A 144,179-nucleotide genomic window follows, 5' to 3' on the forward strand; every position below is an offset into this window, starting at 1 on the left:
CTACATGCTATCATGTGTGCTACTTACATACTTAATAGGTGTCAAACTTTGCATATGAGATGTGGATGATAAGAAGCGATCCATTTGTCACTTGCATGGTTTTGGTTGCTTTGCTTACGGTCTAGTGCCATCGAATTTACATGCTTTTTCTCACTAGGATCAGATTGGTTGCTATGATACATGAGTGTCCATGAGTGGTTTTTGTTTCATTTTTGGCAGTTCATGCATATCATGGTTGAGCAAGAAACAACCTAATGTGGCCATCTCTAATTGTGAGGCTCAATATAGGACAACTTTCATAGCTACAATCAAGTGTGCGTGGCTCAGATGCCTTATGGATGATCTGGGAGTTGGATAGGAGTACGACACTCTCACTTACACTTATAGTCAGAGTGCATTGGTAGTTGCGAGGAAACCAATTTTCCATGCTCTCACAAAGTACATATTGTGCATAAGAAGAGTGTGTGGAAGATCTATTGTATGGATATATTTTTACAGTTCGATTCTCTCCATCTTTGGTCCAACATTCATTTTTGGCAATCCTTGTTTATATGGCCCTTCTTGTCACAATGAAAACATCGTATAAAGTACAAAACTAAGTGCAACTGACAAAATGAGCATTATCACTTTAAAGGAATCAAAGTTCTTACAATTAATTTTTTGATCAAGAAACTACTTTCAATATAAGCACATGTAACTACTAGCAAATGTACTCTTACACATACCCGTCATGAAAGTGTCCCCAATTTTCGCCTCTCTCGGGATCCATTCTTCATAGTAAAGGACATGTTACCTATGAGAGGAGAGTCTTTTAAAAAATCCCTATTTACGATTAGTATATGGTAATTACGATCCCCTTTCTTATGATTATTAGAGGTAAGGTGAAAAAATTTATTATACCCTTATATTACATATAAGGTTTTGGATGGCTCTTTGAAATCACACTATGGCTAAATATGTTAATAATCTCTTTTGTGTTGTTCTAACGTAGTTTTTGCCAATATATCATGATGGGGTTAACACCTTTATGCGTTGTATGGTTCAGAATTGCAGAGATTGTAGACAAAAGTGGAATGAATATGTATGCATAATGTGGAAACACCAATGTGGTTTTCTCTATCTCTTAAGAACTTTCTCTCTTTCTCCCTCTACCTCTCTCTTTTATTGCGGTTCTCAAACATGAAAAAGCAATCCTACAAGGACAACCCTCTGGAGCAATCCATTCTAAAATGCAAAGACAAAATGTGAGACCATTAACAATATTAACTGTAACCTCCTAAGCACAATAAAGACACTTGAAGAATGCGTATCGGCTCGGGAAAGCAAGGTAAACACACTAAAAGATTATGTGACGACCCAAGATGAGGAGATTGCGTTACTCAAGTAGGAGCTTGCAGAGATGCGATCACGAAACATGCTCAAAGAGGGAGAAATTCAATCCTTAATAATCAAACTCAACACGATTAAAGAGCAAGTGCGGTCCATCAAAGAGGGAGAGGAGCAACACAAAGAAATAACGACTTGCTGGGTGCATGCTATTACAAAGACTCGACAAAAAGTGGACAAGGCCGATAAATGGATTGAGGTTGCCAAGAAAGGACAAGGCAAGGAAAAAAACCCCACACCCACCATCATTAACTTGACACTAGAAGAGGAGCAAAGGAGATGGGTGTGTGCCTTACAAGTGAGAATTTATGGCCTCAAAGACAAAGATAATGTGGATGAAGAGGTCAAAGAACTCACGACTATGATGGGGGTAATGAGCCGACCCAAGCGAGAGCTTGGAGAGTGGGCAATAAGAAAAGTGGATGCAATAGGTAAACCTCAAAGGAAAGGGCACGTTTCTCCTCCATGGAAGTGAAGAAGGACTTTTTGAAGAAGAGACCAACTCTTAAGAAGGCGGGCATCTTTCTTGAAGATGACCTCACGCTCTCACAGATTACTCATATGCAGGAGGTAATGCCGGATATTAGAGCAACCAAGGGAAAAAGGTAAGATTACTTTTTATCGAGATTGAAAGATGGTGATATTGGAGGGACGCTTTGCATGACGGTGCGAGACCTATGTGACCACACTAAAGATGGCAGCATGGAACTGTAATGGATCACGCATTTGAGGACAACTTTATGGGGAGAGACATCATCTTTTACTCAGACACACCACGCATCAGGACAACTTATGCCACATGAGACTCGATATAGGTGGGAGATAGCTTGTTAAGAGATCAGAGCATGAGGGTAGTGGGTCAAGGGGAGTAGGAGTCCTGTTTAGAGATGAGTTATTGCCGCTTGTGCACATTGTTCGGAGAGATGATCATGCCAAATACATGTGGGCAAGATTAAGAGTTGAGATTGACAGATATTCTTGTATATTTCTATATAGTACTTTACCCCAGCACATCAGTGTATGCCACACCTAGAGGACAATCCCCTTTCTTTGGATTAGACGAGGACATATGGGAGTTTTCAAGAGATGGTGACATCATTTTCTTGGGGGACTTTAATGCCCGCGTGAGAAATCATCAGAAAATTTTTTATGATACCTCAAATGAGATACTTAAAGCTAGATAGTAGTGATATGAGGCTTGACAGACGCTCACAGGATGAGGAGTAAATTTAGTAAGGGAGATATTTGATGGAAATGGGGGCCTCACATGGATTGGCACCTACAATTTTTTTTTTGCAGCATCTCCACTTACTTGCTAAGGCATGGGACCAGTACTGTGGACTATGTCATGGCACATCCAAGCTTCATCGCCTGCATTCAGGATTTCACAGTAGGACCTAGACCAGTGGGCAAACCAGTGGATCATGCTCTTTTGACACTTTCAGTCTCCTTTCAGTACAATATAGCTCAGGTGTCAGGAAGGAGGACACATACCCGCTATACATTTACACTAGAGACTGACCCCCGCATGAGAAATCATCATACAATTTTTTATGATACCTCAAATGAGATACTTAAAGCTAGATAGTAGTGATATGAGGCTTGACCGAGGCTCACATGATGAGGAGTAAATTGAGTAAGGGAGATATTTGATGGAAATGGGGGCCTCACATGGATTGGCGCCTACGAAAATTTCTTGCAGCATCTCCATTTACTTGCTAAGGCATGGGACTAGCACTGTGGACTATGTCATGGCACATCCAAGCTTCATTGCCTGCATTCAGGATTTCACAATAGGACCTAGACCAGTGGGCAAAGCAGTGGATCATGCTCTTTTGACACTTTCACTCTCATTTCAGTACAATATAGCTCAGGTGTCAGGAAGGAGGACACATACCCGCTATACATTTACTGTCATAATAATCAATATCTAATTCTCCTAAATGATTTTCTCATATTAAACTGATCATTTAATGTGGGGAAGTGCCAAGGGAGAAAAAGCTAGAATATTGGTTAAGTTAGCAGACCGGCCACAGTAGGGATCCAAAGGAGGGAAAATAGGGATCCAAAGGGGGGGGCCATCTGCAAAAGAGCCATGTGAAACAATGGGCCAAAAAGACCCTAAGGTTCAGCCCATTAAGACTTCCAAAATGCTAAGGCTCCAAAATTCAAAGGTTGTGTCCAAAGGTCAACCCTAGGGAAAATTGGATGCTTAGTGTGTGCCCTAAAAGTCTTTCTACATCCCTACATGGGAGGGGGCGAGCCCCAAAGCTAGGGGATGAGAGAGAAAGCCACACACACACACACAGGCTCCCTTTACACAAAGGGAATGAGGGACACATGTCAGCTCCCTAGGCCAGATGCCCACAAGGTGTGCCCAATTCCTATTGGAAGACCCTTGAAGTGGACCAATGAGAATTAAGCTAGAGTAAATCTAGTTTAATTAATTTAAAAACATTTAATAAAAGAAACCAATAAGAATTAAGTGTCCTAGAAGACTATTGGGCAGTCTCCCAAGGGGTCCAATGAGCATTCAGGAGCCCCATGGCTTGCCTGATTCCTATTGGCCAGGAGGCAAAGGGGTCCAATGAGAGTTTAGTTTAATTATTTAATTACCTAAAGCTCTCACAAAAGGGGAAAGGGGGACACATGTCAGAAGGCTATCACTTATGCTGCTTAATCCCTATTGGCTTGACCTGGGGAGGTCCAATGAGGCAAAAGCCAGACTTATTTAGCAGCTAGGGCTCGCCCAAGAGAGGGGGGGGGGCTGATTTTTGCTTGGCATTGACACACACACTCTCACACTTGACCATGTGTGAAGGGAAAATACTCTATCTCCTCCCAAGCTTTAATGGAGAGCTCATCACCTACTCCAAGCTTGTGAGATAGAAGCCTACATCAACACTCTCTTGGCATGTGGATGCAAATCCAACCAAGAGCCAAGCTTCAATGCATGCTCATCTTCTCTACCAAGCTAATTACTAAGCTAAGCTATGATAATATGAGTGATTATGTGAGGAGATGTACTTCTTTCTCGTAAGATACTTCTTTTTCCTCTCAATCTACTCTCATACCCTGCTAGCTCTCACCATCTTCGAAGGTGTGTGAGGTCTTGGGTCTGAGAACGGGGATAATTCAAGTTGTGTTTGATTAAGTGTTTTGCTTGGTGTATGAAGCTTCCATCTTCATTGCACTAGCTAGTCTTGAAGGAACACAAAGAATTGTATTGTACAATGTCTCTCTTGAAGGGAGAAACCATAATACAAAGCCTTTTGGAGGGGGGACCGGCTCCATGCAAATCCGGTCCTCAACTGTTGTCAATAGCTTAATTGCTCTCTCTTTTGAAAGTATTGTCGATGCTATCTAACTAGGTGTTATGCTTTTTTTGTTGCTCTCTCCACCCAAGCACTCTTGTAATTCTCATTAGGAATCAACTCTAATGAAATGCCCACTATGTTCATGCTAAATTCCGCTACACATAAGATTTTAGGCCATTAAATGTTACATTGGTATCAGAGCTCAAGGTTTCTCTTTTCTTGCTCAAGAAGGGAGGTCCTCAAGCTAGCTACAAATGGTTGGTATTATTAATTGCCTGTGAGTAAGTAGAATAGGGATTTTTCAGCCTTTCAGTGCGCCTGCCTTTGTGCAGTTAACGGGGCATCACCGTCGAGAGCTATGGTCTTAATAGTGGAGTCCTACGGGGCTTGCCTACGGCTTAACCACTATTGAGCTATTAGAAGCTTGACAGGAGCCGGTGCTGTTTTGGTGTCGAAAGACCCTCTCTTCTATTCCTTGCAATTAATGGTATTCGAGCCGCGGGTACAATAGCTTGAGTGCTTTTTCTAAAGGGGTAAAGAGGAGTAGCAACTAGGGCTTGAAGTGCCAAAGTACACCTAAAAAGTTTACACCTAAAAGTTGTTAGAATGGCTGACAATATTAAAGAGAGTGAAATTAATGTTGATAACTTTGATTTTGCTCATGAGCAAGCTACTAATGATGCTTCAATGCTTGTTAATTATCTTGTTTCTAGGCTTCAACAAGCCATGGGCAATCCATCTCTTCAAAGTGAAGTGCAACGGCAGCTTCGTGCTCACGGGATTCTCCAAGCTCATCACCATGACGAGAGAACACCTAGGAAGCCTCCTTGTGAGACTACCAAAAGAGGTCTCTCTCCGATTTGGGAAGAAGAAGAGAATCCATATGAAGGGCTCAAGAACTTACTTCTTGATGATGCATCTCCTTCCCAAAGGAGAACTCAAGAGCCTCCACCGAAGGAACGAGAAAGAAGCGAGTCTCCTGCCACCTCGGCGGAGATGGCTCCACGAAGACGGCGGGCTAAACGCTCTCCATCATCACCAAAGCGGAGAAGACCATCACATTCTTCTCCACGCCATAATTCAAAGAGGGATGATAAAAAGCAAGAGAAGAAAAAGGCGAGAAAGAGGACACCCTCTTCTCCATCTTCTTCATCCTCTTCCTCTTATGAAAGCTATGGTGAAGACGACAAAGATCAAGACAAGAAAAAGGCGAGAAAGAGGTCACCCTCTTCTCCACCTTCTTCAAATTCTTCATCTTCTGAAGAAAGTGATGGTGCAACTTTTGAACCATAAAAAAGAAGAGGCCATAGAAAATCCTATGCCGCATGGAAGAGGTCGTCCAAGCTGAAGAAATTCAAAGAGGGAGGGAAGAGCATCTCTTTCCTTACCTATGATGGCACCTTCGGTGCTACAGACAAAGTTTTGGCCTTTATCCAGCAATTCGATGCGGCGTTTGGAGATGAGGGCTTCACGGAGTCCTCTAAGCTACGCCATGTAGCTATGCACTTTCAAAAGTCCGCCAGACAATGGTGGTCTAGCCTACGAGCCAACGGTGAAGCTCCACGAACATGGAAGGCTTTAAGAGCTTCCATTATGAAGCAGTTTTTGGCCACCGATGCCAAAGACAAAGTACTCACCGAATGGCGAAGCTTAAAGCTCGCTCCCAATGAATCCATCCACAAATATGTAGACAAGTTTTGGGACCTACAACTCAAAGCCACTGTCTTCAAAAAGTTGGATTTTGGAGAGCAAAAGCAATAATTTTGTGCGGGCTTAACCGAAGAAATGGCGGAGTATGTCAACTCCCAAAGACCACGTACCATATCGGCGGTAATACACCATACTATGGTGGCCTCGCGAATCAATTTCCAAACGGGGGGTAAAAGAAATAATAAGCCCCCGGAAAACAAGCGTTCCAATGAGCCTAAGGGGAAGGACAATGTCCAAAAGTCTCCTAAGGGCAATTCCAACAAAGCTAAAGAGAAGGGAGTTTACAAAGGAAAGAATAAACTCTCTCCTGAAGAGCTTGAGCGTTATCGTAAAGATAACCGGTGTTTCAAGTGCGGCGAACAAGGGCATGCGTACCGCGCTTGTCCCCAAAAGAACAACCGCCAAGATCCTCCTAGAGTTTCTTTGGTTGAAATCCAAGAGGAGGAGATTCACCAAACTCACCACAAAGGATCTCCTCTATGCCATGCTTGGGGAAAGGTAAGAGAACATGATGCTTTTATTCTCTTTGACCCTGGTTCTACTCACAATTTCATATCTATGGAGTTAGCCACCAAGCTAGGCATACAATCCTACGAGATGGGAGATATCCTACCCGCAGACAGTGCCTTCAAGGGGCAAGAAGCTTCAGTCACTCCCTTAATCGGGAAATTGAGGCTTCATGTCCAAGGCTATGTGGACAAAGAGGACTTCTTTATCTCTCCTCTCAAGCATGAGGATGTAATCCTAGGGGCACCATGGTTTGACCGTCTGGCTGCCCATGTTAAATTTCCTGAAAGGAGAATCTCCTTTAAGTTCAGGGAAAAGGACATGTATATAGATGCTAGGGAGATGGGTAACACCATCCCCATTGTACATACACCAGCTTTCAACAAGTCAATAAAGAGCTCTATTTCCGTGTACATGATTTTTGTTAAAGATTCTCAAAATGAACCTAATGCTTTAGCAAAAGAAAATAAAAGCAACCAAAAGGAATTAGAGTTATCCAATTTTCTCAAGGGGTTTCAAGATGTCTTTATTGACGACATCCCTTGTGAGCTACCTCCTAAACGAGGTAATGACGACCATGCAATTGAACTTCTTCCAGGAAGTTCACCGCCTAACAAACCTCCTTATAGAGTTTCTCAAGCTCAACAAGAGGAGATTATGCGGCAAGTGCATGAGTTAATTGAGAAGGGCATGGTTAGGCCTAGCTCATCTCCATTTTGCTCACCTGTGCTATTAGTGCAAAAGAAAGACGGCACATATCGTATGTGTGTCGACTATAGAGCACTAAATAGGATCACTATCAAGAATAGGTTTCCCGTTCCACGGGTAGAAGACCTATTTGATAAGCTACAAGGATCGACCTACTTCAGTAGGATTGACCTAAAAAGTGGCTATCATCAAATAAGGATAGTTGATCAAGACATTGTAAAGACCGCATTTCGTACTACATTTGGTCTTTACGAATACATTGTCATGCCTTTTGGCTTGACTAATGCACCAGCCACATTTAACCGCTTGATGGAGAAGCTGTTCAGGCCTCATCGAACCTTCACTGGAGTGTTCTTTGATGATATTATCATCTACTCTAATTCATTGGAGGAACACAAGCAACACCTCCAGGTAATATTTCAAGTTTTAAGAGAGAATAAACTTTATGTTAATCGAAAGAAAAGTGAATTTTTCTTGCAAGAGATTCAATATTTAGGTCACATTATCTCTCAAGATGGAATCCAAATGGATCCATCCAAGTTAGAGGTAATAAAAGGATGGCCTAAACCAAGGAATCTTCATGAACTAAGAAGCTTTATAGGTATGTGTGCATACTATAGACGCTTCATAGAAAAGTTCTCACAAATTGCGGGACCATTACATGACCTAACAAAGAAAAATGTTAGGTATACGTGGTCTGCTAAGGAGAACAATGCTTTCGAAAAGCTTAAAGAAAAGCTTATCTCTCAACCTGTGCTTACACTACCGGATCTCTCAAAACCATTTGAGGTCCAATGCGATGCTTGTGGTGATTGCCTTGGGGCTGTTCTGCTCCAAGAAGGGCATGCCATAGGCTATGAGAGTCGAAGGCTCGACCCTGTTGAGCAAGCTCTAGGCATATACGAAAAAGAACTCCTTGCAGTTCTACATGCCTTAGACTCATGGAAGCACTATTTATTGGGGACTCCTTTCATTCTGCGAACGGATCACCAAAGTCTTAAGTACTTCATGACGCAGACCAAGCTCTCCGACAAACAAATGAGGTGGGCAAATTTCCTTTCGCAATTTCATTTTCATATTGCTCACATTGCTGGCAAGCATAATCAAGTAGCCGATGCACTCTCAAGACGACCGAGAGTGAATGCGGTTTCCATAGCAACTCACAATGATCTATCTTTAATGATAGATGAGTATGCTATTGATCCCGATTTTAGAGATGTGATTTCAGCCCTTGCATTAGGGAAGAAAGAAGAACCATTTACTTTACAAGATGGTTATCTTCTCTATGGCAATAGACTATGCGTTACTAACTCACTACGTGAGAAAGTAATGTATGAATCTCATGCTCCCCCATATGCGGGGCATAGAGGGATTCAGTCTACCCTAAAGGGAATTGAAACATATTTCTATTGGCCTACCATGAAAGTGAACATACATGAGTATGTTTCCAAATGTGTGGTATGTCAAAAGACAAAATTTGATAGAGGGAAGCAACTTGGATTGCTTCAACCCTTGCCAATCCCTAATTCACCGTGGGAGAGCATATCCATGGATTTTATCTTTGGATTGCCTAAGTCTATCCATGGGAATACGGGAATATGGACGATAGTAGACAGGTTTAGTAAACAAGCTCATTTTATACCTGTCAAAAAGACTATCAAAGCCCATCAAATGGCAACCCTCTTCATTTCACAAATTTTCAAGTACCATGGCTTGCCAATGTCCATAGTGTCGGATAGAGATCCTAGAATGACCAGTAATTTCTGGAAGGGTCTCTTTGAGAATTTAGGAACAAGGCTAAACTTCTCTTCGGCCTATCATCCACAAACTGATGGCCAAAGTGAAATAGCTAACCTAACTATTCTCGATCTACTAAAAGCCTATGTAACGGAAGTAGATCAAAGATCCCAATGGGAGAAGTACTTACCCTTAGTAGAGTATGCTTACAATAACACTGTACATACTTCTACAGGAAAAGCACCTTTCGAGGTAATTGAGGGAAGATCAAAAAGTCCCTTGCTACTTAAGGTACATGGGAAGATCTTCGCTGCAGATGAGTATAGCCGAGACCTACAAGAATCTTTCCAAAAGATTAAGGATGCTATCTCTATCTCACAGCAAAGGCAAAAGGCTGCTGCTGACAAGCACAGAAGAGCCCAAGCCTTTAAAGAAAACGATTGGGTCTTGTTAAAGTTTCCCAAGGCTCGATTAAGGCACACTACGGGCAAGAATCCTACGGGCCACCAAAAGTACTATGCTAAACTAGCAAAAAGGTACTATGGTCCCTTCCAGATTCTTAGGCCAATCAATGAGATGGCCTATCAACTTAAGTTGCCCAATCATTGGCTCATACACAATGCTTTTCATGTGAGCCTCTTAAAGCCTTACAAAGGAGAGCCACCTCAAGAACCAACTATTGAAGACCCACCGGAGATCGAGGACCACGAGGAGGTGCTGCAGCCCGAGTCCATTCTCCAACATGAAGACAAGGTATTAAGAGGCGGTAAGACTATCAGACGATATCTTATTAAGTTTAAGAATTATCCTTTTGAAGATGCTAGATGGATGCAAGGCATACAATTAAAGGATAACCTAAACCTTGTCAATGCTTACAATGCTTCCCAAGAGTAAGCAAATGTACAAAATGTTAAAAATGAACAAAATTTTTTTGTCTTATAAGACTCTCTTTTTCTTTATTTGTGCACAAAAATGAAGTAGTATGCATGCTTAGATCAAGTTTGCGGAGACGACGTCTCCCAAACACCAAGTAGAGCTTGTCACTCTACTATGGAAGACTGATAGGACTAATGTGCAGACATGCTTGCGGCAGCCTCAGGCTCTCAAGCGCCAAATGGACTAGTCATCCATTATGGAATGATGTCGTAGGGTAACATAGGATCCTCTACCCGCTAAGAAAAGGACTCATGCATATGCTTTATCTTCTCTACACCATAGTCGAGGACGACTATGATTTCAAGAGAGAGGTAATGTCATAATAATCAATATCTAATTCTCCTAAATGATTTTCTCATATTAAACTGATCATTTAATGTGGGGAAGTGCCAAGGGAGAAAAAGCTAGAATATTGGTTAAGTTAGCAGACCGGCCACAGTAGGGATCCAAAGGAGGGAAAATAGGGATCCAAAGGGGGGGGCCATCTGCAAAAGAGCCATGTGAAACAATGGGCCAAAAAGACCCTAAGGTTCAGCCCATTAAGACTTCCAAAATGCTAAGGCTCCAAAATTCAAAGGTTGTGTCCAAAGGTCAACCCTAGGGAAAATTGGATGCTTAGTGTGTGCCCTAAAAGTCTTTCTACATCCCTACATGGGAGGGGGCGAGCCCCAAAGCTAGGGGATGAGAGAGAAAGCCACACACACACACACAGGCTCCCTTTACACAAAGGGAATGAGGGACACATGTCAGCTCCCTAGGCCAGATGCCCACAAGGTGTGCCCAATTCCTATTGGAAGACCCTTGAAGTGGACCAATGAGAATTAAGCTAGAGTAAATCTAGTTTAATTAATTTAAAAACATTTAATAAAAGAAACCAATAAGAATTAAGTGTCCTAGAAGACTATTGGGCAGTCTCCCAAGGGGTCCAATGAGCATTCAGGAGCCCCATGGCTTGCCTGATTCCTATTGGCCAGGAGGCAAAGGGGTCCAATGAGAGTTTAGTTTAATTATTTAATTACCTAAAGCTCTCACAAAAGGGGAAAGGGGGACACATGTCAGAAGGCTATCACTTATGCTGCTTAATCCCTATTGGCTTGACCTGGGGAGGTCCAATGAGGCAAAAGCCAGACTTATTTAGCAGCTAGGGCTCGCCCAAGAGAGGGGGGGGGGCTGATTTTTGCTTGGCATTGACACACACACTCTCACACTTGACCATGTGTGAAGGGAAAATACTCTATCTCCTCCCAAGCTTTAATGGAGAGCTCATCACCTACTCCAAGCTTGTGAGATAGAAGCCTACATCAACACTCTCTTGGCATGTGGATGCAAATCCAACCAAGAGCCAAGCTTCAATGCATGCTCATCTTCTCTACCAAGCTAATTACTAAGCTAAGCTATGATAATATGAGTGATTATGTGAGGAGATGTACTTCTTTCTCGTAAGATACTTCTTTTTCCTCTCAATCTACTCTCATACCCTGCTAGCTCTCACCATCTTCGAAGGTGTGTGAGGTCTTGGGTCTGAGAACGGGGATAATTCAAGTTGTGTTTGATTAAGTGTTTTGCTTGGTGTATGAAGCTTCCATCTTCATTGCACTAGCTAGTCTTGAAGGAACACAAAGAATTGTATTGTACAATGTCTCTCTTGAAGGGAGAAACCATAATACAAAGCCTTTTGGAGGGGGGACCGGCTCCATGCAAATCCGGTCCTCAACTGTTGTCAATAGCTTAATTGCTCTCTCTTTTGAAAGTATTGTCGATGCTATCTAACTAGGTGTTATGCTTTTTTTGTTGCTCTCTCCACCCAAGCACTCTTGTAATTCTCATTAGGAATCAACTCTAATGAAATGCCCACTATGTTCATGCTAAATTCCGCTACACATAAGATTTTAGGCCATTAAATGTTACATTTACACTAGAAACTGACCCTATCTATACATAGGAGATCTATGATCGTATATATATAGTAGCCAAGCCAGGACCTTTAGTGGAGGAGCTCACCACTTTATTGAATGAGATATTGCATGATGCAGTAGCACAGGCATACCCATACACTCAGCTTGATCAGAGACGCTATCTTGGGAGCGTGCCTCAGAACAATGTACACAGATGAGAGCACAACTTTAGAGGGATCTTTCCGAGGGGTCATCGTTCACACAGTCTTGAATAGCCTTCCGACGCCTTGTGCGATGGAAGAAGTGAGAGTTCCCAGCTCTGATGGAGTGAGACCTACACTAGTTGTTCTTGAGCAGAGACTCATGAGAGGCATGGCATCTCTTTTATGAGCACTCCCCTCTCCTAGTGATTACTTCCCCCGATGTATGGGGTCAGTATGCAACATCCTTATATATGGTCCCTCGATGACCCCTTCTAGATTCTCATGAGCCATGCCCATCTACAAGTACCTTTTTTACCATTGAGATGGTAAAGACGGTCATTGGTAGGATGAAGACCAGAAGGGCATATGATCACTATGGTCTAGTAGCAGAGCACTTTATACATACTAGAGATATGCTTGTAGAGGTTCTTGCGGCTTGATTCAATTGTGTCATGTGTGAGGGTCTACCGAAGACTTAGAGACTTTCTACTATTGTGCCTATCTTCAAGGCAGGTGATCCTACGAAGCATAGAAACTACCATACTATTATGATTGGACACACATTTGTTGGGTATGCAAGCCCGATATGGTGTCTAGCCTGCTGTGGGAAACTCCGCGTATAGCATGCAGTTCATTTTCAGCTACAAGTCCAGTTTGCATGGTTTTTTTGTGGCTTTATATACAATGTAAGGTTTTACAATCAAATAGAGAAAATAGCGTATCACTTTTACTGTGTATCCAGTCTCTGTCTCTCTCTCTCTCTCTCTCTCTCTCTCTCTCTCTCTCGCTACTTGGTATCAACAGGATTTGATCTACCACATCCTACCTCTGGCTTGGTCTAACACTAGCTTAACCTCTGAATTGATTCATTATATGTTACATCTGGAGGATGGATGGCCGTATCTCTTCATCTCTCTCTGTATATCTCTCATTCCTTCTCTTTTTTTATATTTTATAAAACTGTGCTTTTAAAACTACCAGGTAATGACCCTATGGCCTGACTGGGCTTCCCTCTCCCTCTTTCAAAGCTTGGGAATAACTATAATATCCTCATGAGGATTTAGGTCATGTAAGTATTTGTATGCTACCATGTGGTAACTCTCTACCGTGGAAACATGGTTTGGCCATAAGGTGTATGAAACCCATAATTTTTGGGCCCCCAGCTATATTTGGGTCGTGTACTATTGGGGAAAGGTCACTAATCATCACTTGAAGGCACAGCGCGGCGTGACAGGAAATTAGAGCTTCTCTACGGGATGTTGCAGACGCCGCTTGCTATATTCGGGGTGCATGCAACTAGCACCGCCCCTGCGCGGGTGGGTGGGCATTCGAATGCGACGCCAGACTCCATGTGCTCGTGAGCGGGCTGCACAGCCGGAGGCGGGAGACTGCAAGGCTTGACACTACCTTATAAAGGTGAGCATAACGCTCACTTAGCTGCCATTGAGCAAAGGATATTCTATTCTTTCATGTTTTTGCATACATTGAGTGGGTAAGGGTGTGAAAGGTTTCACCTTGTCTTTTTCAATATTGTTGCACACACTATACAGTGGGTGAGAGGATTCATCTCTACAAGTCTTTTGGTGATGGCTCCTAGCAAAAAATCACTGGTCGAATCTACAGAGGTACCTTGTGTGATTTTAGTACGAAATGGCACTTTGGGTATGGTTTGCTTTGATATAACAGACTGAAATGATGGTTTTCCTGCTGGGTATTTCACTGCTGTTGATTACACCATTTTCGGTTTGAACTATGCAAAATAACTTATATGCTCTTGCAATTTCTAATGGGGAACTTAGAAGCTTTTGGCAATATCTGGTAATGATAAGTCTAATAAGTGGTTTCGGACTGATGCACGGATCATTGTATCCACTATGGAGTAATGTTTGAGACAAAGAGTAGTCGCGGGCTGTTGGATTGCTCTTCTATCTGAGATTGAGGAGTTGGGCTTGACTTACCTTGACTCTTGCCAATATCTGGTAGTGGGGTGTCTAATCAGTGGTTGGACTAAGGTTGGTTGTTCAACTGTGTGATGATCCTTGCGAATGTTTTGATATATGAGAGGGGGAGATATCCTATGCTGGTCTAGACTGGTTTTTTTTTTTTTGACCGACTGGTTTGCTGTACATTCACTGCTGACCGACTTTTTGGGATTGATATACCTTGACTCTTGGCACTATATGGTGGTCTCGGGTTGTTAGATTGCTCTTCTCTCTCAGTTTGAGGGGTTGGGCTTGGTATACCTTAACTCATCAGGGGTTGGACTGAGATTAACTGTTTGACTTTGTGAGGATCCTTGCCAATGACTGATACATATAAAGGTAAGCTATCTTATGTTGGTCTTGACTGGTTTTTTTGCCGACTGTTTTTGCCGAATCTTGTCAATATCTGGTAGTGGTATAGTGATAGGGTGACTGGCTTTTCCGACTGGAGTACTGATGAATTAAACTATTGCCTAGGCTGAATGGATGGTGGTAAAAGGTTCTTCTTTCTGCTGATTATGGTCTCGGATCATGTTCGACTTTGTGAGGATCCTTGCCGACTGATATATGCAAGGGTAAGCTATCCTATGTTGGTCTAGAATATCTGATTATGTTCAACTATGTGAGGATCCTTGCCGAGGGATGGGATATGTAAAGGTAAGATATTCTTGCTGGCCTTGACTGTTTTTTTGGCCGATTGGTTTTTGTCGACTCTTGGCACTATCTGGTAGTGGTATATTGGATAGAATGATTGGCTTTTTCGACTGGATTGCTGTGAATTAAACTGCCGCCTAGATTGAATGGCTGGAGGTAAAAGGTTCTTCTTTCTACTGATTATGGTCTCGGATCATGTTTGACTTTGTGAGGATCCTTGCCAATGACTGATATATGCAAGGGTAAGCTATCCTATGCTGGTCTAGGCTATCTGATTATGTTCGACTTTGTGAGGATCCGTGCCAATGATTGATATATATAAAGGTAAGATATCCCTTGCTGGTCCTGACTGGTCTTTTTTTGCCAACTAGTTTTTGCCGACTCTTGGCACTAACTACTAGTGGTATATTGGATAAGATGACTGGCTTTTTTGACTGGATTGATGGTGAATTAAACTGCTTCCTAGACTGAATGGCTGGTGGTAAAAGGTTCTTTTTTCTGCTGATTATGGTCTCGGATCATTACTATGGGTTTTTTTGAAGAGAAGCCGTGACTCAAAGATTGATAACTCACTAAAATAGGTTTTCTGAAATCTTTTTGATGGTGGAAATACTGGTAGAGGAGGACAACCATGCCAATGATTGTTTAATCTGATTGAAAAACACTAAAACCTGACTTCACAGTAACATAAGAAACAATTGGTATAGCGGGAACACTGTTCTGGGTTATAAAAACTTCACTTAAAAGTACGGAAGGAAAGAACTAAACTTGAACTAAAACTGGAAAGTTTTTTCAAAATTTTATTCTAGATTCTGGAAATAAAATATTACTAATCACTTTAAACCTTAGTAGCATGATTTTTCTTTTTTTTGATACCTTGGTGACATGGATGACAACTAGGTCACCCCAGTTACCTGCAATGCTGTTTGGAAGCTAGCAAATAGTTTGTTTTCTTACTGCGGATGCAAGTAAAAGTGTCCTCTCCTTGGCTATTGATTTAGAAGATGAAGTGCTGTACTTGTAACTATTGGACTATAACAGGACCATCCTACCCTTTAATGGCCTGTTACTATGATGTATTTGCTTTAGATAAACTGTCAAAAGAAATACATGACTTTGTACTTTATCTGTATGCCAAGGTCTTTGTAGAATATCTCATGTGTTGTGTATATTGTTAATAGTTAAAACTCTCTCTCCTTAAGCACATGGGTGCTTTTCGGCCCTCGGGTTGCCCTAGAGCACCAAGACCTAGTCTCCAACATACACTGATACATTGGTTGTAGGGGAGGTCTCACCACCAAGTGGAAGACTTCCCTTGGGTAAGGGTCTCTCTCTCTCTCTCTCTCTACTTGGTATCAACAGGATTTGATCTACCACATCCTACCTTTGGCTTGGTCTAACACTAGCTTAACCTCTGAACTGATTCATTATATGTTACATATGGAGAATGGATGGCCGTATCTCTTCATCTCTCTTTGTATATCTCTCTTTCCTTCTCTTTTTTTATATTTTATAAAACTGTGCTTTTAAAACTACCAGGTAATGACTCTATGGCCCGACTGGGCTTCCCTCTCCCTCTTTCAAAGCTTGGGAATAACTATAATATCCTCATGAGGATTTAGGTCATGTAAGTATTTGTATACTACCATGTGGTAACTCTTTACCGTGGAAACATGGTTTGGCCATAAGGTGTATGAAACCGATAATTTTTGGGCGCCAGCTATATTTGGGTTGTGTACTATTGGGGAAAGGTCACTAATCATCACTTGAAGGCACAACGCGGCGTGACAGGAAATTAGAGCTTCTCTGCGGGATGTTGCAGACGCCGCTTGCTATATTCGGGGTGCATGCAACTAGCACCGCCCCTGCGCGGGTGGGTGGGCATTCGAATGCGATGCTAGACTCCATGTGCTCGTGAGCGGGCTCCACGGCCGGAGGCAAGAGACTGCAAGGCCAGAAAGTACCTTATAACGGTGAGCATAATGCTCACTTAGCTGCCATTGAGCAAAGGATATTATGTTCTTTCATGTTTTTGCATACATTGAGTGGGTAAGGGTGTGAGGTTTCACCTCGTCTTTTTCAATATTGTTGCACACACTATACCGTGGGTGAGAGGATTCATCTCTGCAAGTCTTTTGGTGATGGTTGCCAACGAAAAATCACTGGTCGAATCTACAGAGGTACCTTGTGTGATTTTAATACTAAATGGTACTTTGGGTATGGTTTGCTTTGATATAACGGACTGAAATGATGGTTTTTCTGCTGGGTATTTCACTGCTGTTGATTACACCATTTTCGGTTTGAACTATGCAAAATAATTTATATGCTACTTAGAAGCTTTTGGCAATATCTGGTAATGATAAGTCTAATCAGTGGTTTCAGATTGATGCACGGATCATTGTATCCACTATGGAGTAATGTTTGAGACAAAGAGTAGTCGCGGGTTGTTGGACTACTCTTCTATCTGAGATTGAGGAGTTGGGCTTCACTTACCTTGACTCTTGCCAATATCTGGTAGTGGGGTGTCTAATCAGTGGTTGGACTAAGGTTGATTGTTTGACTGTGTGATGATCCTTGCCGATGTTTTGATATATGAGAGGGGGAGATATCCTATGCTGGTCTAGATTGGTTTTTTTTATCGATTGGTTTGCTGTACTTTCACTGCTGACCGACTTTTTGGGATTGATATACCTTGACTCTTGGCACTATATGGTGGTCTCGGGCTGTTAGATTGCTCTCTCTCTCAGTTTGAGGGGTTGGGCTTGGTATACCTTAACTCTTAGCAATATCTGGTAATGTTGTGTGTAATCAGGGGTTGGACTGAGATTAACTGTCTGACTTTGCGAGGATCCTTGCCAATGATTGATACATATAAAGGTAAGCTATCTTATGCTGGTCTTGACTGGTTTTTTTGCCGACTCGTTTTTGTCGAATCTTGTCAATATCTGGTAGTGGTATAGTGATAGGGTGACTGGCTTTTCCGACTGGAGTACTGATGAATTAAACTATTGCCTAGATTGAATCGCTGGTGGTAAAAGGTTCTTCTTTCTGCTGATTACGGTCTCGGATCATGTTCGACACTGTGAGGATCCTTGCCGATGACTGATATATGCAAGGGTAAGCTATCCTATGCTGGTCTAGAATATCTGATTATGTTCGACTATGTGAGGATCCTTGCCGAGGGATGGGATATGTAAAGGCAAGATATTCTTGCTGGCCTTGACTGTTTTTTTGGCCAATTGGTTTTTGTTGACTCTTGGTACTATCTGGTAGTGGTATATTGGATAGAATGACTGGCTTTTTCGACTGGATTGCTGTGAAAAAAACTGCCGCGTAGACTGAATGGCTGGTGGCAAAAGGTTCTTCTTTCTGCCGATTATGGTCTCGGATCGTGTTCGACTTTGTGAGGATCCTTGCCGATGATTGATATATGCAAGGGTAAGCTATCCTATGCTGGTCTAGGCTATCTGATTATGTTCGACTTTGTGAGGATCCGTGCCAATGATTGATATATATATAAAGATAAGATATCCCTTGCTGGTCCTGATTGGTCTTTTTTTGCCGACTGCTTTTTGCCGACTCTTGGCACTATCTAGTAGTGGTATATGGGATAAGATGACTTGATTTTTTGACTGGATTGCTGGTGAATTAAACTGCTTCCTAGACTGAATGGCTGGTGGTAAAAGCTTCTTCTTTTTGCTGATTATGGTCTCGGATCATTACTGTGGGTTTTTTTGAAGAGAAGTTGTGACTCAAAGATTGCTATAACTCACTAAAATAGGTTTTCTGAAATCATTTTGATGGTGGAAATACTGGTAGAGGAGGATAGCCATGCCAATGATTGTTTAATCTGATTGAAAAACACTAAAACCCGACTTCACAGTAACATAAGAAACAATTGGTATAGCAGGAACACTATTCTGGGCTATAAAAACTTCACTTAAAAGTACGGAAGGAAAGAACTAAACTTGAACTAAAACTGGAAAGTTTTTTCAAAATTTTATTCTAGATTTTCGAAATAAAATATTACTAATCACTTTAAACCTTAGCAGCATAATTTTTCTTTTTTTGATACCTTGGTGACATAGATGACAACTAGGTCACCCCAGTTACCTGCAATGCTGTTTGGAAGCTAACGAATGGTTTGTTTTCTTACTGTGGATGCAGGTGAGGGTGTCCTCTCCTTGGCTATTGATTTAGAAGATGAAGTGATGTACTTGTAACTATTGGCCTATAACAGGCAAATGTACAGCTTATGGGGGTTTCTAAAAATGCTACAGATCAGCTTATTACTGATGCAAGAGTACATGATGTACTTGATGAGGAAAGGGATGAAAATGAGCAGGCTAGAGGTATGCCAAAATGGCTGATGCACACTTTGCATGACAGTAAATTGGATGCAACTTTGTCTAGTCGTACTCGTTCAAGCTCTCGCCATGCATCTTATGCATCATATTGTTATGCTTTGGCTGTGTATAGCTTACATGATGTGGAGGAGCCTCTGTCTTTTGATGAAGCACAGAATTCAAAAAATTGGATGGCTGCCATGCAATCAAAATATGATGCACTTATAGAAAATGACACATGGACTTTATGTGATTGGCCTCCTGGCAAAAAGGCCATTGGTACGAAGTGGGTTTACAAGTTGAAACGCAAGCCAGATGGTGAGATCGATCACCATAAGGCTCGACTTGTTGCAAAGGGTTATGCATAGCAAAAAGTCATAGATTATGAAGAGACTTTTGCTCCCACTTGTCGTATGACTACTGTGCGTTTTCTATGTGCATTGGCAGCTCATTTTGGTTGGGATGTACATCAATAAGACATTGTTACTGCTTTCTTGAATGGTGACATATTTGAGGAAGTTTATGTAACGTAGCCTCGCGGTTTTGTCATAAAAGGACAAGAGGACAAAGTGTGCAGATGTAAGAAGGATTTGTATGGGTTGAAGCAATCTCCTCGTGCTTGGTATGAGAAAGTTGACACTCATTTGGTCAAACGAGGCTTTTGTAACAGTCCAACAGAAAGCACATTGTATGTAAAGCGTGAGGGTGATGTACTTCTCATTGTGGTTTTTTATGTCGATGATTTGCTGATCACTGGACCAAATGAGAGATATGTTGCTGAATTTAAGGCTGATTGGAATGCTACTTTCAAGATGAAAGAGTTGGGGCTGTTGCATCATTACTTGGGTATACAGTTTAAGCAGTGTGATGGTGGTATTGCCTCGTGTCAAAATAGTTACATAGAGACATTGCTATGTAAGTTTGGACTTGAGGATTGCAAACCTATTGCCACTCCCATGGAAACAGGTTTGAGGTTGAGTCTACATGATGCTGGAGATCCTGCTGATGTCACTCTTTACCAAACTGTTGTTGGCTGCCTCATTTATGTATGCAACATGAGGCTAGATATTCAGCTTGCAGTCTCACAGGTCAACATATTTATGCATAGCCCAGGGTCTAAGCATTGGCAGGCTTTTGCTTTTGTATTTGTTCCTGTCACAGCCTCTTGCCTTCGTTGAACTGCCAGCCATATATGCATCTCCATGACTAGCGTCGTCGAGAGATTTACGTCAAATCTCTTCAGTGAGCAACGCATTTGTGACATCATTGAAAACTAATTTTCCATTTAGAGCCGAATTGCTAATTGCTGTGCAAAAGATATCCCATGAACTGGGTAGAGAGCATAGCAAGAATATAGATTTGAGTTCGTCGTCAAACTCCTTAAAGACCTGAGATGTCAGCTGACTGAACAAGGAGTTGAACTCATTTAAGTGACCAGAAACTGTGCTACGTTCTTTCATGTTGAGCTTCATAAGCTTTTTCATGAGAAAAACTTTGTTGGAAGCACTTTTGCTCTCCCATGCTGAACATAAGTTATCCCAAAGTTCCTTGGTTGTTGTCTCCTTCGAGCCTACAACACAAGTTTTTTCACCAACTTTTTTGCCATTTTTGTGTCATAGTTTTTTCAGCTTTTGTTTATTGTCAAAACCATCATAAACTTTCAGTCAAAGCCTCCTTTTACATTATTTGTTGTCAGTCATTGTCATGCTTGTCAGTTATCATCATGTCCAAATTGTACGGGTTATAGACACTGCCATGAAATAAAATGGTAAGACTGCTCTTTGTTGTTTGGTCGAGTTCTGGTATGTCTCACACTGATGGTTGCTTGAGGGAAGTACACACACACACACACACACACACACACACACACACACACACACACACACACACACACACACACACACACACCTATGCTATAGTCAAGGGGGGGGACTTCTACTCATGGTTTCAGGTGATTGAGCTCTTCCATGGTATGTCTCGAGTCCATTGTTAATAGTTTGGGCTTGAGGGGGGGTTGTTGGGTATGCAAGCCCGATATGGTGTCTAGCTTGCTGTGGGAAACTCTTCCTATAGCATGCAATTCATTTTCAGCTACAAGTCCAGTTTGCATGGCTATTTGTGGATTTATATACAATGTAAGGTTTTACAATCAAATAGAGAAAAGAATGTATCACTTTTATTGTGTATCGAGTCTTTGTCTCTCTCTCTCTCTCTCTCTCTCTCTCTCTCTCTCTCTCTCTCTCTCTCGTTTCTCTGAGCCCTGCACCTCGCCATGAGTCCTCCTGCACCTCTAGCCTATGCCCCATCAACATTGGCACGATTGTATGCATCTATACTTGAGTAGAAATTGAGTAGATGTGCAGAGACTGAGGGCGTATCAGCAACAGGATAGGCAAGTTTCAGGAGAGGCTTCTCCACTCTTGACCATATTCTGACACTCAAGCCATCATCGAGGAGGGTAGGACACATGGGAGACAAATGTATTGTATCTTTGTGGATTTCCAAAAAACATTTGCCATGGTGTCCAAAGCCAGATTGATGCACATACTACAGGAGATGGGAGTGCGCAATGAGTTGATTTGGGGGATCATGGCTTTATACAAATCAATGGTGGGACATTACACACTTTAGAGGGGATATTTGATTTAGTGCAGTCCACTATTGGAGTGAAACAAGGTTGTCCAGTGTCCCCTACTCGATTTGGTATGTATGTAGATAGGTTTCTGATTACATTGATAGATAGGGTGATAGAGACATTGATTCCATTGGTGCTATATGCTGATGTTTGATATTTAGCTCACCGGTGGGTATGCAACGGCATTTGGATGCATTACCTAGATTTACAGAGGCTAGTGGATTGTCTATAAACCTTCGTAAAACCAAGGTTATGGTGCTTAACACTACACTGCAGTAAATAAGGAGATCAACAAATACATTCACTTATGATCAGGAGACTGTGGATGCATACCCTTATCTTGGGGTAGTCTTCACTGGGCAAGGTATTCTTTGAAGAGAGCAGCAGAGACTAGACTAACCCAAGCGTATGTGAACTTGGGAGTATTGGAGAGGATGTGTTCGCAGGTTCAATTCCAGGAACCCCGAACAAAGCTTTAGCTCTTTGAGACCTTGGTAGCTTTAGGTATGCTCTATGAGGTTTAGGTTTGGGGACGCTCTGTAGGTAAGGATGGGTGAAGAGGTATGGAGAGGCCCTTGGTATTTATGATCTCTCGACTGATTAGAGACAAGGCCTCCGTGCCACATGAGATCATTAGAGTGGAATTAGCAACCCCCCTATGGAGATAGAGGCGCTTACCAGATTAGTCTCCTTTATGCTACCAGAGATAGATACTACTAGAGATAGATATGTGAGATTGGCCCTTGAGTCCTCCAGACAGTTAGCTTTACAAGGGGACACATCATGATGGTATACACAAATGTCATCATGGTTCCAGATACATGGCTTCAACATGGAAAACTTACCCCCCTTCTAGTACTCCCTTGATGCACCATTGTTGTCTCTTACACGGGTGGAGATCACTAGACTCATTTGCCAGGACCTGACCCAGTTGGACACCGGGAGGACATGGATAGAGCCGACACAAGAGTTACAAAGATGGCTTTCTATAAAGAACTTCTTCTCCAACTCATAGGGGATGGGTTTGTGATTTGACCTAGCTATATGGATCTCATGCGTTACGGTGTGCCATTGGTCAGATACAAACATTTTTCCACCAGCTTGAGATTGAGACTGGTAGATTCAGAGGGATACCAGCATCCAACAAGATATGCCGCCTATGCCATACAGAGCCAGAGACGAAGATGCATTATGTATATTAGTTCATAGTGTACTATGAGATACGGGGACGCTTCCACTGTCTATTCAAAGACGGCTTTGGACCCTTATCCAAAGTCATGACCTCTATCAGGTCTAGAGATGTCTTGAACTATATCTACTTGAGTTACAAAGGCACATAGACAATTTACTGAGGAGATATGAAGAGAGACAATCCCAGACAGATTACCGATTTCTTCACTCCAGACACTAGACAAATAGAGGAGCAGCCACCACTCCAAAGCTCAACTCATACTCGCACCCGCAGTACTCTCATTGACTGAGCATTGGAACTAGGGAGTTCAGGATGCCAACGACTAAGGAGAGGAGCTTCATAGCATCGACGGAGACTGCAGCAGAGGATTCGAGCCATACTATCTCGATATCCAAAGTACAAATGAGGATAGACTCATGACACATTATATCACCCTCTTGTATTAGGCACCCATTGTAGCAATGATCACACATACCCCACACAGTTCTAGCTAGTAGCACTCCTAAATTCATTTTAGCATCTCATTTTTGTAGTATCAAATTCACCAGTTTGTAACGGTTTGGTCTCATAGGTCATTTTGGCCTCTTGAGAAGTTAATAAATGATTTCATCTCTCTCTCTCTCTCTCTCTCTCTCTCTCTCTCTCTCTCTCTCTCTCTCTCTGTGTGGTGGTCCCCTTTCTAACCCATGTTCGGTTTCAATGTTGGAAACTTGAGAGTCCATGTCTTTTCTCCTTAATTCATTCTTGTGTCAAGTTCTGCGCGCATGTGCATGCACACACGAAGTTCTCTATGTCGCAATTTAAGCTTTACCTTGATTCTTTTTCATACTCTCTTCATTGTCTAAAATGCATCGGTTCTCTCCTTGCCTTTACTACTTTTGCTACTCTTTTCTCTTACAGCTCACGCTCTACAAGGTGAATCAAAACCTCCCTGTTTATGAGAGATCCACAACCCACATTCATAGCACGATCTAGCCGTAAGCACTAATGAGGCCTTTTGTTGTGCTAGTGGAAGGTGAAGAGCTAATTTAGGTTAAGAATAAGAAATATTCCTTGGAATATTTCCTTCAATGCTATATCATGTGTGTATACCCCATACTAGTGGATGAGAGGCCAGTTGTCATTGGACGATGGATTGATGGTCGATGATGAGTGAGTGGTGGTTGGTGGTAGTCAATATTGTGTAAGTGGCCCATGTTGTATATAGTAACCCACCTCCCTCGCTTAACACTAGGTATTACCATGAGCCAAGGTGTTGTATGTTGTGGGTATCCATCCCTTACTACTTGTACACTCTATTAGCTTGAGTTGTCTAAGTTGCCATCTAAGCTCTACCTTGAGAGTGCTAGCGTGTGTGGACAATGGCAACGCATTGTATCATCTTGGTAATCAAGCTTTTTTATTCTCTCTATTTTCTTATTTGCATTGTTTCTTTCCATGCCCTTAGTACAAGATCCTACCTTTGCTACTATTTAATTTTACAACCCACATTCTACAGGATAATTGACACCTGCATCTTCACAAGGGATCAATTATGACGTGAAAATGTAGGGTGGCATCCACAGGTAGTTTCCTTTTGGTTCACTTGAGAACACATGAGATCACATTGGATTGGCAGTTAACTTGGAGATGAGAGTGGGCTCACTACTTTAATGGGATCACAATGAGTTCACTTGCAATTATACATGCGATCATATGTGGATGCCCTAAGTCAGCTACCACTCAAGGTATCTCGCACCTATATGTTATGCGCATGAGGTGGCGGGCTTTACCCTATGCAAGTAAAGGGGTGGACGAGTATGGCATCTACGTAAGTGCTTGTTCAACCGTGTCAATTTTTTGTTCGTGCTCAAAATTTTGAGTCAAATTTGTTGCACCCTTCACACCCATTTACCTTTTTTATAACACTTCACTCTGAATTAGTAGTGATTTGATTTTGTTTCATATGCCAATAGTGTTGAGATTTTGCTAAATTTTCATCGTGATATTGGTATGGTTTTTGTGTATTGGTAGTTAAATCTCACTTTAAGGGGGAGAGGGAAAAGGGGAGGGGAAGTAGAGATGCTTTTGAAGAAGTTGAACATATATCCTCTCTATGAAGTCTATCGATAACATGTATTTCCATTGACATATAGATATAGATTTCCGTGAATATATCATATGCCCACATTGCCATCATGATGTTTGTAATTCCCATGTGATATCGATGAAAAGTTAGGTTTTTGTATTTGAAGGCCTAAACGATTCATACATCTCAGCGCAAGTTTATCACCATTGAGGATTACCCAACCAATAATGCTCGTCTTTTGCTCTCTTATGGTGTTTGTGTTGTTTGAAGCTTACACATACATGTTTATTCCACACCTATCTACAATCTCTGCAATTCTGGAACTTCTGAAAAATTTTGCCCCTCTTAATTTCTATTGAATTTCTGAGTTTCTGCAGGAAAAAAGAGGCTGAGGAGCATGAAGAGAGAGAGAGAGAGAGAGAGAGAGAGAGAGAGAGAGAGATTTGAGCGTTGTAGTAACGATCCATGGGACCTTAAAGATCTATCTAGTGAGTCTTGATCTTATGATCTGATAGGTAGGGGGGGAGAGAGAGAGAGAGAGAGAGAGAAGAAGAAGAAGAAGAAGAAGAAGAGAATTTTAACGACATAGGAAACTATCCCAAGAGACCTTTAAGATCTATCCAACAAGGAGAGTTGAACCCTGTTATTCAAGAGGGAAATGGCATAACCAATCTACCACTTAGGTGATGGAAAGGTTATTCCAATATCCTCTTCTTATTCGCGCGCGTGCGTGCGTGCGCGCGCACACACACACACACACACACACACCCATGAGAAGAGAAACAATTCCAAGAGACCTCAGAGAGAGAGAGATTCTTGACACAGAAGAAAAATTCCCAAGAGACCTCAAAGATCTATCTCATAATTCACTCGTCCATTGAGACAATCAATCACTAGCACATCTTCCCACAAATTTTTTGTAAAAGCTTACCAGAATGTTCGTATACAGGGCAAGCTCCTCGATGATGAATTTGGCAAAGAACCAATCCAGAATTTCATGTACAGCTATTGCTGCTATTGCTGCTATTGGCAAGCAAGTGCAAAATACAACAAATGCCACCCTTAACATGAAGATAACATTGAGCTATTTCATTGTGAAGACTCACCCACCACCCAGTGGTCCTTAATCCCCGACAGAGGGGCCTTCCGCATCCCAACTAGTGCTCCATGACAACGGAGAAACACCACCCCTTATCTTTTTCTGTAGATGTTCAAGGCTTGCAACTCGTTGCATTGAAGGAGTTCTCCCCATTTTTCCACCCACATGCTGTTCCTGCTGCTCATCCCCGCCAGGGTGTAGACTTGGGAGAAAGGTAGCCTCGTTCTTGATAACTGTCCGCACTGAGCAAAAAAGAAAATTATTAACACGTCAGAGAGAAAAAGCACCATAGCTAATTTGAGGCAAGGATCAAACATTAGCATACCCGTAGGAGTTGCAGACCGTGCTAGCAACTCTTCTGCCATTTTGACCTGTGAGGATTTGAATCGGCTTTGTTTTCTCACTATTGCAAAACAGACTTCCTGACAAATATCAGATTGCAAAATTCACAAACTACTACCTTGGCCCTCAATGCCTCCACATCTGACTTCAGAACCCGATTGTCCACCAACGCATTATTGAGTTTTTGAGTGATCTCAGTCAACTGCTTAAACAACGACGAGTTCTCTACTCTCATTTGTGCAACCTAAGCAAGGGCAAGAAAACGCTCTTCAACTCCAAAACGGGAATTTTACATGCAAAAATGATATACATAAATACATTTTCGCACAAAACAAACCAAGCATAACCTGCATTTCTAGGTCGCTCAGATGTGCCTGCTTTCTTCTCCTTGAGCGCCTTGCTGATTCGCGATTGGACAGCATTCTAATGAGCCAGGCAACAGTTGGGCACAAAAATAAAAAAATTGAAAGAACTCACTTGATCAATATTGAACCTTTCTCATGAGATACCTCCGCATTCTCTTGATATTATCAGGGGCTGCGCTTTGGTCAGTTGCACCTGATTCAATGTCTGCCTCGTCCTCATCAGACTGGTCTGCAGACGACCCACTGGTGTTTATCCTGGCCGAGACTAAAAAAGTCCCTTTCGGTTTTGGGGGCAATGCAGGAATCCCTAGTGGCCCCGACACCAGTCTATCGCCATGCTGAGTGGCCTCTGCAAGTTACATGCAGTCTATAAATAGAGAGGGCTTCCTTATTCAAATACTTACCACATCCTAGCTTTCCACAGGTGGAGAAATAATTAAAAGCTTACCACCACACTCAGATTGAACTTTCGTGACAGCCGAGGCATTCCCATGATCCCTGCTTGAGGTACTCCTTTGTTGAGTCTGTAGCACGCCTACAGCAGAGCAGGCAGGTGTTTCAGCACTAACCATGCAAACAAGTAGGAAAGAAAACACCCATTATTGGCAACCTAAATCCAAGTTCAGAAGTTCAGAAGTTCAGAAGTTCAAAGCCCTTGACTGTGGTCATAAACAAATATTGCACAAAAGAAACACTCGTTCACAAAACTCAGTTTTCAGTCAAACGACCTTTGCTAAAATTTGCTATCGGCACAAGCACGTGAAGCTAACATTGCTGTGTGCTTGGATGAGTTTTCCTGTGCATGTGGGTGTGGCCGTGGGTGTGTGACTTTTGCTAGCTTGATTTTGTTGTGTGGGTGTGGGCATGTTTGCTTGTTTGAATGCTTGTTCTTTTTGTTTGTTTTCTCCTGTCTTTGACAGTTTGAGGTCATTCAGAGGTGGTCGGGAGGTGGAGGTATTTGAGTGAGAATTAAGGTCAATCCTCGCTTTATTAATACTTCATAACTTGAAAATTCAGAGCTCAAAAATCAACTCATGAATTAGAGTGTTTACACACCGGGTGCCCAAGCTTGGGCAGGCACTCCGCGAGCTGAGTTGGAAGCCAGGCGGTGCAAAAGGATTAGATCCGAAAAAGGCAGCGTGGAAATTGCGTTCGGCAGCCAAGCTCCCCTGCCCAAACTTGGGTGGAGTTGAACGCTGGTGTCCCGCACAAAAGACCAGAGCTTCAGCCAATAGACTACGCCTGATGCCCATGAAGTGCAAATTTAAAATTTAAAGAAAACCTTGGTCTCTTGGTGTGTAAAGGGTTGCCCGCCCATCTCAAAAGGGGATGGGCAGGCGCCGGTTGGTGTGTAAACAAACTAAGTGTCTAAATAATCATCGGGATGTGCTCTCTCTCTCTACTGCAGATTCTCTCTCTAGAACTGAGCAAAATTTTCTATCTCTAAAAACAAACTCTCTCTCTCTCTCTCTCTCTCTCTCTCTCTCTCCCCAACCCCCCCGCGACCCATGCCCACATACATGTGTCTTTTTCACTGCTGAGATGGTGAAGAAAGCCATTGACAGGATGAAGACTGGGACAGCATTTGATCATGAGGGCCTAGTAGCTGAGCATTTCATGCATGCCAAAGACCCACTAGCAGTTATGTTTAACCGTGCCATGTGTGAGGGCCTACCGAACACTTGGAACCTATCTACAATCGTACCTATCTTCAAATCAGGAGACCCAATGGAGCCTGGGAATTATCGCACTATTATGATTGGGCACACACTGGCACGGTTGTATGCATCCATTCTTGAGCAACAGCTGAGTAGATGGGCAGAGAGGGAAGGAATACGTGCAACTGGGCAGGCAGGATTCAGGAGAGGCTTCTCTACTCTTGACCATATCCTAACACTCAGGGCCATCATCGAGGAAGGCAGATCTCATGGGAGACAGATCTATTGTAGCTTTGTGGACTTCCGCAAAGCTTTCGACACGTTACCCAGAGCTAGACTGATGCGCAGATTACAGGAAATGGGAGTACCCACAAAACTCATTTGGGGGATCATGGCATTGTACAGATCAGTAGTAGGGCATGTACGCACCCCGGAGGGACTTTCTACACCGGTTCACTCCACTATTGGGGTGAAGCAGGGCTGCCCGCTCTCTCCCACTCTTTTCTTATGTATGTGGATGAGATTTCTGACTACATTGACAGCGATGGGGATAAAGGTGCTCAGTTGGCAGGGACATGGATTCCACTTTTGTTATATGCTGATGACATAGTGTTGATCTCCGAATCCCCAGAGGGAATGCAACTTCAATTGGATGCTCTGCATACGTTTGCCCACGAAAGTGGTTTGTCTGTCAACCTGGGTAAAACCAGGGTTATGGTGTTTAATACCACCACCCCACAGTGGATCAGGAGGTCAGCACCTACACTCACATACGGCCAGGAGACTGTGGAGTACACAGACGCTTACACTTACCTTGGAGTGGTTTTTAGCGGACCTACATTCTCACTCAGAAGAGCAGCAGAAACCAGACTTGCTAGAGCCCACGCAACATTGGGTAGATTGGAGAGGATGTGTTCGCAGGTTCAGTTTTAGGAGCCCCGGACGAAGCTCTCGCTCTTTGACACCTTGGTGGCTTCAACATTGCTCTATGGAACCGAGATATGGGGACCTTCACTGGATCACCACGGGAGGACGGGTCGCTCAGACGGATGGGGGAACATGGAGAAACCTCTTGTCTCTATGATCTCGTGGCTCATTAGAGCCAAGGCATCAGTACCACGGGCCATTATCCGAGCAGAGCTAGCGGCCCCCCCACTTGTGGTGGAGGCGCTCACCAGATCAGTCTCCTTCATAAACCGCACATGGGCACTTCCTAGAGACAGATATGCTCGCATAGCACTTGAATCCTCTCGACAGTTAGCCATACAAGGAGATACAACATGCTGGTATGGGGAGATGACATCATGGTTTCAGGCACATGGGTTCAGCATAGACCGGCTGCCACCATTCCATTACTCATTGGATGCACCATCTCTCACCCTTACACAGTCAGAGATCACCAAGCTCATACGCCAAGACCTGACCCAGCTAGACACCAGAAGGACATGGACACAACCAGCACAGGAATTGGGCACGAAGATGGCTTTTTACAAAGACCACCTTCTCCAGCTTACGGAAGATGGTTTTGTGGCGAGACCCAGATACATGGATACCCACTTGTCTCATGGGATACGATGTGCTATTGGCCAGTTACGCACATCTTCTCACCAGTTACGGATTGAGACTGGGAGATACAGCGGAGTACCAGCAGAGGACAGGACATGCCCCTTGTGTAACATGGAACCTAAGACAGAGCTACACTATACATGTCGCTGCCCCGTCTACTACGAGATACGAGGCCGCTTCCATTGCTTGTTCAGAGAAGGTTTTGGACCACTCTCAAGAGTCATGGGATACAAAGACCAGAGATGTCTGGGTTTGTTCTTGCTCGAGCTGCGCAGACACAGAGATAGCCTGATGAATGGCGAGGCTAACCAGTCTCAAAGACGGATCACAGACTTCTTCAGAGCAGACACAGGACAGCTGCAAGAGCCACTCCCACAGCAGAGCTCCCCCTCGTCTCACACCAGAGGCACACTGATTGACCGAGCGATTGAACTAGGGAAATCCCGGCACCCGCGACTGCGAAGAACTACACAGCATCGACGGAGGCTACGACAGAAAATTCGGAGCACGTTGGCCAGGCATGCACGACGCCCAGTCAGACTACTAACCATGGAGGAAGTTGATGAGATTCGCCAACGACCGATGCTAGATCTCTTGTGATTCAACTATCCCAACAAGCCGCCCATTTTTTGCTTAGTCTTTTGCTTGGTTCACATCGATCAACTTAGGACCCCATAGTATATATCTTTGTTTTGTATTGTTGTTAGGTTATTTTGTTACTCTGACTTTGTATCAGATCCACCACTTTGTAACTTTCGGGTCTCATAGATCATTATGGCCTTTTGAAGACGTTAATATAACATTTCATTTCATTTCTCTCTCTCTCTCTCTCTCTCTCTCTCTCTCTCTCTCTCTCTCTCTCTCTCTCTCTCTCTCTCTCTCTCTCTCTCTCTCTCTCTCTCTCTCTCTCTTCTTGAGCTCTTCTTGAGTCAGGACTCACATGAGGCCTGGCGTTTATTTCACGAGCACTCATCGCCTCCGACAATTACTTCTCCTGAGATTTGGGGTCAATATGTAACATCATTATATATGGTATCTGGACAGCCTCCATTACCAGATCCGCTAGAGCCATGCCCTGCTACTAGTACTTTCTTTACTACGGAAATGGTGAAAAAAGCCATTGACAAGATGAAGACAAGAAGAGCATATGATCATGAGGGTTTAGTAGAAGAACATCTGATCCATGCAAGGGATCTACTTTCAGAAGTCCTTGCTCGTCTGTTTAATCGGGTCATGTGTGAAGGATTACCTGAATCTTGGAAATTATCTACTATCGTACCTATTTTCAAGTCAGGGGATCCTATGATACCCGGGAACTACCGTACCATTATGGTGGGTCACACACTGACCCGACTGTACGCATCCATTCTGGAGCAAAAATTGAGTAGATGGGCAGAGAATGAGGGCATAAGGGCAACAGGACAAGCTGGATTCAGGAGGGGTTATTCCACTTTAGATCATATTCTTACGCTCAGAGCCATTATTGAGGAAGGAAGAGCAAGCGGGAAAAGGATGTATTGTTGCTTTGTGGATTTTCACAAAGCTTTTGATACAGTACCAAGGGCCAGATTGATGCGTAGAATGCAAGAGTTAGGGATCCCCAAAGAGATTATCTAGGGGATCATGGCCTTATACGGGTCAGTAACTGGTTATGTACCTACTCCAAAAGGGGATTCCGACATTGTTCATTCCACCGTTGGAGTAAAGCAAGGATGCTCACTGTCCCCTACTTTATTTGGTATGTATATAGATGAGGTATCACATTACATTGATAGAGAGGGTGACAGAGGTGCTCAACTTGCAGGGTCATGGATCCCTTTGTTGTTGTATGCAGATGATATTGTATTGATAGCAGAATCACCAGATGGAATGCAGAGGCAGTTAGATGCATTACATAAATTCGCGGAGGACAGCGGACTGTCGGTAAATTTGGGTAAAACCAAACTTATGGTGTTGAACACCACACCGTAGAGGGTTAGGAGATCGGCACCTACATTTGCATATGGCCAGGATACAGTAGAGTACACAGATGCATACACATACCTTGGTGTGGTATTTATAGGACCGAAGTTTACTCTTAAGAAAGCAGCGGATGCTAGATTGTCCAGAGCCTCTGCGGCCTTGGGAGGGTTGGAGAGGATGTGTTCTCAAGTGTAGTTTCAGGAACCACGAACAAAACTTTGGCTCTTTGATATTGTGGTGGCTTCGGCTATGCTTTATGGGGTCCAGATTTGGGGACCATCTATGGATCAGGATAATTGGAAGTCAATGGAGAGACCTTTGGTATCTATGATTTCCCGAATGATTAGAGCCAAGGCCTCCGTACCACACGCGATTACCCGAGCGGAACTAGCTGCCCCTCCGATAGAAATTGAAGCTCTTACCAGATCAGTGTTGGTTTGTGGGATACAAATAATTCCCGATATACTAGATTGGCCCTCGAATCCTCTCGACAATTAGCAATGAAAGGAGATAAATCATGCTGGTATGCGCAACTGTCCTCGTGGTTTCAGAGACATGGGTTCAGTATGGAAAGATTACCCCCCTTCCAATACTCTCTTGAGGCTCCATCACTGGCAATCACACGAACGGAGATTAATAAAATCATCCGCCAGGATCTTATACAGTTGGACACTAAGAGGACATGGGTAGACCCTACACAAGAATTGGGCACGAAGATGGCCGACTACAAAGAAAACTTCCTACAGCTATCTAAAGATGGTTTTGTAATTCGCTCGAGCTACATGGATACCCACCCGTCTCATGGTTTGAGATGTGCTATTGGTCAGATTCGTACATCCTCACACCAGCTGGAAATTGAATTTGGCAGATTTAGGGGAATCCCACCTGAGAGCAGAATTTGCAAGTTATGCGGTGTCACCAGCATGTGACTACTATCTATCCTTTTTGTTGATTTCTTTCTTATTATCTATTTACTTTCACTTTTTGGAAACACCCCTCGGGAAATCTAACTGCCCTGCATTGCATAGCTAGTGTGGAACTGTCCAGAGGGAGTCCAGGCCTGAGGGCAAGAGAGCACTAAGGTTGGACAAAGACTATGGTTAGCCAAAGTGGGGTCATTGACTAGCCAAAGTGGAATCCTTTGCTACAAAGGCTACATTTCAGTTCTAGATGTGGCCGCAGTGTACAAAGAGGGTCGGATGACCTAGAAAGATACAATGGCAACATCTCCTAAATTTTAGGGAACTGCTATTTTGGGACCTGAAAATGTGTTGACGTCATTACCTCCGGAATGACAAGGGGAACATTTTCTTACTCTGCCCTGAAGTCAACTGGGCAACCGGTTGGGATATTTTTAGACGGCAACCCCGAAACGGGAAAATGCTTATAAATGTGCCAAGTGGCACCTTCTGGTGCCCTTGCCTCATGCAACAAGAAGTGGCGCTGAATTTAGGAGGGGGAGAGCCTCATTTTCAGTTTTTGTCACAGGTTAAGAAGTGGCGCTTTCCCTCTTATGCACAGTGCGGTGCCAGGAGTGATGCCCTGCACGCTACGCACTGCCCTCTCTCTCCCCTTTGGCAGTATGTGATGCCCCTCTAGTGGGCTCTTCATTTGACCAATGTACAGTTGTGTGGGTTTATGCGCGATTGCCGAGGAAAGAGCCTCTTGCACAGGTACTGGATTAGCTAGCGGCTAATCCCCCCGCAGGTACAGATGAATTCGGAGAGGTTTCACGCCAGAAATCTCGTCCGATTCAAAGGGCAAGTAGCCCTATAGGTGCGGGAGCTCGAGGACTTGCTAAGGAGGCGACCGGCACGCGAAACGGAGCCCGAAACAGTAAATTACAGCCTGCTGTGTATTTTTGCAGGTTTAGGGTTTTGGCCCTAAACGGACCCTAATACCCCCAGGAGGTTCGGGGACGCAAGGGGACCGCTGTACCGGTGATCTGGCGCATTTTCAGGGCTGAAAACAGAGAATTCAGCGTGCTGCAGATTCTCGCCAGGTTTTGCAAAGTGCCCGTATGCGTCGGGAAAGTCAGTCAATGCGTGGGAATACTGACTGTGAAGGGTCCTAGTACAGTTATGCTGCCGAAATCAGGCCGGAACAGTTGAAATTCAGCCAAGTTTGTGTGGGGCAGCTTGTAGGGATCCACAACATTTATTCCCTCTTTTAAAGAATAAAGAAATACCGAAAGGGGCGCCTAAGTTGGGGGCCAATCTAGTGTCGGTCTTCTCATACAGGTGCATTCTAGCATCTGTATCCCATTCCCCTCTCTTGTGTCACTATAGTGCAGGTAAAATAGACGACTAATAATGGGTGAAAGCTAAATCAAGGTTTGAAGTAAAGTCTACCGCCCTTTTTGGATTGAACAGGCTGGTTACATGGTTCCATCGATGGGATTAAATCACTTTTTCCCATAGAAGTGAGCCTTGGTCAGTTTTGGGCTTGAAGACACAAGGGATCATAGACCAGACACAGGGAATAGCAATTATGGCTGACAGACCAGATGATGTGACTGAAGAGGTTTCCTCTTCACAGGGTCAACAGACACATGAAGTGGGTGAGTCCTCAAGACCACCACAGACAGATGATGATATATTCACGACCCAGTTGGCTACTGCTGTGGCTATGTTCACACAAGTAATGCAGAACCCAAGGTTTTTAGCCTTTCTGCAACCTCTTGTTCTGTCTCAGCAAGTTGGGTCACTGGATCATATTCAAAAGCCTGTTAAGGCTCGAGCACAGGTGATTCATACCGCACAGTCAATGGAAACACCTGTACACTTGACGGAGAACATGCAGTCTCCACAACCTATGCCTAAGGTGCAAGAACAGGTGGCTGAGATACCAATCTTTCAAGATGTACCAGTTCAGCCCGCCACCTTTCAGCAGCCTATAGCTGGTTCTAATGGGCAGGGAAGCAACCTACAGGCTATGCAACAGGTCTTCCCACCACCTTCAGTACACCCTGGCTATTTTGGAGGTGGATCGGTATTCCAGAGCATGGTTGGTCATGCACTTGGAAATCAGTTTTACACGCCAGGAACAGTGTTTGGGGGTGCTCAAACGATGATGCCTAACCCCATGTACGATGATGACAGGAAGAAGGCTCTCTCATTCCTCCAGCAGTTTGACAAGGCCTATGCAGGGGGAAATTTTACAGAGGCTTCAAAGGTCCGCAAGGCAGCCACTTTCTTGACAGGGAATGCGGGACAATGGTGGACAACTTTATTGCTTCAAGGGCAAGCTCCGTCCACAGGGATTTACTTCAATCAGATTTTTGCAGCAGCATGGTTATCTGATGACTTTGAAGCAGATGTCATGACAGAATGGTACCAGCTTAATGCTGCCACTTGCAGAAATCTGGATGATTACAATCGGAAGTTTTGGAAAGCTCTACTTCAAGTAACTTCCTATAGGTTTGTGCCATTGACAGAACAGATTGAAAAATACTGTTGTGGCCTACCCAAAGGATTGAGAAAATACTGCACGAAGACAAAAGTCACTACTTTGACGCAGCCCATCGAGGTAGCAAACACTGGGAATGGTTTGCTCAAGGGAGAAGATTGTGAATTTAACACTGGCGTCAAGGCAGGATCAGGCAAGAAAAATTTAGCCAAGAAGCACGTTCCCAATGAGGCTCCTACAGGGACTCAGGAGTCAACCAACGCAGGGAAAGATAAAGCTACGGCTGAATCAGAAAAAGGACTAGCAAAGAAATGGAAAAGACGTTTTCCTCGCAAGTCAGAAGAGCAAAAGAAGGTCCTGAGGACAGAGAACAAATGCTTTATATGTGAGCAGCCTGGCCACATTGCTTATAACTGTCCTACAAAGAAAAGGCCAGCTGATTCTGATGACAAGGAAGACAAGAAAGGAAAGAAGCCCATGGCTGGTCTAGTGCTAGATATGGTGGGCGACAAGCCAAATTCAGATGCAAGTGAGCTTTGCAGAGCATGGGGAAAGGTCAGGGATCAAACAGTGCTTATCTTCTTTGATCCAGGTGCCAAAGCCAACTTCATTTCCCCAGAATTGGCTTCAAAGTTGGGAATCAGACCTGAAGAGATGGGGTATACAGCAGAGGCAGGTTTGGCATGTCCTGGCCATACAGAGGCTGTGACACCCATCATTGGAAAGTTGCGTCTACATATCCAGTCCTATGTAGATGCTGAAGAATTTTACATCATGCCACTGGACGGATGTGATGTGTTGTTAGGTATTCCTTGGTTGTTTCGTGTACAGGGAATCATGGATGCCTGCAACAAAAAGATCACTGTACAGAGCAGGGGAAAGACTCACATTCTGGATGTAAAGCTTAAAGGGGAGTCTATTCCTACTGTATCAGCTTTTGCTATTACTTTTGTAATGAAAAAGCATCTTTCTGCGTACTTGGTTTTTGCACGTGAAGTGTCAGATTGTGATGAATCAAATTTATCTGTGCTAGATAAAGAAAGGTCAATGTTTTTACAACAGTATAGTGACTGCTTTTCTGATTCATTACCGTCTCAATTACCGCCAGAGAGACCCGAGGACCATGCGATAGATTTGGTGCCAGGCAGTAGCCCACCAAATAAGCCTCCGTACAGGGTTAGTGCGGCTCAGCAGAAAGAGATAATGGGCCAAGTACAGGAGCTGTTAGAAAAGGGGCTGATTCAGCCCAGTTCATCTCCATTTTGTTCTCCAGTGTTGTTGGTGCAGAAAAAGGATGGCTCATGGCGTATGTGCATAGACTACCGTGCACTGAACAAGAATACCATCAAGAATAGGTTCCCTATACCTAGAATTGATGATATTATGGACAAATTAGAAGGAGCAGCTATGTTTAGCAGGATAGATCTAAAGAGTGGGTACCATCAGATTCGCATTAGATCAGAGGATGTGCACAAGACTGCTTTTAGAACGACGTTTGGCCTTTACGAATTTTTAGTGATGCCCTTTGGTCTCACAAATGCTCCTGCTACGTTCAATAGGATGATTGACAGAATTTTCCGTCCACACCAGCAGTTTGTTGGTACATTCTTTGATGACATGATAGTCTACTCAAAGAATGAAGAGGAGCATAGGTATCACTTGGCCATTGTGTTCAAAGAGCTACGCAGTCATAGGTTGCTCATCAATGCAAAGAAAAGTGAGTTTTTTCTGGAAGAGATTCACTTTCTGGGACACATTGTCTCAAAGGATGGTGTCAGAATGGATCCTGCAAAAGTTGAAGCGATCAAGTCATGGCCAAATTTGAAGACGGTGCATGATGTCCGAAGCTTTTTGGGACTATGCTCCTATTACAGAAGGTTTATCCGAAATTTCGCTGAGATTGCTTCACCTTTACATGCTCTTCAAAAGAAAGCAGTCACCTTTAGATGGACACAGAAAGAGATTTCAGCTTTTAATCTCTTAAAGGAAAAGATGACTTCAGATCCAGTCATTGTGTTGCCAGATCTTAGGAAGTCATTTGTGGTCCAATGTGATGCCTGCGGTAGTAGCATTGGTGCAGTGCTAATGCAAGATGGCAGGGTAGTAGCCTATGAGAGCAGAATTTTGCAAGGGCCAGAGATGACCATGCAGGTCTATGAGAAAGAGTTACTGGCTGTGATTCATGCGCTCTTAAGTTGGAAACACTACCTGCTAGGTGCAGATTTTGTTGTCCAAACGGACCATCAGACCTTGCGATACTTCTTGACACAGACAAAGTTATCTGAGAAGCATATGCGATGGGCAAATATCTTGTCCATGTTTCATTTTCGGATTGTGCATGTGGAAGGCAAGAAGAACGTTGTGGCTGATGCCTTGTCAAGGAAGCCACAAATTTCAGCTGTGTCAATTCCTTATCATCATGAACTTGATGATATGAGAGAACAGTATGAAAATGAAGAAGATTTTGCAAGGGTCTTCGAGCAGCTAATGCAAGGACAACGTCATGAACACTATCTTCTCAAAGATGGGTTCATGATGATGCATGGCAGATTGTGTGTCACAAAGCCATTGCGACGCAAAGTTATGGAAGAGAGTCATGTCCCACCGTATGCAGGGCATCGTGGTATCGATGCTACAGTTAAAGCGGTTGAGACATTCTTCTATTTGCCTACATTGAGAAGGGATGTGGATGCCTTTGTGCGAGAATGCCTAATTTGCCAAAAGGTCAAGTTTGACAGGCAAAAGGCACCAGGGTTATTGCAACCACTACCTATTCCACATAAACCATGGGAAAGTATTGCTATGGATTTTATCTTTGATCTTCCGAGAACGCAGACAGGAAACGATGGTATTTGGACCATTATTTGCAGATTCAGCAAACAGGCTCATTTTATTCCTGTCAGGAAGAAGATAAAGCCAGATCAGATCGCACGCTTGTTTATGAGCAATATTTTCAAGTATCATGGCATGCCACAGTCGATTGTTAGCGACCGTGATCCACGCATGACAAGTTTATTCTGGAGAGGCTTGTTTGAGAATATGGGCACCACGCTCAAATTCTCTTCGTCATTTCATCCTCAAACAGATGGGCAGTCAGAAAAGGCAAATTCTACTGTCCTAGATCTGCTGAAGTGTTATGTGTCAGAGCATAAAGGAAAGTGGGAGCAGTATTTGCCATTGGTGGAGTATGCATACAATAATACAGTGCATTCATCAACCGGCAAGGCACCCTTTGAGATAGTTGAAGGTGGCAAGAAAGTTCCTCCCATACTGCATACAAAGGACAAGATATTTGAAGCAGATAAGTATGTTCAAGACATGGATGAAATGTACAAGAAGGTCAAAGTGGCCTTAGAAAGGACTCAGGCAAAGCAAAAGAAAGCAGCTGATCGTCACCGTCGTGAAGTGGTATATTCACTTGGTGATTGGGTGCTTTTACGCTTTGAAAAGGCAAGGTTAAAGAAGATGAAGGGCAAGGAAAGACTGTTTCCAAAGCTCAACATGCGTTACTATGCGCCTTTTCAAGTGTGCGACATAATCAGTGATGTTGCATATAGGCTGAAATTGCCTGACAGTTGGAAGATTCACAATGCGTTTCATGTGAGTCTTCTCAGACCCTATGTGGGTGATGTGCCAGAAGATATGCCAGCTGAAGATCAGCCGGAAGTCGAGGAACTTGACGAGATCTTGGTCCCTGAACAGATTTTGGCACACAAAGAAAGGAAAGTGAAAGGCAAGGTTGCTAGGCGTTACTTGGTAAAGTTCAGAAACTATCCACCAATGGATGCTAAGTGGATGGAAGAAGGTGAACTTGAAGAGTCACCAACTGTGTTATCACTTTACCTGGAGGCCTTCGATTTGCAACCTACCTTGACCCCATGAGTCTCAAAGCTACATGGATTGTCAATGTGACAATGGCTTCTGAAACAAATGATGTACATGGTATTTAAAGTGAGCTCAAATGAAATACCTGTTACATGAATGTTAGAGCTGTACAAATTGTCAGTTTGGCAATTGCTCTTATGGAATGTCCAAAAGTTTGGTTAGTGCTATAGAAGTGAGTATTTCTTGTCAGTTTGTCAAGGATACAATGATTGCTTCTATTCAAGAGTACATGTGTAACTGCATTTTTAAACTCTCGGTTTGGGTATGCTCGAAAGTGTTAAGGGATCCAACGTGTACTATAAGACAGTGGCAAAATGTGCAGCTACCATTTTGTCATTGGAAAGTTAGTGACTCAAAGCAATGGCAGAGTGCGAAGCTACCACTATGTCATTGGGACAGGGTTCACACGCAGGCAATACATGAGCCGACGAGGTGTTGAATACACCAGGGTTGACAATGAGCATGTATGTGTCGTATATGTGTCGACAAGTGTTGAATACATCAGTGTTGACAGTAAGCATATACGACATAGATGCAAACGAGGACGTTTGAGATTTCAAGAGGGGGATATGTCACCAGCGTGTGACTACTATCTATCCTTTTTGTTGATTTCTTTCTTATTATCTATTTACTTTCACTTTTTGGAAACACCCCTCGGGAAATCTAACTGCCCTGCATTGCATAGATAGTGTGGAACTGTCTAGAGGGAGTCCAAGCCTGAGGGCAAGAGAGCACTAAGGTTGGACAAAGACTATGGTTAGCCAAAGTGGGGTCATTGACTAGCCAAAGTGGAATCCTTTGCTACAGAGGCTACATTTCAGTTATGGATGTGGCCGCAGTGTACAAAGAGGGTCGGATGACCTAGAAAGATACAATGGCAACATCTCCTAAATTTTAGGGAACTGCTATTTTGGGACCTGAAAATGTGTTGACGTCATTACCTCCGGAATGACAAGGGGAACATTTTCTTACTCTGCCGTGAAGTCAACTGGGCAACCGGTTGGGATATTTTTAGACGGCAACCCCGAAACGGGAAAATGCTTATAAATGTGCCAAGTGGCACCTTCTGGTGCCCTTGCCTCATGCAACAAGAAGTGGCGCTGAATTTAGGAGGGGGAGAGCCTCATTTTCAGTTTTTGTCACAGGTTAAGAAGTGGCGCTTTCCCTCTTATGCACAGTGCGGTGCCAGGAGTGATGCCCTGCACGCTACGCACCGCCCTCTCTCTCCCCTTTGGCAGTATGTGATGCCCCTCTAGTGGGCTCTTCATTTGACCAATGTACAGTTGTGTGGGTTCATGCGCGATTGCCGAGGCAAGAGCCTCTTGCACAGGTACTGGATTAGCTAGCGGCTAATCCCCCCGTAGGTACAGGTGAATTCGGAGAGGTTTCACGCCAGAAATCTCGTCCGATTCAAAGGGCAAGTAGCCCTACAGGTGCGGGAGCTCGAGGACTTGCTAAGGAGGCGACCGGCACGCGAAACGGAGCCCGAAACAGTAAATTACAGCCTGCTGTGTATTTTTGCAGGTTTAGGGTTTTGGCCCTAAACGGACCCTAATACCCCCAGGAGGTTCGGGGACGCAAGGGGACCGCTGTACCGGTGATCTGGCGCATTTTCAGGGCTGAAAACAGAGAATTCAGCGTGCTGCAGATTCTCGCCAGGTTATGCAAAGTGCCCATATGCGTCGGGAAAGTCAGTCAATGCGTGGGAATACTGACTGTGAAGGGTCCTAGTACAGTTATGCTGCCGAAATTAGGCCGGACCAGTTGAAATTCAGCCAAGTTTGTGCGGGGCAGCTTGTAGGGATCCACAACATTTATTCCCTCTTTTAAAGAATAAAGAAATACCGAGAGGGGCGCCTAAGTTAGGGGCCAATCTGGTGTCAGTCTTCTCATACAGGTGCATTCTAGCATCTGTATCCCATTCCCCTCTCTTGTGTCACTATAGTGCAGGTAAAATAGACGACTAATAATGGGTGAAAGCTAAATCAAGGTTTGAAGTAAAGTCTACCGCCCTTTTTGGATTGAACAGGCCGGTTACATGCGGAATGGAGCTGGAGACAGAATTACACTAAATATGCCATTGCAACGTATACTATGAGATACGTGGGCGTTTCCATTGCCTATTTAAAGAAGGCTTTTGTAAGGTGCAGCGGAATGAATGTTCTATTTTCTCAAGATTAGTGATCTTTATTGCTCAAGGTTCTTTTTAGTTCTTAGGGAAAGAGAGAGCTTTCCGTCTTGCAGAGTGCTGTGGTCACGAACAAAGCGAGTGGATTGTGCGTGCAAGTGAATGAGACTGAGAGAAGGAGAGAGAAGAGATACGACACCGAGAGGTTGTAAAACCCTCCTCCGAAGGCCCCACTCTCGTCGGCGAGAGTGGTCTAACTTGATTGCAGAAAGGTGTACAATGCGAATGCAATGGGACTATGCCGATGACAACGACGACGACGACTCGATGGCTGAAATCTGTAGGCTTCTAATTGCTGAATTCGGGGACTGTTCACTGGCTGAAAATGACTGTTTTGGCTGCGTTTTCTTGGGCTAAACTTGGGGGATCATCTGCAACTGAATGGGGGTTGGTCTACTAATGTTCTGCTGCTGAAAACCTGCGTTTTCCAATGGCTGAAAACTGCGTTTTTGTCAATGGCTGAAACTGTGGATCTACTACCAAAAACACTATCATGGCTGAGGTTCTGCTAGTTGGGAAACGCAGCAGATCTGGTGCTATATGTTGGAATTTACTAACGCTAGACTGGCATGGCTGTCTATGAGCAAAAATGCTGATTTGCTGAATTTCTTGAGTCCCAAAAACGCCAGGGTTTGGGGCTGATGCTGAGGTTCAAAAACGCTAATGATTGGTGCTGCTGGAAGGGGAAAACAACCGCCGGGAAGGGAGGTCTTGGGTGATGGCTGCTAGAGGGAAAAACGCCAGATGAGGGGAGATAGTGGCGATGGATCTGCTGAGGGGGGGTACTGCTGAGAAGTTGCCTGTTGAGCAGGAAGCTCCTGCTGCCTCTTCTACCAGAAAGTGCTAACTTGGGTTTGCTTATATATTAACTTAGCAAAATTGCCCTACCTACTTTTGCTGGAAAGTCACTTAAAAATAATAAGTGAAAATCCCAATAAATAGGAAAATAGGCTAAATGCACTGGAAAATTCCCCTAACTGATGCTAATGGATTCTGATGGAAATTCCGATGATCATGCTGTGTGCAACCGGAGGATATGCATTTACGCTAAGTGACTGGGCATGCACGGTCTACGAATAGACTCACAAAAGTGCCAGATTATTGCTAATCTAAACTGACTTGACTGACGGGAACCCTGCTATGGTGTAGATTGTCCACGGACACATAGGGTTGGGATGTGTCACGAGACAGCTTTGGACCTCTAGATAGACTCATGCAATACCAGGATCAAAGATGCTTAGGCCTGTACCTACTGGAACTACATCGGCAAAGGGATAATCTAATGAGAAGACAAAGAGCACTACAGCCTCAGAGGAAGATCACAGATTTCTTCGGATCGAGAGAAGCAAGAATGGAAGGACAAGCAAGAGGCCAGCAGTGAGCACAAAGGAGTACCCACATTCATACCAAAGGCACCCTCATTGACAGGGCGATTGAGCTTAGGAAATTGAGACGACCAAGACCGAGATGCAGAAGCACACTTCATCGGAGGAGACTACAACAAAGGATTAGAAGCATTCTAGCCAGACACCCAGAATGCTCCTAAGAAGTTTATCTAATACTTTGTATTTAATTTTTCGCATTTATTTTCACACTTTCACACTTTTCACACTTAGTACTTTAGTACTAAGGTACCCAGACATTGTAACAGATTCACCACTTTTGTATCAGTTTGGTCTCATAGGTCACTCTGGCCTTTTGAAGACGTTAATATAACATTTCATTTTCTCTCTCTCTCTCTCTCTCTCTCTCTCTCTCTCTCTCTCTCTCTCTCTCTCTCTCTCTCTCTCTCTCTCTCTCTCTCTCTAAAATGGATTCTCATTAAAAATGCTTTTTCTTGCTATTTTTGAACCCAAAAAGCTAGCGTCCCCCAAACTCTTCTCTTGGCTGGCGATTCCTAACAAGAGGGAGATAGGCCAAAGCTTGAGGCGCCCTGCTTTTCTGGCACCCCCTTACGCTCACTACCCCTCGGTATCTATGAAAGCATCACCCCCCTCCACTTGAACACACACAACATACTTGCAGCGTCAGGTGCAGCGGAAGGATTTAAGGACTTGAACTCAGATCTAGAAGGTTGCTTAACTTCACTTGAAAGAATTGAATTGAACACAATGTAGGAGAGAGGCAGAGAGAGAAAAGAGAGACCACACCGCATGTCGGGTCCCAACCACAGGGCCCTCTTGCTCGGTTGCCAGAGCAAGTACATGCTTTCATTACTTGCACAAATTGTTAAGACTTACACCACTCTACTGCTTCACTTAGGTCTACGGCATACTTGTACGGCTAGTATGTCTCCGGGCTGGCCACCCATAGTCTAGATTGTACTTGTCCGGCCGCCCCCACTTGTACTGGGCGCCCACCGTGGTGTAGGGTGCAGCGGAATGAATGTTGTATTTTCTCAAGATTAGTGATTTATATTTGCTCAAAGTTCCTTTTAGTTCTTAGGGAAGGAGAGAGCCTTCCGTCTTTATGGAGAATGCTATGATCACGAACAAAGTAAGTGGATATTGTGCGTGCAAGTGTATGAGACTGAGAGAAGGAGAGAAAAGAGATACGAACCCGAGAGGTTGTAAAACCCTCTTCCGAAGGCCCCAGTCTCGTCGGGGAGAGTGGTCTACTTTTGATTGCACAAAGGTGTGCAATGATGATGCATGGACGGGTGCAAACGGGGACTATGCTGATGACGACGATGATGACTTTAGGGCTGAATTCAATGCTCTTCTATCTGCTGTCCACAAAGGGGTAATGGCTGAGAATCTGGACCACTTTGGGGGGCTGAAAATGACTGGTTTACTGCTGTTTTTATGGCTGAAAATCCCTGATGTGTCGAGGATCATACGGTGAGGAAAAACGTTGAGGTTCTGGCACTGTCAAGCTACGTTTTTATGGCATTTCAACGGCTGAAAACGCTGAAGATTTGCAGGTCTTGCTGGCGTTTTTGAGGCTGAAAACGCTGCTACTTTGCAGGGGTTGCTGGCGTTAGTAAACGCTAGGGTGCTCCTCGTCGTAATTCACGCTTTACCTGTACATGCGAGATGAGAGGCAAAGAATGCAAGCCCTCCTCAGCACGAATGATGAGGGGGGAATCAGTTTTGGCATGTAAAGTGAGAGTGTTAGCCTCAAAATCAATGAGAGGGTTGAGTTCACGAAACCATTTAATGCCCAAAATCATATCACATCTTGCGAGAGAAGACACAAAAAATTTTCTACGAAAAGAAGCTTGTTGAACGGTAAATATCACATCAAGGCACTCCTTCGTGATGAGAGAGTCCATACCAGGAGCGAAGCCAGAAATTTCGAGAGGAGATTTCTGGCTAACCTCTAGGCGGGCTCTCTCAACAAGAGGGGGACTAATCACATCATGCATACTGCCTGGATCAAACAATATGATAAAACGCTGTCCCTTTACATGACCATAACACTTCACGAGAGATTCATCAATGTGTGTGTCAAAGTCATGAGAAGATGCAGGTTGTGTTGTGACAGTGCTTGTGGTAGCTGTGGGTGCCTTTGGTTCTTTAGGTGGGACTGTCTTAGGACAGGCCTTCTTAATGTGACCCTTGACGTGACATTGAAAACATCTACCTTCTTTAGCATAAATCACTCGTTCTTCAGCCGTGATGTATCCTCCTATAATTCCTTGTGAAGCTTTTTCATTAGGGGTTACCTTAGGTTTTGCAGGTGCTTTAGCTTTACCCTTAGATTCATTGTTAGAGTTCTTTTCCAAGGAATTAGAGGAAGATGGGCTAGGAGAATTCCATTCTTACCGTTCTTACCATTCTGTGTCTTCTGAGAATTCTGAGAGGTCCCTTGACAAGACTTGTTCTCCTTAGGCTTTCCCTTGTTGTACTTCATCTCTTGGGAGAGAGCGATTGCTACCGCCTTGTTGAGATCCGCGGGGTCAAAGACTTCGACATCAAACTTGATGTATTCGTCTAACCCAAAGAGAAAAGCATCTTTGCGCTCATCATCCGATTTGCGTAATTGAGTGCCTAGCTACAAAACACGGTTAGAAAAAGACATGACTGGCATACCATGTTGCTTGAGATTGCGCCAATCCTCTTTCAATCGTGCGAGGTACTGAGGTGGCATAAACCGCGCCTTGAGCTTGTCTTGGAAATCAGCCCAACTAAAAGAAAAGGGCGTGAATTCGTCGCCTTCCTCTAGGTGCACGGCTAGCTGTGCCTCTTGCCATGCGTGGTACCAATTGATGGCATCACCGGCAAGGTACATAGCTGCCGTCAAAACTTTGTTATTTCCTGTTTTCTTAGTTGTCGCAAAATAAGCATTAAATTGATGCAACCAAGAATGAATCACCGTAGCATCCATCTTACCATCATACTTACTGAAAGTCAACTTTTCGGTGACTGGGTTGTTGGAATCCGCATCGTGGCTTGTACCACTTGAGGAACTCCCACGATCTTTGGGTGGTTCGGTCTTCGAGGCTAGTACTTGAGCAAGCAATTCTTGAGTGCGTAGCTCCCTTTGAGCTTCACGCTCGGCCTCCAAGGCCGTGCTTCGTGCTGCCGCTTCCTCCTTTCTTAGTTCTTTTCTTTCTTTTCTTGTGTCGCGCTCTCGTTCGTAAGCAAGGCGCTTGTCTTCTTGTTGTGCGGCAAGTCTGGCGTTTCTTTCCTCGCGTTGGCGGTCCTTGGCTGCTTGCTCACGGTCCTTAGCTGCTTGTTCTTCTGCTTTGCTTGCGAGTTGTGTCAATGCAACTCGATTCGTTTCTTGTTGTTGTGCCATCATGTCCAACATCGACTTGACCATCGCCTCCATAAACGTGGGTCCAACTCGTGGCGTAGATGGCGAAGGGAGAGGGTTGGAAAAATCTCCTGGTGGGGAGAATATTTCGTCGCCTCTCTCATGCTCATCACTTGAATGCGAAGTATCCATTCCGCTTCAGGTGACGACCATGCACTATGATCTTTGGTTCTTAAGTTCACGAGGAACTTGGTTCTTGAGGGTTTCCTTTTGCTTGCAAATCACGTTGGAGAAGGATCTTCTCTTCACCCAAGTTCTACTCTTTCCCGTGGCCGCACCCCTTGGCGGCCTTGCGCTCACACCAAGGTTGCTTTTTCCCACCTCACGTCGATTGGCCGGCCGCTAAGTGCACGATCCGCTCTCAATGTGAAAAGAGACACGAGGGGAGGCTGTACAAGCCCTTCTTTCTTGGGATTCCTGTCACTCTTCAACAAACACGATTAGGAATCGACACGCCCAAGTAAACTTGGGTTCGTGCGACCGCAACAAGCAAAAAAAATTCTTGTGGTTCTTGTGGTTCTTTCCTTGGGTAATACAGAACACTTCCAAAGCTCTGATACGAATGTAAGGTGCAGCGGAATGAATGTTGTATTTTCTCAAGATTAGTGATCTATATTTGCTCAAAGTTCCTTTTAGTTCTTAGGGAAGGAGAGAGCCTTCCGTCTTTATGAAGAGTGCTATGATCACGAACAAAGTGAGTGGATATTCTGCGTGCAAGTGTATGAGACTGAGAGAAGGAGAGAAAAGAGATACGACACCCGAGAGGTTGTAAAACCCTCCTCCGAAGGCCCCACTCTCGTCGGCGAGAGTGGTCTACTTTTGATTGCACAAAGGTGTACAATGATGATGCATGGACGGATGTAAATGGGGACTATGCCGATGACGACGATGATGACTTTAGGGCTGAATTCGATGCTCTTCTATCTGCTGTCCACAAAGGGGTAATGGCTGAGAATCTGGACCACTTTGGGGGGCTGAAAATGACTGGTTTACTGCTGTTTTTATGGCTGAAAATCCCTGATGTGTCGAGGGTCATACGGTGAGGAAAAACGCTGAGGTTCTGGCACGGTCAAGCTGCGTTTTTATGGCTGATTTCGACGGCTGAAAACGCTGAAGATTTGCAGGTCTTGCTGGCGTTTTTGTGGCTGAAAACGCTGCTACTTTGCAGGGGTTGCTGGCGTTAGTAAACGCTAGGGGAAGGCTGCCTGTGATAGGGAAAAACACTAGGAAGGGAAGCTTGGTGGCGATGGCTGCAGGTGAGGAAAATGCCAAGGGGGAGAGAGAGTATGGCGATCCCAAAAACGCTAGGGGGCTGAAGGGGGGTGGCCTCACCAAGCGGGCTTGAAGAGGTTCTTGTTGAGAGAGGAAGGGAGTACCTGTTGCTTGGAAAGCCTGCTGTGCTCCTTGCTCATCTGCCCAATTGTGCTAACTTGGGTTTGCTTATATATTAACTTACCCAATTTGCCCTACTTAGTTCCCAACAAAAGTCACTTAATAAATAAGTGAAAAATGTTAAAAATAGGGGAAAATAGGATAAAGTCACTTGAAAAATCCCCAAACTGACTCTGATGGAATCTAATGGAAATGCTTATGCTTATGCGGTGTGCAACCAGAGGATATGCATCTACACTGAGTGATTGGGCATGCACAGTCTACGAATAGACTCGCAGAAGTACCAGATCACTTCTAATCTAAACTGACTGGACTGACGGGAACCCTGTTATGGTGTAGCTTGTCCACGGACACATAGGGTTGGATGTGTCACGTGACACATTGGTTGTTGGGTCGTGGGGATTTTTCCATGCATTGCCCTACCTCCCCTTGGGCACCTATATATGGGGACAGGGGGGTACCCATAGGACACACATCATCTGATCATTGTATTGAGGGTCTCTTGCTCAGGTAGTCTCTGGGGGGTTGATTGCCCCCTCTTCCACATATAGCGTTTTGTGGTCTACTCTCTCTCTCTTTTTTTTTTGGAAAAATCAGGGTTGTATATTACTGAGTACAATATGATCCCCCAGCGGATGCCAAAATAGCCTATCACGTGAGGTGTACAAGCTGAATGTAAGGTTGAGAGCCACTATAGTGACAACTCGACTAGAACAATCTCATGGTGGTCGGTATGATGAGTGGAGGAGAAACCACTCTGGAGGTGCATAATGCCATGTAATCTGTCCACCTGTAAGTGTAAAGAATAGTGGAGATCGTGCCCAATGCCGAAGGAAGGCAAATCGGCGAGCCTTGGCTGCTCTAGATGTACCTGAGGAAGAATCCCACTGCCAAATGAGGGTGTGAATGATGTCCAGCCAAATGGCAGTGAGGATGTCCGGTAGGAGCTGTGGAGCCGCACTGAGAATGTGAAGACAACGAGCTTTCCAAACATACCATAGTGCAATGCTAGTGATAACTGAGAAGATGTCATCATGTGTCTGAGGATCCCCCTGCCTAGCAATCTGTGGTATCATAGCCAAAGTCCCTCGCCGATAACCAATCGAGGTAAGCATAAGAGCTGGATCTGTGTCTGAGCCCTCGTAGAAAAGATGAGGATCGGGCATCGGCATCAACCAAGAGACAGATCCCCAAGTGAGAAATCCATGTTGAACACCAGCTCTGCTAAGTAAAAAGCAAACTCATAGCAACACTACATGAGAAGACAAGCATGACCAAAGACAGTGTGCAGGTGACTCAGGTAGCCGCAAAGAGCAGCGAGAACATAACGGATCATGACCCATAGAAGCTAACCAAGTCCCAACTGGAAGTCCTGCATGTGCAATCATCCACAAGAAAAAAGAAATACGACGAGCCACATGTAAATCCAAGACGGCCGACCAAAACTGCTGTAGATAGGCATGGGAGAGACCTGAATGTAACCAGAAACGCATACGAGTGGGCTGCTCTGGGTGCGGTGCTGTCTCATCAATGCGAATCTTCCAATTCTGACTGTGTACTCAAAGAATGATACATGTGCACCGTTGGGGTTAGATTGAGGCCAATGCCACTCTCCTGGGTCCCAATAAAGCTGAGATAGGGCACGACCCTCCCACACCCAAAGCCTCCAAAGTGCAGCATCAGCGGAAGCGAAACGGGGGTCAACACAACGACGCTTCCCGCGGGAGCCAACTACTCGTATGGCCTCCCATCGAGCTCCGCTGTAGAGAAGGTGCGGAGAGGTGGTAGCATATGTCAATCTAGCATGCATCCCCGGAGAGTAGGCAGTATCAACTGTGAACAGCATGGTGTCCAAACGAACTAATAAGAGAGTGCTCTGAGCAAAGAGGCCTTCCCAGCCACAATGTGGAGGCATCTGGACCGTGCCTCGCATGACTGCGTCCTAGTGTGATGGAATGGCGGAGTCAATCTCAAGCAGTCTGTCTGTTACCCCGCGACCAATGTCATAATGTTCTGCCACAAAATCTGCATCCAGTATACGTGTCTCATGAAACAACCGCATAGAGGCAGCAGGGCCAGTGTCCCAAGCAGCCTAATCAATGTGAGTCCTCTCTCCAAGCTGACGGGGTGGATTAACCAAAGAATCAAGAACTGCATCATTCCAAATGAGAGGCTGGCGCTCAATCTCCTCACGGCATGAGGGAGGTGACCGTATGATAGCTCGTCGCATGGATACCCAAATCTGAAGGAGCAATCAGATGAAGGGCGAGAGAGTGTTGGTGCACAAGGGGGCATCCGTAAAGAGAAAACGATACCCTGTTTGCCAAGTATGGCCATCTCTGGTGCCGAGGCGTGGAATCGCTGTGGAAAGAGCGGTTTGAAGAAGCATCTTCCAAGGTTCTTGGCCTGGGAAAAGACCCCGAACAATAAGCTTGGTAAGAAGGGCGCGGCTCTGTAATTCTAGATGAATAATGCCAAGGCCACCCGCTGACCGAGGACGAATAATCGTGGACCAGCGAACTTGAGCACGAGTATCAGTAGTCCCATCTGTGCCACTCCATAAAAAGTTCCGCACGAGTCTGCGGAGCTGAGCTATCACACCAGAATGTAGCATCCAACAGGAGGCCGTATACCATACTGTAGCCAGAATGACCTGGTTGGCGACCAATGCACGGCCAGCCAACGACAGATGACGTGAAGACCAATGACATAGCTTCCTCCGAATAGACTGTAGTACGGGGGCAAACTGCTGCTGTGAAGAAACGTCAAATCCAACCTGAAAGCCCAGATATCTGCATGTCTGACCTGGCTGCAGCCATGTGAAACCATCAGTTACCCCCCAAGTAGGTATGTCATCACTGCCAAGTAGTAATCCATAGGATTTATGCCAGTTAATGCATGCACCACTGGCAATGCAAAAAACCTCCAGGGCCTCCCGCATGGCATCAAGAGTTGCTAGCAAATAGCGCAACATCAGCATAGTGTCATCAGCAAACTCCTGATCGATAAGGTCCGGAGCTGAAGGTACTGGCATGGTCAAGCCACGAAATGCAGGACTCTAAGCACGAAGAAAGTCGGACATAGTCTCTCCTACAAACAGATACAGATATGCTGCTAAAGGACATCCCTGTCGGACAGATTGAGAGAGCTCAAAATTGCGACTGACACGACCACCAATAGTAATAGCACTGTTGGCAGTCCTGAAGAGAGCGGAAATGCCTGACATCCATCTCAAAGGGAAACCCATCCTGGCTAATGATCCTTCGAGAAACTCCCACTCAACACGATCGTATGCTTTCTCGAAGTCAAGGATGAAAAAAGCGAGAGGTTCAGAAGATGATCTGGCCCACTCTACTGCCTCATAAAAAGAGAAGATATTATCCAGTATACATCGATCCATGACAAAGCCTGTCTGAGAAGTATGAATAATATCTGGTAAGAACGGTCGCAAGCGATGACTGAGCAGTAACGCTAATATCTTATAGACCGAAGGGAGTAGGGTAATAGGTCTCCACTGGCGGAGCTGTGTGGTGTCACCCCCTTTCGGAATAAGAGATATGAGACCTGAACAAAGATCCGGATGCATATATCCTGATGCAAAGATATCCTGACAACCACGAAGCAATGGTATTTGCAATACATCCCAATAGGTCAAAAAGAAAGCTCTAGTGAGGCCATCCTCGCCTGGACAGGAAGATGGATCTAGACTCTCGATAGCTGCATAAAGCTTTGCAAGTGTAAATGGAGCCAACAAGATCTCTGCCATAGTGTCTGTACAACGACGTCGAGTGTGATGCCATATCTGCTCACGGGCATGTAAAACCTCAGTAGTGCATACATCAGCAGTGAACAATGCCTCAAAATAATCTGCAGACATATCAAGGATAACATCAGGATGCATATGAAGTGTTCCCTGAGCATTGCACAAAGTCCGGAGGGTGGTGCCAGGAGGGCGCTCTTTATGCGCAACGAAGAAGTCCTTATTCATTCGATCAGCTTTAGCTATCCAGTGAGAAACTGAAGCATGATGAGTGAACTCAGACCTAGCCTCTTGTACACGACGAATTTCCTCTATGAGCTCTGTCTGTCTGGCGGCGAGATAAGCATCCTGAGGCCTCTCTCTCTCTCTCTCTCTCTCTCTCTCTCTCTCTCTCTCTCTCTCTCCCACTCCCACATTAAAATACTCTTCTTCTTCTGTCATGTGCACATCTAACCCTATGTGTACGTGGACAAGCTACTCCATGACATGGGTTCAGTTCAGTTAGATTAGGAAGTGATCTGGCACTTTTGTGAGTCTGTTCGCAGACCGTGCATGTCTAGACACCTAGAATAGATGCATATCCTCTGGTTGCACACAGCATGATCATCAGATTTCCCTCAGAACCCATCAAGAACATTTTTACAGTGCGTAGACCTATTTTCCCTATTTTTAACATTTTTCACTTATTATTTTTAAGTGACTTTTGTTGGGAACTGGGTAGGGCAATTTGACTAGCCAAGTATATATCAAAACCCTTTCTGGTAGAAGAGGCAGCAGGAACACAGTGTTGAACAGACACCTTCTCAGCAGGACACCCATTAGCAGGCCTAGCGTTTTTGCACCAAGATCAGCCAGCATTTTTGCACTTGCAGATTCCCGGCGAGAGTAGAACAACAGATCAGCCTAGCGTTTTGCATTGCAAGACAACTGGCAACGACAAGAAGACAGATCAGCCCTAGCGTTAGCAGATTCCCCAGCAGACAACAAATCAGCCCTAGCATTTTTGCATCAGCCTGGCACCTCAGCGTTTTTGCAGATCTTTGCAACAAGATCATCAAGTAGACCAGCGTTTTCAGTTTTCAGCAATCAGATACCGCAATAGAACCGCAAAACCTCGTAGATCTCACCTTCCCGTAGCAGATCCTCGCCGCACGATCAGATCCAGCGAAGTTTGCAGTTTCAGCCTGGAAAACACAGATTTCAGCATCTGGGTTTTCAGCGCGTCGTCGTCGCATCGTCGCCATCGACATCGTCACCGACATAGAGTCAGAATTTAGCAGATAAAGATTTGCAGATTTCAGCCATTAGCGTTTTCAAACTTCAGCCCGTCTCGTCGTCGTCGTCATCCTCATCGTCGGCGAGTCCAAAGCATTGTAGAGATTTGTGCAAACAATAGTAGACCGCTCTCGCCATAGAGAGTGGGGCCTTCGGAGGAGGGTTTCAAAAATAAAGCACTTAAAATTTTTAAGCCTTCTCTCTCTTGCTTGTCAAATAAAGCAATAGAACTTCTTTCTCTCTCTGCCAATTTACGTAAACAAAGCAAGGCCAAAAGCTACGTAAAATCCAGATGCTCTGCATAGAAAAAGCATGCGCAAAAACTGTCCGCATCTTCCGCCGCGATTTCCGGGCTGCCACATAACTGCCACAACCTGCCACGTCAGCCTCAGCCTGCCACGTCAGCATTACTGAATTTCTGCAGAGGGTGTGTGTGTGTATAGCGGGCAGCCACGTCACCCATTTGTGACGCGCTCTCACAAGGTATCAGTCGCCAGTGTTAAGGGCGCATCATCATCAGACCAGCCAGCGTTTTCTTCAACAGCCAGTGTTTCTGCAAATGGAGCAAAAATCTGCCAGCGTTTTACAAAAAGCCAGGCAAGCAATGAAATCTGGAGAGTTTTCATCCCGGAGATTCACCTTCTCAACCTGCGTTTCTGCTATCAACATTGCGATCACCAGATCTGCAGCCAACGCTGGCCATTCCTAGGCTTTTCGTCGCCGGAAAACCCCTCTGCTCCATCTGCGTTTTCAGCCAGATCTGCATTTGTGGGATCTGCTGCGTTTTTGGACATCAAGGCAGCGTTTGCTACACAGAGGGAAAGCGTTGGGCTTCTCACCCACTGGATCTTGCCCCAACGCACACGGCTCCCCATCCGGTGCATTGCCGCCACAGAGTCCTCTCTCTACACTTCAAATTTCAGCCATCTGACCTGCTTTTTTCTCTGTTTTCAGCCCACCTGGGGTTGTGAAATTGATTCCCCTCCCTCCCAGAACCTCTTCACCGCTCCGGACCATGCCGGGAGTGTACAAGCACGCTGAAAATCGCTGGACAGCAGTGTTTTCATCACCTCGCAGTTGCGTTTTTGGGTGGACTGCCTTTTGGCTTGTGTTTTTCACAGAGGATAAAATTACCTCCTGCCAGGACCCCATCCGGTGGTGGTCCATGCGGTCTCTCAGTGATTGTTGCAGTACGCAGTATATTCGACATCGGCTTGATCATCTACAGGCGTATGATCCTTGGGAGATCCATTCATTCCAGCCATCATTCGGCGGTTGCGCACTCTAGAGGGGGTGATGACTTTTGGTCTGCTATGGACACACCTATGCACTCATCAGAGGAGTTCACACAAGATATGGCCATGCTCATGGCATATGGGATTCCGACATTCCCAAAGAGGACACCACCATCTTGGGTGGACAGACACTTACCGCTTGACCTCGACACATCAGATCACTTGCTTACACAGGAGTATCTACATGGACTTAGGGAGAGGATCTTGAATCTCTTCTTGGACAGGTTCATTGCTTGGATCTACAGACTGGGGTGGGACTTCAGTTCTTTAGACTCTCTTGGAGAGTTTACCCACGAGATGCGGGAGATCAGGCATCCCGCGACTACATCCAGAGTCACCCAGAGCTTAGTGCAGTTGCTCTTCTACACTCCTGATCATTTGAATTGCTACCTTCAAAGTTGCTTACACTCACCCTCGGTAACCTAACAACAAACTTATCCCCCAACCTCGGCAGTAGGCCACTCCCAGCTCATTCACATTGAGAGCCACACCCAGTCGTGGTTTGGTGGCGTTATTGACGCGGATTCTGTTTTGTTCACACTGGAGCATTGGAGACAAGAGATACATGCAAGACGGCGCAGACAGATTGGTCTGGCCTTTCCTCTTCTCAGAGTATATTCACAACGCAACCTGCTCAGTCTGGCTTCTCTTCTTCATACAGGATGATTACGGTGCAAACAGCTTGGTCTGACCACACCTCTTCTGAGAGGCCCTCCACAGTGCAGTCTGTTGAGTTTGGCTTTCCCCTCATCTTGGATTACCCTACCTACTGACAGGACACCATCTAGTGGTGGTCCGTGCGGTCTCTTGGTGACTGCTACAACTTATGGTAGCTTCTATAGTGCAGATTGTTTAGTCTGGCTTTCCTTGATTCGGAGGAGTTTGCGGCGAAGATTGCTACATCTCGCCTTCTCAGAGTTTTTCACAGCTTAGCCAGCTAGCCACACTGGGTTACAGGTTCATGCATTGACAGGCTTCCAGTCATTCTCATGACGTTTCCTGAGCTTCTCCATTTTCTCCTGACGGTTTGACTACAGACACCACAGATCCTATTGGGCAGGACACTTGCAAGCCTATTGGCACTTCTTTTACGACAAGGAGTTGTTTTCACACTCAGTTCGGGACCTTGACGCAATATCTTCACCCTGTATTGGCGGAGTACAACAGTTTGCTACAATGCTCGTGATGGCATCTTTCCATGGAAATTTCTTGGCAATCGAGACACCCTAGACTGCTGGTACACTCGCGGAGTTCGCCAAAGTATTGACTTTCAGTGGCCATTGCAGTAGACATCTTCATCATTTGCCTCACATCTTCGAATTCATGCGGTTTATTCAACATCCGATGCTAAGACGGGGTGCAGCGGAAGGATTTAAGGATTTGAACTCACATCTAGTGAAGGTTACTTTACTTCACTTGAAAGAATTGAATTTAACACAATGAAAGAAATGAAAGCGCGAAGCAGAGGGTACCGATAGGTGCGTGTCGCGATGTAGTGCAGGATTGGGGCAAGAAGCAGGAGGCACAGTGCAGCAGAGAAGAAGCGCTAGTAATCGAAAGCAAAGAGAGAGAGAGAGCTCGTACGATTTGGGGAAAACTCAATAAAAATGAGTTTTTGGGTTTTCCCACTTTTATTATAAGTGACTTTAAAAAATGTGTCCAGGTTCACAAAGTATTAAAATGTACAATAAGAGGTCATTTAGGGCCTTTAATCCAACAACCTCCCACTTAAAGGCATAAATGACGCCTTTAAGTTAACCAACTCCCACCAGTTGTATGCAATGCTCATGTTGAGCCTTAGCAAGACTCTTGGTGAGAACATCTGCAGGGTTATCATGTGTATGGATCTTGGTCAAGGTGACTAGACCATCCTCCAATACCTGTCGTATGAAGAGGTACCACACATCTATGTGTTTGGTACGAGCATGAAACATGGCATTTTTGGCTAAGTAGACAGCACTCTTGGCTATCACAACCCAACACGGGTGAATGAGCAGGCATGCCAAGTTCTTTTGCAAGTCTGCCCAACCAAATGGCTTCCTTTGAAGCCTCTGTGGCTGAAATATATTCAACCTCAGTAGTATTCAATGCCACAATTTTCTGCAACCTTAAACACCAAGAGACTGCACCACCAGCAATGGCAAATACATATCCACTGGTAGATTTCCTAGTATCCATGCCACCTGCCATGTTTGCATCACAATATCCCTACAACTTTAAGTTACTTTTGCCATAACAAATACACTTTGATTGTGTACCTTTCAAATATCTCAGAATACATTTGACAGCTTCCCAATGCACTTTGCCAAGATTCGACATGTATCGACTAACAACTCCCACTGCATAAGCAATGTCGGGACGAGTGGCAACCATAGCATACATAAGAGAACCACGAGCTGATTCATAAGGGATTCCCTTCATTGCTTTCAATGCCACCTCATCCTTTGGGCAATCTGCTTTGCTAAGCTTAGTGTATGGAGGTAAAGGTACTCCAAGAGGCTTAGCATCAACCATATTAAATTTGTCAAGTACTTTTGTAATGTACCTTTCTTGAGATATAAACAGCAATTTCAGCTATCTATCTCTTTTAATACGCATGCCCAAATATGCTCTGCATCACCCAAATCCTTCATAGCAAATGCTGAATTTAGCTTATGTTTAAGAGCATCAAGACTAGTCTTATGTCTCCCGGCAAGCAGCATGTTATCAACATAAAGAACAAGTATGATGGCACTACCATCTTCATCCCTTTTCGTATACAAACAATGATCTGCATGGCTGCGTTTAAAGCCTTGAGACAGCATAAAATTGTAAACTTCTTATACCACTGCCGTGATGATTGTCTCAAACTATACAGAGCCCTTTTCAGTTTGCATACAAGTTCTTCGCGTGTAGGAACTATAAAACCTTCAAGTTGTTTCATGTATATGTCATCTTCAATGTCACCATGCAAAAACATTGTTTTTACATCCATTTGATTCAATTCCAAATCAAGCACCGCAACGAGAGCAAAAAGGACGCGTAAATTGTAAGCTTTATAACAGAGGAAAAGATTTCTTGAAAATCAATTTTTTCTTTCTGTGCATATCCTTTTGCAACCAATCTTGCCTTGTACTTGGGTTTTTCATCCACAATCTTAATCTTGTTCACCCATTTGTTAGGAAGAGCCCTTCTCCCTTTAAGCAATGGCACAAGATCCCAAGTATCATTTGAATACAAGGATTTCATTTCCTCTTGCATTGCAAGCTCCCACTTACTGCTTGACTCACATGACTTAGCCTCTTTATAAGTAAGAAGTTCATCCTCATCTGTCAACATTACATGATCCAAAGAGGGATTAAATCTCTGCGGTTGCCTTCTGACACGAGTAGAACTGCGTACCCAATGATTTACATTCTCAGGCAACGGTTCTACATCATAAGGCAACTCATTTTCAGCTCTATCATGCTGCTGAAAATCATTTTCAACCAATTCAGGTGGCTGTCCTTCCTCATTAGGAGCATCAATATCATGTCCTACCTCTTCTGGCTCAAGATTAACCAGCTGATTATCAATTTCAGCTTGCTGTAATGCATCATGAGGCTCTTTTTCAACATCAATGGATGGCACGAAAGGCTGAAATCTGACTGTTTTCTTGTCACCATCAGATTTTGTAGCATTCTTAAGCAATTTTGCCTCATTGAACACTACATCTCGGCTGCGTATTACCTTTCTAAACTGTGGTAACCACACTCTATAGCCCATTTCACCTTCTTCCCCATAACCTAGGAAGACTCCCTTAATGGACTTCATATCAAGCTTTGTTCTCAAATCATTGCGTACATGAACAAAAGCTTCGCAGCCAAATACTAGCAAATGATCCATAAGAGGCAAGTTTGCCAGACCAAACCTCCTCAAGAATGTCATTTTTCAGCGTACTATTAGGAGAGCGATTGCAAATAAAAACTGCAGATTTCAATGCCTCCCCCCAAAACTCTTGGAAAAGATTAGCAGTGGACAACATGCAACGCACTCTCTCACATAAAGTAAGATTATATCTCTCAGCCACACCATTAGAAGACAGATTATAATGGGCTGTCAACTCCCTTTTAATCCCATTTTCATCACAAAAACGCTGAAATTCAGCAGATACATACTCTCCTCCATTATCAGATTTGAGACATTTAGACTTAGTACTCTTTTGCGTAGTGACAAAAGCATGAAACTTCTTAAAAGCATTAAAAGTCTCACTTTTACTTTTCAATAAATGCACTCATCCTTTCCTAATACAATCATCAATGAATGTAACAAAATACAGTGCACCACCAAAAGACTTAACAAGCATAGTACATACATCGCAGTGAAAACCATCGAGAGGATTAGCTTTGCGAGAGACACCAGAGTAATAAGAAGATTTCTTTTGCTTTCTATAAAGAAAATCATTATAAAAATCCAAGTTTTTGCCTTTTACATCAATCCTCTTCAGAGAGGAAAGCAGATCAATACCCTTTTGGCTCATATAGCCAAGTCTCTTATGCCACAATTCCGTGTGTGAGGCAACTTCAACAACAGCAAGAAACTTGCCAAGCAAAGCTTTGCATCGAAGATAGTACAAAGTACCTCTTTTAGACCCTTTTGCAACAAGCATAGAGCCCTTAAGCAACTTCCATGAACCCCCAACAAAGATGGTAGTATAACCATGTGCATCTAACTGGCCAACAGATAGCAAACTTTTCTTAATGCCTGGTACAAACCTGACATCATTCAACACAAGCTCTTGACCATTGTTAAGAGCAAAACGCATGGTACCCATTCCCTCAATGTTACAAGCAAAATTATCACCAAGGTACACCTTGCCATAATTGCCTGCAACATATGTAGCAACACACTCCAAAGATGGAGTCACATGGAAAGAGGCACCAGAATCTACTATCCAAGACTGAGATAGGCCATCATTAGCACTAAGCAATGCATTAATGACATCTTTCTTCGAAATAAGTATGTCTTCTGCATTAGCTACCACCAAATCTGCGGGACATGAAGCCGCAACCAAGATTTCCTCAACGTCTGACAACTCCTCAATGACCATACTAGAGGATACATTTGCATTCTCAGCATCCTTGGAGGAATCACCTGCTGATTTTTCCCCTTTCTTCTCATCTTTCTTCTTCTTATCTAGCGCTTCCTTCTTCCTATCCCGCTCTTTCTTGAAATACCTGCAATCGGGTTTCTTGTGACCCTTTCTGCCACATTGATAGCAAGTGACATTCTTATCCATTGTCTTGCTCTTACTTCTATTTTGAGTCCTATTGTCCGCATCCCGCTTTTGATTTTTACCTTTTGCAGTGCAGGCAGAACTGCCATCTTCCCCACTAGACTTGCGTCTAATCTCTTCATTGAGAATAGACCCTCTCAAACCGTCATACGTGAGGGTGGGACTATTGCTCAAGGAGACAACCAAGGTTTCTGAAGTATCTGGCAATGTCATAAGCAAGAAAATAACTTTCAGCTTATCATCAAATTGTTGAAGCTCATTGTCCTGCAACTGACTCAACACACTTGTAAAAGCACTCAAATGCTCAGAAGCTGACTTCGAGTCAACGAGCTATGCACCTGGTTCACGGGAGTGGTGTTCTCATAATTCGACTTTAACTTTTGCCATATTACATAAGCAGAGTCCAAACGCTTGATGTCCATCAAAATGTCATCATTGATAGCGATTTTGATGTAGGCCATAGCCTTCTTATTTAACCTGGCCCACTCTTCGTCAGACAAACCTGGTGGCTTATTCTGTTCCAATGCATCTTCACAATCCTTTAAGAAAAGGATACCTTGCATGCGTTCTTACCAAAGATCGAAGTCTTGACCATCCCACCGTTTGATTTTCATCGAACTTTTAGTGTCAGATGCGAAAGAGGAAGAAGCCATCTTAATTCAACCACAAAGTGTGTATACAAGAGAGATGCAATAGGCTGAAAATTTCAGCAAATAGTAGCAACCACAAGACTTTGCATACAAAGAACCACAGTTTCTTTAGATGAAACAGTCCAAATCTGAAATTTTAGCTGAAATGTGCAATTTCAAGCACCTGTACTCATCTTTTCACTCGATTTGTCGCGGCAAACATCAATACATGTAACCCCATAACTTTGGTACACCTGCGTATTACTGTTTTGACCTGTAATAACCTGTAAATCACCTGTTTTGACCAAAAACAGCCTGTTTTGGGCTGTTTTGGTGACCATTTCAACCCCGGAAGCAAGGGACTTCACGATGGAAGCGAAATTGATCGCGGGAGAGCAAATTTACCTTACTGTCCAGCAAATTGCGTAGAGCTATTTTGAAACCCTAGGGCTCTAATACCAGTTGAAAGCGCGAAGAAGAGGATACCGGTAGGTGCGCGTCACGATGTAGTGCAGGATTGGGGCAAGAAGCAAGAGGCACAGTGTAGCAGAGAAGAAGCGTTAGCAATCGAAGCAAAGAGAGAGAGAGAGAGAGAGAGAGAGAGAGAGCTCGTACGATTTGGGGAAAACTCAATAAAAATGAGTTTTTGGGTTTCCCCACTTTTATTATAAGTGACTTTAAAAAATGTCTCCAGGTTCAATGTGAACCTAGACAAAGTATAAAAATGTACAATAAGAGGTCATTTAGGGCCTTCAACCCAACCAGAGAGAGGCAGAGAGAGAAAAGAAAGACGACACCGCATGTTGGGTCCCAACCACCCTTAAGAGCCCCCTTGCTCGGTTTCCATAGCAAGTACTTGCTTTCATTACTTGCACAAATTGTTAGACTTACACCACTATGTTGCTTCACTCACGTCTACGGCATACTTGTACGGCTAGTATGTCTCCGGGCTGGCCACCCATAGTCTAGGTTGTACCTAGTCCGAACGCCCCCACTTGTACTAGGCACCCACCATGGGTTATTTTTCCTTGTTAGGCTGTGGGGATTTTTCCATGCATTGCCCTACCTCCCCTTAGGCACCTATATATGGGGCCAGGGGGGTACCCACAGGACACACATCATCTGATCGTTGTATTGAGGGTCTCTTGCTCTGGTAGTCCGTGGGGAGCTGATCGCCCCCTCTTCGACACATAGCGTTTTGTGTTCTCTCTCTCTCTCTCTCTCTCTCTCTCTCTCTCTCTCTCTCTCTCTCTCTCTCTCTCTCTCTCTCTCTCTCTCTCTCTCTCTCTCTCTCTCTCTCTCTCTCTCTCTCTCTCTCTCTCTCTCTCTCTCGCGAACACTCACACAAATGCTCTGAAAACTGAGTGCTCCATGTTGATGATCGGCAAAAACACTAGGGCTGATCAGTGCAAAAATGTTGGCTGATTTGATGCAAAAACGTAGGCTGATCTAGTGCATAAACGCTAGCTGATCTGCTGCAAAAACGCAAGGGCAGATCTGCTTACAAAAACGCAAGGGCTGATCTGCTGATGCTAAAGGTGTTGGCGATGGAAACGCTGATGGATGTCGAGAGAAAACGTTAAGAGTACTGATGGGTATCGAGTACTGATCTTTTGATGCTCCCAACAGGGACAAAGAGGTTGCTTATATAGGTTCTTTCGCGATTTTCCCTACCTACTTTTTATAAATGTCATGTCAAAGTCACTTACTAATAAATGACTTAAGTGACACTTCGTATACCTGTACGCTTAAGTTATTGTACTCTGCAAGTGAAGGTATGCAACTATGACCTACCTGATCATGCACGTCCTTCTAGAGGCTCACAGTGCCAAGCTAGATCCTAAGCTAACTAAGACCGACGCTAAACTGTAGCAGTAGCTTGTCCACGTGGCTCCAGTGCAATGCGCACATGACGTGCAGATTGTTACCGCAGATTGCTTGAGCCTTGAGCACCACCCCTCCGATTTCAGCCCTCCAACTCCTTGTATGAGAAGAGTTCAATTGACAAAGAAATATTCGAACAAAGACGCTGAATGTGTAACAGGGAGGCACCATGTGCCAACTGAAAGAACGGACTTGAATAGACTTTTAGCACTGCAAAACAATTGAACTAAGAGAGAGAGAGAGAGAGAGAGAGAGAGAGAGGCGGAGTTCCATACATAGCATATACCTTCACAAGTTCAGAATACTCCACTCCCTAAAGGCACTAGCCCCAAACAATTGTGCCCCTTTCTACATTTCTGAGGCTCTACTTTGCTTCTCCACATGGTAGAATGCTGGAGAGAGAGAGCACAATACACCTATTTAAAGGCCCTAGGCCCATCCAAAAGCAATTACATGAAAATATAAGCCTTTGCACACTCGCTTCATGCAATTGCTTGCAAATTCAAGCAGCAGATCTCCTTGTGCTAGCGCTGGCAGAATTGAGCCAAGAGAGAGAGCGCTCACTGAATTAATAGGCTACGGGGGGGCGGCAAGAATGGCCGACGGTCTATCCCCAATAATAGCAGTGGCCAAGGGCGCTAGAATAGCATGGAGAGGAGAGTGAAAGTTGGCGGTAGCTTCTAGAGAGAGGAGAGGCAACTATATCTATGATGTAAGGAATAATTGATTCGCATCACGATATTCCGGTCTTCTTAATCATTATTTTGATTTTTGTATTATGGATATTGATCCGCACTCTATGGCATCTCCATTATTGAAAAAACTCCATTCCTGAAAGAATGGTTCACGGAACTACTATAGAGATCATTTGGACCATTTTTCCTAGTTTCGTTTTGATGTTTATTGCTATACCTTCTTTTGCCCTATGAGCTGTTTAAGGCAGATTTGGGGGCGCCCTTCTTTTGGTCTAGCTTTATTTTAATGAAAGGCTGCCCACTTATTAAGTGGGCAGCCGGTCACCCCTTGAAAATGTGAACTTGTTCAAAAACTCAATAAAAACCTTGCGACTCTACGAGAAAGCACTTAAAATTATTCCGCTTTTTAGAAAAAGCTTCTCAAAACCCATCTTTATTCTTGTGCCGGCGCCTTTACGCGTATTCCTTTTTCCAGTTCGGATTTCCTCCCAAACCAATGGAATATTCCCTATCCGATGCTCCCATCACCCATCATATGACACATCACGAACATGTCAAAGGTGCAACGGAAAAGGGTGAATCGGGTGACGAACTTGTCTGAGGGTGAATCGGGTGACGAACTTGTCTGCAACCGCAAGCAAACCTCCTCTCAAGACCGGCCAGCCAATGGATCTTGGAACTATCACGATAGATCTCCTCGCACTCAAGTTCCTAGCGCAAACCGCCCACCATACTGGCACGGGAACAACCTGCAAGCAATGACACATCGTGTAGGGTGTCTACCTGCAAGGAGAGGAAGCACTAGCAAGAGGAAGAGGAATTGATGAGGAAAAACGCCACAGAGAGAGAGAGAGAGAGAGAGAGAGCGGCGCACACAGCAAAACGCTAGCACAAGCGGACACGTTAGAGAGAGAGAGTGTGTGCCCAAACGCTGGATCTTTGCACTGAACAATATGCCAAAAGTACAAGGGCGGGGTTTTCGAACTTTGCATATATAAGGCAATTGGGACATTGCCCTACCTGCCTGGAAAACCAAACGATCCCAATAACTCGCTAAAAATGCTAATAAATATGTAAAGTCACTAGACCTGAGACACATATTTAGTAGCACAACTGCAAAAGACTCGAGACTCTGATCCCAGGAAACCCTACGAATGGGGTTCCCGGCGTCCCGCCTCATGCTAGCCTACCAAGTGGGCAACACCGTGGAGTGCAATGCCGAGAAAGGTAGGTCTACCTCAAATACGGCCGAGCACAGCCCAAAAACAACCCACTCCCTGAACTGCTCCTCGGAGATATTGGAGCCACCACCAGATAGGAATGTGAACTCTCACACCCAGTCGAAGGGAGCTGGCATGAGAGGTTAACGTAGCTTGTGAAAGAGGTTTGGTGAAGATAGCAGCAGGGTATTGTTATGAGCGCGTATAGAGCTAGAAGAGAGCAAGAGGAGGCGCTCACAATGTACAAGAACTTGGACTAGATGATAAGCTTAATATTGATTATAAGACTTAATACTTTATTAAGAGAGCTAGATACAAGACTTGGATTACATGACTTGAGTACAAGACAAAGCTTGATTGCAAGGACAAGACTTGAACATAAGACAAGAACTAGAAGAGGGATTTCCTCATAGCAGCCTCACAACTGGTGTTGGCAAGACTGAGGGGCTTGTGGCCCAAGACCCCTATTTATACTAGTGCTTGAGGAGGTTACTTGAGGAGGTTAGGACTTTCTAGGTTCTTCTTGAGGAGGGTAGAATCTTCTAGAACCTTCTTGATCCTTCTAGTTCTTCTAGAACCTTCTGGATCCTTCTTCAACTTTCTAGAGCTTTCCAGAAACTTCTAGATTCTTCCGAAATCTTCTCGGAGCTTCTAGAAACTTCTTGATCCTTCTAGTTCTTCTAGAACCTTCTAGATTGTTCTTCAACTTTCTAGAGCTTTCCAGAAACTTCTAGATTCTTCCAGAATCTTCTCCATGCTTCTAGAAACTTCTAGAATCTCCTTGATACTTTTAGAACTTCTAGAATCTTCTAGATCCTTCTAGATTCTTCTAAAGCCTTCTAGCGATGTAGGCGATGATGCAGGCAGCGACTGACTCTCAAGCATCCATGACATTACCCCCTCCTCTAACGACGAGTTCCACGAGGAGCAGTGGTGTTCCTTGAGTTGGGCTTCCATGGATGTTGTTGATGGAACTCTTGGACTTTGAGAGATGCACGTTGTAGATTGTGTGCTGGTTCCAGGTTAGTCTTACTCAAGTTTGAGAAGGCAAGACTTAAGAAACAAGCGTCTCATAAGGGGAAAGTGGTAAAACTTTCTACCCGTTATTATGGGCCGTTTAAGATTACTGAGCGAGTGAATGATGTCGCTTTCCGATTCGAGCTACCGCCTAATTGGAAGATCCATAATGCTTTCCATGTCATTTTACTCCGGCCGTATGTGGGACCGCCTCCAAGCCAGCCTAGTGCTGAGGAACCTCCTGAGGTTGAGGAAACAGAAGAAATACTCCAACCGGAGCAGATAGTAAGTCATCAGGAGCGGTCTCTTAAATCCGGAAAGATAACACGGAAGTATTTGGTTAAGTTTAAGAACTATTCGAATCTAGATGCTCAGTGGATGACGCAGGAGGAATTAGCAGCTTATCCCGAGATACTGGAGGTATATGTCCAAGCACTACAGTTGAGGTCAGCTGTTTAGAAGCCAGAGGGATGTTGCTAATTGGACTATTTTCTTATTTTTAATGATTAATCTCTTTTTTAGGATATTTTATTATGTGCACTAAGAACTATTAAAAGATTGTAGCTACAGGAACTGCCATCAGGAACGGACAACTCTGATGTGTCATTTGATGGGTGACGGTAAACATCGCGAAGGAGTTTCTGTAAGTTCGGTGGAAAGGGCCAGGTTACGAGTGCCCATGATGCGTCACATGATGGGTGACGGGTGCATCAGTAAGGGGGCATTCCATAGGCTAAGGAGGAAATCCGAACTGAGTAAGAAAATACGCGTAAGAACGCAAGCACAAGAATAAAGATGGGTTCAATGAAGCTTTTTACGAAAAGCAGGAACAATCGCGGGAAGGCAGACGCTTTCCCGCGAGGAATCTATGTTTGCATTGCATTCGTGCATGTGGTTGCATCCAGGGACGCCTGGGAAGTGTTGTGAAATGCATTGGTTTTAACTTATAAGGTTTTATTGAGTTTTTGGGCAGGTTCAGACCAATTTTAAAATATGCCGGCCGCCCACTTAATAAGTGGGCAGCCACTTAGAAGATAAAGCAACAAAACCAGCCAGCGAATTCTCTCTCCCTATTTCGGGTAGAACAGCGGGGAAAAAAAAAAAAAAAAAGGCCGCGATCTCTACGCAAGCAGCTATTCGTGCCGTGGCCAGGGAGCTATAAAAGCACCACATGCCCTCACTCAAAGGGGGTACCAACGTCAGCAAGAGAAGACTCTGCCGCCGCAAGAGATCGCGAGACTACGAAGCACGGAAGTCGCTTTTTCCCGCGCAAGAGCGACAGGTATCTATTGTGGATTCGCCATACGAATTGCTGTCGCGTGTTTGTGTGGTTTGTTTTGCAGGAATCTCCCGTCTTACGGGAAGGCCCTTCACGGGAAGTACGGCTTCACACCTAAGTCACTTACGGGAAAGTACGGCTTCACGCCTAAGTCCCTTACGGGAAGGAACGGCCTTGTGCCCAAGCCCTTTACGGGAAAGCACGACCTTCGGGTCTAAGATTACAGAACGCAGGGGTTTCCTCGGGTTCTGGTGCTTGTATACGAATTCTCTCTGAATAAAAGAATACTCTTAACGGGGGGGGGGGGGGGACCAGCCCATCTTCTGGTCCCCAATACTGTGTCGATCTTCTCCCTTCTCTCACATTTGCAAAGTATTTTAATTTTCAGATCTTCAAGTGTTCATGTACGCTCCCGTTTTGTGACACTCCGAGCCCTCCAATTGATGTCAGGATTATGTAATTCAAGCCACGGTAGCCCAATAACAATTGGACTGCTTGGGTTTTGTATAATATTGAACGCCATACTTGAAACATGCTCCTGCAATGTTACTTCTATGGGGCGAGTTTCATACCTGACATCCCCTGAAGCGAGGGGACGACCATCAATGACTTCTACAGTTCCTAGATTAGACTTCTCCACAAGTGGTATGCCTTGTTCTTTTGCAAATTCTTTGTCCATGAAGCACGCTGTTGCGCCTGAATCTAGTAATACTTCACAATCCATGTGCCTACCCGGCATATGGATCTTGATTGGTAGCATAAAACTTGAAGTGGAATCAACGGGAAGAAAAAGACCTTTTTTTGTTTGTCTTTTGTCCAAGCGGTCGGTCTCTATTGGGGTTGGACGTCCATGTTTTCCGAACACGTTGAGGCCATTACACCATGAACCTTCATCTTTCTCTTCCTTGAACACTGTTGAACTATGTGCCCCTGCTCTCCACAATAAATACATAAGCCATTAATGCGTCGCCTTTGCTTCTCTTGGGCTGAGAGAGGTTGAAACCATGTTGAATCAATTTGCATGGGCTCAATGCTTGATTCATGGCCCTATTGAGGTGTGTAGCCATTATGTGTCAATTCTGTTTGGGATCGCAATGGTGCCCCAACACGCCTCTCTTGTCTCCTCTCAAATAGTCGATTATCACATTCTATTGCTTGAGAGATGAACTCGCTTAGTGTGTGAACCTTTGGCATAGTCAATAAAAGATCTTTTACGTCATCCTTTAATCCCCACCGAAATTGGTGTCACGTGACACATCCCAACCCTATGCGTCCATGGGCAAGCTACACCATAACAAGGTTCCCGTCAATGAAGTCAGTTTAGATTAGAAGGGATCTGGCACTTTGTGAGTCTATTCGTAGACCGTGCATGCCCAGTCACTTAGCATAGATGCATATCCTCCGATTGCACACAGCATGATCATCAGTATTCCCTTCAAAATCCATCAGATTCAATCAAGGGAATTTTCCAGTGCATTTAGCCTATTTTCCCTATTTTTGGTATTTTCACTTATTATTTTTAAGTGACTTTCCAACAAAAGTAGGTAGGGCAATTTTGCTAAGTTAATATATAAGCAAACCCAAGTTAGCACTTTCTGGCACAAGAGGCAGCAGGAGCTTCCCGCTCAACCGGCAACTTCTCGACAGTACCCCCTCAGCACCTTGGCGTTTTTGGATTTCCAGCCTTGCCATACCATCAGCACCTCCTAGCGTTTTTGGACATACGCATCAGCCAGCGTTTCCTCTTGCAGTTACCGCCGGCAACATTAGATCCCCAGCGTGATCGCCCCCATCATCAGGCAGGCCTAGCGTTTTCCCAAATTAGCCTCATCAGCGTTTTTGGATTGCAAGTTCAGATCAGCCTAGCGTTTTTGGCTAGCAGCAGGATGCATCAGCATTTTTGAGTTTCAGCCCAAACCTGCAACAGATACATAGCATTTTCAGCATTAGACACAGTAGTAGAGCAACCCCTTGAAGCATTGCAGAGATTCACCGATTTTCAGCCATAAAAACGCAGCCAAAACAGTCAATTTCAGCCAACCAAATAGCCCAAAGATTAGCAGCGATTAGAAGATCCCAGATTTCAGCCCTAAAGTCGTCGTCGTCGTCATCGGCATAGTCCAAGTTGCATCAGTCCATTGCATACGCATGGTACCACTTTGTGCAATCAAAAGTAGACCACTCTCGCCGACGAGAGTGGGGCCTTCAGAGGAGGGTTTTACAAACTCTCGGGTGTCGTATCTCTCTTCTCTCCTTGTCTCAGTCTCATACACTTGCACGCACAATATCCACTCACTTTGTTCGTGATCATAGCACTCTCCATAAAGACGGAAGGCTCTCTCCTTCCCTAAGAACTAAAAGGAACCTTGAGCAAATATAGATCACTAATCTTGAGAAAATACAACATTCGTTTCGCTGCACCTTACAATTGGCTAATGAAATATTCCTCATGCCAAGTCAAATCACAAGTGAGCTGTTGAAATTCGGATGCATAGACGGATGCAGGTCTTGATCCTTGGCGAAGATTTCTAAGTTTGGTTTCAGCAACCCTTGCTCTATCAGTATCCCCAAAGGTTGCAAACAACTCCCGCACAAAAGCTTCAAAGTCATGAAGAGGAGATTCTTTTTCAAGTAAGGGAGCAAACCAAGAGAGAGCCGTACCTGAGAGGAGGGTCCCAATAAGGCCTACTTGAGAGGCATCATTCGGATAACGCTCTCGTTGCATTCGAATGAAGAGACGCACTTGTTGGAGAAAACCTCTAAACTTTGATCTAGTCCCATCAAATTTTTCATGCATGCTGACCTTTGGCTCCTTCTTATGTTGTTGAGAATAGCTAGATCTTGCAGCTTGTGCTTGATGTGTGCTTGTCTCTTGAAGCTCTTGAATTTGACGTTGAAGATTTTGCAACGCCGGTCCCAAGATTAGGGGTTGCCCTGCTTGAAGTTGAGCGTTACTCTCGTGAAGTTCTTGTAACTAAGCTTGGATGCTTTGCAATGCGTTGATGACACCTTCCATCGTCCGCTCCATGATGGCTTGAGAAGATTAAGAGATGGTAGTCTTGCCAAACTGTTATGAGCGAGTATAGAGCTAGAAGAGAGCAAGAGGAGGCGCTCACAATGTACAAGAACTTGGACTTGATGATAAGCTTAATATTAATTATAAGACTTAATACTTTATTAAGAGAGCTAGATACAAGACTTGGATTACATGACTTGAGTACAAGACAAAGCTTGATTGCAAGGACAAGACTTGAACATAAGACAAGAACTAGAAGAGGGATTTCCTCATAGCAACCTCACAATTGGTGTTGGCAAGACTGAGGGGCTTGTGGCCCAAGACCCCTATTTATACTAGTGCTTGAGGAGGTTACTTGAGGAGGTTAGGACTTTCTAGGTTCTTCTTGAGGAGGTTAGAATCTTCTAGAACCTTCTTGATCCTTCTAGTTCTTCTAGAACCTTCCGGATCCTTCTTGAACTTTCTAGAGCTTTCCAAAAACTTCTAGATTCTTCCGAAATCTTCTCCAAGCTTCTAGAAACTTCTTGATCCTTCTAGTTCTTCTAGAACCTTCTAGATCCTTCTTCAACTTTCTAGAGCTTTCCAGAAACTTCTAGATTCTTCCGAAACTTCTCCATGCTTCTAGAAACTTCTAGAATCTCCTTGATACTTTTAGAACTTCTAACATCTTCTAGATCCTTCTAGATTCTTTTAGAGCCTTCTAGCGATGATGTAGGCGATGACATAGGCGATGATGCAGGCAACGACTGACTCTCAAGCATCCATGACAGTTATCTGAACTCTAGTCGGATAGAGCCATCCTTGGTCTTCTCACGAACAATTTGATATTGTATCACTATATACTTGGTCGGGGTATGGAATATCGGATTCCTCACAATGGCTATACAACTCTAGTTGTCAGAGTACATGACGGTCATCTGCTGGGAAATCCCATCTCCGAAAGTAGCCGACGTAACCACACTGACTCACATGTAGCACTGCAAACAACCCTGCACTATGCCTTTGTGGAACCCCAAAGGGCCCCCCTTCCCACAAGCACGTTGCAACGCAATTTCTTTTGTTTTGAGCTTTCACTAGGGTAGCCTCCCACGGTCCTCGCCACTACGGGGCCTAGAGCTTGTGCATTTTTTTCCGTAAAGTGTTCTCACAGCTTGACTGCTCGCAGCTGAAAAAGAAGAACTTCACATGTGCGATACCTTCAAGGCTATGAGAAGGCATTCAAATGCAATGTACGTCTATATCCAATATCCTAAGATTATTAGGCCAAGAAGCCTCCACCCATGTATATGCACACAATCCTTCACATTTGCACGACTACTTGCATACACATTTGCACAGACACAAAGCACAACCATTTGACTTCACAAAAGCAACATTTCTAGAAGGATCAGACACTGCTCAACATTGGGTAAGACCATCCTCGCACACATTTGTACAAAAATCTATTTTGTATGCCATGCCGACATCAACATCCACTTAGATTTTGATGACACGTTTGAAGGAGAGGAGCATCAACAACGACACTTTGCAGCTAGCACCGGCAACCAAGCTTAACACCAACTTTGAAGATTTACAGTAGGACTTCACCTTTGACAAAAGCCCCATTTGTATTTTGATTTGACCTACCGGGAGGTACACTTTGATCCTACACCTAGTTGCCAATTCTCTGAGAGGAGACCTTTGTACTTTTGGGTGGTGCTATATCACACACGGGGAGGCTTGTTGGGGTGTGACACATCCGCACCACCACAAATGAGAACACTCTCTACATTGGAAGGCTACTCACTTGACATCATCGATAAGGTCATCAGATGCCCTATCCTAATGCTACACACTTTGTATCCACTTTGCATCCTATGCACAAGCCATCATTTTGTACTCATTTGCATCTTAATCTACTTATGATTTGCTACTTGTATTAGTGTCAATCTCCCTCTAATCACTTGTGTAATTAACTCTCTAATCGTATCATGAACAACTCACTCACGTTTCCACCATAATCACCATTCCCAACACCCTGGGCCCCATCGGATGGGTTCCGATAAGTTGGTGGGAACTTTTCTTTAAAAATAGGCCACTCGGCAAGACTTCGTAAGTTGGTGAAACTTCTTCTGCTGCTGCTTCTTCTTCTGCTACTTCTAGGATTTAGGTTAGTAAATTTCAAGTTATGCTTGTTTCTTATGTAATTTAACCTTTTATTTGAAAAAGATTTTTAAATTGTGCAAAGCAAAGTGCTTTCTCAGTTTTCATGCGAAGCAAGGCTTCTCTTATGTGCCAAAGTTTTATCGATTGACTTCAAATCAACAATACCTCTGTCACAGGGACGAGCACCACGTGCCGACGGAAAAGAACAAACTGAACAACTTTAAGCACTTCAAATAACAACTGAACTGAAAGAGATGCACAACACACGAGACAGGGTGTGGCGGAGTTCCACCCCAAGAGAGCACTGGCCCCAAACGTTGGCGCCCCTTTCGGTATTTATTTATATTCCTTCAACTGAGTACAACTTCCATGGCTCTGCTCTGCATCCCTCGCCAATAGACTGCCACAGTGAGAGCCCATGGGTAATATTTAAAGGCCCTTGGCCTCTAAAAGCAGTTTTCATGAAAAGCATTCAAGTTCCAAAAGTATCTGGCCTCCCAAAAGCGACCAGCACAAAACAACGGAAATCCGTACAACTTGCCACGTCATCAGCCAACATCGTAAATCGCAAAATTCGGTACGGGCTGCCACATAACACTGTCGGTGCAAATCGCGAACGTTTGTACAGCTACCACGTCATCATCTTTTACGCAAGAAATTTGTGTGTTTTGGTCCTGCTTTATTTTACGTCACTTGGGCCCCATCGAACGAGGTCCCATAAGTTGGTGGAAACTCTAATAGGCCTCTCAACAAGACTTTGCAAGTTGGTAAAACTTCTTGTGCCGCTTCTACTTCTTCTGCTTTGTCTTCTTAGGGTTTAGGCCCCTCTCGGGATCTGCAGGTTGGCTCCATTCTTCAAAGGCTTGACACGTCAACAATTTGTGACACTCCGTACACTGTTGTCACATCATCAATTGTCAACGTCAATCGCGAAGAGTCCGTACAACTGCCACGTCATCATCAGCTCCACGTGATTTGTGTTTGCGTATGCGTGTCTTGTTTATTATTTAGGCCCCTCGGCCAGAGATCTGTAAGTTGGTTGGGATCCTAACCCTTTTATTATTTGTGTCACTTTGGCAAACTTCATAAGTTGGATTTCTTCTATTTCTGTTACTTCTGCTTCTGTTTGGGCCCCTCGGCCGGAATCTGCAGGTTGGCTAGGGTTAGGCTCAGGGAGTCCTAACCCTCAGTGGCACCAACTGTAAAAAGGGACATCCTGCTTTGACGTCTCTCTCTCTCTCTCTCTCTCTCTCTCTCTCTCTCTCTCTCTCTCTCTCTCTCTCTCTCTCTCTCTCTCTCTCTCTCTCTCTAGCATCGTAACCCTAGCATCGTCTCCCTCAGCCCCCCTTGGGCGAAGGGCTGCCCTGGGGGAGGCGTTAAGCTTGAGCCTAGCCCCCCTCAACAGCCCCAGCTCTGCGGCGAAGCCTGCCCCAGCCTCGCACAGTTAAGTGGTTCCAGCCCCTGCAACAGCGGCCTCAGCCCCTGCGATGGCCTCAGCATTGGCCTCGGCCCCTGGCTCGCGGCGCCCGCCAGTAGATCTCCTGCCCTACGAAGTAGGGCAGCCTGCGACGCCCGCCAGTAGATCTCCTGCCCTACGAAGTACAGCAGCCTGCGACGCTTGCCAGGAGACCTCCTGTCCTGCAGGTTACGACACAGTAAAAGAACAAGAGCTTTTTCAAAGGTTTGTTGAAGCTTTTAGCATTCATAAAAGCTTTAAGGCGTTTTCGGCACTTGCTTTCGGCCTCAGCCCTGCGAAGTACAACAGGTTGTGGTGCCGGCACTTCAAAGGGTGAAGCCTCGAGCTTTCTCAAAGGCTTTTCCCTCCGGAATTTGCGAGTCAGTGGTCGGTTCCCTTCGATCTCCTCAAGCACAGGGATGGCTACTCCAAAGACCCCCGCCAAAGCAAGACCGAGCTTTGCAACAGTACTGGCAGCCCCTAGCAAACTTGATCGCATCACGCAGTTGCAAGCAACTCTTGATCGAGTCTTGGAGGAAAACTTTGAACTCAAATCTCGCCTGAGCAAATTAGAAGAACAATTCAACTCTATGGCTGACCTCACCACCGACAAGGTAAAGGAGGTAGAGGCAAAGGTTAACCAAGTTCACTCAACAACCATCGCCCAAGTAAGGACGTGTGTAACAAAGGAAATCTCCGAACAAAAATCTCAAGAAGATAATGCCCTCAAGGTACGCATCGGTGGGCTCCCCTTGCAGTGGTGCACTGTTGAGGACACCCTTGAAGAGGCAATCATCAAACTCAACAATATTATTGAGCCCGTCAACATCAAGTCAGAGAATGTCGCTTGGATCAATGACACACATCGTCATGTACGTCCCGAGCATTGTGTCCTTACCTTCAAGAACAAAAGAGGAGCGGGTAAAGTTTCTACGTCAATCCTGCCTTCTCAAAGAAACCAAGCTTTGGATTGTAGAAGAACTGACCATGAATCAACTCAAGAGTAAAGCGAGCGAGCTTAAGAAGGTGCATGAAGCGCGTAATCAAGGCAAATGGGCAGTCTATCGAGGAGGCAAAGCGATCATCCAAGAATTCCGAAATCCCAAACTAGCTCTCTCCACAGTCGACCCTTAGGTTTTTGTTTGTTTTCTCCTTTTTTCCTACCCTACTCTCTTGATGGACCCTCAGTCCTTAACTGATATGTATCAGCCCACACTAAGAATGAATCGTTGTAATGTCTGTGTTTTTGGTCCCATAGGTCATATATGACCTCCGTGGACGTTAATCCAATCTCTCTCTCTCTCTCTCTCTCTCTCTCTCTCTCTCTCTCTCTCTCTCTCTCTCCACTCTTTGCTTCAATTCAGTTATTCAACTTGTTCACAATGATAAAGCGTTCCCTAGTTTTGTAGATTGTGGTTTCTCTATGTATATCGTCAGACCCCTAAGCGAAAGTGACTACAGTGGTATCAGATATTCAGCTACTTTCTTCCCTTTGTAAATCGAAGCATGATCCTCACACTACCCCTACTATTCCTCAACAAAATTTCTCCTACCCTTTCTCATAATCCCATTGCTACCTCTTCACGTCATAGTTCTAGAGATGTTTCTCAGTTCTTGAAAGGTATCTTCAAGCGTATGGCTTTAGCAGAATGTCCCCCTATTACTTCTCAAGTGCCACGACCATTGTCTTCTATGTTGGAATTAGGGTTGCAGAGAAACACACAGGTTGGAGAAGACGAAGGAAGCTCAAGGCACACAATAGAGAGTGTATTACTTAGTGTGCAATGGAAAGATAGATAGCCCTAGAGTGATGGGCGTATATACAATGCACGAGGGAAAAAACCTCCTAAAGAGGGAAAAAATGCCCCGGCGGTCCTAGTGTGTTCACACACATCACTACCACATGTATATGGTAACAAATCCCCCCTGGAGTGATGCGGTGAACGAGAGCTGGCGCATGAGTAAAGGGAAGTGCCATGCCCTGAGGAAAGGATCAGTCCACAAAAGGGAGTAAGCCCAAAGCTTTGCGGAAAGCTTCAAGCTTCTCACGAGACAATGCCTTTGTGAAAAGATCTGCAAGGTTGTCCTGTGTTGGGACATAAGCCAAGCTGATCTCTCCTATTGAGAGCCTCTCCCTGACATAGTGGTAATGCACCTCAATGTGCTTTGTGCGAGCATGAAAAACTGGGTTCCTCGCAACTGCCAATGCGCTCTGACTGTTAGTGTAGATAGTGTTGGCAGTGTCCTGTCCAACACCCAAATCAGCCATAAGGCGTCTGAGCCATACACACTCAACCGTAGCTGTGAAGACTGCCCTGTACTCAGCCTCACAACTCGAAGTGGCCACAGTAGGTTGCTTCTTGCTCAACCATGATATACATGAACTGCCAAGCATGAAACAAAAACAACTTGTGGACACTCTCGTGTCAAAACAACCAGCCCAATCTGAGTCCGAAAAAGTATGTAAGTCTGGCGGCAATGATCCCCCCTTGGGATAAAACAAGCCAAGATGTAAAGTGCCACTAAGGTAGCGGAAAATCCTCTTGACAGCCTGCCAATGCTTAGACCCTGGGCTATGCATAAATCTGTTGATCTGTGAGACTGCAAACTGAATATCCGTCCTCGTGTTGCATACATAAATAAGGCAGCCAACAGCAGTTTGGTAAAGAGTGACATCAGCAGGATCACCAGCATCATGTAGACTCAACTTCAAGCCTGTTTCCATGGGAGTGGCAATAGGTTTGCAATCCTCAAGTCCAAACTTACATAGCAATGTCTCTATGTAACTTTTCTGACACAAGGCAATACCACCATCACACTGCTTAAACTGTATACCCAAGTAATGATGCAACAGCCCCAAATCTTTCATCTTGAAAGTAGCATTCAAATCAGCCTTAAATTCAGCAATATGTCTCTCATTTGGTCCAGTGATTAGCAAATCATCAACATAAAGAACCACGATGAGAAATACATCACCCTCACGCTTTACATACAATGTGCTTTCTGTTGGACTGTTACGAAAGCCTTGTTTGACCAAATGAGTGTCAGCTTTCTCATACCAAGCACGAGGAGATTGCTTCAACCCATACAAAGCCTTGTTACATTTGCACACTTTGTCCTCTTGTCCTTTTCTGACAAAACCGCGAGGCTGCGTTACATAAACTTCCTCAAATATGTCACCATTCAAGAAAGCAGTAACAATCTCTGATTGATGTACATCCCAACCAAAATGAGCTGCCAATGCACATAGAAAACGCACAGTAGTCATACGACAAGTGGGAGCAAAAGTCTCTTCATAATCTATGCCTTTTTGCTGTGCATAACCCTTTGCAACAAGTCGAGCCTTATGGCGATCGATCTCACCATCGGGCTTGCGTTTCAACTTGTAAACCCACTTTGTACCAATGGCCTTTTTGCCAGGAGGCAAATCACATAAAGTCCATGTGTCATTTTCTATAAGTGCATCATATTTTGATTGCGTGGCAGCCATCCAATTTTTTGAATTCTGTGCTTCATCAAAAGACAGAGGCTCCTCAACATCATGTAAGCTAGACATAGCCAAAGCATAACAATCTGATGCATAAGATGCATGGCGAGAGCCTGAACAAGTACGACTAGACAAAGGTGCATCCAATTTACTTTCACGCAAAGTGTGCACCAGCCATTTTGGCATACCTCTAGCCTGCTCATTTTCAGCCCTTTCCTCATCAAGTACATCATGTACATCTGCATCAGTAATAGGCTGATCTAAAACATTTTCAGAAACCCCCATAGGCTGTACATTTGCCTCATTGGAACTTACATTCGTATTTCCACCACTGAAAAGAGGCATCAAAGTGTCATAAATGTCCTGTGAGCTTACATTACTGTCTCTAGTACATGACAGCAAGGGCTGAACAGAATCTTCCACAAACACTACATCCCGTGAAACCAGAATACGTTTTGTTTGCGGATGATACAACCTGTAACCTTTGCTTTCAGCACTATAACCAACAAAAATACATTTGACAGCCTTATCATCCAATTTTCTGCGCTGCACTTGTGGCACCAAAGCATATGCCAAACAGCCAAAAACACGCATGTGCTCAATAGAAGGCTTTCTATCATGCCATGCTTCATATGGAGTAATAGACTGCAAAGCTTTCGTAGGACACCTGTTAAGTACATAAGTGGCACACATGATGGCCTCAAGCCAAAAAGAATGCGGTAAAGCTTGACTTTTGACCATACATCGTGCCATTTCCGTCAGTGACCTGGTTTTCCTCTCAGCAACACCATTTTGCTGAGGTGTATAAGGCACTGTACATTGGTGTTTTATCCCACGACTAGCCAGAAATGCATTAAACTCATGAGACATATACTCCCCTCCTCAATCGGAACGGAGGGTGCCCATAGTACATTTCGAGACATTTTCAGCCATAGCCAGAAATTGTTTGAAGCATATAAAAACTTCAAACTTCGCTTTAAGCGGAAATACCAATGCATGCCTGGAGTAATCATCAATGAAAGTCACGAAGTACAGGTAATTGCCCAAGGACGGAGTTTGCATGGGTCCACAAACATCACTATGCACAAGCTGCAACCTGCATGTGGCCAGAACTGAACCATCCTTTGGAAATTTAGAACGCTGCATCTCACCCAAAATACAGCCTTCACAAACATGTTTGACAGGTGCTTCAAGATGTGGCAAAGAAGCAACCATATCACATTTCTGCAAACGCAGCAAACTGGCAAAATTCAGATGACCAAAACGTGCATGCCAAAGTTTTGCATCTGAAATAGCCCTTGAATCTGCAGCAGCATTTGCAAAATTTTGTCCATACTAGTCATACAAAGTGAGCTTATACAGCCCACGGCACAAAAGCTCAGATGCAACAATTTCATCACCAAAACTGAGATCATGAACTGTACATCTGTCATCCACAAATTTGACTACAAGTCCAAGTCTAGCAAGTGCGGATACAGACAAGAGATTCTTCTTGATCCCAGGTACATAAAGTGCATCAACAAGTGTGAAGGAACTGCCATTAGCAGCAGTGAGCACAATCTTTCCAACTCCCTGAACCGGATAAGAGGCGTTGTTGGCACAAGTGACTGAATTCCCATGAGGGACAGACTCGAGAGAGGTAAACAATTCACGATGTGAGGTAATGTGCTTTGTAGCACCACTGTCGAAATACCACACATGTGAATCTGCAGCAACTGACAAGCATGCATCATGGACAGCAGGATTGTAAGTGCACTCTGCGCTAAAAGCCCATTCTGCATCAACATCAGCATCACAATCTCCTTTCACAGAAGACTCAACAATGGCTGCATTTGTAGTGAAACCAGCATTTGCAGTGGAACCACCCTCTTTCTTCTTAGCCTCTTTGGCCTTCAACTTAGGACACGACTTGATCAAGTGATCATTGGCTTTACAATAATGGCAACGCATCTTCTTTTTACCCTTATCACCAGAATTTCCAGACGAATTGCTGCCAGCAGAAGCATTAGGAACATAATTTTTGCCACTCGCAGCAGAACCATAAGAAGTGGCTGCATTGCTGTTACCACCCTTTCTTTGAGAAGCAATAAAAGCCTGTTCAACTGCACGCTGTCTAGTCCTGTTTTTTCTGGACAGTGACTCTTGCAATAGCAATGTGCATAATGCATCAAACTTGACAACTTCTGGATTTCCTTGGGTCATTAGTCTCCAAGTACTAGCAAAAGTCTAGTAGGAATCTGGTAAGGCATCAAGAATAGTCTGCACAAGGGAACTATCTGAAATGACTTCACCTGCAGAAATAAGCTGCTCATTGATATCCTTGACACTAGCAAGGAAAGTCTCCATATCATCCTCCTCATGCATAATCTTCGACTCCAGCTCTTTACGCAGCAAAGCAATTTTAGTCTCATTGCGGCTTGCATAAAGACCTGCTAGAATATCCCAAGCCTGTTTTGCAGATTTTGCTGAACGGATGTGAGGAACAATGGTGCGCTTCACAGACAACGCAATCAATGCATGAGCCTGCGCATCCTTAACATCCCAACGAGCTTGTTTTGCCGTAGGCAAAACAACTCTAACAGCTGCAATCCTTGCAGCAAGACCTGCAACATCCTCAACATCGCCTACATCCTCAGAACCAGGATGTACATCAATGCCCTGCACAATGTTCCAGACACCTTTTGACACAAGAACATGTTGCATCATATAAGCCCACATAGGGTAGTTGTCCCCATCCAACCTGTCCTCAGCAGCAAACATCTTGAACACATCTGTATTGTTGTTGTCGGCCATGGTAAATGCTGCACCTGATGTGAAAACTGCCCAGAAATAGGAGAAATGAAGCGGGAACAACCTGTGCTATATAGCACAAACCGTAGAAGACTAAGGCACCTGTTATGCAGAAAAACGGCACTGACAGAAATTCTGCACAAAATGACGAAATAGCCTGTGCAGTACTGCCTGTAGTGGAAACGGAGGCCGAAATGAGCCCAAATCAAAATTCTGAGCGAACGCTCGCCAAAGCTCACTGCAATCGGAGAAAGTGAGCAGGCGTGTGCTGGAGCAGCTGGCGACTAACCCCGGGAGGACGTGACCTGCTTTGATACCAATTGTTGGAATTAGGGTTGCAGAGAAACACACACAGCTTGGAGAAGACGAAGGAAGCTCAAGGCACACAATAGAGAGTGTATTACTTAGTGTGCAATGGAAAGATAGATAGCCCTAGAGTGATGGGCGTATATACAATGCACGGGGGAAAAAACCTCCTAAAGAGGGAAAAAATGCCCCGGCGGTCCTAGTGTGTTCACACACATCACTACCACATGTATATGGTAACATTCTGAACCCCCACCTCTGGTTCCTATCAGAATAGGTAGTGGAAGATGCAATGATTACATGAACTGGCCTCCAATCCAATGGACACCTCGACTCCAATCTGGCTGAACTCTGAAAAGATCTTCCGGCTCTAGAGAGCACCCGCAATGCCACATACATATACAAGGCAACTGTGGAGAAGAGAGATCATTGAGGACCCTCTAAGAAAGAGTTAAAAATCTTCACATACAACATGCAAGAAGTCCAAAGAATGCGGACAACCGAGGCTACTGAGAAATCAAATGTTGGGTGACAAAGAACCAAAGAACTGCAACAACCACCATGTGTCGAGTAGATTGTAGACTAAATCTGAAGAAATTCATTTGGAATTGAGAGTGTAAATTGCTAATGAGCTTCCTCTATATGGAACACTTCCCGAGAGAATATTACCCTCTTAGAGTGAATCAGAAAAATACATCTGGTCTGAATGTTCTCTTTTCAGAGGGAGATGTGGAGCTAGCTTGAGAGTCAGTTTCTGAGACTACTTCCTTCCAGATCTTGTGGTTCCCTGCGCAAATGACAAGATTGACAATCTACTTGGTGGCTTTCGATAGAACCTTGTTCTTCACTTACAGAACTTGGGTCTAGGGTCTCTTGATCTTATCGTATTAGCTACAGTCTCAGTATTGAAGTGTTCCTTGTTGTTGTGGATAACTGCCACAACTCTTCAATAGTCTCTACTTGTGCAACTAGATGACCCAAGGTAGGTGACTTCGTAAAAAGAATATACTTGAGGAACCTATAAAAGAGCAACTGTCACACCACAAATCCAAAAGACAGAGCAACCACCAAAGTGACTCGAGAAAACATCCACCATGATACTAGCTGCACTGTGGGCAGCTTGCAAAAATTCTTGGCGTTCTGAATCTAACTCTCACAAATTTGAACCTTTTTGCTCTTCTAAATCTCTCAAAAGAAAACGAGTAAACAAAAAGACTAGGTTTCATCACTTTAGGAATGGCCGAAGCTGATACAAGTGGGACAGACTTGCCCATTGACTTTACATCAAGGACGATTTCTTTGCCCTTCTAATTTTTCAATGTTGCCTTTCTTGCCCAATAATCAACCACGACACTGTTCTTCCTAAAAGTACATCACACCCCTCAAGAGGCATGATATCGAAGTCCTCATGCCCTAAATACCCCTGACAATGCAACCAAAGTTTGCTAACGATAGGTATAATGGCAAGAAAGGCCAAATTACTAAAATTCCCATTATGCCGAGTAAAATCGTTTCCATGTGGTCTACTTGTATGGCCATTAAATCACTACATTGCAAAGAATCTAGCTTTTGCCTATGTAACCATCAAAAAATATCCTAATCACATTGTATCACAACCCACTTCCTTCGATTTCCATCATTAAAGTATCAAAAATGTAATAATACAGCATTCCGATAGTCTAATATTCAAAATCTAAAGCTTGCATGTGTTTCACCAATTCAAATCAAACAAGGGCCTATTTTCTCCTTGGCAAATTGAAAATGTACAAAGAAATTTAAAAGGATAGTTCTACCACTTATTAAGGGGTAAACTAAAGCAAAAAATTGTCTTGCCAACTTAAATACAAAAAATCAAGGGTGCCAAGTATTCCAACAACTACAACAAACTTAAAAGGAAAAAGATGTTGATAAGAGACCAATGCAGACCCGTTTTGATGCCACTGCCGCACAAGCCAGATCAAGTTGTCGCTTGAGCATCATCTCATACTCTTGGGGGTTGCCATGGCCAACATTGGGCATGACATTTTGTAATCCAGTAAATAAAGGATTCAATGCGCCAGAAACCTGCTGTTCCCGAAACCCCTCTACGTTATGGGCATCATCACCAAGTGATTCCAACGTATGATGCTGGTTGCCAAAAGGTTCCATTGAAGTTGAGTCGTCCTTCATGTAAGGAGCTTCAGTTAGTCTTGAATCAAAGACAGTATCCAAAGGTCTACTATGGGCCCCAGATGTGTGACTAAGATCTTGTTGATGACCAACACTAACATCAATGTGCGTTGAGTTAGAAAGGTTGGGGTTACAACCCTCAACATTCCTAGGGCTGTGGCTGTTTTTAGTGTTACATCTTACAATCCTGTCAGCTCCAAGAATACAACCTTGTTTGACATCATGGGCAACCCCCTCATCAGCACCCTGACTTGAATTCCCGCTGCAATCCACCTTGTGCGGAGGTGCATTGCTAGGACTCATGTTGAGATCCAAACTATGTTCTCCATCTGCAAGATCCTCTTTTTTACAAGATTCATGGATTTTCCCCTCTGCTTTGGAAGCCTCATTCAAGACATAGTTCTTGAGAAACTCTTGAAAGGCCCACATAGATTCATTCCGGCGCATCGCTCTCTCCGGTGTGTCAGAGCCCTCTGCCTTGGTAATGTCATGGAGCTTGAAGTAGTCTTGAAAGCCCCAATAAGAGTCTACTCTAGTGATCCGTTTGTAGACCTCGTCAGCAGGGCCACCAACGTCCTGAGCAGAGGCTATTTCCAAACTAAAATTCGAACTATGGGTGGGGTCTCCAGAGGCGTGGTTGCTGCTGATGGTTGTGGTGTTGCTGCTGTTAGTATCAAGCTTCCAAAGGGTACCCACAATGTCATCCACGGAAAAGTTGCGCTCCATTACTGCCCTGCAGCAGAGTCGCAGATATTCTCACTTCTTGCTGTGATCGGACTCCCACAAAAGCGTCGTGCTCGTTCCTGGTGACTTGCTTGTCGAGCTGCGTGCAGATCGAAAACGGTATTACTTGTGAACTGCTGACAGAAATCTCATACACAGCCTCACACCAATGATCTACAAGCACATAGGAAGTAAAAGCGAGTCGGGGCCCAAAAAAGCGAAGGTTAGAAGTTTCGGCAAGTGCAGATTTCTAATCACAAACAAGGCTTCTTCATTCAATTGGGGGGGGAGAGAGAGAGAGGAGGTGGACATCTCATAGCAATAGAAAGGTCACATGCTTGCTATTTTAATGTCCTTTGTACACGAGCTCTAAAAAGCTACGTATAGGCACTACTTTTCTCTCAAAAGGTCGTGCCAACAATTCTAAAAAGTTCACTTTACGTGTCAAACAACCCATGCGAGAGTGCGAGGATTTTGCTTTCAGCATGGAAAATTTAACCCTTTTCGTGTCTCCTTATTACTCGAGAATGTGTGTGAATTGTTGAAAGCTAAAAATGTTTATATAGAGTGTCCAAAGCTCTTTAAAACCAACAATGGAGTTGTAAACATTAACGAATCCCCACACGAAAAAAGAGAGAGGGGAGAGAGAGTGTGTGAGAGAGAGCACCTTGTACTTCCCATGATCCCTTCCTCCTCTTGCTTGATTATTTATATTGTGGTGTAACTCATTGATGCAAAAGAGTTACTTAACAACCTAGCAAACTACTAAGTAGCAACTAACAAATGTTCATATTGTGGCATTAGATGCACCATACATTAAGGTGATGCATCCATGCATGTTCACCATGCTCCTAGATCGTTTTGCTTTGCAAACACCTACTAACAATGTAAACCAGGATGCTTTAGTGGGCCAGTATGTCGCTCAAACGTTTTTGAGGAGCTTATATTATAGGTTGATATGTTTGCAATCAATCTTTAGCCACACCTAGTCCACCTGCAATCAAGATTTAATTGTGATATGTCCAGGTGACTTCATGCCACCGAATCTTCATACATAAAGAAAGCTCTAATGTCATGGGAATGAAATTTTGATGCATAAACAACGATATTTCAATATTGAGGCTACAGAGAGAAAATGCTCTAATGACCAACGCAGGAGCAATGCATCTCGTAGAAGTGAGAATGTCAAGATCTTAAATCGAAAAAAGGGCAATGCAACAGTCATGTGCCATTGCAAAATTTTCTATGGATTTTTTTCAAAAAAAAACATCCCATGCTTTTTCAAATACAACATTCTCAAAAGGGTAAACCTAATAATTCAAGACCTTGCATAAGTTGAGGGAATTATTTATGCACAAAAAAGATTGATGTCCTCTCTCTCTCTCTCTCTCTCTCTCTCTCTCTCTCTCTCTCTCTCTCTCTCTCTCTCTCTCTCTCTCTCTCTCTCTCTCTCTCTCTCTCTCTATGTTGCTTCCTTCTTGTTTCAATGGCGCTCATGTAAGTCTCATGCGCACGTGTTGTTGTCAACTCTTCCTCCCTCGCGTTAGTCCTAAACTGCATCTTCCTCCCTCGCGTGTGTTGCCCTCAGATCTTAATTCCTCCCTTAGCTGCACACTATAGTACAGTGGCACCTCTGGTCAATATCTCTACTGACGTCGATTGCAGTTTGATTCCTGGGCTCTACCGACCAAGGCATGGGTGCAAGGCATACGTTTCTCCTTTGACACGTCGCAGCTGCAGCTGTATCAAGCTCGTCAATTGCAATTAGCTTCATTTTCAAGATTATATTTAAGCAAGAGATGACGATTTCTCCACACAACAAACAACCCCCTAGGACACTGAAGGCGACTTTCATGCTCACATACAAATAACTCACATAGATGGAAAAAGAGATGAAGGAGTGGAAAGCGGAGATGGAAGGTTGGAGGGAGGAAAAGGTAGGTTTCCTCCAAAAGCAACTAGCAAAGAGGCACAATGGAAAGCGGAGAAAGAGGACATCCTGGTTGAAATAGACGCACTCAAAGGGGAGGTATCGGCCCTTAAAAAAGATCTGGCTAAAGTTAAGACAAGAAGGAAACTTGAAGAAGGAGAAATTCAGTCCTTAGTGATCGAAGAGCTCAAAGTCATCAAGGAGCAAGTGCAGGCGATCAAAGAGGATGAGAAGCAACATGAAGCAAAGATGTCTACATGGGTGGAGGTGATCACCAAGACGCAAAAGAAGATGGATGAAGTGGAGAAATGGATAGAGGTTACCAAGAAAGGAAAAGGGAAGGAGGCATCAACCCCCACACCAACTATCATCAACATGACACTTGAGGAGGAACAATGGAGATGCTCGTGTTACGAGACTGGCCACCCTCCTGTTGCATGTGGTTAACTGCAATTGGGATAGCTGGCTTAATGGTTAATTATGTGTTATCTATTTGAATTTTACTAACAGTGAGTGCATGATGATTTGTAGATTGGTACTCTGGGAGTTCACGAGGAGGCACCAGCAAATAATAACTCTCTCAATCATTTTATCCTAGCACAATATTTTAGATCTTTTATCAATAAGCCACTATGGCTCCTTTGTAAATAGGACAGTGAGAACTCACCCTAAGAGGGTCATGCAATAAGTGTGTACCACTCATAACTAAAGTGGGAGTAAAGTGTAAAAGAAGGGTCTCTAATATTTTGGCACCAATAATAAATTAAAATATCAAATACCAAACTCTACAAGAGGTGCCCGTGGAGTTTGGGACTAGGATTTTAAGCCTTTCTTGTGTATATGCTCTCAATTTCCCATTTCCCTTTTCTTAAGCTATTATGTGTTTGTTGTGTACTCCCTAATTAGGTCTACATCTTCTCTTCCATGTTCTTACACCCTCTTATAGCTTGTCTCTGTCAATTCTATGCTCTTAGTGCATGTGTGTGGCATAGTCTAGGTGTGTGTGTGTGTGTGTGTGTTTATAAATTGGAGAAAGAGGTTGACAGGTTGATGGTGATGTATGTGAGCAAGTGTTGAATTGTTCTAAGCAACCGGTATCCCCCTTCTCCCAACAGTGGTATCAGAGCTTTGGTTCGAGTTATCAGCACGACATTTTTTGATTTTGAGAGAATCCTCCAATTGGCAGATTAATCGGCAAATTCTTCTAGAAATTTTACAAATCGACGACATCAAATTTTCAAACCACGGATTAATTGACAATTAAATGGCAATCGACCATCAAATTTGGCTTAACCACGGTCAAACATGGAGCCTTGAGGAATTTTCTGAACCTGAATTGGCATCGGATTCCCTGGAAAGGGGATAGAAGAGGTTCGAAAGAGGCTGATTGAAGCTAAGTTAAGAGAAGATCTCGATATAACAAGGATAAAGAGGAGTTAAGCGTGCAAAAGAGAGACCCGCAGATGTAACGTAGGATCAACGGTTGAGAATCGACTTTGAAGGGCCTCCAGGATCTACCCCAGTAGCTCTCGGAATCATGTTTGTAAATTATTAACCATCATTGGCTCTACTAGCTTGTCAACCTACTCTCGCGGGAACCCGAACCTACTTGAAGCAAGCCTTGCTGATCGAGCTACGTGAAAACATGCCCAGTCACTCTCAAATTGGTCGCCCAAGACTGGTGAGCAAATTCCTCCTCTTGCTCGTGGATCGAAAAAGCCTCTGCAGGTGACCATCACGGCTTTTCTCCCTCGTGCTGTCGGAATCTTCAACTGCATGCTGCCAGGCTTTTTTTTTGTCTTCAAGTTCACATGCAACTTTACAAGTGGAGTTAAGTGCTAGTTTAATTGGTCGGCCGCCATTTTAAGTGCCAATTCACACACTTCTCTACTCCTTAGGAGCCGTGGATACCAGCTCTAAGAAAAAACTTGACCGCTTATCATCCGTAGTCGTCGGAGCTTATCTTCAACAAAAAAAAAAATCCCTCAGCTGCACACTCTTCAGTCACTTTTCGGCCACAATTAAAAATTCAAAGGCAAGCATTAATTGGAGCTCTTTTAACCTCGTCTGTCCAAGCTTGCTCAAGCTACACTGTTTGCAACTACCACCGACCCTACCACCGATTGTATTGCCCTTGTTTTTGGGATACAGGAGATTGCCGCGAACTCGACCGACTCGCAGACCAACCGTCTAACCGCTCACTTTTTTGGCAATTTCCTCGCACATCGTCATTCTGGACTGGACGCCAACACGATCTTTAAGCTAACTACATTTTATTTCTGCCAATTCTTTTACTCAATCTCACTTATTTTGCATACTACATCTGTAAATATCTCCATATAGTCATTTTAAATTTAAAAATATACACAAAAAAGGAAAGAAAGCGCGCAATCATGGCACACCTTCCACATGCACCCGCAATTGCTGAGCAGCTTGCTAATCTGCAACCATCTCCGTATGTGAAGGCAAGAGATTGAAGATAAATCATTTTATTCTACACGCATAGAATGTGCACCAGCACCCAAGCAAAACAAAATTAGCAGAAAAGCCTTCACTTTCAAGGATTTTGATGGCACTAAAGATGCTAGCATGGTTCTAGCATGGGTTAGTCAATTAGATGACTATTTTCATGATGAAGACTTTCTCGAACGTGAAATGGTAAAGTGTGCATCAAATCATCTCACCAATAGTGTTGCATTGTGGTGGAACGCCACCAAACAACATGGTAAAAGACCGCGTACCTGGCATGCATTCAAAAAGCTCTTTTTTACCTCCATTTTGGCCCACATAGTATAAAGCTAAAGCACAACGCCAATGGGATTTAATTCGACAGGGTCGAAATAAAGATGTACAGTGCTATACTGATCGTTTTTGGAACTGCTTAATTCAATTGCAAGCTATTGAACATGTCAGTCACAGAAAATTAAAGCGTAAATATGTGTCTGGCTTAGCACTACAAATTGGTGCTGAGATAGATATGTTTGAACCGGATTCACTGTCAAAGGCTGTTAATCTGGCCCTTGATGCGGAGAAGAAGAAAGGTGGACAACCCTCTCACACCGACCAAATTGGTGCTCAGATTGATATGTTTGAATCGGCTTCATTGTCAAAGGCTGTTAATTTGGCCGCAAATGTGGAGAAGAAGAAAGGTGGATAACCCTCTCACACCGAAAAAACTGGTAACACTAACCGTAACAAGAGAACTTCTTTCTGTCCTAACTTTCACAGGAACAGACATCAAAGCCGTACCTTTTTCAAGAGACGCAGATTTGACAATTCTTATGGAAACAACAACAATAATAACAACACAAAGCAACGAGGCAACCAATGTCCTTCTCAAAACTCTAATGGTAATAAAAAGGTGAAGTGTTTCAAATGTTTTTAGTATGGTCACTATGCAGATAAGTGCCCAAAAGGTCCTGTTAAGGTCAATGGCCAATCCAATGGAGTCACCCGAAATCCAAGCCAAAAACCCTTCAACAACAACCACTCCAACGGTGCTACTGTTAACCTCATCAAAGATGCTAATCTCGATGACAATGAAGTGGAAGCTAATTACGGTGAGGGATATGATCTTGAGTATGATCACGATGACAACCCATCTTCAGGTCTCCTATATCTCCTCACACTTTGTTTAAAGTGCAAGGCACGGTCAAGGGCGAAAATGTCACCATTCTTTTATATGATGACAGTAGCCATGATTTTATTTATGCACGATTGGCACAACTCTCTCTCTCTCTAAAATTTCTTCACCTCACAAAACTATTTTTAATAATCAACATTTTAATTGCAAAACCTAAGTCATTGTTGAAGTTGGCATTAGTGAATTTACACAAGCACGTACATTTCTGGTAGCACCATTGCATGGTCTTGATATGATCTTGGGAATGCCATTTCGTCATGAATTTGATCCATTGATTAATTATAAAACACATACCATGTTTCTCACTCATAATAATAAAAGTTTCTTCATCCAAGCAACACTAGCACACCAAAAAAATCCACTTCTCTCTCACACTCAAGCCAAAAGAGCCATTCAAAAACAAGGGGAAACATATCTAGTGTTGGTAAATCAAATCTTCATTGAAACCAAAACCTCACATAACTCCTCACATGATGATTTTCTCTCACAATTTCAAAAGTGTTTCATGTATGATTTACCACCTGGAATACCACCTTCCCGCCCAGAAGACCATAAAATAGATGTTATACGAGGTAGTGAACCTCCTTGTAGAGCACCTTACATGAAAATCCAACTGCACACAGGAAGATACAAACTCAAATCACTGACTTGCTTGATCGAGGGCTTATAAGACCTAGTAGTTCACCATACAGAGCTCCAGTACTTCTTGTTAAGAAGAAAAATGGAACTTTTCATATGTGTATTGACTACAGGGCTTTAAACAAGATCACCATCAAGAATAGGTTTCCTAATCCTAGAATGGATGATCTATTAGACAAACTAAAAGGAGCAAACATCTTTAGCAAAATTGACTTCAAATCAGGGTATTACCAAGTCAAAATGTTTGATCAAGATGTCTACAAAACTGCTTTCAAAACACAAACGGGACATTATGAATTTCTTGTCATGCCATTTGGTCTAACGAATGCACCGACCACATTCACACTCATGATGAACATAATTTTCATTGATCATCAAGATTTTGTGATTGTATTCTCTGATGGCATTCTTGTATTCAGTAAATTAGCAAAAGAGCATAAAGAGCATTTAACATGTATTTGAAATGCTTGCACACAACCATTTATATCTAAATCCTGAAAAGAGTTCATTTTTCCAATCTGAAATTGAATATTTGGGACACATTGTATCGGGCAAGGAATACATGTAGACCCTAAGAAAATTGAAGCCATTCAATCATCGCCTAGATACAAAAATTTGCATGAACTTCGTTCTTTTATTGGTCTATGCAGTTATTACAGGAAGTTTGTACGTAACTTTGCTTACAAATCTCATTACCTCACTCTCTTGTTAAAGAAAAATTCTCCTTATGTATGGATTGATTTGCAAGAAATTTCCTTTAATGCACTCAAGAATGCTTTGATAAATGCATTAGTACTACAATTGCGTGATTTTGATAGACCATTATTTGTCATAGTCACTGATGCTAGTGGAAAAGGTACCGGTGCAGTCCTTATGCAAGATAACCATCCACTTGCATTTGAAAGTCGTAAGTTTAAACCATCTGAAACAAAATTTAGTACATACGACAAAGAGTTAACTATTGTTGTACATGCTTTGAAAATTTGGAAACACTATTTAATGGGTGCCGATTTAATCATCAAAACTGATCAACAAAATATCAAGTATTTATTGTCTCAACCCTTAATAGATGTTAGACATATTAAGTGGGCTGTCTTCATTCAACGTTCCCAACCCAACATTCAACACCATCCTAGTAAAGAGAATGTTGTAGCTGATGCTTTGAGCTGAAGACCCTCTCTTAATAGTCTATCAACCATTACGGGTACTTCATTTGATTCAATGCCTGACACTTATGCACAAGATGATGATCTCAAAACCACATGGTTGCATATGATTAACAACTCTGTGCATACATTTTTGAAATACACTATTCAAGAAAACTTTCTTTATTTCAAACAAAAACTGTGTGTAAGTAAACCATTTTGTACATTGATCATTAAGAGTTGCACAAACCACCCTATGCTGGACGTAGAGGATTTGCTGCTACTTTTCAAAACTTATGTCGTGATTTCTTTTGGCCTACTACGAAAACTGATGTTAAACAGGTTTCAACTTGTTTGGTTTGTCAAAAGATCAAAGCAGCGATAGATAAGAAATTGGGACTTTTACATTCTCTTCCTATTCCTGAAAAACCTTGGAACATATTTCATTGTATTTTGTCACTGGATATCGACTCACTGTTTACAAGCATGATATGATTTGGACTGTCATTGATCGTTTTTTTAAATAAGCATACTTCATTCCTTGTAAGAAAACACTCACAGCACATCAAGCTGCACTTCTATTTCTTAAAGCTATCTTTCCACATCATAGTTTGCCTAAATTTACAATTTTTGATCGAGATTCTAAATTTTGTAGTGCTTTTTAGACTACTGTTTTTGAAAATCTTGGAACCGTACTTGATTTTACTTATGCATTCCATCCTGAGTCTAATGGTCAAACCGAAGTCACTAATCGCACTATCATTGACTTGTTAAAAGCTTATGTTTATTTCTCAACCCAAGAAATGGGATGATTACCTGCATATTCTACAGTTTGCATATAACAACACCACTCACAATGCCACATGCCACACTACAACCTTCATAAAGATCTGTAGATTTTTCATTTTGAAAAAGTAGGCGGGAGTGCTTTGCTCATGCAGAGTGGGGTGGTGGGAGTATAGGGCGACGTGGGAGAGGTGGTAGGGTCTCCTTCTTTGATAAAGCCCTGAATCAGTACCCGCCATGCAAGGATGTATGTCAGCGTAGTGGTCTAATGGAAGTGTGTGGAGATGATTTGTAGTACTTCCCACCTGGTGGACAAGTATCACCCTTATGATGTCAAAGCCACTCACTTTATCCTTAGATTCCATAGGAAAACAAAAATCAAATGTAATTAGGTATGTGTAGGAAACACCCTCCTCTTACTAGGTTAATTATGTTTGTAGGAGAGTCCACTAATGCTCTCAATTTGCTTAGAAATTAGAGAAAGAGGTTGATAGGTTGATGGTGATGTATGTGAGCAAGTGTTGAATTGTTCTAAGCAATCGGTCTCCCCCTTCTCCCAACAGCTCGTGTGTTGTACATATGAGAGTTACCAGTCTAAAAGATCGAGATAAAGTCAAAGAAGAAGTAAGGGAGTTCATGGGTTTGGTGGGAATAGATAAACAAATGCACACAAAGGCATAGAGTGTCAGTAAAAGAAGTGGAGGTGTTGGAGAGACATGGAAGGAATGTGCTCTCTCATAGTTTTTGGTATTGGCAATTCCTCAATTGTCTTGACCTTATCAGAATCAATATGAATGCTCTCTTTAGAGATTACCCTTCCCATTTATACAATTCTTTCCTTAGCAAAGAAACACTTACTCAGTTTGGCATAGACTTGATGTTCAAGAAGTACTTTAACAGTTTTCCTTAAATGCTATTCATAATACTTTTCATTCTTAGATCTTTAAAAAAAAAATTCATCCAAAAACACCAAATAAAGTCATCAAGATATGCATGAAATATATTGTTCATTAAACACATGAATGTCACGGATGCATTAGTCAAACCAAAAGCCAAAACTATAAACTCGAAGTGCCCATATTGTGTACGAAAAGCAATTTTGAAAATAAGTCCTTTCTTGATTCTGATCTATTGGTATCTAGATCGAAGGTCAAGCTTTGAAACCACTTACACACTGCTAAGTTGACTTAACAACTCATCAATGAGCAAAAGGCGATATTTATTTTTAATGGTTTGTTTATTAAGATCCTGTAGTCAATGCACAGCCTATAAGTCCCATCCTTCTTTCTCTCGAAAAGAACAGGGCTACCTCAAAGAGATACACTAGGTCTAATTAACCCTTTCTTCAACAAGTTGTTTAGTTGGAGTTTTAGTTCCTTAAGTTCATATATGTTGAATCTGTACTAGTTGGAGTTTTAGTTCCTTAAGTTCATCTATGTTGAATTTGTACGAAGATCAAGAGTACGATTCGTATTCTGGATATAGGTATCCCATGGTCTAGTGATTTAGGAGAAGGCATACATGGCAGGTCATCAGAAAAAACATCCATGAATTCCTTCAGAAGCTTTTCTACATACAATAATTTTAATTTCTTTAGCTTCATCTTTTAACTCATTTAAAAAAGTTTTAAAAGTCTCACACTCTTGTCTAAGTCACCTTATCATTTTGCGCTTTCCCCTTATTGAGGCAAAAAAAGAGTTTTTGAAGAAAAGACCGACATTATAAAAGACCGGCATACTCCTTGGTGAAGATCTCACTCTATCACAACTTGCCCACATGCAAGTCATGCCATAGATTAGGGCGGCAAGGGAAAAAGAAAAGATAGCCTTCCATAGAGAAGGGAAGGTGGTCATTATGGAGTGATGCTCCACATGACGATTGGAGACCTATTGGACCAAACTTAAATAGCAGTGTGGAACTGCAATGGGTTTGTCAAGCTTGATGTGGGTGCCTTTGAGGATAGCTTTAGAGATAGAGATAGTGTGTCCTATTCAGAGACTCACGAGGCCCTGGGTCATATGATGTCATTTGTGATTGGATACGAATGGGAGATGATTTATCGAGTAGATGCAAGATCTAAGCATTGGAGTAGAGGATCGGGCAGGGGGGGGGGGGATAGTAGCTCTTTTTATCGAAGATTTGTAGCCGCTTGTACATATTGTTTGGAGAGAGGATCATGCCAAGTACATCTGGGTGAGATTGAAGGTTGACACAAGTAGATTTTCTATAATTCCATATGCTACTTTGCTCCAAGTACATCAACCTATGCGTCACCTAGAGGAGAGTCTCCTTTCTCTGTGTTTGATGATGACATATGGGAATTATCTAGGGATGGGAACATCATTCTCTTGCAGAACTTCAATTCCCAAACGGGCAACCATTAGACAAGCTTCTATGATATCATGGAGGAAATGTTGAGAGAGTTGGACACCATAGACATGGGGCTAAATAGACGCTCACAAGATATAGAATGTACATAGTATGGGAGATGCTTGCTAGATATGGGCACCGCACATGGGTTAGCCATACTTAATGGCTTATAAAGATTCCCATGAGCCGTCAGGTTTACTTACTTCCCACATCATCATGGGGCTAGCACAATGGACTATATTATGCCCACGCCGAGCTTTCTTTCCCATATTTAGGACTTCACAATTGGACCTTATCCCAATGGGTTAGCAGTGGATCATGCCCTTTTGATATTGGACATCTCCTTCCAATTCACTCAAAGGACATGAGTAGGAGGTTTACAAGATATACTTTCACTTCAGAGACGAACTCTGTTTACATGGATGGGATTCATAGATGCTTATGCATAGAGGATCCAAAGTGACCTTTGGAGGAGCTCACCCATATTCTGACGACAGAGATTCTATGGGATGTGGCTAGGGAGGCTTATCCACATACACAGTCCGAGCAGAGATGTCGTTTTGGGACTATGCACCAGAACAACCGGTATGATGAGGAGTGCAGAGATTTGGGAGCCCAACTATAGAGAGAGGTTTCTCTGGGAGTCATCACTCATAGACATACTACATATTGCCTTCTGACCTTTAGTACGTCAAAAGAAGAGGGCCTTTTTGGCTAGCCTTGAGTAGGAGTTATACCAGCTATTTTTTAGTCAAGATTCGGTTGAGGCTTAATGGTTTTTTCATGAATCCTCTTCCGCTCTAGCTATTACTTCTTCGGAGGTGTGGGGCCATATGCAACATCCCTATATACAGTGTCGGGGTAGCCACATCTATTGGATCCACCAGAGCCATGCCACATGCATATGTCTTCTTTACAATGGAGATGGTAAGGAAAGCCATTGACATGATGAAGCATGGGAGAGCTTTTGATCATGAAGGATTAGTGGCCGAGCATTTTATTCATGCTAGAGATATTCTTGCAGAGCTTCTAGCTATGATGTTCAACCATGCTATGTGTGAGGGTCTACCTGAGACTTGGAGTTTTTCTACTATCGTGTCTATCCTAACAGTAGGAGACCCTATGGAGCCTGGGAACTATAGTACTATTATGATCGATTACACATTAGCACGGTTATATGCATCCATTCTTGAGCAGTAGTTGAGCAGATGGGCAGAGAGACAAGGTATACAAGCAACATGACAGGTAGGTTTCAAGAGGGGTTTCTCTACTCTTGATCACATCTTGACTCTATGAGCCATTATTTGGGAGGGCATGTCACATGGGAAACAGATATATTGTAGCTTTGTGGACTTCCACAAAGATTTTGATACAATACCCAGAGCTAGACTGATGCGTCGATTGTAGGTACTGGGGGTACAGAGCTCATTTGGGAGATTATGGCTTTGTACAGATCAATTGCGGGGCAAGTACACAATCCCTAGGGGATTTCTACCCTGGTTCACTCCACTATTGGAGTGAAGTAGGGATGCCCGCTATCTCGTATTTTGTTTGGTATGTATGTAGATGAGGCCTCTGATTACATTATGAGACTAGGGGACAGAGGCCTCTCATTACATCACAAGACTAGAGGGCAGAGGAGCACACCAAGCAAGGACATGGATCCCATTTTTGTTATATGCTGATAATATTGTGTTGATTCATGACTCCCCATTGGGAATGCAGTGCCATTTGGATGCCTTACATGTGTTTGTGGAGGATAGTGGATTGTCTGTCAGCCTTGGTAAAACCAAGGTTATGGTGTTTAACACCACACCGTAGTGGGTCAGAAGTCACATTTACCTATGACATGAGAGTCTGGAGTAAACATATGCATATAATTATTTGAAGCAATGTCTCACTACCATAAGAAGCCACAATATCTTATCTACATGCAGTACTGCGTGGTCAAGGAATGGAGACATAACAAGGTGCCCTACATTTGCGAAGACATATCCAAAATATTGCAGCCCGATGTTATGATGCCCCGGGTTATTTATGAGCATGTTGTTGCTTGAAGTGGTGTGTATACATGGAATAGAAATTATAGCGTTGAACAACAAGGTATGGAGCTTAAGGCCAAGGAGAACTCCCCCCAATTGGGCTTCATTATTTCAAACATGATTGGGTAGAGAATGTAGGGAGAGAAAAAGTTATAGCTATATAAAACACCCCCAATAGAGAGAGAGAGAGAGAGAGAGAGAGAGAGAGATGCGAAAACTTGGAAATGCATTTATAAAGTTGACTTTAATTCCCCTTTGCCATTAAAAAGGGCCCCTCCGCATCAACTACCTCATGTACAAACATATTGCACACCATAATCATATTGGGAAAAAATATCCAAATTAAATCTCGGGAGTCCTTTTTAATAGTTGAAAACAAAGTACACCTATGGCACAACTCCTCTAACGCTTTGCTATGGTAGGGCTTTGATAATAAGTAACACATGACATTAAATGAAGCAGGGTGATGGGATTGACGGTGCAAAATTGGTGCATGGAATCTCGGGGTAAACCCAAGCAACATTAAAAACGAGGTTGTATGAAAGCCCTTCCACCCCGCGAGGCAGGGCTTGAAACTAGGACCTCACAATCCACATGAGCTAACCACTTCAATTCCACACACATGGTCTACATTGTCTAGGTTTAATTGCTATAGTTTTGACAAGACATCTACAACCGTGATTGTTTAGTTTTTTAAACATAGACTTCACGTCGTGGATCCCTCACTTTCCTTCATTAAATATTTAGTCTTGAGGATACCAGGGCAAAATTAACAAACTTTTCAAAATATCCGAGATGCAAAAGTGAAGGATTAAGAAAGGTTTGTGGATATGTGTGTATGTAATTTTAACATATATATGCTATTCAGCATGTCCCAAAAATTAAGTTTCAAAATTCATTGAAATGGATATTCAAATCTAATCTCTGCCACTCCCTACTCAAGACACTTACATCACAAGAAGATTTATAAAATTTCTAATGTAGGAAAAGGAAGTCTTTTTCAGTGTTTTCCATACAATGCATAACATCATGAGATTCTGCTCGAGAGGCACCGCATACCTAGCTAGGTACGATTGGGGTCAGGGGACTGCCGGCCCCCCACACCGGGCCGGCGGTCCCCTGCCCCCAATCGTACCTAGCTAGGTTTACAGTGCCTCCCTCACAGTAGCTCATGATGTTGAGGTAAGTCACAATGTGGGAATTATTGTGAGAATTTGCCCAAAACTTCTTGTGCATGCAATGCTCAACATTAGTGAATTGGCTTAAAAGTTCCAATTGCTGCAGAACGTGATGGTTTGCACTCTATCCTTGATTAGCGTACCTCCCATTCACTTGGTCATAAAATTTAACTTTCAAAAGCTCTACCTAAAATTCTCTCTAATACAGGCCCACTCCACATGCAAAACCTGACACTAGCAAAATTGCTTAAAAGTTATCAATTGGTGCCAAACGTGCTTGCAACATGATGGTGTGCATCACATTGGAGCCCAGATCCGCCTAAAAGCTAGACAAATGATGTTAAACGGCTAGCATGGAAGCTCGTAGGTACCAAAACCTTACACTTTTGTTGTAATTTTTTTTTTTGTCAAGAACTAATTCCAAGTATTGTGACCTCAACACCAAACTCTGGAAGCAAATGTGTAAATGGGCACACCTAGAGATCTTTGTTCTCCATCATCTAATCCGAGATATGTAAGAAAACCACCTTAGAAGTTTTGTGATCTTGCAAACCAACTTTGCAATTGTTTGATGCCACTCTTGTAGGAAACTTGTGTCTCGGGTGCTTGATGCATTTTGGCTTATGGCTATGTACTACTACCAAGCTGCAAATTTGGGGGAAAGGCCTTTTGTACCAAAAAAAATAAGAAGGCTATGTTAACATATGTTTAATTGAGAGAATTTTTGTGAATAGTATTAGAAATTTAGGTCGAGTTGAGAAGTTTTCGACACCCAGAGAGAGAGAGAGAGAGAGAGAGAGAGAGAGAGAGAGAGAGAGAGAGAGAGAGATCATTCTTAGCAACAAAGAAGAAGGTGAGGCTCCATAGAGAAAGACACCCCCCACCCTCAACATATCACACACACACACACACACACACACACACACACAGGAATACATAATGTGTGGCGCATGCATGCTTTCTCCTTTGCTCTACCCTTGATAAATGTGGCTCCCTTTGTGAATGTGTATGTTATAATTTTGTTTTCTTCTCTTACTCGTAATGGTTTTTTTGTGTTTTTGTATCTGAAACGGTCACTAATATCTTCTTAAGTATTTGAACGGTCACTAACATCGTGGTGAAAGCTTATGAGTGGATTTCCACGATCTCCATGAATTAGCTTGCTAATTCTTGAGCCTTTTCCGTGGTGTTAATGGGAATATACCTACATACCTTGGTCAAGCAATCGACAACTCCTAATTTTCTACTTAACCTACTCCTAATGGGCAAGAGTAATCTTTAAGTATAAAAACAAAATTGTCAAATCTAAAAGCTCTTCGATTGGCTAGTGCTTGTGTGGGAGTGTGCTCTACACATATAGTGCAACAAATGCTAAGTCTACTTTGAGATGCATGATTTGCATTAGGTACAAAATTAGAGGGATAAGTGAGTGCACACGGTGCTTTAAAGTGTGTGTTACATACATGTTATTCAAACGATCAAAATGTTGAGGGTTGTTGTTGGAATACGAGGGTTGAATATTTGGGGGTATACATGTTTATTGTTCCTTTGTAAGTTTCAGTATCATGAGCACAAGACATCATCTCTTATAAAGAAGAAAGTCCAAAGTATATTCAACTTCTCCGTTGGTATGGCTTCTTGAATTTTTGTTTTGTTTTGTTTTCGGAGTCGGGTAGGGCACGCCCGGCTGCTCTCCTCACACACCAAAAAAGTGCACAAGGCTTCTTGAAGTCCATCTTCATACTTTTACTTGATCCTCATATTCCAACAACAACTTTCTGAAGGAGTACGAGCGGAAGTGCGACGCGAGAGAGAGTGCGAGAAGAAGAGCACGACGATATGGTGAACTCGCTCTACTGTAATGTGTAGAGCATAGTGAGTTCTTATTAGGTTTTTACAAAAAAATATGTGTACATACCTGACAGCCCGCCCACTTACCTGGGCGACCACATTGGGCTTTATACCCCAACAACCTTCCACTTAAAGTCCAATGTGGTACTTTAAGTGTGAGAGAAGCTACTATACAAGCTAATATACAAGAGATGTTGGGGTATAGGCGTCTGTGCCTTGCTCGGCCGCCCAGAGTCTGGGCGCCCACTGACTTGTATACCTTATACATAGCATAAGTGTATAGGGGGCTGCTCACTCTTGGAGTCTCCCCACCCACATCGTGTGTGTCTCCTTCTCTCTCTCTCACTCTCCGTCTGTGGTGCTCCCCGATCCCCTTCAATTGGTATCAAAGCGTAGGTGCGGAGGGAGCGCGTATGTGCACAGTCACGACGACAACGGAGAGCCAGTTTTATTCCCGAAATCGCGTCCGCGCGCGCGCACTTTCAAGAGTGCAAACAGGGTTTCGACTTCGGCATCGGCAAATTCAGCTTTCCGAGAGCTTTTCCACCAGGTGTTTTGGCGTTTTTACCTCCTTTTCGAAGCCATTCGAGCCATCAAAAACTTCATTCGAGCTACGGTGGAGGAGCTGCATTTTTCAGCCCTCTTTTGGCAGTTTATGCTGCGTTTTTGGGTCGAAACGGAGGTTTTTGGCATAGCTTTCACACCCGGACTTGGATACATGTGATCCAGGAGTCTACCTTGGGGTTTTGGCACGCTCCGGACGCGCTCGTCATATCAGAATTTTAAAATTCTGAACGCTGAATTTTCTGCAGCAGCAGTTGTTTATTGTGTGTCGAGGATTCCACACATGGTTTGCTCTCAGATGTGAGAGTGATATTTGCTGCAAGTTTCCTCACAGGTGGGAGGATACGATGTATGCTTTATGTGGTTTGATGCTTAGGGAGACTAATGTGATTGCATTTTGAGCTCGGCAATGTATGCCTCGAGCATGTTTTTTGGCAGTCACAGGTAGAGCAGATATTTGTGTACTAGATTTGCAGGTGTTTGCAATGATGTATGCAAAGTGTGGAGATTGGTGCATGCATTTGGAGTGCAGTTTGATGCGCTTTGGTTGCTCATGGTTTTGAGCGTGCAATCAATTTGGTTACTGGTTTTGTGGCCGTTTTACTGACGAAACTCTGGCGAAATTTTCCCAGGAGTTTTATGCGCATCATTTATGCGATCTAGGTAGAGATTGCGGGTTGCACTCAACATTTGCGTGCGGTGTTCTCTGCAGGTGGGAGATTTGTGCGTGTGTATGCATCGATACCGCACATTGTGGGCTTGGTGATTAGCTCACGGGTTTGACAGGCGTACAGTTATCTTGGCACACTCACAGGAGTGAGTATTGTGATGTATGCTTGTGTGGCTACGAGCTAGGTAGCCGGATTCGAGCACTAATGGCTTGAGTTTTTTCAGCAGGTTTTACAGGTTTACAAGTTTACAGGCAGGTTTGAGGGCTTATTTGGGCGCTGAATTTTCAGCCATTGTTTCCTCTTTGCAGGTGTCCATGTATGGCTCAGTTGTAGGCTGATCTGGGACACGTTTGTGACTTGTTTATGCAGCTGTTTAAGAGCTGAATTTTGGGGCTATTTTGGGGCTGATTTGTAGCCATATTTGCAGACTTTTGTTGATGAGATTCGAGCCAGTTTAGGGCTGATTTGGTTGACATTTGCTACTCATTGTTGGTTGCTCTTTTGCGAGCATTATGGCTGATTTTTCATTTGACTTCCAGCGTTATGGTCTGACACAGTTTGATGGTGCAGATTTTTTTGCTTGGAAGGAGCATATGCTTGTTGCATTGGCGGATTTGGGGTAGGATAAACCCTTGCATGGTTTATCGGCGAAGCCCAAGTCTATGCGTGATGATGATTGGCAGGATCTTGATGAGTTAGCAATGTCTACGATTCGTTTGCATCTGGTTGAGTCTGTTGACTGGCAGGTCTCAAGGGAGACTACAACTCATGCTTTATGGCAGAGTTTACATGCTATGTACGTGACATCCATGTCTACAGGGGAGTCTAGTCCCACTTCTATGTCCATGGGAGAGATTGGTCCCACACGCAAGTCTCGACGGCATAGAGACTTGACATGTTGGCATTGTGGACATAGAGGGCACATTAGGCGTCGATGTTTCAGGCGTTTGAGACAACGGAGGCGACAGATGTGTGATGCAGATTTGGGCATGAAAGATGCTAGTGAGATCAGTACGGTGGTTACTGAGTATGCTTGTGATGGCGATGTCACATTTACATCTAGCTTGTCTTCAGACGATCTTATGTCTACGGATTGCATATCGGATTGCACATTGTCTTCACATTGGTTACTAGATTCAGATGCTACTTTCCATGTCACGTGACATCGTGAGTGGTTTAGCACGTTTTCTAGTGGGAGACTTGGTTGTGTGCACATGGCTGATGGTGCTGTGTATGACATTGAAGGTGCAGGAGACGTATGTTTGTCCTTGCCCAGTGGTATGAGATTTACCCTGCGTCATGTGCGTTATGTGCCAGATCTGAGATGGGATTTGATCTTAGTCAGATAGTTACGGGATAGTGGATGTCAGATTTTCCTACGAGAGCGAGATTTTGTGATGCATTTGGGTTCGCTAGTGATTGCGAGAGGTGCCAGGAGTGGTACAGGTTACCCATTGCATGTGGATCACGGGAGAGACGGTGTTGTCTCTGTGATCATGCAGCCAGGTAGAGAGCGAGAGAGCAGGCGAGTCTCTTTTGCTCATGGGTTGCAGGGTACTTTGCATGGAGTGCAGAGTAGTGAGCTCGTTGTGCACAGAGTTGGGGCACGACTTGAGCAGTCACACAGATAGGTGACAGAGTCAAACATGCATACTTTGCTAATGACTGAGCAAAGTAGAGAGTCAGTTGTGCGAGATACTTCTATGCAGGATAGACAGGCAGAGCAGTCTTGCTCTAATGAGTCACGACAGGCGGACGTTGTGCAAGAGTCTATGCATACGGAGTTAGAGCATGAGAGCGCTAGTGAGTCACAGCAGATTGAGTGGTCATGTTTGCAGTGGATGATTGCAGAGGAGGCTGAGACGTCAGCGATTATGCAATCATTCCTTTCTATGCTCGAAAGTGAGCATGGGGATATAGTTGTGCAGGATATGTCTTCCAGCAGACACCTAGAGCAGCTGGTTTGCTCTGAGGTTGCACGGCAGGTTGATGCGTCTTTTGTGGACAGTCAGGAGATGCATGTGGTTGACACGCCTTGTCAGTTAGAGATGCCTATTTCCAGGGATATATATGTTGATGCATGCTCCGTAGAGCTAGCAGGGCCCGCTAGCATTGCATCGGCATTCGGTGGTCTCATGTATGAGATGTTGATCTTGAGACCGGATATCGCAGCTGTAGTGGGAGCATTTGCAGTTGGGGTTGTCAGTCGTTTGTTGACTGATGATGGCATAGTGCACGAGGGAGATATGCAGGTATTGCGTACATACTTGCAGTACGTGTGCGGTACGTCTGGTGGTGTATGGACTTACACGGGAGCAAGACAGCCGGATGCACACGATCACAGCCAGCCAGTGGGCATCGGTTGAGAGCAGTTTTCTCTCGCCTTTTGTAGTCTTTAGACTAGGTTCTCTTGCTTAAAGGCACAGTCGCCTTTAAGTGGGAGGTTGTTGGGGTATAGGCGTCTGTGCCTTGCCCGGCCGCCCAGAGTCTGGGCGCCCACTGACTTGTATACCTTATACATAGCATAAGTGTATAGGGGGCTGCTCACTCTTGGAGTCTCCCCACCCACATCGTGTGTGTCTCCTTATCTCTCTCTCACTCTCCGTCTATGGTGCTCCCCGATCCCCTTCAAGAGATGTAGAGAAGTGATGTACTACCCTACACCTAACTGCTTGCGAAAATGCGCAAAGCTCTCTGAGGGAAGTCCTTTTGTAAGTAGATCAGCAAGATTTTCTGTGGTGTGAACTTTGACAAGCTGAAGTTGCTTATCCTCGAGCATTTCCCTAATAAAATGATACTTCACATCCACATGCTTTGTCTTTGAGTGATAAACTGGATTGCGAGCCAATTGTATAGCACTTTGACTATCACAATATAACACATGCATCTCTTCTTTGATTCCCAAATCTGTTACTAGTCGATTAAGCCAAATTGATTCTTTGCATGCCTCTAATGCTGCAACATATTCAGCCTCTGTAGTAGACTGAGTAACACAATCTTGTAATCTAGAACGCCATGATACTGCTCCACCAGCCAATGTAAAGACATACCCTGACGTAGACCTTCGGTTGTCTAAGTCACCTGCATAATCTGAGTCTGTAAAACCCTTTACATTTAGCTCCTGACTCCCATAGCATATACGCATACTCTTTGTAGCTTTCAAGTATCTCAATATTCCTTTCACTGCCTCCCAATGTTTCTTGCTTGGGTTTGACATGTATCGACTTACTACTCCCACTGCAAACGCAATGTCTGGGCGAGTAGCAATCATTGCATACATCAAACTACCCACTGCAGACGCATATGGAATCTTATCCATTTCAGCCTGTTCTTCCTCAGACACAAGACAATCTTGTTTGCTAAGTTTCACATATGGTGGCAATGGAACACTCAATGCCTTTCCCTTCTCCATATTGAAACGTTGCAAAACCTTGTCAATATACTCTGTTTGAGATAACCAAATCAACTTCTTTGATCTGTCTCTCTCAATGCGCATACCAAGTATATGACTTGCCTCACCCATGTCTTTCATGTCAAACGATTTTGCCATCTTTGACTTCAAAGCTGAAATTTCTTCCAAGTGCTTGCTAGCAATCAACATGTCATCCACATACAAAATAAGGATCAGCCAACTGCCATCCTTAGCCTTCTTTGTATATAGACAGTGATCGAACTCACTACGGTTGTAGCCTTGAGAAAGCATAAACTTGTGGAATTTATGGTACCATGCCCTCGGTGATTGCTTTAAGCCATAAAGACTCTTTAACAACTGGCATACCCAATCTTCCTTGCCTTTCTCAACAAACCCTTCTGGCTGCTGCATGTAAATTTCCACATCTAAATCACCATGCAAGAACGCTATCTTGACATCCATTTGGTGCAACACCAAATCTAATATGGCAACCAATGCAAGAAAGCATCTCAATGTAGTCATCTTGACCACCGGAGAGAAGACTTCATCAAAGTCAATGCCTTGTTCTTGCTTAAAGCCCTTGGCAACAAGCCTTGCTTTGTAATTTGGCTGACTATCATGAGCGGTGATCTTATACCTGTAAACCCATTTACAGGGTAGAGCCTTTTTGCCCCGTGGTAATTTAACTAGCTTCCATGTCTGGTTTTTATGCAGAGCTGTCATCTCTGACTGCATGGCCAATTGCCAATTCCCGGAGGCCTTCATTTGCACTACTTCCTTGTAACATGAAGGCTCATTGATATCAGTCAACATGACATAGTTCATAGATGGAACAAACCTATCAGGAGGTCGCGTGACACGTCCAGATCTACACACAATAGGTGGCTCAGGCTCAGCCACAACCTGTGGTTCCACTCTATCCTGTCCTTGCTCCTCTTGAGCCCTGACATTTTGTCTTGCACGTGCATGTCCATCTTCTTGGAAGACAACTCTTCTAATCTCCTCAACCCTCTCTTATTTAGAATGATATTTGGATTCATTAAAGTGAACATCATTGCTGCGGACAACCTTTCTGGATTCGGGATCCCAAAGTCTGTACCCCATCTCACCAGAATTACCATAGCCTAGAAAGATGCACTTTCTACTCTTTGGCTCAAGTTTGTTCCTAAATTCCTTTGGAACGTGAGTATATGCCTCACAGCCAAAGACTCTGAGATGCTTGTATGAGGGCATTTTGCCTGACCATACCATCTCTGGCACTGAATCCTTCTGCAAAACCTTGCTAGGAGATCTATTTACAAGATGAACAGTTGTTGATACAGCTTCAGCCCAAAACCCATTTGGCAGCTGTGCATTAGACAACATACTTCTGACCTTCTATTGTATGGTCCTATTCATCCTCTCAGCAACACCATTTTGAGGAGGATTGTAAGGAGCAGTAAGTTCACGTTTTATACCTTTTGACTCACAAAAGTCCTGAAAGGCCTTTGAAACATACTCTCCATTTGTCAGTGCGTAAGCATTTAAGCTTCTTGCCACTCTAATTCTCCACAAGTGTCACAAACGTTTTGAAAACACTAAACGCTTCATCCTTGTGCTTGAGAAAGTAAACCCATACTTTTCTCGAGTAATCATCTATAAATGTCATAAAGTAAGAAGCTCCCCCTAGAGATAGGTTAGGCATAGGTCCACACAAATCACTATGAACAAGTGCCAACTGTGTATCTCTTCTACTGCTTCTATGCTTATGTGGCTGCCATGTTTGCTTACCATACAGACAATGTTCACAGAATTCAAAATCATTAAATGAAAAGCCAGGCAAATAACCAAAACGAGACAAGATTTCCATTCCCTTCTTGGACATATGTCCTAACCGGCTATGCCACAAAGAAAGGTTCGGCTGCTCGGTTACATTGATTACATTTTTAGAGACATTTGATACATAAATCATGTAAAGTCCTCCAAACTTTACTCCATGTGCTACTGTCATAGAACCCTTGGATATCTTCCACATGTTCTGTCCAAAAGTGGTGACGTAACCAGCATCATCAAGTAAACCTGTGCTGATCAAGCTCTTTGTAATTGCGGGAACATGTCTCACATTTTTCAGCGTGAAAGAAGAGCCATTCTGAAACTTCAATTGTACATCTCCAAAACCTAAGATCTCACATGTCTGCCCATTGCCTAGCCGAACATGATCTTTAGTGGTCACATAAGAGGTAAACCACTCCTTGTTTGGAGACACATGAAGTGATGCCCTTGAGTCTATAATCCAGTCACTCAGTGCATTTCCATCAGATGCTGTAAGAAGAGCTGAGTCCATTGTATTCTTCAAGAAGTAGATGTCTCCTAACACTAGACTGTCATCCTCTGCAACAGTGTTTGTCACATTTATTTCTTGAATCTTCACTGAGGACTTGTTCTTCTCACCATGGTCTTCAGCTTTCTCTTTGCCTTTTTCTGCTTTCCATTCTCTGCAGTCTCTTTTCATGTGACCCTTCTTGCCACAATGGTAGCATTCTATGTCACTCTTGCCTTTAGCACTGCGGGACTTGCTACGAGACTGATTCCTCTTTCCACCTTTGTACTTTTCTTTGGTCCTTCCCCTGACAACTAAGGCTGTTCCTTTGCCTTTGTCCATTGTCTTTCTATTGGTTTCTTCAGTAAGCAGACTTCCTTCTACACCTGCTATGTTCAAACCATCTGGAGGTGCAGAATTACTCAAAGCTGTGCGAAAAGTGTCCCAACTTTCCGGCAATGTGATCAACAGGAACATAGCTCTAACAGGTTCATCAAACTTGACACCTTGAGCTGACAACTGACTATAGATTGTGTTGAATTCATTCAGATGATTGGACATAGGTGTCCCTTCTTTCATCTTCAAGTCAACAAGCTTCTTAAGCCAGTATACCTGTGAAGCTGCACTCTGCTTCTCATAAAGATTACTCAGCTTTAACCATGCTTGATAAGCCGACATCTCGTCTACTACATTGAAGTAAACGCTTTCTGCCAAAGTCAGCATAATGGTAGAAAGTGCCAATTCATCCATTTCGCTCCATTCATCTTCGTCCATATCTTCTGGTTTTATCCCCTTGAGCTTTATAGGTTTTATCTGCTTCTTTTGTACCAACACGTGCCAAATCTGCTTCTTCCACAATGGGAAATTGGTTCCATCCAGCTTCTTAATATTGTAAAGAGCAGTGTCCTGTGATCCAGCCATCGCTACGTTTCACAGTAGTTTACTTTCCTGGGAAAAATTCGGCAGAGTTTCCCCTGTAAACTGACCTCTGAACCAATATCAACCTGTCAAATGAACCAAGAAAGCTTCAGATTCTGCAGAAATTTTGGCAGAGTTTCCTTTGTAAAATGGCTCTGGTGTACTAAAAAACAAACCAAAAAACAGCTCAAAAAACCACTGTCTCTATAACACTGTAAGCTGTGGGTAAACCTGTCCTGCACCTGTACTGTCTCTGACTGTCCTGTCACTGTCCTGTAAGCATAGACTGCGACAATGCCTCAACGGCAGTAAAGCAAAGATGCAATCCCAACTGTCTAACTCACAGTCAATACATCCTAGCTGCCTATCTAAGGGTGCTCGAGGGATCGCTCCAAGACCTGTATCACCGAAAGGATCTCAACATTCGAGAATCCCCCAGCTCAATAAAACCTCACTCGACCCTCAACAAAGGCTGCAGTAAATCTGACAATACATAGACATCCCACAAAGTCATACATCCACAAATTTCCCACTGTATGCTGTAACCGCTGCGGCGGTTGTTTGCTGCGTGACTCACAGCCAGCAAACCCTCAACAGACATACATCATCTCTGACAATACATCCCATGTGGAAGTACCTGCAATGTCAGGATGAAATCTCGAATATCAAGCAGCAAACACAAGCTACCTGATGAACTAGTAGATGTCGCCTACAGTCTGTGTGTAGATGCGCCCATGTCGTATGTGACACGCCGCCAAGAACTGTGAGCCGTCCTTCGATGTGTAGACAGCCACAAATCAACACTCTAGGAGTGTCGATATCCTCAGCACCTGCAGTCGTAGGCCGAAAACCCCAAATTTGCAGAGTCGGATCTGCACCCGTCGAGACCACGTAGTTGAAAATGGCCTGCGCAGACCTTTGTCGAAGCCGAACGGTGATCGAGATGACCTCAGAATGAAATTATGACAATACCGAGTCCTTCGGGTAATCCCACGAGATTTGGGGCCGTGTCTTCGCCTGTCGAATTTCACTCCAATCTGAGCTAGTGACTCTAGCCTCCTGCAGTGCTGCCCCGAGCCTCGATCTGAGCTCTGATACCAGTTGAAGGAGTACGAGCGAAAGTGCGACGCGAGAGAGAGTCCGAGAAGAAGAGCACGACGATGTGGTGAACTCGCTCTACTGTAATGTGTAGAGCATAGTGAGTTCTTATTAGGTTTTTACAAAAGAATATGTGTACATACCTAGCGGCCCGCCCACTTACCTGGGCGACCAAATTGGGCTTTATACCCCAACACTCTCAGCCAATTCTTTCATTTACTGGTATAAAACATAATCGAACCACCATGTATACTCACTCATCACTCCAATAATTTACCTAATGCAAATTATGTATATACTCATTTCAATGTAAATACAAACCCTCAACCTAGACACTTTAGGAAACAATCACAACCAAAAAATGGTCACATACCTTTGATCACAGACTCAATCAGTGGGTAAAGGTTGATCTTAAAAAAGTTTGAGTCTAAATTTGTACGACTTTCTACTCCTTCTCTATGGCATGTATTAACATGCCAAAACTTGGAGATATTGTTCTAGCAGAAAATTTGCATTAGATTAAAAAATTTCAAAGGCTAAAAGCAACAAGTAATCTAAAGAGGAAGTAGAAATGTTGAGCAAAAAAAAAAAGTGTAGGGACGGTCTCCGAAGCGGAAAACAAGCAGTGGCTTGAAGCAAAATCACCTCTTGCAGAACAACACATAGAAGAAGTAAGGAAGGCAAGATTACTTTCAAAATAGACCTACCTTCAACATGAGATTGCTAATCAAGCGCATTTCATTAGAGCACTCAAAGTTAAAAGACACGAGGAACCATCAACACACTCACGGATAATGAGGGAAGCTGATGCAAGACCCCAATGGTATGGCTAAGATAAAACTCAATTATTTAAGACAATATATAGGACAATCAGGACCGGAGACCAAAAAGTGGATGACGCAAGAGCTGCAATTCTTGACACTATCAACAAAACTATCACACCTTCAGAAGCCAAGTTAATAGAGAAGTCTTTTTTCGAAGATGAATGCTTACTCGCACCACATTGAGGATTTCATGTGGTTAGATTGTGTGTCATACATTGAGGATTTCATGAAAGTGATGGGCTTTGGTCCTTAGCTCTGTTAGCTAATTCACACCTTACAAGCAGGCAGCCATTTAGACTCGTTGTTTAATAACAAAATTGTGGCTACCCACTAGCCCCATTGATGTTTGCAATTTCTTCTCATCCCGTGGTCACCATGCTACAAGTGTTGCAAGAGGAAATTCAAGGGCTGGCTCTACTAGTAACAAACAATCCTCGACAAAGCTATTTATTGATGATTCGCTATTGTTTTTGAAGTCCAACCCTGCGGTGTTGAGGAAGACTCTGGACGTTGTTCAAACATTGGCCACAACTTCTGAATCTAAGTGCAATGTGGAGAAATCAAAACTGATTTCTCTATCAAAAGTTGACTCTCTTGATCCTTCTGAAGGGCCATGTGAGATTGTATCAAAAGGAAAGGTCTTCTGCCATCTTCAAGCCCCTTTAGGGGTGAAACTTTTGCACAAACAATGTTTCTAGTGGGCCATGGACAACGATCAGAGCAAGATGTGAAGGTGGGAAAATGTGCTCCCATTGCACAACAGGGTGAAGATGATAAACTCATTTACAACACCATATTTGTCCTTCTTCAGGCTCCTCCTCGAGATTGCCAGCTAAGTTGCATTTATATACTTGTATAATATGTATAAAATAGAATTAAATGTTGTATACCCGTATTATACATGTCTATCCATATAAAGTGTAGTTCGATCAAAATATATGTCAATCGAACTCCTCTTTTATATATAAAAAAGGGGGCACTGACAGTTCGTTCACAATTCGAATGAACTGTCAGGTTCCTCCGCTTTTTAACAAGTGAGAGCCCTTGGAGAGCTACTTGAGGTGATCATTTTACTTTTTTTTATTGTTTATTATTTATAATTAACTTTTTATTTTTTGTTGACCCTATTGTTGTAGAGCATAGTCTCACACTTTGGGTCAGTTTGTAGATTCATACCCTATCCTTGACCATGTAGACCAAAGTGTCACACTGTAGGGACAATTTAGCTTATGTACCTTTTCCTGGTTATGTAGCCCTTTGTGTCACACTACAAGAGGGTTAGAAAACTGCACACTTTGTCCCTGACTATGCAGACCATCGTGTTGTACTACAGGGATAGTACATAGAGTGTTAGATTCCTTGTATCTAGCTATGCAAACCATCATGTCTCACCGTAGAGAGGGTTTAGGGTTCAATAATCACTCTATCTCTAGTTGTGTATACCACCATGTCACACTATAGAGATTGCATTAAAAATTGATACACCTATTTGCATCAGTGAAGTAGTTGATCACTTGTTCAGCATATCACATCACAAACTCAATAAGAAATAAGGTCCCTACATTATCGTCATATCTACCATATGTACGTACTCACATTTTCTTAAATGGTTGCATAGCAAGTTGTGCCCTTAAAGCATGTTTTGTGACAAGAATCCTTCAAACATCCAAGGATTGAAGAGGAAGGACCAGCTGCTCGTGAAAGCAATTGTTGAATCTGTAGCCCAAATTCTAATAGTAGTCACATCTTCTATGTGTCCCTCTATCATAGAGATAATTGCTTTGGATGAAAGCATAACCCCCCTGGTCCTTCACTTGCTTCGAAAAATTTTAGTATGCTCCCCAACTTGGTGAAGGTCGCTTTGCTGCTGTGAAGGACGTCAAAGTGACACATCCAGAATTTAAGGATGCAATGTACACAACCAAGATTTGCAAGCTCACATTGCATAGATAATCCCCCATATAGATGGCACTAGAAGAGGGCACTACCATGACTATTCAGTATCATGGCACGATCCTTGCAAAACCCTTCTGCATCATAGCCTTAAGCAAATGTTTATCTTCATAATGTGGAACGGTGGTCACCTAGAGCAGTGGATACAAGCATGCCACCATGATGTAAGCAAACCAGCGATAAGAGAGTTACAATACACCTCTCGATCTTTGGACCATTTTATTGAGAGCATCTTACCAATCACCAATGCCCTCTTATAGATGTTGAAGTTTGTACAAAGCCATGGCTTTCTACACAATGATCTGCATGCTCATAACATAATGATACACATTGGCGCCAAGGGTGTATATGCCGGCATTCCTGATTAGGAATCAAGCACTATTGCAAACACCAAAGAGACATTTCCTTGCTTGTTGCAACTCTAAGCCCAAAAGCAAGAGCACAACAAGAAAGAGATTATTTATGGACAGCTCTTGAAAATATTAGGACAAACCTCCCCCCTTCACTAAATCCTTTCATGATAGATCATGTTGGATTCTTAAACACTTGATTTTGTGTATTACACAACCTCCATTCATGTAGCTAAAGGTGATCTAAGTGGTTTGGCAAGGTCCCAACAGAAGCGTCAAAAAACAATGGAGAGTTGTTGATGTTAATGGAATCGATGTCAGTTAACAGGAGCCGCTAAATACCAAAGCCTTATGAACACACGTTGAAGATGAATATGAAGAATCGGTGAAGATTAGAGTTACACCTTTTTCACATTTTTCCAAAATGATTATGTATTGTAATTTCCCAATTCACATAGCCATTGTGATAATTGTAACGTGTTACGGTCTCAATGAGAGTTCCAAGATGTAAAGAATAGGTTAGTTAGTGTGCCTAGCTTGCAGATACAATAAGTTGTGGAGCCTCAAAGGTCTTCGGACATTTCACATTTTTGAACCTTATGGTTAAGGTATAAAAGCCAATTTTTGTAAGGGTTTTGTAAGTTTTGGATAATGAAAGTGACTGTAAGCTGTAGTATCCTATGAGCTCTTTGTTGTTTCAATATTTCGTGTCTCCCTCATGCGGTGATGCATTGCAAATTTGAGCAAATCGACGCGCTCAGAGGTAAAAGCTCTCTCTTTCTACGTAAGTTTCTCGTGATGAAATTGTGTTTTTAGACGTGTCTATCTACAAGCTATTTTCATTCCCTACATAGAAGACACACATCTAAACTAGTTTTTGACCATAGGAATAGATAGAGCACGTCCTAAGGAAGCTATAGAGTGCTTTAGAGTCCAAAATCGATGACCTAAAATAGGTTGTTTATCTTATGCACAATTTTGTTCGAGTGTCAGAAATGAGATTTGAGCACATGAGGATACGCTGCACATGCTAGGCATTAAGTTTTGTTGCATTCGGAGCATCGTAGCTATACAAATTCATCGAATCAAGCTTGTGGCAAGGAAAGTGGCTTTTGGTTTCTGACACACACCTGAGACCGATCTAAGTGATAACACACTAGACTTGGGTTTTTCAAGAGATTAGCTATCTCTTGTAGCCTCGATGCACTAGTCGGGTCAGCTACATCCCACGGATTCACATTTTATGTATGTGGTTCTCGCTTTGCTAGCATCGATATGGTTATGCCTGGCCGATATTTTGGTGCCATTGCCGGGGATGATGCAACCTAGACTAGAGAAAAACCTAAAGCGTTCACTTGAATTTTCATTACTTCCTCTAGTTTCAGCTAGAGTAACACATTTTTTGGCTTTATCATGTGACTGAGAGGTGCTTCAGAGTAGAGATACTTGGTAAGGACCTCTGGAGCATTAAATTAGTAGGATGGATTAGGTGAACGATCCTTGAGACTAGCTGGTGGTCGGTAAGGGTATCACCTAAGTAGGAAGTAGAGATTTGAGATTGAAAGTTGAGTTTTCCACTTTTTGTAATCTTTTTTCATGTTCAATAGGAGTAGGGTAAGTAGAAAACCATTAGGATTGCATCTGATCTGAGGTGCATTGAAGAAAACCAGAAATTATCAAATCTATCTTAGGCATGCCAGTGATAGACAGGGGGTTTTTGAGACTGATACTAGCAAACTGGACTTACAAGGTAGTAGACCAACTTGAGTAGACTACTCCCTTTGATTTTAAAAACAATTGGATCACTAAAACAGTTGGTCAAGCCCAAAATTGGAAAAAACCGTAGACTTCAGAAAAACCAACAAGGGAAAGTCAAATCAGGCTAAAACTTGAAACCAGGGTGTGGATAATTTCTAAAACTTGTGGGAAAATCAATTTGTGAAGAAAAAAATGAAAAAGGTCAAAAATTGGCAGAGATCTATCTTAGGCACACCGAAGATAGAAATCTCTCTCTCTCGAGAGTATTTTGCCAAAATTTCAACTCACAAGGTCTATTTAGACCATAATACAGGTCCTAAGCAAGTTTCATCAAATTTGGAGATGTGCAAGGATAAAAACACCAAGAAAACTGGAAACCTTGACTACGAGATCAAAAAGGGTGACAAAACACTGGTAAATTGTTCACACTTTGTGAAACTCATTGTACAAGCTTCAAATCACATATGTGAACCTAGACAAGTCACATTGTTCAAAAATATGTTGAAAAAGGGTAAATTTCTCTTATGCACCCAAAAGGTAAAATTTTCACCAGAAGGGTATTTTTCTTGATTTGACACTAGGGTTACATGTAAAAACCCAAGAAAATCACCTTGGGAAAAAATCTCTTGAAATAGTGAAAATTTATCTTATGCGCACATTAGATAAATGTTCTACCAAAAAGGTGATTTTTTTAATCTTGGCACCTGGGTTAGCTTTTTCTTATCATAGGAACTCCATTGAGGTAATCAAAGTTCAAATTTTAGAGAATTTTATCTTATGCGATTTTCTACTAGGAAGGTGATTTTGGTATAATTTTCATTGGTATAGCTTCCATTGAATATTATAGAGCTCTGAGCAAGTTTGAACAATTTTGAAGCTGTGCAAAGACTTGAAACACCAAAACAAATGGAAACCTTCAAGATGGGACAAAATGGGATGGTAAACCACTCACATACAGCTCAAACTTTGTGAAACTCGAAACTACATGGAAAAACCTGGGAAAATCACCTTGGCCAAAAATCCTTGAAATAGTGAAATTTTATCTTTGGCGTTCCGAAGATAACAATTTTATATTTGAAGGTCCCAAGATAGCAATTTCATCTTTAGTGCTCCAAAGAAGCTTGTCATCAGCAAGTTTTTTGTGGGTTGCAATCAATTCGGATGCATTCGAGCGAGAGTTACCCAACTCTTGTGTCTAGAAAGCATTCAACTGCCAAAATTGCCTTGGTACAAGCAATCTTTTCAACTTGAGGAGAAGGAATTTTACCATGCAATAATAGAATCTGCAAGGAGACAACTTTACAGACCAAAAACAACTTGGTTTCAATCCAAGCGAAAGTTCAAGTGGACTAGAGCTATTCAATGGCAGTAGCAAAAGTACAAATGTAACAGAGCAAGTTTTACAGCTCTATGGCTACAATGCAGATAAAGTCTTGTATACAGATTCAGAAGGACATAGGTATCTTATGAGCAACAAAAGTAGCACATGAGCCAGAATCCTATTGATCAGAGTGAAGCCAAATCCAGAGAACTCGTAGATGTTCACAGATTTTAGTGGAGCTAGGTATTGCAAGCTGAAAGATGAAGTGAAGATAGAAGTGCAAAAAATAGACCCAAGAGTTTATCCAGATATCTGCACAAGCCAACAGAATATCTAGTTGGTGCATATGCAATCAAGATCGTTGTACATGGATTGTAATGGTCAGATATATAGTCAAGAGCCAAAAATAGAACATCCAATAGAGAAGCCAATCTAATTGGCGAAACAGGTCAAAGGCAATATAAAGGTCAAGATGGAGCAATCTATAGCTTGATGCTTGGTGTTCTCAAGGAAGATGCTGACAATTTGGTCAACACCGAGGCAGAAATCCTCAATGAGAGCTTGAGATGAAAGAACTGGTTGAAATACCACCAGCCATGGTGGTATTTCTCAGGTTATGGAAGAAAAGGTGGACATTTTTCAAAGGATTGCTCAAGAAATCCATTCAACAGGGACACGGCAAATGCAAAGAAAAATATAGAGCAAGCTAAAAATGCAAATCCCGATGTAAGTGCATCTAAGTCATCATTTTTGGTACAATCAGATGTTCGTGTATTACCATTAGAAGCACCAGTATAAGCACAACAAGTTTAAAATCAGCATGAAGATGCACAGGCTTAAAATTGATCCTTTGAGCAACCAATTCCTGCGTGAATTTGGTCAAAGTTGTCCAAGTATCACTGAAGGTCGAAAAGCGTGTTAGGTCTGTGAATGTTTCTGCATCCACTAACACTAGTTTGCAATCATTCACGAGTCTAAGGGACACATCAAAATGAACGTTGTTAGCATTATATGGTACACATAATTCATATGCACACTATGTAGACCAAGAAGGGAAACTGTACAAAAAGGATCAACGAGTCTTTGAACGTCCCACATACTAGCTTATAAAATTATGCCCAGTGGTAGATTCGAAAGGATTATAGCCCATCCTCTCTAGAGCTAAATGACATTACCCGAGTGAACCCAAAAATCTCTTCAAAGACAAACTCTTCTCCATTGGAGATCAAGCTTTGACGTTGTGACCAAATAAGCATATACTTTGACCAAAATAGTCGTAGATATACACGAGAGTCTAAGATCTATGATGCCTTGGGTCCTGAACCACAAAAGCTCATATCATAGGAGACCCATGTGATACACAATATCAGGGTGAAGATAATGCTATCTACAACTTGACTTGGGGAAACATTTGTCATGTTTCACGGAGGTCCATAGGCAACTATACAAAAGGTGAGATCAAATGAGAGTCAAACAGTCTTGAGCTCTCATCATAGAGAAAGTTTTATTGATCACCCTAGGAAGTGGGGAGCTGTAAATTCATCAAACTCAGCTCTTGAACTTAAAAACACCACGTAAGTTAGAAGCCCTAGAGATTCTAACCAACCCTCTTCAAATTAAAAGCCATTAAAAGACCGTATGGTTATTGGAAATTTCCATTTGACCCAAATTCCCTCAAAATATGATGACAAGTGCCAGTATGAAGATCAAAGACAAAAGTTTCAGTTGACTCCCTCGAGACAAAGTCAAAATCCAACAAATCCAATAGTGTTCAAGGAATTGCATGTGACCAAGATCGCATATGCATATGGAGGTGCAGATGGCAATGAATACTAGCAAGTTCATGACCTTGTACAAACCCTTACAAATGACAAGAGTGAAGTCAAAGATTATCTCAAGATGGTGCAAAACCTCAAGTTGCCAGAACAAGTGAAGCATAGTTCAAATTCAAGGGAAGTTAAAGATCAGAAAGCTACACAAAGGTCACTGCCAAAATCTCCTCCTAAGAGACAGATTTTGTCAAAAAGTACAGTTGATGTTCTAAGATCAAAGGTTACTCAAATGCAGGTAGACAATGCTCAAAAGTTGCAAGCAAATGGTGCAGTATCATAGTCATACAAGTCAACATCAACTAAAGCAAATGGTCAAATCAAAGAAGATGTAGAAAAAGATCAACCCAAGGACACTTTCGCAACAAAATTAGTCAATACAGAAAGAAATCTTGAGAAGATCAAGTGCAACATTACTGGTGAACATGAAGAAAAACTAACAAGTGAAGTAAAGCTAGATTTTTAGCTAGACAAGAATCTCATGTTATTTTGCACTTGGAAAAAATGTGGCCAACCACAGGTGGAAGATGCTCTTGAATTCATTAGCATATCTGGAAACAAGCAAGCGGAATGTTGGGGAATCATTTCTACGAACATTCAGATGAAGAGTTTGTGTGCACAGATGCGTGCGTGCACGGTACGATGTGCGTGTGGAAAGGAGAGAAGGAGAGAGTACACAGTGTGTGGGTAGAGCAAGACTCTTTTATGAACTGCCCCTTATTCTTTGTATATGTACACAAGAATAAGGTATCAGTGGGCAGGCGCCTATAGCCTGGGCGGTCGGGCAAGGCACAAATGCCTATACCCCAACAATCTTCCACTTAAAGGTGAATGTGCCAATAAGTCCTACTAGCCAAACTACTAGTATGTACAAGAAACAATGTGAGAGACTCTCTCAACCTACACCCACTGGCTCGCTCAGTCGATCTACATGTAGTCATATTGGCTCTTGTGGTAGGCGAGCGTGCATACCCATGCTAGAGCCTGCATGTAAATCTCGTAGACTACTCTGTATGGTCTGCAAAATTCCACTGTGCATCACGCTAGTATCAATCATAACACGATTGACAATACCTGCTGCCAATGCTCCCACTGTAATTGCTAGGTCAGGCCTCGACAGTAACAGGTTGTACATGAGACGCCCAAACATTGACAAAATCTATGCAAACTTGGATGTACTTGCCTCCCTTTTGCTATGTGCACACTTTGCATTATCAAGACTAGCTATCACAAATGGATGTGTCGACTCTGACTCCTGGAGGACCACCTCCCCCTCATCCATAGGGACTCGATGCAGGTGTCCTGATATCACCTCATCAGCCTCTAGCATGAGAAAATAAAAAAACTCCATGTCTGTCATCTCTGCCTCGGTCTCTAAAGAGCAGACCTGCTCTACCTCTGTCTACGCAAAGTATGAGAAAACCTGTTATGTCTCACTAGAGCACTATTGCTCTACCTCTGTCTCTACAAAGTCTACTGGCACGTCTTGCACAGCTAAATGCTCTGTCTCGTGAACATGATGGAGCTCACCTGCAAAGGAGACACGTCTTGTCTCTCGCTCAAAGCATGTCGACAACAAAATCGAGACTATGTTGTCTCGAATCTCAGACACATTTATAGGATATATCAAGCCGTTGCGGGCTTCTGTGGCAAACACTAATGAACCACAATGCATCTAGAAAAACTCCTCTCTAAAAAGTGTCTGACAACCAAAATCTACTAATTGTCTCACTGAGATCAAGCTCTATCTTAGCTGAGGTATAGAGCACATGTCGTAGCGTATATGATGCACCACTGGGCAAAGACAAACAAACATCTCCTGCACCCTCTATGTCAAACGCCAAACCATCAGCCAAGTGCACACAACCAAGTCTCCCACTAGAAATGTGTTGAACCACTCACGACATGGTGTGACGTGGAAAGCAACATCGTTATCTAGTAACCACTATGGAGAAAGTGTGCTATCCATGGACATATATGCAAGAGGTACACTCAAAGCAAGCATGACATCACCGTTACTGGCATAAACTGCCACTAAAACTGCCTCTCTAACAAGTGTCAAAGCATTATCTGCATCATGTATACATCTCCGTTGTTGTCTGATACGTCTCAAGTTGTTAAGTATGGAGCCTGATTTACCCCTTGTAATTTTATGTGTTTAAAACGCACATTTGTAAGGCCCCCATTATGAGGAGAAGCCATCGTGCGTGAAGAAAAATAACTCGCCGAAAAATAAAATCACTTGCCGGAAACCAAAATTTTAACGCTCAGTCTCGAGCCTATCCTCGTCGGAATATTCCTCGTTGGAATATTATGGCTGGACGGCGGCCGGAAAGTGGTCGGAAATGATCGGCCGGTGGCCGATAGTCAATGGCCGGTGTGGCCGGTGGTCGAATTCGAAAGCGGACTTGTCTTCTCAAGGGCGGCCACACATGGGCGGATTGGAGGGTCCAATTTGGACTTATCTACACAAGGGCGGCTACACATGGTTGTCTCTCATGAGAGAGGGCAGCACTTTTGGCCTATAAAAGGAGGCCATTTCTACACACATTTTATAGTGTGACATTGATGCAACAAGGTGGGTGTGAGGTGGTGAGAGCGAAGCAAGGTGGGAGCTCCAAAAGGGTATAATCCCTTTGTAACCTACTTCTTGTTTCTCCCAGGTTTTGAGAAAACCTGGGAGAAATCTGACAGAGTCTCCCCTGTAAATTGAGTAAAACCTCAATACAATCTCTACCATATACCATGCCAAAATGGAAACAAAGTGGGAGATAACTCGACCACTACACAATCATGGAAAACATCATCAAACGCATCAAAATCGATGCTCACATATGCATAAAAGAACTCCACAATCTATAAATTATAAGCATATAATTTGGGATAAACTGCTCAACATAGCATAAAGCGCATAACCATATACGCAAGTAGAGAGCAAACTAGCTCAAAATGCATCCCACAAGAGAAATTGCCTGTAAAAATCTGCAAAAAAACTGTGAAACCTGTGATGACTAGCAATGTTTGTAGCCACACTAGCATACGCAATCCTCACTCATGCGAGAATGGATACAAGAACACCAAATTGTGTCCAAGCTGACAAAACCTGTCAATGCAAAAGTCTAAAGTCTCCAAAAGAGGACTCTAAACCATAAACCATAAGACTTCTCAATGCGAATGAGTAGAAATGTCAAAATGGCTCCTTAATCTTACACACAGTGGCAATCCACACTCAACATACATCCATGGAATGAGTGTGCATAAACAAGTGCTAGAAGAGTTGCAATCTGAAAACCTAATCAATGCAAAAACAATGCTCTCAAGAGAGCTCACCGCCACTCAAAAGTGCTCACCAAAATGCATGTGTAATGGGAATCAACCATGCACTGTAACCATATACAAACCCATTTGCAAAGACCATGAATCCAAGCACAAAATCATTGCCAAAGTATCCTATGAAAGCTCCACGTGTGTGCTCCCAAAACTGTGTTTCTCAAGAGACCGCTTTGATGGTGTGTAAACACCTCCATACTTCGTTGCCTAAATCTACCAAAAACCCTCAAAGCACAAGCTTTGCACAAGCTAAAAATGCATCTTCATATCATAATTCATGCACCTAACTTCGAGCACATGTCGTGCTTCCAAAAGTGCATCAAACTCGCATACTATGCGAAAACAGAAAACCTACAATTTTTGTACGCAGGAGTCTGAGCTGAATATCAGCAAAATGGTGAGGAATTTGCAAAACGTTTCTTTTGCAAAGTTGTAGAACACGTTGAAAGGAATGGGCTTGATGGGAAAAATATTCAGATCTGTCTTCTAAAAGGAGAAATTTTAAAACAGTACTGCTGTGCACACTGTTTTTAGGGTAGCACCTTCACTTATACACAATCTTTCACACTGTCTGTTAAGCTTCCACAAGAGCATACATCACTCTCAGTTGAGCTCATAAGCTCCCATTGCATTCTCACAAAGATTTTGAGCTTTCTTGATCTCTTCACCATTGAGAGCGAGCGAGCTACCACCTCAAAGCTCTCGGAGCCATCGTGCTCTCCGCAATTACCATGTGTTGTGAGACCAGTTGAAGAGTTTGTGTGCACGGATGTGTGTGTGCACGGTGCGGTGTGCGCGTGGAAAGGAGAGAGTACATAGTGTGTGGGTGGAGCAAGACTCTTCTATGAGCTGTCCATTATTCTTTGTATATGTACACAAGAATAAGGTATCAGTGGACGGGCGCCCATAGCCTGGGCAACCAGGCAAGGCAAAAAAGCCTATACCAAAATCAGATAAGTGCAAAAACCATCATAGCCCGGTTTCACATGATCACAGCAAAAGATATAACAAATAATCATATTGGAAATGACAATGACCCAGAAGGTTTTAGAGATGTGGAATGCAAACAAGGTGCAATCTTCAAAGAAAACAAAGAATGAAAACTAGGAATGGTCACCCGTGGACGACCGCGCAAATTCCTCGAGTAAAACTCAAATGGATATTGATGCCAAAGCAAAGTTTATTGAAGATGAATCCTCCCCATGTAATAGAACTTCAGAAGGGCTTTAAGCAGACAAACAAAAGCATGTGCAAATCAAACAAAACAAAGAAAAACCATGAAGGCTATTGAGCAGAGAATGCCATCAAGACAAGAAGTAAAGAAGAACCAAGATGCAAACAACCAAGGAGCACTAGGACATCCAAAGATCTAGATATTGCTAGTGGAATCAACTGATGTAAGTCAGATTGGAAAACAAAGTCTCAAGGCACCTTTCATAGAGGCTAATCTAGATCAAGACAAGACTATGGCAAAAGTAGGACATAAATCTTCAAGAGAACCACAAGACCATATTAGGTATTTTGGTAAAAATCTCACATTATGGGAATCTCCAAATCGACCGAATTCATGTAATTTGGGAATTTTCCACTTAAAGTGGGAAAAATTGAGGTGTGTGGCTAGTAAATAAAGTGAAAATCTCATAGGATTGTGGTGTTGATAAACACCAAAAGTCAAGAGGATGTACAACACATGGATTTGAATAATAACTATAAATTACATAAAACAAAGGAAGATACAAAAAAGATTTTGTTTACAAATTGACTAGTATAGTCACAATAGAAGCTCCACATAATTCTACTCCACATTTGATACCATATCTGAACTTTGATCCAAGTGTGGCTGATGTGCACGAGTGAGGCCTTCTTTGGCTTTTAGAGCATGTCTTTCTGGAATCTTTATTCTAGAAAATGGTCCTTCTTTGTTGGGTCTCCAGGACCAAACAATTGCATCTATAGTTTCCCACACTTGTGGGTCCTTATAGTTGACAGCCCAATAACCCTTCCAACAATTACTGTAAGCTTGAGTATCTGTCATCCCACTTTTTCTCGCGCAAGGTGCCCAATATTGAATCAAGAGTTTTCTGTAGTTTGGTGATGTAGGCTCATTATCAATGTCAGATAAAGCCATTGCAAGCCACACTGGATAGATTTCTGTGTCACTCGGAACAAGCATAAGAAAGTCACCTTGGTGCACATCAGACATAGGGTCAAACTCTTCCCTTGGCCTATCTCGTTGAGGCCCACAAAAATGATCGTTCAACTCTTCAAGGCCTAGGAATCTTTCTGCTCCTTGTTGCAAATTCATTGTAGTGCTTTGTAGATGAGAATATTCTTGAGTTTTTGGCCAAAATATTTCATACAAGACTCCCTCTGATATGATTGCTTTTCCAATCTCTTCAATTACCTTACTCCAATAATCTATCACGGGTCTATAATATCGCGGAATACTTGAACCATTCCCTAAATTTTTCCAAAATTTTATATAGTTCTTTAGCCCCAAAATGACTTCTTCGTGGGCCTTGACATACTCCGCCATTTGTACTAGAGGTGGATCTCCATGTGGTAACATTGGCTTGCCTTCTGTGTCTGTTTTCCAAAGGCGAATACTTCCACTCCAACTTGATACACCTACATGTGCCTTATATTGCATCATTGGTGTCTCATCCTGCATAAAGAACCTGAACTGAAGCGGTTTGGAATGTCCAACAAGTATGTCTTGTCCATCACAAAGATAGCCATCACAATATTGCTTGAAATCAGGGATCTTTGTGAGAAAAAATGGAGCTGGAGATGAAGATGAGCTGTTTCGTAATGTATCCATCAAATGTGGCAAAGTATAGGTTTGTGTAACTCTCAACTTCTCTGAAAACCTACTAAACATGGCGTCTATGTCCTCATGTGTATGCCCAACCATTAAAAATCCCAGCTGGATGGTTTTGAAAACACCCCTTGCAACAAGCATTGACAAATAGGCAAATAAGTATCGATTTTTGTTTTCCCCTGCACAATTATCCAATTGTAGCAACAAGTTCTCTGGCAATCTGCGAAATGTTGACCCCAATTCCTCTTCTGCAATTTCTGACGACTGCACAATGGGCTCTTTTCCATCACTCAAGTTATGGTAGTCCAAAGCATCCCTTGAGTTCAAAGCATGTAGTAGTGAAATATTGCTCCTTGGAAGTCCATTTGTTACTAGATCACCAAGAGGATGCTTATCTATCCTCTCGAGGTTATGTAAACAATTAGCAATTGAGCCAATTGTAAGATTTGGATCAGCTGGCCACAAACCATTCAAGACAAAGTGTCCGTAATGACCTTCTCCATGTCCATGAGTGATCATGCCAATCAATGCCACCTGCAGATTATATCCTGAATCCACACCCTTGGGAACAATGCGTAATCTAGGAATGGCAGTCTTCTTTTGATCCATCTTATCATGGATTATGCATACATATTTTTGTGGTTGAGTTTCTGAATACGTGCGCCATGCATAATATAGGCTTCTGCAACTCTTTTGTTGTGCCATGTGAACTTCTCTCTCCCTCAAGAGAAGAGCTCTCTCTTCAAGAGAAGGTTTAGCTTCTAACCTTGCCTTGATTGAACTACAAATATTGCACTTAGAGAACTCACTCGTCTTTGTTAAAGTGACATGTGGGTACTCTTTGTTCCAAATTCTACCAAAAGAAGATTGGGATAGCTTCTTCTCATAGCCCATTTGGTCAAGTGTCGTGTTGATTTCACATAAAATATCCACTTGTTTGTATGTTGATGGAATCACCAATTGAGTCTCTCTTGAGCCATCTAGCAGTGTTCTACTTCTATGTGGCATTTTCTCAGAGTTATTTTCCACAAACTCGTTTAGTAGTGCTCTTGCTAAACTAGTATGTTGAAGTCCCCTTCTCAATGTACATGTGTTCCCATGTACATATTGGCGCACACCATTTTCAAAGTTCTCCTTGTATCGATAAAATGATGTCTTTGGTATTCCATGTAGCTCATACCATGCTCTACAACAAACAATAGAGCCATTTAGCCTGAATTGGTATCGTGACTTCTCATCTTTCTGATAACATATAGAAAGAACATCATAAACATAATTAGTGCGTGATTTTTGAGACTCTCCCCAAAATTGTTGTCGTAACCTTGTCACCATATCACGATCTGCAAATTGGCAGCATTTTTGTGCACAACAATCAATGCATGATACCCTTTGAATTGATTTGTTTGAAAGGTAAAAAGTCGAAGCTGGTGCTGCTTTTGATTTTTGAGTCCTGTTCATGAAAGTGTATCGTCTCTTCCTTGACAACTGGACAACATTACTCCCATCAAGTTTTTTTCCAACATTGCCATCGTTGGATACATCCTCATATGTAGCATGCATTCCATCAATAGGAACAAAGCGTTGTAATGGGCTCCCATTCAACATTGTTGTCTGCTTGATGGGCCACTTTAGCAAAGTGATGCTACCCACTTCAACCACATCATGAATGCTTGCATTTTCTCTTTCAATACCCACACCCACACAATCAGGACCAAGTTCCTGAAAGTTGACATAATCATGTGGAAATACATATAAGATGGTCCCTTCATTCATGGTTTGCATCATTGTGTCATCTTTTAAAAGGACCCTCTGATTTCTCCAAGACTCTCGAATCATTGCTTCAAATTCTGGGCTTGTCATAGGTATTGCATCTGTAACTAGAGGATCAGAATGATCATGTTCTTCATCACCATTGTAGCTTTCGTGTGGATCAATTAAGTTCCCATTTAATACAAAAGATTGCAAAAGAAGCTTTGACCATCGAACAGCACTCCATAATGAGCCTTGGAGAGATGAAGTATCCATTGTAGGAAAAGGTAGGACCACATCCTTCAAGCATTCCTCCACTAGTATGGAGACATTTCCCAGCCCTATCTTTGTACCACCACAAGTGGAATATGGATCTGTTCTACACACACAACCAATACCAACGATTTCATTGTCAAGTATCATATGTACTTTCTCCCCAGATTCGAAGTCCATCCTGTAAGTAAAAAGATTACATTGTTAAATCCATAGTTATAGAAAAATACTCTTCAAACCAAAAATCATGCTACAACATGAAAAAGGTTTGCATAGGTTGGACAAGTGGTGAACCTTGAGACCAAATCCTCCTTGCTATATTAATGGAAGCAAGGTTGGACAAGTGGTGGACCTTGAAACCAAAGCCTCTTTGCTATATGAGAGCATAGGTTGGACAAGTGGTGGACCTAGTTGTAATACCCACTGCCACCTATCAACTACTATAGGACTATGCTTTCCAATGTCCAAGTATCCCTTGAGTCTTTCAAGGTTGAACACGTGGTGGACCTTGAAACAAAAATCCCCTTTCTATATCAGAGCATAGCTTGGACAAGTGGTGGACCTAGTTATAATGCCCAATATCCAAGGTGAAATACCTTAGGACTTTGCTACCTTGCTTGCCAATGTTTACGTAGCCCCTCATTTCTTTAATGGAAGTAAGGTTGGACAAGTGGTGGACCTTGAAACCAAAGCCTCTTTGCTATATAAGAGCATAGGTTGGACCTAGTTTTAATACCCACTGCCACCTATCAACTACTATAAGACTATGCTTTCCAATGTCCAAGTATCCCTTGAGTCTTTCAAGGTTGAACACGTGGTGGACCTTGAAACAAAAATCCCCTTTCTATATTAGAAAGGTTGAACACATGGTGGACCTTGAAACGAAAATCCCCTTTCTTTATCAGAGCATAGCTTGGACAAGTGGTGGACCTAGTTATAATGCCCAATATCCAAGGTGAAATACCTTAGGACTTTGCTACCTTGCTTGCCAATGTTTACGTAGCCCCTCATTTCTTTAATGGAAGTAAGGTTGGACAAGTGGTGGACCTTGAAACCAAAGCCTCTTTGCTATATAAGAGCATAGGTTGGACCTAGTTTTAATACCCACTGCCACCTATCAACTACTATAAGACTATGCTTTCCAATGTCCAAGTATCCCTTGAGTCTTTCAAGGTTGAACACGTGGTGGACCTTGAAACAAAAATCCCCTTTCTATATTAGAAAGGTTGAACACATGGTGGACCTTTAAACGAAAATCCCCTTTCTTTATCAGAGCATAGCTTGGACAAGTGGTGGACCTAGTTATAATGCCCAATATCCAAGGTGAAACACCTTAGAGCCTTGCTACCTTGCTTGCCAATGTTTACGTAGCCCCTCATTTCTTTAATGGAAGCAAGGTTGGACAAGTGGTGGACCTTGAAAGCAAAGCCTCTTTGCGATATGAGAGCATAGGTTGGACCTAGTTGTAATACCCACTGCCACCTATCAACTACTATAGGACTATGCTTTCCAATGTCCAAGTATCCCTTGAGTCTTGCAAGGTTGAACACGTGGTGGACCTTGAAACCAAAATCCCCTTTCCATATCAGAGCATAGCTTGGACAAGTGGTGGACCTAGTTATAAAGCCCCTCCTTTCTTTAATGGAAGAAAGGTTGGAAAAGTGGTGAATCTTGAAACCCAAACCCTTTGGCTATATATAGAGGATATCTTGGACAAGTGGTGGGCTTAGTTGTAGTATCCAATGTCCAAGGTCCAAGGTGAACTATGTAAAGACCTTACTTCCAAAAACAGAGTCGTACAAGTGGTTCTCCTTGAAACCAAAACCTCCTTAGTGTATTAGAACATAGCTTGGAGAAGTGGTGGACTTAGTTGTAATGGTGAATGTCCAAAGCAAACTATTATAGGACCTTGCTTCCCAAATCAAGTTTGGACAAGTGGTGGATCTTGAAACCAAAACCCCCTTACTCTATTAGAGCATAGCTTAGATAAGTGGTGGACCTAGCTGCCATGGAAAATGTTCAATCTGAACTGCTGCAAGACCTTGCTATTAAATGTCTAAGTAGAGCTAGCTTCTTTAATGGAATCAAGGTTGGGAAAGTGGTGCATCTTGAAACCAAAAGCCCTTTATTGTATTAGAGCATAGCTTGGACAAGTGAGGGACCTAGTTTTAATGTGTGATGTCCAAAGAAAAGTATTACAAGACCTTGCTTTCCAATATTTGAATTGGTCAAGTGGTTAAAACTAAGTATAAAACTTTGACCATTTTCTTCTCGAATTGCCAAAAAGCTAGTTTTAGACACCCCTAAATGAAAATGGTTTAGGGTGGCCTTAAACAATGTTTTTTCAAAGACTTGAACAAAAGGGTTGTCGAAGAGTAATGACAATTTATTGTGGCTTGAAGTGCCTGAGTATGTGAAAACAAGCCTAGGTTTTCCACGAGGCAAAAGGTGACATAATAAGAACATTGGAAAGTTAGGATTGACCATGTGGCCTAAACTTTGGCAAGTGAAGTGGTGGCCAAGTTTTGTGGCACAGTGTGCACTTGGTCCTATATGTGTTGACCACTTGGCTAAATCTAGGACCATAAGGCCAAACCTTTGGCACCTTAAATATAGTATGGGACATAATCTAGAACTGCTATAGTAAATTAGTAGTATAGCTAATATGTTAATATTTGTATTATATTTAAGTATGTGCTAATATAATTTATGTTCAAAATTTCACTAATGAAGAATGTTCCCATTTAGCACTCCAGATGCGGGGTCTTAGGGCAATGCCACAATGGGGTGACAAGGCAGCGCTTCCACGTGAGGTTTGGGGATAGCGCTCTTGATGGGGATGTGGAATATAGCGCTCTCGATGGCGGGGCTTGGGAGGTTGATTTTGGGATTTCTTTAATTTTGGCCGTGTGAATTGGTTAATTTTTTATATTGCTTTTGTTTTTTTTAATCCTATGATAAAACATGGACTTGTAGCATACGTGGCATTTTAATAAACCCTATCAAGATTAGGCACACAGAGAGCGCACGAGAAACGCACACAGAGAAAGCAGGCGAGCAGCAAAAACACAGAAAGCGCACACGGATCGCACACAGTTGGAGTATACGCGCGCGTAGAGGAGCAAGCTCGGCATCGTACACAACACACAGGTGGAGTGCACAGGATTGAAAGTTCGCGCACAAGACAAAGAAACAGCAGCGTACACAACGCTTTCCAGAAGGGCAGGATCGGGCAGTCTTCTCAGGAGACATTGCACACCTCACGAATAGAGAAAAAACAGGTATTTCTCTCTCTCTCACTCTCTGTCTTTCTCCATATAGAGAAGATGGTTCTCTGTAACTCTTCTTGCACACACACTCTCTCGTCAAAAGACAGAGATACATAGTTTAAACGTATCCCCGCACACATACACATATTCCCACACATCGTCTTCCTCTCTTCCACATACATAACCACAGTGAAATCTGTTATCTTGCTGTCTCTCTCTTGAAAATACATGCACATATTCCCACACATCGTCTTCCTCACTTCCACATACATAACCACAATGAAATCTGTTATCTTGTTGTCTCTCTCTTGAAAATACGTGCACATATTCCCATACATCGTCTTCCTCTCTTCCACATACATAAACACAGTGAAATCTGTTATCTTTCTCTCTCCTCTCTCTAAAAAACAGTTATTTATCTCTCTCTCTCTATCTATCTATCTCTGTATTTGCTATCTCTCTCTTGAAAATACATGCTCATGTATGTGTGCGTCTGTGTTATCTATGTGTATGTATGTATATTTGTGTTATTTCATTGTAATACTCATACATAATGCAGATACACAATTACACTTAATTACGATATGCACACATAGTATATATACATACATAAATATCACAAATAACTAACACATTGTAATACTAGTAAAATTGAATGGAAGACTTACTTGCGTGATCTGTTAAAGTCGATTCTTGTAGCGAGTTCTGGATGTATGCTGAGCTGATTTTCCTCTAATCCATTTGTAGATATGATTGTAACTTCTGTTTCTCAAAAATAGTAGTGTTGTTTAGTGATACACCTAATGGACATAAATGGTTTAAACTAGGACATGTAGACCAAAAATACGTGTATTTCTTTGGATGAATATATACACTTTTTGGTGACCCTTACCACAAGTGGTGGACCTTAAGACCAATGGACTATAAGGACCTCCAAACAATACCTTGTACACTCAATCCTTCTTGGTATCTAGGTTGGACAAGTGGTGGACCTTGTTCAAATTCTCTAACCACTCTCTCTAACATGGTGACATAATTTAGGTGTGATAAATTCATATCTATGCAAACTAATATCAGTTTAGGCTTGTTAATTTGAATTTGTTTGAATTTATGTACAATATAATGATTTGAGGTTTGCATATTTGAATTTAGGTGGTATAATGATATCTTTTTGTGGTAAACTTGAATTTAAAATCAATTTTGCGTGGAATATTTTAAATTTAAGTAGTAAAATTTAAATTTTTATAAAAAAGTTTGAATTTTAAAATTTGGGCGGGATAGTTTAAAATTTAGGCGGGATATTTAAGATTTGGGAGGGATATTTTAAATTTAGGCGGGAAGGTTTTGAATTTATAGCGAGATCTCCCTTACATAAGAGAGTATAGGTTGGACAAGTGGTGGACCTTCAAGCTAGAGCATCCATGCTACTGGACATGATAGGTAGGGAATCTAGTTGAATATTGTATGTATAATATATATGTAATAGATCTAGCTTGGACAAGTGGTGGACCTTGGAATAAAACCCCATGTAAAACATATCATGCACATTCCAAGTGGTCAAAAAAAATATCATTTAGAATATAGCCTTATAGGTTGGACAAGTGGTGGACCTTAACACCCAGATATTCTTCATATAATGACATAGCGTGGAAAACTGGTGAATCTTGAGACCAAACCATGCTACTAGCGATAATAGCTTGGACAAGTGGTGGACCTTGAAAGTAAACCCCCCATCTACGAAATATCGTGGGTTTAAGGTATTTCGATGGAGCCTAGCATCTTGGAGACATCGTGCATCTTGCTTCTCTTCATGTTTCAATGGAGCCTATCTTGGACAAATGGTGGAGCATCCTTCTCTCCATGTTTCAATGGACCCTAGCTTGGACAAGTGGTGGACCTTTACTTCTCTCTATTATTCAATAGAGTTAGCTTGGACAAGTGGTGGACCTTGGAACCAAACCCCCATTTAAAACCTATCATGGTCACTCCAAGTGGTGAGAAAGAATAACCTTTAAGATATAGCCTTATAGGTTGGACAAGTGGTGGACCTTAACACCCTAATATTCTTAATATAATGACATAGAGTGAAAAAGTGGTGAATCTTGAGACAAAACCACTCGTGCTACTAGCACTAATAGCTTGGACAAGTGGTGGACCTTGAATGTAAACCCCCATGTTTCAATAGAGTTAGCTTCGACAAATGGTGGAGCATCCTTCTCTCCATGTTTCAATGGACCCTAGCTTGGACAAGTGGTGGACCTTTGTTTCTCTCTATGTTTCAATAGAGTTAGCTTGGACAAGTGGTGGACCTTGGAACCAAACCCCCATGTAAAACCTATCATGGTCACTCTAAGTGGTAATAAAGAATAACCTTTAAGATGTAGCCTTATAGGTTGGACAAGTGGTGGACCTTAACACGCGCATATTCTTAATTTAATGACATAGAGTGGAAAAGTGGTGAATCTTGAGACCAAACCACTCAGGCTACTAGCAATAATAGCTTGGACAAGTGGTGGACCTTGACTGTAAACCCCTCATCTACGACATATCGTGGGTTTAATGTTTTTCCATGGAGCTTAGCATCTTGGAGACATGGTGCACCTTGCTTCTCCTCATGTTTGAATGGAGCCTACCTTGGACAAATGGTGGAGCATCCTTCTCTCCATGTTTCAATGGACCCTAGCTTAGACAAGGGGTGGACCTTTGCTTCTCTCTATGTTTCAATAGAGTTAGCTTGGACAAGTGGTGGACCTTGGAACCAAACCCCCATGTAAAACCTATCATGGTCACTCCAAGTAGTAAGAATGAATAACCTTTAAGATGTAGCCTTATAGGTTGGACAAGTGGTGGACCTTAACACCCACATATTCTTAATAAAAGTGGTGAATCTTGAGACCAAACCACTCAGGCTACTAGCAATAATAGCTTGGACAAGTGGTGGACCTTGAATGTAAACCCCTCATCTACGAATATCGTGGGTTTAATGTATTTCGATGGAGCCTAGCATCTTGGAGACATGGTGCAGCTTGCTTCTCGTCATGTTTCAATGGATCCTATCTTGGACAAATGGTGGAGCATCCTTCTCTCCATGTTTCAATGGACCCTAGCTTGGACAAGTGGTGGACCTTTGTTTCTCTCTATGTTTCAATAGAGTTAGCTTGGACAAGTGGTGGACCTTGGAACCAAACCCCCATGTAAAACCTATCATGGTCACTCCAAGTGGTAATAAGAATAACCTTTAAGATGTAGCCTTATAGGTTGGACAAGTGGTGGACCTTAACACGCGCATATTCTTAATATAATGACATAGAGTGGAAAAGTGGTGAATCTTGAGACCAAACCACTCAGGCTACTAGCAATAATAGCTTGGACAAGTGTGGACCTTGAATGTAAACCCCTCATCTACGACATATCGTGGGTTTAATGTTTTACGATGGAGCCTAGCATCTTGGAGACATGGTGCACCTTGCTTCTCCTCATGTTTGAATGGAGCCTACCTTGGACAAATGGTGGAGCATCCTTCTCTCCATGTTTCAATGGACCCTAGCTTAGACAAGGGGTGGACCTTTGCTTCTCTCTATGTTTCAATAGAGTTAGCTTGGACAAGTGGTGGACCTTGGAACCAAACCCCCATGTAAAACCTATCATGGTCACTCCAAGTAGTAAGAAAGAATAACCTTTAAGATGTAGCCTTATAGGTTGGACAAGTGGTGGACCTTAACACCCACATATTCTTAATAAAAGTGGTGAATCTTGAGACCAAACCACTCAGGCTACTAGCAATAATAGCTTGGACAAGTGGTGGACCTTGAATGTAAACCCCTCATCTACGAAATATCGTGGGTTTAATGTATTTCGATGGAGCCTAGCATCTTGGAGACATGGTGCAGCTTGCTTCTCGTCATGTTTCAATGGATCCTATCTTGGACAAATGGTGGAGCATCCTTCTCTCCATGTTTCAATGGACCCTAGCTTGGACAAGTGGTGGACCTTTGTTTCTCTCTATGTTTCAATAGAGTTAGCTTGGACAAGTGGTGGACCTTGGAACCAAACCCCCATGTAAAACCTATCATGGTCACTCCAAGTGGTAATAGAGAATAACCTTTAAGATGTAGCCTTATAGGTTGGACAAGTGGTGGACCTTAACACGCGCATATTCTTAATATAATGACATAGAGTGGAAAAGTGGTGAATCTTGAGACCAAACCACTCAGGCTACTAGCAATAATAGCTTGGACAAGTGTGGACCTTGAATGTAAACCCCTCATCTACGACATATCGTGGGTTTAATGTTTTTCGATGGAGCCTAGCATCTTGGAGACATGGTGCACCTTGCTTCTCCTCATGTTTGAATGGAGCCTACCTTGGACAAATGGTGGAGCATCCTTCTCTCCATGTTTCAATGGACCCTAGCTTAGACAAGGGGTGGACCTTTGCTTCTCTCTATGTTTCAATAGAGTTAGCTTGGACAAGTGGTGGACCTTGGAACCAAACCCCCATGTAAAACCTATCATGGTCACTCCAAGTAGTAAGAAAGAATAACCTTTAAGATGTAGCCTTATAGGTTGGACAAGTGGTGGACCTTAACACCCACATATTCTTAATAAAAGTGGTGAATCTTGAGACCAAACCACTCACGCTACTAGCAATAATAGCTTGGACAAGTGGTGGACCTTGAATGTAAACCCCTCATCTACGAAATATCGTGGGTTTAATGTATTTCGATGGAGCCTAGCATCTTGGAGACATGGTGCAGCTTGCTTCTCGTCATGTTTCAATGGATCCTATCTTGGACAAATGGTGGAGCATCCTTCTCTCCATGTTTCAATGGACCCTAGCTTGGACAAGTGGTGGACCTTTGTTTCTCTCTATGTTTCAATAGAGTTAGCTTGGACAAGTGGTAGACCTTGGAACCAAACCCCCATGTAAAACCTATCATGGTCACTCCAAGTGGTAATAAAGAATAACCTTTAAGATGTAGCCTTATAGGTTGGACAAGTGGTGGACCTTAACACGCGCATATTCTTAATATAATGACATAGAGTGGAAAAGTGGTGAATCTTGAGACCAAACCACTCAGGCTACTACCAATAATAGCTTGGACAAGTGTTGGACCTTGAATGTAAACCCCTCATCTACGACATATCATGGGTTTAATGTTTTTCGATGGAGCCTAGCATCTTGGAGTCATGGTGCACCTTGATTCTCCTCATGTTTCAATGGAGCCTACCTTGGACAAATGGTGGAGCATCCTTCTCTCCATGTTTCAATGGACCCTAGCTTAGACAAGGGGTGGACCTTTCTTTCTCTCTATGTTTCAATAGAGTTAGCTTGGACAAGTGGTGGACCTTGGAACCAAACCCCCATGTAAAACCTATCATGGTCACTCCAAGTAGTAAGAAAGAATAACCTTTAAGATGTAGCCTTATAGGTTGGACAAGTGGTGGACCTTAACACCCACATATTCTTAATAAAAGTGGTGAATCTTGAGACCAAACCACTCACGCTACTAGCAATAATAGCTAGGGATAACCATTAAGATATAGTTTTTCAAGAGGTGAGAAAGAATAACCATTAAGATATAGTCTTATAGGTTGGACAAGTGGTGGACCTTAACACCCAAATATTCTTAATATAATGATAGAGAGTGGAAAAGTGGTGAATCTTGAGACCAAACCACTCATGCTACTAGCGATAATAGGTTGGACAAATTGTTGATCTTGAATGTAAAATCCCATGTACAAAATAACGTGGGTTTAAGGTATTTCGATGGAGTCTAGAATCTTGGAGATATGGTGCAGCTTGCTTCTCTTCATGTTTCAATGGAGTCTATCTTGGACAAATGGTGGAGCATCCTTCTCTCCATGTTTCAATAGACCCTAGCTTAGACAAGTGGTGGACCTTTGCTTCTCTCTATGTTTGAATAGAGTTAGCTTGGACAAGTGGTGGACCTTGGAACCAACCCCCCATGTAAAACCTTTCATGGTCACTCCAAGTGGTCAGAAAGAATAACCATTAAGATATAGTCTTATAGGTTGGACAAGTGGTGGACCTTAATACCCAAATATTCTTAATATAATAACACAGAGTGAAAAAGTGGTGAATCTTGAGACCAAACCCCTCATGCTACTAGCGTTAATAGGTTGGACAACTGGTGGACCTTGAATGTAAACCTTCCATGTTTCAATAGAGTTAGCTTCGACAAATGGTGGAGCATCCTTCTCTCCATGTTTCAATGGAGCCTAGCTTGGACAAGTGGTGGACCTTTTGCTTCTCTCTATGAGAAGAATAAAGTTAGCTTGGATAAGTGGTGGACCTTGGAACTAAACCCCTATGTAAAACATATCATGGACATTTCAAGTGGTGAGAAAGAATACCCTTTAAGATATACGCTTATAGGTTGGACAAGTGGTTGACCTTAACACCTAGATCTTCTTTATATAATGACATAGAGTGGAAAAGTGGTGAATCTTGAGACCAAACCACTCATGCTACTAGGGATAATAGCTTGGAAAAGTGACTGACCTTGACGTTAAACCCCACATGTAAACAATATCGTGGGTTTAAGGTATTTCAATGGATCCTAGAATCTTGGAGACATGGTGCAACTTGCTTCTTTTCATGTTTCAATGAAGCCTATCTTCCACCAATGGGGGATCATCCTTCTCTAAATGTCTCAGTGGAGCCTAGCTTGGACAAGTGGTGGACCTTTGCTTCTCTCTATGTTTCCATAGAGTTAGCTTGGACAAGTGGTGGACCTTGAAACCAAACCCCCATGTAAAACATATCATGGTCATTCCAAGTGGTGAGAAATAATACCCTTTAAGATCTAGCCTTATAGGTTGGACAAGTGGTCGACCTTAGAACCTAGATCTTCATAATATAACGACATAGAGTGGAAAAGTGGTAAATCTTGAGACCCAACCACTAGTGCTACTAGGGATAATAGCTTGGAAAAGTGACTGACCTTGACGTTAAACCCCACATGTAAACAATATCGTGGGTTTAAGGTATTTCAATGGATCCTAGAATCTTGGAGACATGGTGCAGATTGCTTCCCTTCATGTTTCAATGGAGCCTATCTTGGACAAATGGTGGAGCATCCTTCTCTCCATGTTTCAATGGAGCCTAGCTTGGACAAGTGGTGGACCTTTGCTTCTCTCTATGTTTCAATAGAGTTAGCTTGGACAAGTGGTGGGCCTTGGAACCAAACTCCCATGTAAAACCTATCTTGGTAACTCCAAGTGGTGAGAAAGAATAAAGTTTAAGATATGGCCTTATAGGTTGGACAAGTGGTGGACCTTAGCACCCATATATTCTTAATAGAATGACATAGAGTGGAAAAATGGTGAATCTTGAGACCAAACCACTCATGCTACTAGAGATAATAGGTTGGACAAGTGGTGGACCTTGAATGTAAACCCCCCATGTACAAAATATCATGGGTTTGAGGTATTTCAATGGAGCCTAGCATCTTGGAGACATGGTGTAGCTTGCTTCTCTTCATGTTTCAATGGAGTGTATCTTGGACAAATGGTGGAGCATCCTTCTCTCCATGTTTCAATGGACCCTAGCTTGGACAAGTGGTGGACCTTTGATTCTCTCTATGTTTCAATAGAGTTAGCTTGGACAAGTGGTGGACCTTGAAACAAAACCCCCATGTAAAACCTATGCTGGTCACTCCAAGTGGTGAGAAAGAATAACCCTTAAGATATAGCCTTATAGGTTGGACAAGTGGTGGACCTTAACACCCAAATATTCTTAATATAATGACATAGAGTGAAAAAGTGGTGAATCTTGAGACCAAACCACTCATGCTACTAGCGTTAATAGGTTGGACAAGTGGTGGACCTTGAATGTAAACCCCCATGTTTCAATAGAGTTAGCTTCGACAAATGGTAAAGGATCCTTCTCTCCATGTTTCAATGGACCCTAGCTTGGACAAGTGGTGGACCTTTGTTTCTCTCTATGTTTCAATAGAGTTAGCTTGGAGAGGTGGAGGACCTTGGAGCCAAACCCCCATGTAAAACATATCATGGACATTTCAAGTGGTGAGAAAGAATACCCTTTAAGATATACCCTTATAGGTTGGACAAGTGGTCGACCTTAACACCCAGATCTTCTTAACGTAATGACATAGAGTGGAAAAGTGGTGAATCTTCAGACCAAACCACTCATGCTACTAGAGATAATAGGTTGGACAAGTGGTGGACCTTGAATGTAAACTCCCCATGTACAAAATATCATGGGTTTAAGGTATTTCAATGGATCTTAGCATCTTGGAGACATGGTGCAGCTTGCTTCTCTTCATGTTTCAATGGAGCCTATCTTGGACAAATGGTGGAGCATCCTTCTCTCCATGTTTCAATGGACCCTAGCTTAGACAAGTGGTGGACCTTTGCTTCTCTCTATGTTTCAATAGAGTTAGCTTGGACAAGTGGTGGAACTTGGAACCAAACCCCCATGTAAAACCTATCATGGTCATTCCAAGTGGTGAGAAAGAATACCCTTTAAGATATAGCCTTATAGGTTGGACAAGTGGTGGACCTTAACACCCAGATCTTCTTAATATAATGACATAGAGTAGAAAAGTGGTGAATCTTGACATCAAACCACTCATGCTACTAGTGATAATAGGTTGGACAAGTGGTGGACCTTGAATGTAAACCCCCATGTACGAAATATCATGGGTTTAAGATATTTCAATGGAGCCTAGCATTTTGGAGACATGGTGCAGCTTGCTTCTCTTCATGTTTCAATCAAACCTGGCTTGGACAAATGGTGGAGCATCCTTCTCTCCATGTTTCAATGGAGCCTAGCTTGGACAAGTGGTGGACCTTTGATTCTCTCTATGTTTCAATAGAGTTAGCTTGGACAAGTGGTGGACCTTGGAACCGTACCCCTATGTAAAACCCATCATGTGCATTCCAAGTGGTGGTAAATAATACCATTTAAGATATAGCCTTATAGGTTGGACAAGTGGTGGACCTTAACACCCAGATCTTCTTAATATAATGACATAGAGTGGAAAAGTGGTGAATCTTGAGACCAAACCACTCATGCTACTAGGGATAATAGGTTGGACAAGTGGTGGACCTTGAATTTAAACCCCACATATACAAAATATCATGGGTTTAAGGTATTTCAATGGAGCTTAGCATCTCAAAGACATGGTGCATCTTGTTTCTCTTCATGTTTCAATGGAGCCTATTTTGGACAAATGGTGGAGCATCCTTCTCTCCATGTTTCAATGGACCCTAGATTGGACAAGTGGTGGACCTTTGCTTCTCTCTATGTTTCAATATAGTTAGCCTATATTAGACAATTAGTAGACCTCCAATCTCTCCATGTTGTTTAGAGCTAAGCTTGGACAAGTGGTGGACCTTACTTCTCCCTTCCCTTAGTTTACTAGCTTAAATGATCACTATGTATACTTGCTTAGATCTAGCTTGAACAAGTGGTGGAACTTGTATTCACACAAACTTAATCCATTACAAAAAAGTATATGTTAAAATAACATTTGGTTTTTTTTGTTTCAGGAAAGATGGCTCCAAAAAAACAGGTTGCAAGGGTTGCTGTCTCAGTTGACTATACTTGCAATGATCTTAGGAAATGGTATTTGGACATACATGGTATAGAGGGTGCACAATTTCATAAGGTGCATCTATTTATTGCCAAAAAGGATAATGACAGCTTGTTTGAAGATGTTGGACAAGTTGTGGAAGCATCTGTCTCTGTAGTTGATAGTCATCCAGAGGTGGAATGCATTGACATTCTAGTTCCAATGAATCTAGAATTTCAACTATCTCCAGGAGCATATGCATTGGAGCGCATGTCTAGAAACAAAGAAGAGACAATGTTTTCTCGAGGATGGAAGTTTGCAGAATCAAATCCAAATATCACAGCAGATCAACTTCAAAGCTCCATCATTGCCACACTACAACGAAAAAAGGTGAAAGCTTCACGACCACCATCCACAAAGAAGCAAGCAAAAGTGCAGAAAGTAGAAGCTAAGCGAACTAGCTCCATTTTGGATGTAGACAAGGCATCTTTGGCATCCTCATCAACAGAGGGTTCAATGTCAAAGATGAGAATTGTGGATCCAGATGTTTTAGAAGCTGAGGCCATGAAAGGACAAGAAAAAGATACAGGTGGAATGAATAAGTACATAAATTATTTTCCTTTCCAATATAGGGAATTTGATATCCCTATTCAAAATTGTTGGCTTGCTCCTGATCACTATAATGCACGTATTATGGATAAAAAACACGCTGAAAGTGTGTTATTTGGATTTTCACGGAGTACGACCAAGCCTGCAGCATGTGCATATTTGATGCCTGTTCGAAATGCAAAATCAAAGAAGGGGACTCCTTTGGCAGTAGAAGAGGTAGAGGAGCAAAAAATTAAAGATTATCATTATTGGATTCTTGATGGGCAGCATTCAATCTATGCTGCAAAAGTTTTGCTTCACAATGAACAAAACAACAAAGAGATCTTTGAAAGACTGATTAGCGTGTATAAATTTAGAAAGGCTCGCATTGTTGTGAATGCTCCTCCATTTGTTGCAACTGCTATATCTGCCATTGCAAATGAGGAGGCTCAGGCATTGTATGTCAAGCAACCTTACAGCCAAATATTGAGACATTTACGGAGTCAATGGATCTTCGCAGGACGACCACCAAAGGCAGCAAGTGGAATTGCAGAGGGACATGCATCTCGTGCCGGATGGGATGTAAGTTATTTTCTTTGTCTTTTTGATAGTGTTTAATTAACAAATCTTGCTCAATAGTTTAATTATTTCTCTATTTCTTTTCAGGGTTTTCTTCGATTGGCAAGAATGAGTGCAGCAGCAAGTTGGATTGCTAAACAGGCACACATGGTCACCTACTCTGATTTAGTTTATGATTGCTGGATAGAAATCATTGAAAATCTAGAAGAGGAGAATAAGAAACCCCCAACAACTGTATTTAGATATCTTTGTGGCCTTGAGGAATCAGAGGTAAAGACTATTCAAGAAGAGATTAGAGATGAGAAGATTTTACTGTCAAAGAGTGCAAAGGATGGTGATGCAACTGACATGTATGATCGAATCAAGCAGTTGAAGCAAGACAAATTGATTCAAGATGCACTTCTTGAAGGCTTCAACAATTTGAATGAGTCTTCACCATGTAAAGACTGGGAGGAGGTGGTCAAAATGTATAACATCAATGATGTTGTTTATAAAACAATTTTAATGCTATGCGAGGAATGGATCAGATCTAGTTTGACGCGTGGAACAAAGAAAATGGCTTTTCCAGATGGAGCAATAAAATACATGCAATGGGCAATTCACCTTCAAAAGGAGAAAACTGAGCCTAGAGATTTGCCATGGTCAATCTATGTGGTGAGCCTACAAATGGAAGGCAATCTCTACTTGATGCGCCACTTCAATAATAAAGTGCCTATTGGCTTATGTGTTTTAGATATGACAAAAAACGTTGGAGGCAATTTGAAGTGGAGTGAGGAGACATTTAACAATGCTTTGGATGGGATCTTGGCTATTGCTGGAGGGTCAACAGATCCTGGATTTGTCTTTCTTGCATTTGTGGATTTCACTAACTTCACAAAATTGCAATGTGCCTTTCACGCCATGGGAGATAATTTGAGCTACCATTGTTGTGGTGCATTGCATCACTTTCCATCAGCTCCTTGCAAAGGAGCAATTCAATTCCTAACAGTTATTGCCTTCTTGGGACAAGGCAATGCATTTGAAGACCTGAGAAGAAGATCAGAGGAACATCCCATGCCAATTGATTGTTCTCTTCTTCAAGTAGCAGATAACGATATGTCAGATTTGCAATATTTGGAGGCCAAAAAAAGAGCTTTGGTCAAGCACTACATTCGTACATATTGTTTTGAAGACCGCAAGCTTGTTGATGTTTTTGGTGATGGCTCCTTGGTTGCACAAGAAGGAATACAACAGAAAAAAGAAGTCATCTGCTTAATTGATAGTGTGGAGGAGGCAAAAAGCATGGAGACCATGCTGCTAGACTTTGTTAAGTCTCATGAAGATATAGAAAAATGGGCTGGACTTCAACAATCCACTTCGCAATCAGGCGACATTGTGCCTGTTACAGAGGAGTGCTCTCCACAAAGAGAAGAAGAACAACAACAACACCATCATCTGTCAATGGAGGACTTTTATGTTTTGAGTTTCTTGTGCATGTTAGTGTTTCTTGTTACTGATTTGATACTCTTAATGTTAGATTTTGCTTTATATAGTATTGATTGAGCTTGTATTTTTTATCTCAAGCATTCAAGGTTTGAATGTAAATAGTAAATTACTTGAGTTTTTGAATGGTGGATCTGTAGACTAAAACTAAAACATTTAATACTCACAAAGACTTAATTACTTAAGAGCTTGAACTCAATAAGTTTTGGACCTTTTATCAATACCCCCTTGATATGATACATTAGATCGTAGCATGGTTAAATGGTGATGCTTCATAAATTGAACCTAGCTTAGACAGGTGCTGGAGCCTAAATTTAAACTAACCTTGCTAGAAGGGAGCTTATGTTTGGACTTTGAGAGAAATAGCATAAGTAATCAATTAGAGCATAGATTAGACATGTGGTGGTGGCCGGCCTTAGAGACCAAAATCTTAATGAGCTTGGAAAGGTATTTAAGTACTGCAATTTACTTAGTTTTAGTACTCATTAAATGCATAGCTTGACAAAAGGTGGACCTTACATGGATCCTAATTTCAAGAGGTGTGGTAGACCTTCAAAACAAGCTCATATAGCTTGGACATGTGGTAGACCTTGCATGAAGACTAGTTTAGACAAGTGTGGTACACTTGTAACCAACACCATTTGTTATATTAGCTTGGACAAGTGGTGGACCTTGCTTTTATGTTTCAATGGAGCATATTTTGGACAGGTGGTAGACCTTGTTTTCTCCATGCTTCAATGGAGAGAAACTTTAGCTTGGACAAGTGGTGGACCTTGTTTTTATGTTTAAAGGAGCATATTTCGGACAAGTGGTAGACATAGTTTCTCTATGGTTCAATGGAACCCACCTCAGACAAGTGAAGTACCTTGAACCAAACCCCCATAATACAACCTACTAAATAGGTTGGAAATTGGTAGGATATGAAACCATCATGATAGAGCATAGTATAGGTGAAAACGTAGTGGTCCTTATATCAATTACCCATGCATAGCTTGGACAAGTGGTGGACCTTGATTCTCTCTATGTTTCAATGGATCCTATCTTGGACTAGAGATATATCTTACTTAGTTCCATGCTTCAATGGATTGTAGCTTGGATAAGGAGTGGAACTTCAAACAAAACTCCACAGCATAGCATATATTAACAATTCATGGGTTTTATAGAGATTGTCCTGCCTATTTTGGAGAGTTGGTACACCTTTATTCTCCATTCTTCAATGGATCTGAGGTTGGACAAGCGGAGCTGGAGAAGTGGTCAACCTTAAAATGAAACCTCCCATGCTACAACCCATCATAGATCGTATATGTAGTGGACCTTGAAACTCTTTTATGTCCCTAGCTTAGAGAAGCATTGCACTCTTGATTATCTCCATACATGAAGGCAAGGTTGGACAAGTGGTGGACCTTCAAACCAGAATCTCTATGCAATAATAGGCAAGTGGTGGAGCTTGTTTTCTCCTTGTTCCAATGGAGCCTAGCTTAGACAAACAATGGAGCTTGCTTCTCTCCATGTTTCAATGGATCCTAGCTTAGAAAAGTGGTGGAGCTTTGCTTCTCTCCATGTTCCAATGGACCATAGCTTAGACAAGTGGTAGACCTTGAAAAACACCCCTCGTATACAACATATTATGGGGTTTTCATGTTTCAATGGCTCCTAGCTTGGACAAATGGTAGAGCTTGCTTCTCTTTATGTTTCAATGGATCCAATCTTAGCCAAGGGGTGGACCTTGAAACAAGAATCCCCCCCCCCCATGTACAACGTATTATGGGTTTTGAAAGCACTGGGAGAAAATAATAGCTTTGATAAGTGGTGGACCTTGCTTCTCTCCATGCTTCAATGGAGCCGAGGTTGGACACATGTTGGAGAGAAGATGGTTGCCCATGAAATAAGACCATGCATGCTATAATCAATCATATGTTGTACACATGGTGGACCTTGCAATTGTTTTATATGCCTAACTTGGACAAGTGGAGGACCCTTGATTACCTCCAGATATCAACAACAAGCCAAGTTTGGACAAGTGTAGTACCACCAAACCAGAATCTATATGCTACAATAGAGTATAGGTAGGACACGCGATGAACCTTGATATCAAACCATCCATGCTACTAGAGATGATAGGTTTCACATGTGGTGGAACCTTGTATCAATGTTCTATGTGTAGTTTTTGACTAGTGATAGACCTTGAAACTAATCCCTCTAGGCTACAAGAAAAAAGAGATGGATGAGGAGGCTAGACTACTTTTGTTGCATCAATGCATCCCATGTTACCACATATACTATAGGGTTCTTGGATAAGTGTTGGATCTTGTGTCAATGCTCCATGTCTAGCTTGGACAAGTGGTGGACCTTGGTTCTCTCTATGCTTCAAATGGGCAATAGATTGGAGACACAGTGGCCTTTTTTTCCAATGATTTTATTTTTTGGAAACCTTGGAGGCACCATGTAAGAGGCACTCTAAGTCTTCCATACAATGGACCTATTGGACTATAAAATAATGATATCTTTCTTTGATATTGTCATTATTTTATGCATAATATTTTCTTCTTTTTGCAGACACAAAGGAGTTAAGTGATATAAAATCTAGATGTATTTCACACTATGATTGGCATGAAGATCCTTTTGGGACACCAACTTTTCCTATTCCCAAAGATGTAATTTTCCATATTAACGGTGTGGATTTTGAAGTGCGACTTTCATGTATTGAAGGAGCTGGTTATGGGCTATTTGTGCATACTACCCTGGAAAGTGGTTTGACTATTCTAAACTATGGAGGGCATAAGTATAGATTTCAAGACTGGAAAAAGATATGCAAAATATTTCCAAGAGCTTATAAATATTCTCTTCTAGAGGATCCAAACATAGAAGAAGAGGAAGATCAATCATACATTATTGGTTGTGTAGAAGAAGGAAACGTGTCGGGCTATATAAATAGTTCTCACAGTACAAATGTCTGTCCCAACGTACGCTATACATTTGATCCAAATTTGCCACCTTGGCATAAATGCACCTCTTCACACATCAAGTCAGAAGAATATGGCCATGTATGCATTGAGACTATTTGTCAAGTTGAAGCAGGAGAAGAGTTGTTTGCTGACTATAACTTTACTTGACATTGTAAAGTATTGTACATGGATGGAAATCTCAAGTACATGCATCATTTTCATTTTTCATGGATGAAATCTCAAGTGAATATAACATTTGATTATTGTTTAGTTTATGCTCAACGAGAATCTAGAGTGCTCTTATGCTTTGTGTGTTGTCTAACATATTTGACTACCTTGGCCATAGAATCTTGATTCTACTCTAGATTTGTGATAAATCTTACCAAAATTTAATCAATGTCTAGGTTGGACAAGTGGTGGGGCTTCAAACATTACTGTCTTAAACAAGTGGAGTTATCTTACTTGAATAAGTGGTGGCCTTTGAATCCAAATCTCTAATTATTTTCTTGTAGTTTAGGTTGGACATTTGGTGGACCTTGTATCCATGTTTCCTCAACAAGGGTGGCTTTTAGTTTTCACTTTAAGTACTCATCTTTAATAAAGTGTAGGATGGAAAATGTTGAGTTAGTAGATTGTATTTTAGACAAGTGGTGTTTGGTGTACGAATGCTGAAAATGGTTGCAAGGATTCTAACAACGACTTTACCTTAAATAAATTTCTTACTAGGAGTTCTACATATAAATATGGTGAATAAAATTCTAGTGGTTTTGAGATACCATTTGTGTGTGTGTTTTCTTAGATTCACAAACTGGGATGGATAACGCTCCTATGGTTCAGTCAACAACTATAGAATCCATAGATTCTATGGTTTCTAAAGTGCCCAAGATGGATGATATTTCTATACTAGAGTCTAGTGTTGTGCAACTTGAGCAAGCTTCCAATAATGAGAACCAAGAAATCGATGCTTCAAAAATGCAACATACATCAAAAGAGACTGAAAAGTCCACTCACGAGCTATTGCCAATTGGTACTACGTCATGTAGCGTAGATGTTGAGAAATCCATGCTTACAATTATATTGGATTTAAATGGTCTATTGTTGAAACGTTCCCCTCAACCATCCTCACACCACAACTCAGTGCAAATGGATTCAAAAAGATATATTATACTCAGGCCAGGTTGCATCCAATTCTTGAAGACTATTTTACAAAGGTTTAATGTTGCAATTTGGTCGACAGCTACTAGGAATAATGTGTATCAAATCCTTGCAGCACTAAACAACTTAGCTGAGGATACATTGCCTTTCTTTGCAATTTGGTCGCAAGATGTTTGCTACACCGCTCAAACTCAAAAATTGTTTAGACCCGACAATCCAAACGTTGAGGCAATGTTCAAGCCTCTAGCCAAAATTGCCATGGGGTTTGAATGTGATCCACAAAGAACAGTGCTTATTGATGACTCTCCTTACAAGGGATGTATTTCACCAGCAAACAATTGCATTTTTCCACCACAATTTGATGCTGAGAAGATGGTTGACAATATGCTCTTGGAGGAGCTACTGCCATACTTGATTCAGCTTGATGAGAGAAGGGATGTGCGTGATTTAATTGCTTCTAATCGTTATGGACAACCTATAGTGACAAATGATAGTGAATACAAACAAATCATGGAGTATTGGAAGCAGAAAAATGATGTTTGGTCAGCTAAGGTGTTCTTTACAAGAAGAATACCACCTGCAAAAGGTGACAGAGATGAAACTATCATTGAAGATGCAAGTGACACAAGCCACCGCAATGAAATGAGAAGAGCCCAAATACAAGAGATCTTGGCAAAGGAGCGTACACCCATTGAAAGCATGAAGGCGTCACAATTGACCACTTTAGCTAGGCAATTGGGTTGTAACACAAAAGGAGTTTTGAAGGCAACCACAGCAAAGGCTTATATAAATAAGGTGAAAGCTGAGAACAATCTTCTAAGGCTGGATAGAAAGCAACCCTAAGGTACTAGTGACATGTCATATATTCTTGATACACATGCTTGAACACTCATGTGCATGGTATCTAACAAATCTTTCTTTTTATTCCTTCTTGCAGGATCTTACAAAGGATACTACTAGATGGAGCTCAATCAATAGAGATTTTGATATTTTTGCTCAAAATAATGAAGCAGTCACCTACATTTTTTGTTTATCAATTTCTTGAGAGACTTTATTTTAGTTTGTAATCATCAAATGAAATGAAAAGTATCCTTCTTATTAAGATTGTTGATCTTTTTCTTGTTCAAACCTTTCAATTGTGATTTATAGTTTTGTTAGCATGAGATTGTGCTTTTTTAGTTTGAAAAAAACTGTCAAAGATCCAAGTCTTTTTGGCTTTACTTAAGTTATTAATTGTGAAAGATCCAAGTTTTTTTTCTTTACTTAAGTTATTGATTGCCTATGTAATAGTCCTTAAAACAATATCGGATGGCTTTCTTGCTCCCATGTCTCACATTGGTCTTTAGGTAAGACAAGTGGTGACCTTGAAAGTATGGTCTCATATCTCGATCAAGTGAAGAGACATGAAGCTTAAATATCACTACTATGTATCTAGTGTTAAACTCCATCGAGACAAAGACTAGATAGCCAAATTGCAGTCGAGTTTAAGTGAAAAATCCATTTGAGCTAAGGTAAAACTTATAGTGCCTCATTTTTCTAGGAT

General features: G+C 42.7%; 1 protein-coding gene across 2 annotated transcripts; it reads right to left on the reverse strand.

Annotated features, from left to right (window-relative positions):
• Nucleotides 1-26,105: 26,105 nt before the first annotated feature.
• Nucleotides 26,106-82,586, reverse strand: LOC147446888 (bZIP transcription factor RISBZ1-like). 2 transcript variants are annotated; one of them, XM_086522833.1, is made up of 7 exons: nucleotides 81,327-82,586; nucleotides 27,531-27,617; nucleotides 27,227-27,431; nucleotides 27,065-27,140; nucleotides 26,836-26,961; nucleotides 26,701-26,746; nucleotides 26,106-26,617 (listed from the first exon to the last, which is right to left on the reverse strand). In XM_086522833.1, exons 1-7 carry the CDS (start codon nucleotides 82,303-82,305, stop codon nucleotides 26,400-26,402), a joined length of 1,737 nt encoding a protein of 578 aa, XP_086378959.1. In that variant the 5' UTR covers nucleotides 82,306-82,586; the 3' UTR covers nucleotides 26,106-26,399. The 2 variants fall into 2 exon arrangements, with proteins under 2 accessions (XP_086378959.1, XP_086378960.1); XM_086522834.1 differs by having other exon boundaries at nucleotides 27,531-27,606; nucleotides 81,337-82,585.
• Nucleotides 82,587-144,179: the final 61,593 nt, after the last annotated feature.

Source organism: Adiantum capillus-veneris, chromosome 11, assembly GCF_014529385.1.
Source record: "Adiantum capillus-veneris isolate H3 chromosome 11, ASM1452938v2, whole genome shotgun sequence".
Lineage (NCBI taxonomy): Eukaryota > Viridiplantae > Streptophyta > Polypodiopsida > Polypodiales > Pteridaceae > Adiantum > Adiantum capillus-veneris.

Bases quoted from the DNA above. Each gene is read 5' to 3' on its own strand.
- LOC147446888 (XM_086522833.1), bottom strand. From the start codon at position 82,305: ATGGAGCGCAACTTTTCCGTGGATGACATTGTGGGTACCCTTTGGAAG. The intron at 27,618-81,326 runs GTCTCTTATCAA...GCTCTGCTGTAG, and splicing joins ATCAAAACGGGTCTGCATTG to GCGTGCTACAGACTCAACAA. The intron at 27,432-27,530 runs GTAAGCTTTTAA...TGTAACTTGCAG, and splicing joins AGTTCAATCTGAGTGTGGTG to AGGCCACTCAGCATGGCGAT.